The 144,179-nt window shown below is 41.4% G+C and overlaps 1 protein-coding gene across 12 annotated transcripts; it reads right to left on the minus strand.

Annotated features, from left to right (window-relative positions):
- Positions 1 to 8,531: 8,531 nt before the first annotated feature.
- On the minus strand, positions 8,532 to 119,171 carry LOC116318677 (adhesion G protein-coupled receptor L2-like). 12 transcript variants are annotated; one of them, XM_039602432.1, is made up of 22 exons: positions 119,071 to 119,171; positions 77,209 to 77,423; positions 61,307 to 61,520; positions 56,136 to 56,245; positions 51,836 to 52,636; positions 43,876 to 44,175; positions 40,744 to 40,844; positions 38,723 to 38,908; positions 36,692 to 36,730; positions 32,190 to 32,373; positions 30,484 to 30,606; positions 28,613 to 28,818; positions 28,172 to 28,345; positions 26,791 to 27,000; positions 24,245 to 24,465; positions 23,417 to 23,483; positions 21,200 to 21,291; positions 19,758 to 19,926; positions 17,685 to 17,813; positions 16,517 to 16,613; positions 15,330 to 15,455; positions 8,532 to 10,631 (listed from the first exon to the last, which is right to left on the minus strand). In XM_039602432.1, exons 2-22 carry the CDS (start codon positions 77,282 to 77,284, stop codon positions 9,760 to 9,762), a joined length of 4,497 nt encoding a protein of 1,498 aa, XP_039458366.1. In that variant the 5' UTR covers positions 77,285 to 77,423; positions 119,071 to 119,171; the 3' UTR covers positions 8,532 to 9,759. The 12 variants fall into 12 exon arrangements, with proteins under 12 accessions (XP_039458366.1, XP_039458367.1, XP_031593624.1 ...); XM_039602433.1 differs by lacking the exon at positions 119,071 to 119,171 and adding an exon at positions 99,017 to 99,148; XM_031737764.2 differs by lacking the exon at positions 119,071 to 119,171 and adding an exon at positions 97,794 to 98,452.
- Between the last annotated feature and the right edge of the window lie 25,008 nt (positions 119,172 to 144,179).

Below are 144,179 nucleotides of genomic sequence, written 5' to 3' on the forward strand. Positions count from 1 at the left end.
GTTCAAAAGTACCAGGGGTAAAATCATGAATTTCATAACAATGTAGTAGTTATTAAGATATTTTACTAAAAACAGATGCCAGCCGCATGGCGCAGCGAGAGGGAAAGCCAGGGGATCACAGAAATACATAGTTAGAGCTAAAGCGCAGCAGCTACATGTTTGGCGAAGCCAGAGTATGTCATGTTGACATGTATTTTGGCATTTGATTTTTATGCCACAGCAATACAAAAATCAAAGGAAACCACATGTGAAGTTACAGCAAAACACAGCTGGAAACCAAACCAAACCGCCAGCTCAGTCCAGCTCAGTCCAAATCCAGAATCCAAGTCCAGACAGCAGCTTGATCCAGTCATGACGAATATAAATAAAATGGAAAAAAACACTAAATAAGAGTGGTTCTGAAAAAAACCCCTAAACCATCACCACCACATACACACAAACACACACAAATAAATAAATAAATGGGATAAACTCGGTGTGTAAAAACTTTTAAATTCCACAATGAAGTCTGTTAAACTGCTGTTATTAAATAAAATGTGAACGTTCATTTCCCATCGTGGTTGTATTGTTATTGGACTTTTTAGACACTTTATGCTGCTCAGAAAATTTAAAGAAACATCGAACAATTACTGACTTTAATTTTTGGTGTGATTTTTTTCTTACTGAAAGGCTGATGACCTCAGTATCTGCTGACTGCTGTTACATCAAGGTAAGGTATTTTGGCAGTCTAATGGTAAAACACAGGAAAACTTCAAATGAAGGTGTTACATCCTGTTATAATATGAAACCTGGTAACTTCCCATTTTTCTGCAGTAACTTTCAGTAGTTTCTGGGATATTTCAATCACATAGCCACACTAGCAGCAAAAACTCATCATGTGTGATATTTCCTGTTTTTGAGATACTGGTCAGGTTTGCAGCAGGTAGAAAAACAGCTCACTATCAGGGCAACATGCTGTTTATTAATCTTTCTTTTTTATGAGAGGAGAGAAAACTTTTGCCACCGCCGTCTACTCTTCTTATTCCCACCATAATTTTTTCCCTCTCTAAACGTCTCGATACCGAGTATTCACATTCTCGGCACTCTCGAAGCAGACTCGAGTCAAGACCTTTCAGGGTGTAGACGAAGCAAAGCGATAAGGAAAGGAACAGAGGGTTCACTGCAGAGGCCCTGAGCGCAGTGTGGGATTTTCCTTTATGCATTTACTGAAAAGACCCTTCCTGCCCTTTCTTTTTGGCTGTGCCGAACAAGATGTGAGTTCTTGAAATGCAGCTAATGTGCTAAAATGCACGTCCATGAAAAAGTTTATTTATGGATAGTAAGGGGGGGGGGGGTAGAAAAAAAGAAGGAGTAATGTGACCAAGGCAGGAACAAGTGTTGCTCTGCGCTTTACAAAGACTGAAATGTGAAAGACATGTGGAGGGTGAAAACTTGGGAGATTTTTTTGGGCTGCCTGGAGCTTTTTTGAGTGTGAGCTCACACAGAACAGAGAACACAGAGCAGCAGCTCAGAGTGACTTTCCATAATGGTTTTTCTGCTGTCGGCTTCTGAATGGTTTTTTCTTTCTTGCATTGCACAAATGGAAAAGAAAAAAATAGCAGAGAGATGAAGGAACTGCTTCAGAACAACAGAGAGGATATTTGCCCCTGTATTTATTATTTATTTAGCAGTGTTATATGTCTTACATTTTTAAATCATTCCTCTTCAGGAAAACCAGCAAGACTAGTGAGTCAACTGAGGATACTTGCTTTTCACTAAGAGCTCTGGGTCTCTCTCTTTTTTTTTTTTCACACAGTCATTCACCACATGGAGAAACCGTGGAGCCACTGGAGGAGACGTCAAGTGGACTGAACTGCAGGCCTCTTGTCAGGGTGCCCATAGTATGCGAGCAACCTTTCAACGCAACGCTTTTGTAGGGTAAAAATGCAGAATGAATAGTTATTCATGTAGCGTGTTAGGTGGGAAAGAAATACAGCCTGGTTATTTTGCATTAAGGGCTTTGGTATTTATAGTGGTGTGAAATAATGTGAAACACAGTCTAATATCCTCGGGGATTTAGCATAAAAAATACATGAGAAATAAACCTTTTCTTGTGTTTCGTGCACAGAAACTACTAGCTTCAAAACAGCAAAATATTTAGAAATAAAAAAACTGTGGATCCTAATTGTCACTCGTGTCTCTTATTCTTATTGCCTTCTATTGTCAGATATAAAAGACTCAAGCTAAAGTCATATCAGCCCAGCAGCACCAGCAGATTTTCTATGGCTTATTTTACTTAAAAAGTCATCTTTTTACACAAGTTATCCTCTCATTCTGAGCAAATCAGGGTTAAATACCGTGAAACTAGTAGCCTCTCCGCTTTTGTACTCTTGTGCCAGAAAAGAAAAAGTCCCCCCACGTCTGGGGACATGCTTTCTTCTAATTGGCTCGGAGATCTGGGGCTCCTTAGAAGCGAGGCTCACAGCTCTGCATCTTCCTCGCCTTGCTCTGGGGCACGCTGATAGTAGGAAGCTGCAACAACTGAGGAGCTTCCTTCTGAAATTTGATCTGTACCTCCATAAAAGTGTCAGGACGTTTTCCCTGAGCATCAAACCGTGTGCCCAAACTGACTCTGACAGGAAGTTTAGATAACAAAATATTTCCAAAACAAATGTCACAATGAAGCATTTTTATTACTCTGTCCTCGTTTTTCTTGTGTTTTAATGCGTTTGCGGGTGGTTTGGAGCATGTGTGTCTGTCTTAACTCCTAAACCAAATATTTTGCTGGAATATGAACCCTTGTTGATGTAGTCTGCATAAAAGGTCATTTAGTGGCTACAAGAAGGCAATAATAAAGCATGTCACCGTGTGTAGTAGCTCAGTTCATCGCAGCTCGGTATAGTTTCAAAGCCAGGGCCAAGCTTTCTTTTTCTTTTCTTTTCTTTCTTTTTTTTTAAACCCATCACTTTGATTTTCAAACTAGTGGCTCAAGAAAACATTGCTTTAGGCATCTATGTAACTTCAAGCATGACATTGATTATCTTAGCTTCATAATTATCTCCACATGTTACTGTACCACTGTATTTCACATGCAGACTAGGCTGGGTACAATCCTGGGTGGGAATGAAAGCCTTTTTTAAATAAAGGCACCCTGCAGTTTAATGCTATAAAATGTCTCGGTATTCCAACTGCGAAGTTGGCGGCAAACAAAAGCAGGGCACGCTTTCAGTCAGAAAATGAATATAAATGGCTGCCATACATGAGAAATATATGTGATTTCAAATAAGAACAAGGCTTTTAAATGATATGATGAGGAAACAAAATTTTCTGTATGGAGGCTTATATTTGCCACTGGAAAAAAAAAAGAAATTAAAAAATGTAAGTTGAAATTTCAAATTAGTATTTAAAAATCTTGAGTTATGAAGTTGACATTTTGAGATAATAAGCTGTTAATTTTGACTTAAACATGATGTAAAAAAAAATTATTTAATTAAACAAATTAATGTAGAAATTATTACATGAATTAATTATATTTATTATTTAATAATTAAAAACGAATCTATTTTAAAATAACTGTATGCATTAATAAAATCTTGACTTTATTGTCATTTATAACATAAAATATGCCTCTGCATTATTTACCTTTGCATTAATTTTCCTGCATTTTTCTATTTTATTTATTTTTTCAGTTCTCCTAATCGATTATTTTTTCTTTATACTTTCACCTATATGGTTTCCCTCGGACCTATTCATGCATGGTTGTCCTTCACAGTGCATTGAAGGGTCAACCTTGTGCCCGTTGTTCACAAACTCACACTCGCATTTTTATTTTTCAAGCATTTTATTCGGTTGAGATTTTGGCAGATTTGGTCCTCCATACTCTCTGTGCTGTCTTTTGAAAATACTGTTTCTCTGAATTGCCAAATCAAACGACACTTTGAACTGGGACACACAGCAGAATCGACTACATTTTATCTTCAAAAATGTGTTTATTTTTTTCACGTCTGAACTCCAGCGAGATATGCTTTCTCACACATTCACCTTTCTAGTCCTAGATTTAAAAAAGAAAAAAAAACAGAAAGATAAAAAATAATTACAATCATTATGTTTTGTCTCAAATGGCCAAAAAATGTGGGACCAATTGCTTAAATATGGGAAAATTCCTTTCTTGACTGTTTGATTAATGGCAGTCGTGTGTTGTGTTTGTGCCTCCCGGGAATGTATTGATATTACTTTAAGGGAGACAACCCAACAAAAACACAGCCCTCTACAGAGTGTTTACTGTATAATGGGTGTGACAGGCTACCTTAGCCCAATTCTGAGGTCACTGCTGGTGTTTCCTACGAGGTATGACAGTTTTACAACTGCGGGGCTCAGACTCAGATTGTTTCTGACATGTTAGACTGCTGCTGCTCGCCGTCTGTCTCACCATCGCTCCCCTTCGCTTTCTCCTCTTCAGCCTCCCTGACTCGGTCTGAAACACACTCCATTTCTTTCCTTCCCTGCAAATTATATACAGGCTTTCTGAGCCAGACCCAGGAAAAGGGACTCTTGAGCATATTTTAAGCCAAAAGTCTTAATCTCTCATAATAGCTTTTATTTGTTAAAGTTGAGTGAAAGCCCATATTTCATTTAAATGGGCCTCTGCTGGGACTGATGAGGGCTAGTTGTGGTAATTTTCTAACAAGCTTTAAAACAACAAGCTAGAAATGTCAAGAGGCTAAAATAAAAAAAATTTAAAAAGAGAATCACAGCTTAATCACAGGTTAAAGTGCCATAAACTGCACAGGAAAAACAGATTTTTCTTCTTTTTCACTCTTATTCAACACACCTTTCACATCTATCCTCCACCAGCATAAAAATGCAAGGCAGCTTGATTTTGCCTTGTTTTGCAGGCAGGTTTGTGTCACACAGAGAAGCCGAGTGAGCCAAGGCGGTGCGGCGCTGTTCGGTGGGATGGGTGGCAGCAGAAGCAGGAGCGGTTCAGATGTTCTTTATCTTCATGCTGCAGAGCAGTGAAATGTGGAGGAATGCAAGCTGTACATTTACAGAGGCCCCGAGGACACACAACTCTCCTCCTGCATTGTGGTTGCGATAATATAATCATGCATAGTTTCTGCACTAGCTAAAGAACAAAGATTGCTATCCAAGAATATAAACATTGTCTGCAAGAATGTGTTTTAATTTTAATAATAATGCTTTTTTCCCCCTCCTTTCCAAAAGACAGACTTTGGTGGAGCGGGTCAAAAAAGCTGGCTCTGTAAACATCCTATTCATGTTAGCTCTGAGAAAGGTTTTGGGGGGAATTTGTTAAGAAAAAAAATGTACCTCATTTCTAAGTACTCACACAATATACAGTATATAGGCAGTCAGTGCACACACACACACACACAAGCACACCATATTTCGGCCGAGGCTCTGTGATCTGATTTTGAATGCAGCATCTTGTTTGATGTCTTTTTGATGATGGACATGAAATAATGTCCAAATCACCAGAGGCTGGAACATCAAACAGTTCCAAATGAAAACACGGTAATGTCTTCTCGGACTGAGCCTTATTGCGCCTTCATTTGCCACTGCCCCATGGAAGCTGGGCTTTGACTACGAACAGATAAAAGATGAGTTGATAAATGAAGCACTTTCATCTCCAACAAACTTTGACAACTTTTTCATTTGCAACACAAACACTGCATGGCTAATACGCTGCATCATAATATAATCAGATAATGAGAGATGGTAATGTCAGCAGCTCAATGAAAAGTCAAAGGTGGAAGGAATATCTTTGAAGAGGATGAATGGTCGGAAATCATCGCAGCAGGATAAGAAGTGCCCGGGAAATGCTGATCTTTGTATAAAGAACACCCCCCCCACAACCCACCCCAACACATGCAGGCACACAAGCACAAACAGCCTGAAAGTACAGGATCATTTATATATTGTTCTATTTCAAAATCCAATGTTCCTTAAGATAATGGGGTGAGAGAGCTAATGCAGAGCACAGGTGACTTAGTGATAATGAACCAATATATATGCATCATGCAAAACTGAGCCTTATGCTTGGCAAAGGGAGCTCAGCACACCCATTCATCTCAATTTCGCCTGTTATGAAACACAGGCGGGGAAGCCATCCTCGCAGTTGCATCACGCGTGCCTGTCCCGAAGGGTTCGTCTCGTGTGAAGTCCCGCTGCGAGCTCGTCACGTCGGTTCTCCGGCGTTTATCATAAGACGGCTTTCGCAGAGGGTGCGGACTCGTTCCCGGTGAACCGCGAGCAGGTCATCAACTTTGCATTTAATTTGAGTCTTAAGTGAAAGGAAGCAGAGTTTCTGGATGACTTGCAGATGGGTTCGGTGTCTCCCGCGGGGCTTTTTGGATGGCCCCGTGTAAACCGAGAGGCCGATGTTCAAACAACAAGACAGAAAGCCACGGTGGACTCAGAGCTTTGCTTTGGCCTCCGTGTTAGTTCCCGACAGCCTACTGGCACCCAGCTCCAGTTAATAAAGTGCACCACCCAGATCCTGCTGCGACTGCACGGACCGTATGTCTGCTGAGTGCGTGTATGTGTGTGGTCAGTTCAAGCTGGAAAAGCCACGGATGAAAGACAAACTGCATGCCACATTTGCTAAATCTATGATGGGAGTCTCATCCACTCTGTCTTCTCTTCAGATGATGCGCAGCAGCTCGGCACATGGAATGATTTAGACACAGAGGATGATCAAAAATGATTATGGCACGTCTTGTTAAACTTGCATAATTACTGTCACAGCGTATTCTTGCAGTGGCAGTCAGAAGCTCGAGCTGATTTTTTTTATTTTTTTATTTTTTGTTTCTTTCTGGTCAATAAAGCCCACAAAAAGAACTACACAGGCCACGGAGCCTCAGCTGCTTTGGCGCAATCATTAAATGGCCGCGATAGTGGGCGCAGCTTTGTGAATCCGCAGTTCATTCCTGCAGCACAGCTCATTAAGTAGTGGAATTTAAAGAGAAGAAAATAATCTAGTGACGTATTGCTTTAGGATCCGTGGTCCTGACAGATTAAACTTCTTCTCTAATGACGCTCTCAGATGTATCCACGTCAACAAGCTCACTGGATAACCTCCAACCCGTTCGAGCCAACTGTCAGGAGCTTCCCATACGCAAATGTTTCATTTTGTTTAACCGAGTTGGTGTTGCTATAAAAAGAAGCGATAACAGATGGATCTCAATTAGTTCTGAGTTGTGACTGCAATTTATCACACGCTGTCAACTTTAGATTACACCTGCAACTCTTTAGCTCAGTTTTTTCCTTCTTCCCCAAAACGGATTTACACCACAGGGGGACTTTTTACGAAGCTTCTGCTTACGAAGATGCTGCTGCTGGACACGGAGCAGACAGGCATTACGGTGGGACAACAAACGTCCCGTACAAAGCTGCGAGATGCAAGCATAGATGCAAGAAGAGACAGAATGAGGACAGAGACAACAACATCTTGCTGTGAGAACATCATGGCTGACACACATAAAGGAGATGTTTTTCTTTTTTTTTGTGCACTGAAAGGCTAAAAATCAGACAACATGCAGTCTCTGGGTAGAAAGACAACCATCAGACTGTTAGAACGATGCTGATTGAATGTTGCACTCACATTATTTGCACATTTACAAATGATTTTGATCAAATGCAAAACATTTGTCTAGTATTGTGTCGATGCCCCTTCTTGCCAACAGAGCAGGTCTGTGTTGGACGCGGGAGCTCCAGGGTGTCTCCTGTGGGGTCTGGCAGCGTATCCTTTGGGTGTTTGGGTTTTGCAGGGTGGGGTCGGGCCACGGCTGCTCGATCTGATTGGGATTTGGGGGATTTTTTTGGAGGCTGGGTTAAGACTGTGGGCACTTTGCAGTGTTTCACGTTCCAGTGTTGTCTAGGGTTCAACTGAGGGCACTATCCTGCTGTGTGTGAGGATGCTGCCATCAGGGAGCGCCGTGTCAAAGTAGCATCAACACAAATGCCAGCACCAAGTGTATTAAAGAGATAATTAATGCAGTTAACATACAGAGTATTTGATTCTTTATGCAGTGAAAAAGGGGGACAGTGTGATAGCTTGGCAACCTGTTCAAATGGGTTTCACTCCGTGGCAGCTGGGACAGATTTGAGCCCCTCCCCTGCAACCCTGAATTGGTTAAGCAGCTGCGAAAATGCCTGTGTGGATGGAAAAAGGGGGATTTTTGTTTTTTTATATGCCATGAATGATAAAGTGACCCATGAATTTATTTATATTTGACACACAATATGAAGTTTTTTGAGACACGCGAGTTACAAGCTCACGGTTTAGTCATTTCTGCTTTTGCGTCACTAGCAAATCACGTGTGCATTAATCCACCCAAGATAATAGTTCCACACAACTCCACAATTTATTCCCATTTACGCGAAGAAGAAAATTGATAAAGATAAAAATGCTTTGTTTTTTGACCAACGAGTCTGTAGATTTGGTCTTTTTTGTGGGTTTTACCTTCAATAAAAGTGTGAAATATGTCTGTGATTTATTATTCCGAATGCGAATAAGCAACCAAACATCTGCGAACAAGAAAAAATTTCACATTTATTTGATATCAAACAGGAGTTGAATTAAATACCAGCTGATGATGGGCTCTTACAAAAAGAAATAAAATGAACCTAATCAGTGCTGCAACAACTTTTCACACTTCCCAACCATGTTCTTTTTTTGTTTTTTAACACTTTTCTTGGAATAATTAATAAATTAATTCGTGTCAAAGGATGAAATGTCCTCAAAAACTGCAATATCGCATCGACGTCGCATCAAAAAATAAAAAGTCTCAGAAACCCGACAATTTCTTTCTTTCAAGTAAAATAAATTACACGAGGATCCAATTTTACTCCAAATCTGTGCATGGCCCGGTGTTAACAAATATTAACTACTGGCGAAAACTCATCATTCATGAAAGCAAAAAGCACTTCACAAGCAGAGACGTGAGCATGATGATTTCATATGGATTTTGTATCTCCCAAAACTTTTTTTTTTTTATGATTTTCTCATATTCAAACATACTACAACAAGTCAAGTGTGAGAGGAAAAGCACATTTCCACCATTTTTGATTAGCCTTGTCTGAAGAATCTTATTAACATTGAAAGGGCAAGAACTACTGAATGGTTGCCTTTCTTCTTCTTCTTTTTTTTTTTCCTTTTTTAATTTCACTTTTTACACTAGTGGTACAGCAAAATATATTTTTTTCAGCTGTTACTTTGACAACAGTTAAATGTGCAATAGAGAAAATATAAGGCCTGAGTCTGAATTAGTGGTTTCTTAACTTTACAGTCCTGACTGTGTAGTGGAGCCACACTAGTTCTAGTTCTGCACTTCTTGACTAAAAAGACCCCGGTTCTTCAAAGCCCCCCCAGGAATACGTCAGGAGTTTCATAGTTCTTAGAGTACTTTCCCCCCCTTTTTTTCTCTTTTTTTTTTACTCTTATTCTTCGATTTTTCTCGCAGTACAACAGAAATGCCAGATTTATCTCGGCCTACGTGTCATTCTCTGCTCCTCTTTAGTCCAACAGCAGAGCCTTCACAGTCCACATTTGTCTGGCCTCAGATGGGATGTGTTTTGTGTGTTAATGAGATCTGTGTGCAAAAGTCATGTATTCATTCATTCCTTTTCCCACCCAACAACTTTTCACTTCCTGTCCTGACACAAAGAACAGAAAGAGCGTGTGAAGCGCGGAGCCAGGCTCGCCGGCTCTCTCCGATGCACCCGTCCTGCTAAAACCTGTGCAAACAAAGCGTCGCCCGCTCAGAGGCTGGTGATGAGCTGCATTTGTCCGTCGGCGGGCGCCTCTCCGTCGTGCGCACAGTCTTCGTTGTTGGGTGGGATGATGCACCCGTCGCTGGTGCCCCGGTTTATGTGGTAGTAGGACAGCGGCTGCGGCGCGTCGCCGAGCTCAGGCATGCTTTTGTGATACGCGTCCTCGCTCTCGCTTTGAGGTGAGGGGGAGAGCTCCTCCTCCTCCTCCTCTTCTTCTGGAGGGTATGGCGAAGCTGAAGGCGAGGGGGAGTCTCTCAAGTTTGGCATGCTGGTATAAAGGGAGTCTCTATTGTTGCTGGGTGAATGGGAGCCCAATTCCTCCTCTGCGGTAACAGTCTCAGAGCCATGGCCGCTCTGGCCCTCCAGGCACCTGGGGGCCTTCTGGGAGCTGTACAGCAAGGAGTGAGTCCTCTGGGGCAGGAGAGGGGCTTCCAGCACCTCCTTGTGGTGGGGGTGCAGGAGCAGCTCCAGGGTTGCATGGCCTCCTCTTCCGCTCCCTCTCTGCGGGGATGAGGCATCGGCGTGATCTGCCACGATGGCGTCATCCTCGCTCCCGCTCCCACCCCCGCCCCGGTCCACCGTCACCCTGGTCTGCGGAGGCAAGACTCTGTCCCTCTCCCGTGGAGCATCGCGACCTTTGGGAGCCCCGCGGGGCCTGAGGTTGTTGTGGACAATCTCGGATATGATCAACTTCTCAAAAGTGGCATCGTCCAGGTTGAGGCCCCCCAGGTCACCCGGGGCTCGAACGCCCACGGCCTCATAGTCGTCGTCTCGCAGGGAGTAGCTGTTGTTGAAATTGCCGTTGAGGGGGAGGGTGTCCATGGCACTGATGTCCCTGCTGTTGCTCAGAGACTGCTGTCCTGCAAAGAAAGGCGGAAATGAGCAGGTGAGACGCAACGTTTCAGCTTTTCACAGAACAAGACGGTCTCCACTACATCATCCACATGTGCTTGATACTGCTCAGGACACTTTACTCTTGTACTCTTTGATCTCTCGATTCATTTTAATTTTAAACAAATGCCAAAAAAAAAGAGAAAAGAAAACTTTTAAAATTCAAAGGAGAACCCAATTAGCTTCCCACCATGTCCACGCTCATTACTGCTGAATATCATTAAAGCCAATCTAAGAGATTATCCTGAACAATATTGAAGAAATGAGAACAAAAGATGGCTTAGAAATTAAAAATATAGTACAGCAACACGTAATTAGGTAGCTCATGACCAGGTAACAAACAAAGCAGCAGGAAAACAGAAGAAAACTGGAATAAAAGAAAGAAAGAAGTACAAGCTGATGAGGAAGTGCTGTGACGTTAACAATGAATAAAACATTCCAGAAAAACTAAAAAAAATAAAGAAACGAGGGCATAACAAAAGAGTAATGTCAAACACAGATGGCCAATCACCTCTCTGCACTGGGGCCCCACAAGCACAGCAACAAGCCCCAAACACCACAACACACAGGCAGGGTGCAATGACTCACTTTGCCACCACTCACATCAAGTGTGTCTGCTCAGGCTACCTGGCCTAAGAACAGCTGATTTGCAAAGAAAGCAAAACAGATGCTTTTTTTCAATTGCAGCAGAAACAATAAAATCACTCAAATAGGAAAAAAGTGGAAGCTCGTAACATCCAGCCCGGATTCAGTTGACCCAGCTGGGATTGTGTCCTTGCGCTTAACTCGAGTTTAGTGCAGAGGCTTTGCTTAAATCGCTGGACGTAGATGGAGAAATTATTTTGTTTACCAATTTGAGCGAGCTAAAGGACAAATCAAGGACAACTGAATCCTGGACTCAGCAGGTGAAAGGGTTCAGCAGCAAGCAGTCTTTAAAAAAAGAAAAAAGAAAGAAAGTTGACAGAAAAAAAAAGAAAAAGAAGAAGTCAAAGAAAATATTTCCTGATGAAACTATTTCTTTCTGAGAAACACAAGATTTCTTTCGCCTTTTTGAAGTGTACATCTATCAATTTTACATGAGTGAAACACGCACACAGACGTACACACAACAGATTACTCCTATTCTGTGCAGCCCTGTGACTAAGCTCAAGTAGCAGGATGGATGTGGAAAAAACAGAGGGAGGGAGGAGGGGGCTGGTTTGATTTGATGAGGATTTTATTTACTGGGTAGACTGCGAGTGATATTTCGTAGGCTGACGGCTGTGTCGTCACGAGCACACATAAAAAGGGGAAAAGGGGGAAACTGCACTCTTTCAAACTTGTCAGAACATGATGATGGTAACTGAAAAAAAAAAAAAGCTCTGAAAACAACATCAAAGAGATTTCCTTAAAAAAAACAGCAAAAAGAGTGCAGGGTGCAAAAGGGCACAAAAAAGGCGGTGGTGGTAATGGTGGAGGGATTATTAGACAGTTCTCTCAAAAGGCCCGACTTCCAGATTTGCATTTGTTTATGCTCAGCTGGGCGATTTCGTTGCAGACAGGTATTGTCTACCGGGAGAGTGGGTGAGGGAGGGAAATGATGTGAACAGAATTCAACTGGACACAGAGACAGCTGCACTCTGGGAAGCTTTCCAGCAGAGATTCATCCAAGATGTTCTCCTTACCAATTTTACTGCACCGGATGAGCATCTGTGGAGTATTACTGAGTATTAATACACTTTATAGTAAAAGACATGCTCATCTTTTTCGCAGGAGCTAAGTGTAATGACTCTAGCAGGCGAAATTTAGAATAAGCTCGAGTTAAACTTGACATTCTCTCGGCACTTATTTCATCCTTGGATGGTGATCTTCACACCGGGATTTGACATTTGGGTGTCGCAGTGCTGTCTTCTCTCCACAAACTAGTTTCCATATGTAGATCCTTACATCCTTTTACTATTATTTTTTTGTCTTTTTACTTTCTGCTGTTCTCGTGTTTAAACACAACTCAGCAAAGCGGTCCTCTGCAGTGGGATATAAACTGTTTCTACAGGTAAAGTGGAGATTTAAGCTTGGACTCAAAATGATCTGCTAATTAAATGTTGCCATTTTTATCTGCCTGCTCTGTTCTGGTGTTAACCTGCAATTATCCAACAACGATTAAGCAGGTAAACATTTTAGGCCAATAAAGCAAATGCTCTCTGCACACACACACAGACACACTCACACAGTTTTGTGTTGAGCTGCTTCGCTGCTGCAGAGCTCCAGAGAGCAGGGGAAAAATATATATCACAAAAATGTCTTTGAGTTCCTGAACAGACATTTTATGGTCCCAACCCTGCTTCATTATCTCTAAGTGTGAAGTGCACTCATTGTGCTGTAAGCCAGTTTGCAGCACAAAACGAGAGCAGCAGCCGCAGCATGTTAAAGCTATATGTTACTGCATATCTTGCTCCTTATACACTTTTGCCATAGAGCTTGTATTTTTTTAAATATTCTCTTTTATCATCAAATGCGTGTGAATATCTGAGAGCTGTGACTCTGCCCGCATTGCGTCATGTGCTTCTGCTTTCTCCCCTTTGATTAGGTTTCCTTTGCTTTGCCAGTGAGGAACTAGGTCACCATAAACACTAACACGATTTACGCTCGGGCTTTTCTTTAAGTTAGCTAAACAGAATGCAAAGATCTCGTGTAAATACGTCGCTCGTAAATGGTACAAACGATCTGAATCGTCACCAAAAACCTTGCATTCACGAGAGGGCAATTCTCTTATGACTGCTAAGTGGATGAGATAAGATAGCATTGACGTCTCGGAGTTTATCTCCCTCTGTGTTTACAAAGGAGAAAATTGCCTCGATAAGAACAAACAAAAATACAGAGAAGGTGTGAATGAAGAAGAACAAAGCTAAACCTTGTGTAATTATTCTCAACATTTCCATTCATGCTGTGTCACAACCGCAACCTCAACAGTTTCCATGTTTTTGGTGAATTTAGTAAACAGACTTAATGGAACAGTTCGACATTTTGAGAAATCGTTTCTGGCAGAGGCTTAAATGAGATGACTGGTACCACTCTCGGTATCTGTCTCTCAAATATGAAGCTGCAGTCGGGAGAGGGCAAGCTTAGAATAGCATAAAGACGGGAAGCAGGGGTAAACAATTAAGACAGCTCTGTTAAAAGAAAACAAAATCTGGCTACAGGCACCCCTAAAGCTCTCTGATAGACATGTGCTATCTGAAATTATTATTATACATGCAAGAACTTTTGCTTAACTCTCTCTTAACCGGTAACTTCCTTTCTCCGCTCGTTGCCTGGGAACTGCTCAGATCAAAGAAAGAGCCGGCAGATGACCTGCCCCGAAGTGGCAAATTGTTGTTCTTGTATGGATTAAACAAATGAGATAGAAAGCGTTAATTAGTGTGCTTTCCAAGTGCTGATAGATTGATTTTGTCACTGAAGGTACTCAGGCTGACTATTTTGCCACAAAGACTGAAACCTGTTGTTCTTACACTTTTGCACAAATTCAACAGACAGGATAAAACCTGTTAATTACTAAGTCTTGCACTTGCTGGTTGGTGGATTTTCTTATCATTTTGCGAGGCTATGCTAGCCATTTCCATCTGTTTATACCACAGACTGTAGTTAAAAGATGGATATAACCTCAGGGCTGTTTGAAAACTGGAAACCCTGTCCTGTCAAGTCTGTCCTGTAAAAAGTCCCGTGCATTGAATTTCACTGACTAATAATGCGCAAATATCAAATAAAATGCCAGATGTAGCAAATATGATACCAATGAATTATATACTCATGAAATACATACCAATGAAATATATACTCATGTATCCAAATTCATTTTTTGCACTTCTCTCACTTTTGATTAAAGCTGCTGTCGCTCCCTTCAATCCTCTGCCCCACTTTTCAACAAATTAGCATTCAACCTACGCCTAGCGTCATCCATGTCGAACTATGTGATGTTGGGAGGACACGAGTATGTTTGCTCTGGTTACAGATCCTTTTGCGTAGCCAAATACCTACACAAAAAGACACAAACATGGTACTGTAAAACAAGCCCTATGGAGGCTGCTGCCTTATTTTGGAGCGAAAAGTGATCATATGGGGATAAGTTATAGCTAACGCTAACTTAGCTGGGACAGCGCCGCCATAGGCTCTATAAGTATAGATTCTACATTTATGGTTAAACCAAACTCGTGTGTCAACATCCACCCATCAGCCATAGCAGTCGTACCCACAGTGTAAATAAAATTAATCTTGTACAGTAGTTATGAAGGGTAGTTTTTTATGCTAGAGTGTAAGCTTTTTTTTCTCCTGCTCATCACGCTAAGCTAAGCTAAGCTAAGCTAACCTTTTGGTTTTCCACTTATAAGAGATAAAACATTAAAATTAGCAGGCTTTCTAGCTGCAAGTTGGTGGAGGTTTTTTTTGTTTTTTTGTTTTTTACAATACCAAGCTGTCTGTTTCTCTCTATTTTCACTCTTTTTGCTAAACTAAGCTAGCTTTGGGGTTGACTGGCAGAAATGAAAGCCGTTACAATCCTTTTGTTTGTTATTCATCTAAAAATGAGCAACTGAATGAAACATAATGTTGCTTTGAAAATAAAAGGAAAAGCAAAAACAATACAAAAAAGCAGATAAATTGCATAAGAATAAAGGTGGAGGGCGGATGTGCACCTGGGGAGTGAAAAGCCGGTGGAGAGGGGGTGTTGCACACCACGGTTTCTGCCAGAAGGTTGTTATAAGGGTTAGTGTCGTGGGTTCGAAGGAGAGGGTTAGTTAGGAGGTAGTTGCCAGTCATCCCTGAAATAACAGGAAGAGAGAGACAGAGAGGGAGAAAAATTAGGAGGGGTGGAAAAAGCAGCTGAAGAAGAGAGCCTGAGTCATTGTATCTCATGGTCTGTGGTTAGCTGTCCACATAAACAACGGAGCTGACGTTCACTGTCCAGAATCTCACACTGCAAAAGATTTACAGCCTGCGATCCGTCTGCCTTCTATTATGGACAAGGCAGCCATAGAAACGCCGGTCAAAGCAAACCATTATCCAAACAGTCATCTGATCTAACTGACAAACAGTATTACTGCGACAAGTGTCAACCAAAAAAGCATAGCTCCACAATCAGCTGCTGTGTTTATATGGAACTAATTCATCTAAACAAACTCGTTCGGTTGAGACAGAAAACAAAACACGTCTAAGTGGCGCACTGTGACCATGTCACAGCATCCCCATCATCCTCAGCATGCTTGTGTATATCTTTAGGAATGCAATAACCATCCCCTAAAAAAATAAATAAATAAAAATAAAAATAAATCCAAACTAATTGAGAATTAGAGCCAAATCTGTGCTGGCACTGTCTGCAGCCTGAGCTTCATGATGCTGGGATCAGTCCAAACCCTGCTCTGACCTCAGCCTGACTTTGCTCGTCTCCCTCCCCTGCTTTCATGCTGACAATCACCCCAGGATGAAGATGATTTAGAGGGCTGCTGCGCAGTCAGTCTCTCCGCTCAGGGTCGTTATTTGAACTCAAGTCCTCGTCTATAACTTTTTATGCCAGACTAAATATCACACCTCCTTTCTGTCACTATTTTTTCCCCTACTTTCAGAGGATCCCGGCGAGCAGAAGCGTAGCAGAAAAAGCTCTTGAACTTAAGATACACAAGTAACATTTAATGCTATTTTTTGATTGCCTGGCGCTAAGAGAACGACGGCATTAAATCGGGTCTTATCTTACTCCTTTCTGAGCTGCCACATAGCCACGTGGGCCGCATCCATTGAAGTGTTTATTGTGAATTCAGAGCTCCATCACAAAGAGAATGGCGTATGTGTCTCGTCTGGCGGTGGCGAAGGAGAGATGGCTGCTTACCCTGGTTGAGTGTGGAGGTGCTGTTTATGTCTCCTGAGATGAAGGAGGACTCTGACTGCTTCCTCACAGTGTCGTTCCACATCCGCCTGATGCGGCTCTGGGTTGAGAAAAAAGGCAGCCACTGATCAGGACTCAACACGGCGCGACTTTTATTGAAGGCTTTTTTGCCCCAAAGGGTTGAGTGGCTATGTGAGTTTGTGCTTCAAACCTGCACTTGTACACAAAAAAAAATCCAGCTCATTCACCACTTGATGACATGTTTGTGTTCGGGTACAACAAAGCCCTTCACGTGCTATTGATCCAACCAAAAATGGATACGCTGAGAGTCTTACGGTTTGTAATTTGAGAGATCGGCCCTGAGCAGCTTTTTTTTTTTTCCTTTTTCCTTCAGATGCTAAGAGCAGGAGCATCCGCCAAATTCCCAGAGGTGCTCTTAAGATAGCTCTCACAAAGACAAGAAGGAAGATATTACCACATGCATGTATCTGGGTTTTTTTTTTTTTGTTTTTTACAATTTTCAAATAGGGTCTACCTACGGCCACGATAACACACATATGAAAGAAGCACTGTGTGTAAATGTCTTTCCGGGATTTTAAAAAGGAAAGATTTCTTAACACAAGCGACAAGAAAACTTCAAGTCCATCCTTTGATCACTAACATTTAACATTACACAGCCCAACAATCTGAAAGCTACACTTAAGCTACAATGTGAAGGCTGAAATGTGACATAAAGTACTGCACTCTGTGACATTTCTATTTCAATGTCCAACCTCTGTAGAGAAGCTTGGCTTTACAGAAGAAAGTGTGAATTTAGCGTTTAAGAATCCTTTTCACCACTTTTATATTTTCAATCAAAAGATAAGAGTGTGTTACTTTGTCCCTCAAACTTCACGCCTTCTCTGTACTCATGGAAGCACTCAGCCTGAAGGCCATTTGTAGCTCAGTCTTAAAAATGGCTTAGGAGTCTATATATGTTTAAGAAAACAGGGCTAAATACTTTGTTTTATTTTGGCCTTCAAAAGCGCGAAAAGGTAGAGAAAAATACTTTATGAAAAGCCCGTAAAACGTTCAGTAATTAATGAATTACTCAATCTCTGCGGTGCAGTCCATTTTAAGGTACAGTTCTCTAAATCCCAAACCTCAATATGCCAGATTCTCTGGCGTGTACCTGAGTAGCGGATGAATAGCGGGCCGTGGATCGAGATGTGGCTGTCTTGGCTGAGCTGTGGGAACCCTCAGACGGCAGCGCCCCGCAGCACTGGGACTGACGGAAACATTTGCTGTACTCTTTGCGTACCTGCAGAGGAATAAAAGATCAGGACAGACTCAGCATACAGACACAGACAGCAGCCCCCGTCTACACCCACCCTCTCATGAGAGATGCAAATCCCAAATCTTTATCAAATGCCATCCAGCTGACAGCAGTTTAAATGTCATATGTGTAAGGGCAGGAATAACAAACAGCAGCATATTGCAATATTGTAGCAAGAAAGCACTTTGACATGAGTGTTGCTACGTATAAATATATGAAATACTAGTAAAAAAACATGGAAATGCTGCTATAAAGAAATACAAATAGCCACACCTGAAATCTACTTTAGATTCAGTGACAAGCAGGCAAATCTTAGCTTAAAATTTTATAAAAGCAGGGGAAAAAATTACTGAATTTTTCCTCTATTTAAAAAAAAAGGACAATTATACATCACAATTAACACACGTATTGTTCCGTTTCTCCAGCAGTCTAAAATCAAATTAATTTATTGCCATAGAGGACAAAGAAAGGCAAAAAAATATCCTGACATTTGAAAACCTGCAACAAGCTGTTCATATTTGTCCTAAAAAAGTAACTATAAACCAACTGTGCAATTACTTAATTAGTTAATATCTCCTCACTAATTTCCTGCCAATCAACTAATCACTTAGAGTGATTAATTATTAATAAAACTTATTAATAGACTTATTTAAGTAATTCTCTTCCTTTAGTTTACAAAATGAGAGAAGACAACCCAAATCATAGCTGTCACAATGTTGGATAATTAAAAGCTACTTTCAGCTGCTCCCTTATTCACCATGGGTAACCACAGCAGGTAACTCAACATGTTTGATTTGGCAGTTTTACACTGGATGCCCTTTCCGACTCAACCGCAAAGGCCATTTGTCTCTGTGGTTGGAAATGAGTAAACCACAACACGCCGAAGCCACAAAATGTGGAGATGCCAGAGACTGAACCCAGGGCCTCATACACTCTACCACTGAGCTACATCCCCACACAGATGCCGGGAGTGCAATTATCGTGACTAAGCAAATTCCCACAGAAATATTGCATATTTGTCACATGTTCATGTTTCAGATCATCAAAGAAATTAGACAAAGATAACCAAAGTAAATAGAAATTGTGATTTTATTTATTAAAGAACAAACAAAGCTATCCAAACCTTCCTAGCCTTCTGTAAAAAAACGTATTTTTCAGGGGTCCACAGAATATCTTCCCTTGGTCTTGGGGATCATGAAGACATTTTTTGACGAATGTGAGACGAGCCTTTGAGCTCTTTTTGGTCAGCGGTGATTTTCTTCTTGGAACACTCCAACTGTTAAATCATGAACTCTGACCTTTACTGAGACAATTGAGGCCTGAAGTTCTTTAGATGTTGTTCTGGGGTCTTTTGTGACCTCCTGGATGAGCCGTCGATGCACTCTTGGAGTATTTGGTAGGCTGCTGTTCCGAGTTTTCTCCATTTGTGGATAATAATGGCTCTCACTGTGGTTCACTGGCGTCCCAAAGCCTTAGAAGTGGCTTTGTAACCCTTGCCAGACTGATAGATGTCAGTGCCTTTGCTTGTCTGTTGTTTCTTTATATCTGGCCGTAATGTTTTGCTTTCTGAGATCTTTTAGCTTACTTCACTTTGTCAGGCAGGTTCTATTTAAGCGATTTCTTGATTCAACAGGTCTGGCAGTAATCAGGCCGGTGTGAGGCTAGTGAAATTCTAGTGAAACTCCGCTTTCCAAAAAATTGTGGTTAATCAGAGTTAATTCATGATTTAATGAGGGGCAATTACTTTTTTACATAGGGCTAGCTAGGTTTGGATAGCTTTTTTCCCCTTAATAAATGAAATCATCATTTAACTGCATTTTGTATTAACTCGGGTTGTCTTTGCAAAAAACTAAGAAAAGGCAAACACTTTTTCACCTTACTGTTAATCTATTTTACAGCATATCTGAGACACAGAAGGACAAATCTTACTTTTTTCTGCAGCAGGCAGTGGAAGATGAAGATGAACATCCCTTGCAGAGTGTTGAAGATGGTAAAGAGGTAAGCCATCACTATAGAGGACTCATTGAGAAAGAACAAGCCAAAGGACCACGTCAGCCCCAACAGACAAAGTAGAGCAAATGCTCCTAACACCCATGACCTGCAAAAGACAGGAAAGAGCAACATTAAAACAGCAAAAATCACAAATTCACTGCTTCTCCACTCCTGGACAATACCTTTTTGAAACACCTTTTTCTTTGCATGTAGACAAGTTGCACTAGTGGTGGCAAAGTGTAAAAATGCTGATACAAATTTTGCAGACAGCGCACGTTCACTGTCTGACAGTTAGGAAATTTCCTTGGTCTTCCTCTGAATTGTTGTCTAACAAGACTGCAAACACAGCAGGATTTTCCTTGGTGGTTTCCAGAATATAAGATAACTCGACAGTCAGTTTCAGTGACGATGCCTGGTCGTTACTGACACACAAGAGAAAAGGAAGGCATCCCCAGAGAGATACCATGAGCCTGGAAATAAATGGGACAACGGCATGTCGGTGGGAGAAGAATCACAGTGAACAATGTTGAAAATGATGCCTAATTCTGCTTGCTGTCTACTGCAGCGAAGATATTATTTCATTGTTTAACAAGTTCCTAAATTTGAGTCAGAGACCAAATTCATAGCAGATTCAAGTTGGACGATAACAGTTAATGACTACTGAGTACTTATTATAATGTGAGAAATCCAGCATCCATAAATGTGAGCTTTCTCTGTGCAAAAAAATCCAAAAACCAGTCCAGTTCAATGCCTTTTCTTGGGTTTGGACCAAAATCAGAGTGAATGTCTTTGAATCAGACACCCACGTAACATATGTTGGCCTGCCCTCAAACATATTGTTGAGCAAGAATCCAGGCACAGAAACGGTCAGAGGCTTTCGTCTTTTCACAACCAAATGCAGCAGACAGGAAACGAAAACACGGAGGCCCCCCTTTTCTTGTTTTAAAACTTCAAATCTGCAAAGATTGCGGTTGAATCCGCCTTTCAAAGAAGCCTATAAACTATGCCAGCACAGGAGCAAAAAGATACAAAGGTCAGAATTGCAGTTATGAAGAAATAAAAAAAAAAGGCAATATACCCCAGCGTAGCGCAAATACAGAAATCATAAAATGAACTAAAAAGGCACCACCTACGGACTGAAATAAAATCTAAAGGGAAAATTACTGGTTTGGTCGGGTTTAAGAGAGGAGAAAATCAAATAAACGTGTAGGTCAGAAGCTGCTTTTGAAATTTCAGGAGGTAGGCAAAAGCAGTAATGGTGCATATTATTTTTCTTCCCACTCCCCCCGCTCAGCAAACACACACACACTCTCACAGCAAGCAGCCACAGCTCAGCCTCCTTATCGACTAGAGTGACACCCCCCCCCCGCCCCCCTCACCTTATACCCCCGAGCCTGGACGAGTCAGGTTTCATGGAGGTGGAATGCTTCACCATCTTGTACATGGTCACCACCAGGAAGATGACATTGACCTGTCAAAACAGACGTCACATAAGGGTTAACAGAACGCATTTAGGTAGTCATGTGATTCCTGCTGTTACCACCTACGAATGCAGCAAGTACTCCGATCCTTTACTGGCACGCTGCCCTTGTGTTTGATTTCTTTTATTTTATATATGCAAATAGAAATATTGAAATTAAAAAATAGTCAGTGCAGAAAACAGCCCCCTTAACGTTTTACATTTTCAAACAGAATATTTTTTGAAGCTATTCTCTTGCTGGCTCCGTGGCGTGTGTCAACACAAACACACCTTTACCGAGAGGAATATGAAAATTTAATGCCTCTGTGCAGATCACAAAGTACATTGACTTTCAAAGAGGAAAAACAACTGTGAGAGGTTATCGGCTTGGTCTGCTTCACACAGCTCCGATATTCAACATCGGCTACATTCGAAATTTCTCCCTCATGTTTGTCATTACAGCTGATTCCAAACACAGAGTACAAATCCACAATATAAGGGACGTATATCTGATGAAACAGATCTAATATAGTGCGGGCAAGAGTGCCGGGAGAGAGAAAAAAAGTTATATCTAGAGGGGAAAGTATAGAGTTTGAATGTCATGTTTTAAAAACAAGCTTCACCGAGGCCAGGAAAAAAACATTTAAGTGATTCAAGCCATACATCCAGAAAGGTTTCGATGCTTTCAGGATGTCTCTATCTCTCTCTCTCTAAGCACTGCAGGCCCTGTAGCCACAAAGGGAAAGGGAGGAGATGCACTTCAATTTGGCACGATACCACATTCAACCTTTGAAATGTACTTCTGTTAATATTCAACGAAAAACAAAAAAGAAAAAAATGGATCCGGAGTCTTATCACATGAAAAACTTCTACCCTCAAAAACCTGCTCCGGGCGTGCATTTTTCAAGCGCACCCAATCGAGCGTGCACGGCGGGTAATAAAAGGCACGAGTTGGCATAAAACGGACCCCTAATGATCGAGATGTAGTGCTCTCCAGTCTATCAAATATTTCAGTTTCAATTCTCATTCACAAATCAGCGGCAAGTTCCCCGTCATTATCCCGCGTGAACGCATCCCGAGACACAGACGGCAACAAAAGCAGGGTCCTAAATGGAAACAAAGAGGCTGTGAGTGGAACGCAGATGGAAACCAACAACAGCAGCGGGGAGAAACATGGAAGAAAAAGGAGTGGCTAAAAAGACAGAAAGAGGCTTTTAGATCACAGCTTAGAGTAATGCCGCGTTTTGTCTCCCAGCCACAGGGGCCGATTTACGTCTGCTTGAGTCGAGAGGCTGGAGATGCATTTAACACAGCTGTAAGTGGTGACACAGATACGATGAGACAGTCAGACGGACAGACAGCGAGGAATGGAGTAAAGGGGGCACTCTGCAGAAAGATGAGGCGAGCTGCATGTGCCATCTAAAATTTGTACTTCCCTGCCAAATAAAGTGCATATAACAGGGGCTGCCTACACGAGGTCTGGCGTGCATTTACAGCCTATGGACAGATTTACATGTGTGTTACTATATGCGCCTATATGGATAAGCATGCTGGGTCTGCTTAGGTCATGCTGAATGCGTGCATGCGCACACTTTGTTCATGTGTCTATGCGCATGGCGAACACCCAGCGCCGTGCATGAAATATTAAAAGGTGAAGATGGAGATGTCCGCGCTCTAGGATTGGCTGGGGATGTGTCATAATCCTCAGCAGGGCTATGAGCTGTGGTAATAGTTGTCTGGCCCACCCACTCATTACTTCCATGTTCACCACCCCATCCCCACCCCCCGCCACCATCACCCTTGTTTTCCCACTGAGCAAATGACCTTCATGCCTGAAACGATTTCTCCTCCTGATTGCAGCAGGGGAGTATTCTCTAGATGTACAGCAAGGACCAAACAGCTTCAAGTTGTTGCCGCTCACCAATTCTGATTTCAGAGGATTTCATAGCTGAGTGGACACTGATGTCCTCGTGTCAGCTATAATGGGACCACTTTCCTTTCATGCAAATTGATCTGAGAAAGCAGAGCTAAGAGGCTGCCAGCACAGACGGAGAGAGAGAAATCTATAAACTATTCTCCGAGCTTTTCTTTCAAAGAACAAAAAGTTATCACACGCGTGCACAAATTTACAACTTACCACAATTATGAAGGTTACAGGTCCGATGAAGCTCCAGATGAAATGGTTGTCGACTCTTAACCAGCATCTATAGGGTGCAAAAGGTGGTGTTCAGTTCATTAAATCGTCTCTTTGTGAAAACAAAGTTGCTTCTCATTGATCGGAGCCCAGCAGAGCCGGCTGCATGATAGGCCGCAGCAACAGAATAGAAACTCCTTTGACCGCAAGGAAGAAAACCCGACCTTAAGGGAGTGCTGGCCTCGTGCCATGAGAAGCTGCAGTGTAAAAGCCAGTGGTTACTGGACTCATGACTTCACAGTCTGCAAATGTCTACAAATGTGGGATGTCTGTGTGTATGTAAGAACAGTAAACATTGTAATGTAGACAGTTTAAGAATGAATTGCACCTCGGCCCGCGTTTATCACTGGGAAACAGAATGGAAAATAGAGTTTGAAAAAGGCGGTTTACTTAAATTCCATAAATTAGAGAGGACTCGCCGTCTTACAAATCATAAAGCTTGCTGCTTGGATGAAGACCAGCAGAGGAGTGCATAAACTTTTAACTGACATGGGCGGCAATTATCCACATCCACAAGACTAAAAACCCAGCGAGCGAGTGCAGCTAGCCAGCACATTCATTAATGCAGCTGCTTTGCTCACAGCCTCTTCTTTTAGCAATGACAGGCTGTAAATTTGCCAGGGGGCCAGAGGTGGACTACTCTTTGTGATATTACTATCATTAGCACATACAGTACATGCTGTGTGGGTGTGTCACAGTGGGGAGAAGGGAGGACTAAAGCTTGTGATATTTATCCCGGGAAGAAAGCCTCTGCAAAGATCCCACACTTACGCCCGCTGAGTGCCGTAGCTTCTGTAGTCAATGGCCGCTGAGATGCCCACCACCACGGCTGGGATGAGGTACCCAGACATGTAGTAATACTTCCTGCGTGAAAACTCGCTCTCAAACACCTCGACCAGCATGAGGTACAGCTGCACGCCCTCCAAACACATCCACACGAACGCGGCCAGGAAGCAGAAGTGGAGAACTCCAGCGATGATGGAGCAGACCAGCTGATGAGAAAATACAAGCAGACGTTACATGCAGAGGTAAAAGGACAGTGAAAGAGCTAATTTTACTAAACCCTGCGCCTTGGATGAACACACTCCCCTCCCTGCTGCTTTGGAAAGGTTTATTCATGCGGTCAGCTTTCTGCTGTCGGGTCTGAGAGGAATTCAGAGTGTCATAATACCAATCAAAGCAACCATAATAAATGTGTAATTTAATACTACAAAACAACACTGCTGACCTGGTCGACCTTACCCTGCTAAACCTGTGGAACCTCCTGATGGTGACCTTACCTTGTGCTTTTGCCAGCAGCTTAATAACACTTTCACTGGGAGTCAGTGGAGACCAAACCAGAGCTAAAAGCATAGCAATGATTGATAATTATTACCTTTATCTTTTAGATGGATGTTAATTGATGCAAAGATTAAGCTTTTTAACATGTTTTGAGATACACATTTCTGTCAAAGTTTGAAATTAAGAAGCTACATATTCAGCGAGTAAAGATGTCTTTTAGTCTTTTCATATAAAAGAAATATCTAGCAACAAATCAGCTTCATAAATATCAGAATCAGATGTTTGGAGGTACTTTCATTTTTCTATTGATCAAATAGTTCAAATGCTCATTTTTCACACTTTATTAGAATTTAAAAATCTGCATCTTCCTCCTATAAATGTAACAGATTCCACAGATCTCAAAGTATCCCTTGAGGTTTCTCGCATGATGTCACGTGCACATTGCTCAAGAGCGGTTGTGAAAAATGTGTGGTTGCTGGCTGTCAGGTGAAATCGATCACAAAGAGGACACTGCACCAAAAATCTCCTTGTGTTAGCTGAGGCATAACTTTTGCTTTGAAGGCAAACGTTCTCCATTTCAAGTTTGTGTCGAGCTTCTTCCAAGTCTCACCGCTGTTCAGCTTTTAGTTAATGAGTGTTTGCAGACAAGTTGGCATCTCCCATGAAAACTACAGGCAACCGCAGCAATGTGAGACCAGAGCAATCACCGACCAGGAGAGAAATAACCTTTTTTCTCAAGCAACCAGTTTCTTATTTTTCCCCTATTGAGCCAGTAAACGAAACAGGAAAAAAAAAAAGTTAAATAAATCTAAATACTTCTGAGATAGGTGAGTGTGAGAGAGACAGATTAAGCTGTATCTGACTGTGGACCTGATTCAGTGTAAATCTGCAGGCCAACTGCAGTTAGCCAAGTCAAATTGCTCTATTAAAAACCGCTCCTCACTCATGAAAGCAGATTTTTCAGCTGCAAACTTGGTTTAAATTGAATTTTCTAGAGAAATCTTACAGCAGACTAAATTTTTACATCCTCTTAAAATGATATGAAGAGTTATGTTCTAAAACCTAAACCTTAAAATAATAAAATGGTTAAATAATTCCTAAACAAAGCCTTTTATTTACCCAAAAGCTTTTATATTTAGATTTTTTGGTTTAAATCAGGGGTGCCCAGTCCCAGTCCTCGAGAGCTACTGCCCTGCAGCTTTTAGATGCGTCCTTGTTCCAGCACACCTGAATCAAATGAATGGCTCGTTATCAGGCCTTTGCCAGACTTGATGGCATGCCGAATTGGTAATCCAATTATTTGATTCAGCTGTGTTGGAGTAGGGATGCATCTAAAAGCTGCAGGACAGTAGCTCTCGAGGACTGGGATTGGGCACCCCTGGTTTAAACCCTTTAACCTCTTGTGTTAGTTTTGCTCTCAACGCAAAGGAAGGCAAAGTTTCAACAACCAGTTTCCTCACAGCCGGGGGCGGGTCATTAACCAGCCTCCAGCCCTGTGTAACTGGATCTTTAGCAACCGACTTTCCCAGTGACTGTCAGCAGCGTCCATTAACCACTCGCCAATAAGTTGCTAATACACATTTTTGCCTCACGCTCTGTGTTTGCCAGATGGCCCCGGATTGTTCTCTAGGCCAGTGAAACTGGGGGACACTGTCACCATGATTGTCACACGTCCAAAGTGTTGCAAAAGTTAACATCCCATTGTTAGCAGTCACATGTTTGCAAAACCTCAATAAAAACAAAAATAATTTCAGACATCTGTGATTAAATTACAGGAAGAATATTTGATTACAAATAAATATGTTGCTGCCATAAAAGGCGCACTCCTGCTTTTAATATCTGCATTAAATTCTACCACTGGCAGACTCCTAATAGAAATATGATATTTTAATCTAATGTGGATTTTTTTTTTGGTTTGCCACTTCAAAGGAAAACTGAAGGGAAAATTCAGGCGTACAAAAGGTTAATTACAGCAGATGAGACTATTAATCAGTAGTGTGAAATTAAAACCTTCTGCAGAGTCAATTCCACAGTACCTTTGGTTCTGTCATGTTGATGCCCACAAGAAAGAGAAGCTCGCCGATGAACAGGTTGAGGCACAGGTTTTTGTGAATGGTGTTGCGGTCACTCTGCAGACCTCTGAAGAAGCAGAAGGTGAAGAGGCTGATGGCCAGGCAGACCAGAGACACGGCAATGCCCATCCTGGTGATGACAGTAAGGAGAACCTCGTGCACGCTCCCGTCCCTCTGCAGAGAAATAGAGAAAGCACGGACTGACTTTAAACTTTGCACCTCTCATTATAATGGGCAGCGTTTGAGCACGTAATGAGTGAAGCTGTGCTGGCCTAATGGGGACACACATGCACGCTGTATGTTGTCACTGAATCGAAATCTCTGGAGTGTTTAATCCTCGCTTATTACTGGGAAAGTCGCATCACCTTGCTGATATTAATGATTAGAGCCACCACAACATGTTTTGGTATTCATATGACAACTTGACTGATTAAAACGACGCAACTATCCTTTAATCTCATTAGAGCTCATGAAGTTTCACTAGAAAGTGTTGCAGAAAGTGACATCAACAGAAAAATGCCACAAAAAGAGCTGTGAACATGTGGCATCCGCGTTCTCGCTTTGCGGTTGAATCACGCTGCGTTTCAGGAGGTCCAAAACTGAGCGCATTTCAAGACGGCCACCTGGCAAAAGTGAAAATAGCAGACACGACCATAAAAAAATATCACTCAAGGACATGGTGGCCTCAAAGTGAGCCAATTCCTCCTGTGATATTTGTAATTTTATTGAGGGCAGGAGTTACAGTTGAGGTGATGTGTAGGGAATTGGTGGGGCTAAGCCTAGCCTCAGGGCTCTGGTTTCAAGCTGTGGTTAAGGTTGAGGTTAAGACAGATGACAGGCATAGAGTTCATGAGTTGGGACGTATTATTAGACAAACCACAAACTTATCCTCTACATTTATTACTGGCTAGGTCCTCGCTGCACATGCTATTTATCATGTAATTGGATTGTAATTGCATTTCGCGACCAAATGGGTCCAACACCACTTCAAGAGGGGTGGAGACACAAGTTAAAGCTGAAGTTATGTTGTTTCCCATGATTCTCTGAGACATATGCACAGAGGAATATTAGACACGGATCACAGGTAGAACATAATTACTTCTGATAATGGTATGGCACTTCCTGACACAAACTCGCACTTTTAAAGTGACAGCCCTGCTGCCTTTTCTCCACTTCTCCCTTTCTTCCCTGCCCTTACCTTCTCCTCCAGCTATAATCTAATTATCTCCACTGAAATGCCATTCTTGTTCTTGCCGCGTGTGCACAAATCTTTAAGTGAGACGGAAGAACGAGTAATTGAGACAGAAAAATAGCTCGAGCGAGCCACAAGGCGAGGGCCACTTACCACATTTCCCCGATGAGCCATGAGGATGGCAAAGTTGGTCAAGTGACTGCACGAGCAAGTGGTGTGGCTCTTATTGGTTTCCAGCAGTTTACAACCCTGAGTGGACCAGTATCCCATCATGCTCCTCTCTGAGTAATTCCAGAAGGAACAGTTGGGATTGTAATAATGTTCTTTCTGCAAAACACGAAAGCAGAGAGGGAAAAAAATTAAACATTTATGAATATGCGCTGTTGAAGCACGTCAGTCGTGTTTATTTCTCCTTTTTTTCGATTTAAAAAAAAATGTAATCAATTATTTGTGACGGAGAAAGATCAAAATGTTACTAATCATCACTAACAGCACACAGTTTCTCCTTTACTGTAAAAGGTATCGCGGTCTATCCTGTTTTTTGACAGCCTGGCTCTATAGTGTGGTCAGGGTAAATCTCAGAGGGAGGCTTACATCCAGGTGCTCCAGTGTGAAGATCACGGGGTCTGCCACAAACACACGGCTCGACTCCTTTGTAATAGAGGCTGACAGGATGTGGGAGTTGACAGTGAGAGAGAGGTTGTGTTTGTTCAGGTCTCCCATTCCCCGCAATGTGGCATTTTCTGTGCTGAGGAACTGACCCAGGTGCTTGTAGAGTACAAATACCAGCTTGGCTACACCTATGGCAAACAATAAGAAGTACAGCATTAGACATAATTAACAGTTATCTACCATACAGTAATAATTCACTCCCGAAAAATAACACGGCTCACTGCATTTTATATAAAATATATAGATTGTTAAAACTGGTGCCTCTGCCAATGAACACACAGGATGTCGAGCCAGTTAGACAGATGAGGTGTACAACTCATCCGCCTGACTGCTGCAAAGTGCACTATGCTTTACTCATTACAGTGATGATTAAGATGAATTTTAAAATATGAAACATCTGATCCATTTTCTTCATGTTTCACATGTTTTTAAAACTATTTTTAATGGCAACCTTAAGACTCTTCATTGCAAAATGATGTGCTTTCGCTGCGTTGCTCCAGCAACATCATAATTAATGTCCATTGTTGCCACTAACCGACCATGTCACTGGGAAAAGATAAGAGATTAAAAGCCAGGTGCACATGGGAGACATTTGCCTTTGGGGCTTTTTAACCAAAACCATGATCTTTATCTAGACCAGGTAGTTTGGTTGCTTCAGCCTAACAATACTCCAACTGAAAACCTCAACATTAATGCAAAAATCAAACAAAGACTAAAAATAATGAGGCAGTAAGTTATGGTTATGCATAGAACAAGAGTCCCAGTCTCCTGGGTGAAAGTCCTCTTTAGTATTCCACCTCACCAGAAACTTCTTAAACATTTTTAGCAAAAGTTCTGTTTTCTGCAAAAGTGATCGTTATACTTTTTCCCCCCCTTCCCCGAAATATCAAAATCTTGAGATTAGATCACTAATCTCAGATCTGTGTGTGTGTTTGTTTGTTCACAAACTCCTCCTAAGATCATCAGGAACATCTTAGGCCCCTGTAAGTCTTTTACGTAGTCATTGGTTTTTATCTATATCAGATATTATGATGTTATCATGCTTCCTAGCAACCACCGAGTAACAGGTTTTGTTTTTAAGCCTTTATGCACCTTTAACACCTTATGAAAGCATCCGACAGTTTTAATTTCAGGACAATAACATTTCATTTATGTCCACAAAAACTGAATTATACATGAATAGCAAATAGCTAAAATGGCCAGTGGCTTTTAGCATTTATTGTGATTGGACAGCAGAAGTAAGACAGAGAAACTGGCAGAAAGACACACAGTAAATAACCTTTGGGGCAGATTTGAACCCAGGCCTCTGCATGAGCCCAGTAAGCTAAACCAGCAGTCCTAGATAACACATATAATTAAAAAAAACAAAAACAAACTTTCAACACAAACAGGTCAAGCAATACTTCAGCATAGACATGCACAAACACATAAAACCTAAACAACTGTTGTTTTTGTTGACCCATATCCAAGGAGCATTGCCTTTTAGCATCGCTAATTCGTTCCAGGATTTATGCTAAGCTAAGCTAATAACCTCCTGATTATATTACCCCATACAGTGCAGTGCATGAGACTCATATTGTAACTCCCGGCAAAAAATAAATAAATCAATGAGCATATTTCACAAATGTCTTACTAATCCGATTCAGAATGCCTTAGCACGTAAAATCACTTTAAGGCATTATCCCAACTTAATTACCCAAATGAAAACTACTATGTGAATTAGGACATGGTTATGAACTACCATCGAACCATCTGATCAGCTAGGTGTTTCTGCTGCCGTGACGTTGTCTCACCGTTTTTGCTGTTGACTTTCACCGTGTTGGAAGACAGCTGAAGAGTCATTCCGCTCTTGCTCGTCTGTGGAAATCTGAAGTCTTGCACCTGCCCGTCGGTGCTTAGCACACACACCTCCAACACTGAGAGATGGCCGAGGTAAAAGGGAAAGCAACAGAGAGATTGAGAGAGGGGGAGATGTATTACTCATAGGCAACATTTGAGAAGCATTACATGGTGTTTAATAGAACTCTATCGCTCAGGCCCAGTGGGGTATGTGTAAAGACTCGAGGTTCATTGTACCAGTAACAGAATCCAGTCTTATTGGCAAAACCCCGTCGAGTGTCATTTACTTAAAAAACCATGTCACTAAGCTGTTGGCTGGCATTGGGAAAGCCTTGGAGGCAGGAGCGGAAGAAAAAATAACAACAAGGGCAACGATAGAAGACGAGCAAATTCAAGCACGCAGCCTACTGCAGCATGAATGTCAAATATTCATAGGATCAAAAATATCATTGAGCTTTTACTTTACTTTTTCTTTCCCCTGTGGGTTCAGATAACTCTGGGCCTCGACGAGCAAATCTCTGAAAATCCTCCAAATTCCTGCAGCCCCTCTCTCTGGTATGCCAGCTGCCGGGTGGTGCTCCCTTTGATGTGTGAAATTATTAAAGGGTCAGGAGGACACACGTATCAGCACACTCCCTCCCATCAGAAACGGCCTCACTTCCTCAGATAGATGGCTTCTGACAGACGGAGATGAGGAATTGTTCTCTAGCTGCTCCCCCCACCACCACTACCACCCGCCATCTACCTTTTAGCTCCCTTTCTCCCTTTTTTCCCTCGCCCTGCCCTTGATACTCGCCCGGAGATGCCATTTGAGCTTCGAGGAAACTGCTAATTAGAATCAACAATCATTTTCAGCTTTTTTCGACTCTTTTAAGAGAGGTCAGGTAGGCGGTTCTCTGAGGTTTCTTCATATTTAGTTATGTTTCTTCACTGGAGCATTATCTATATTGTGCAGATAAGCAAGCACTTGACAAGCTCATAAAAACTGTCTAAATGCGGTGATTAAATGGCTAATGTGAAACATATTACACAATGTGTTAATCAATGCTTTTGGTAAAGACAGAGCAACTAGTCCTTATCAGTTTGGCTAACTACTTATTAATGGGAAAGGCTTAGAGGGAACAGATAGAGTGTCATGTGAATAGAGCAGTGCCATTCAATTGGTTTCTTTGTTTCCCCCCCAAGAGGTCTGGACAGTTCATCTGGCAGCACCCATTCAATGAGGTGACTTTACAATGCAGGAAAAAGATTAGAAATCAATGAGGTATAAGACAAAAAGGGTAAGTGGAGGACCATAACCATAGAAACAAAGAGATACGAGTAGAAATATGACAGTTCACTGCACAAAGCTGACTTATATGAATGAGATCATGTTGATAATAAAGTGTCTGCCTTTGAGGGCAAATTAGCTTTTTTCCCCTTTTTTTTGACTCAAATCTTTTCTTATGACGTCAGTGAAACAAGGTGAGATGTGGCGATTTTCAAAATGACGCTCTTCTTAAAGAATAGCTGCCCGAATGTGAGACAATTTTTACCACTGTGTTTAAAACAATCTCCCTGAGACTGAAAAAAATGAAAGAAAAGAAAAGCCATCAACATCACAGACTGTGAATGATGGATGTGCACATGTGGTTTTCTCAGTTACTGGAGAGGAACTTACGGATATTCTCTGCGGGAACTTTCACGATGGCGGGCTCAATCAGGTTTTCCGCGAGGACAAACGCCCCTTCCTCCAGGGTATCCAGCAGCATCGTGGCGGCGTGCGTTTGTTCCGTGGAATTCATGTCTTTCCAGGATTTTAGAGCTTCCGGCCTCAAGAGGTTGTCAACAGTGTCCACAATCGCCTGTATCCATGGAGACAAGACAAATTTGTCAGCTTGCAGTCCCTCCAACCCCAAATCATAACTTGAGTTTAATGACAAAGAGCAGGGACTGGAAAACAAATAATAATAATAATTAAAAAAAGATCACAAAAGCAAAATCATTCCAACTGAAGACATGAAGGCCAGAGAAAGCCATGGGTAGCTAAAATAATAATGACGATGGAATATTTAGTGTGTATTATTTAATATTCTGTTTAAAAAGAATAAAGCGAATCTGGGAAAGTCTCTCGTGGGCCAGCGTCTTTATTGAATGATAATGCAAACATCCTTGAGGGTAAAAAGAAATACAAACCAAATGTTTTGGGGTTTTGTTCCCCCTTCATTGAATGCTACATTTGCACTTCCTGCTTTAAGCAGCTATTTTTCAAAAAACAAACCAAAAAAAAAAAAGCAATCGTATCCATGGACAATACTCTTATTTCCATAACAGGATCTGACCATAATGACTTGGATACAATTTTCCTCGAGGAAAGAGGGCATTATCGTGAAATCCGTGTTCGGCGTAGTAGTGCAAGTCAAAACAGCAGAGAGAGGGGGGGAGGGTGGTGGGATTTCTGCTTGTTTTAAATGGCAATCCTTTCATTTCCTGCTTTCTGATAAGCAGTATGCGAGCAAAACATTCCACAAAACCTACACAAGTATCATATGTTGATAAAACAAGAGTTTCCTTTGACCCTGGCCGGGTGAGTTCATGACTCCTGGCTGGTACAATTAAGAAACAACATCATTAACTTTCTTAACCCCCCTCGAAAAAAACACAGACATTTGTACACAGATCTAGAGGAGCCCTGGGTGTGATAAATCAGAGTGACAATTTAACCATAGGTGCCATTACCCACAGCAAGACCCACCACAATAACGGTAATTAACCAAAACAAGCCCTTGCTCACTGTACCAATTAGTCACAGCTGTGATTATCCAAAACACTAATTGACCAAGGACAGGATTATCCATTTGCTTGGAATAACAAGAAAGGGAATCAACCAAAGTCTGCACCAATATATGATTAACCGCAACGTCTTAACCACTGAGCTGATGTTAACCGCAGCAGTGATGGGTGTATCCAGACACAGAGTGCTCAGCATGTCTTTATATCTTGGGTCCAAGCACAAAAAATCAATCTCTGTGGCCCTAACCTTGCAGGCAACTGTGACTATGACAGGAGTTGTGTGTGTGTGTGTGTGTGTGTGTGTGTGTGTGTGTGTGTGTGTGTGTGTGTGTGTGTGTGTGTGTGTGTGAGAGAGAGAGAGAGAGAGAGAGAGAGAGAGAGAGAGAGAGAGAGAGAGAAGTGGCGATTATGGGGTTGGAGCCATTACAACCAGACAGACACTAAATGGTCTTCTCCCGCCCCCTGGTAAGCCATCCTCAAAGGACCCATGAAATCCAAAAGAAGGGGGGGGGGGGAAGTCTGTCTCCAATTTGTGTAGCACAGAAAGAATCTGTCTTCTGATTTAATTCATGCCTGGGTGGTGGTCAATTTACAAATCACAAGAGTGCAACCACCAGGGGAGCCCCTGTGGCTGCCCATATCTGCAGAATATTCAGCTGCTCTGACTTAAACAGCAATGGACGACTATCAGTGACACTGAAAAATAAAATAACAGCCACATTAGCTTTAAGCTAATTGCTAATGCCAGGATGCCAATGTGCTCAATATGGCAATGTTAGGTTCTAGATATTTAGGAGTTAGTTGCAGGTTCCTCATCTTTGATTAACATGACTCTTGTGCACAGAGCTCAGAATTTGGTTTTAAGATATTTAATGAAAAAGCAGAGACATAACTTATAACAGTGCGGCTGGTTCGATGCCCCAGGGCCCAGAAGGTAGAGGGGACCAGTCAACATCACTATCAAGTAGTCCCCCCCGGCATTACACAGCATGCACATATTCACTGTGTTTAGATAAAGCTGGACAGATGCTGCAATATATTGCTTTTATTTCCTGGCCTTCCTCTTGTCATTTGTGGAAAATGCTTGCAAACCTCTTGACGTCAACTGTGAAACAATTTGTTCGGCAGAAAGTGTCTTACAGAGTAGTTTGTCGGCACAGCCCAGGAGACGACATGGTGGTAAGGGCCCAAAGAAAAATCTGCACGGGACCAAACATGGTCAGAAGTGTCTGGGACACAATAATGGAAATAAGCAAAATGCTTCGAAATCCAGCATTTAGACAGCATGTTGCTCAAGTAAATAGTAAATTATTGTATAAAAGGCTTTTCTACTCTACGTGAGCCCTCAAACTGCTTTATACACAATGCCTCATTCACCCATTAACACAAGCACTGTTTTCTACACTCAGGTGCTTTCTATCTAACGTTCTCACATATTTATACTTCAATGAACGCATCGACTTGAGGTTCAGTATCTTGCCCAAGGATACTTTGGCATGCAGACAGGAGATTGGAGCAGCCAGAACCACAAAGTTTCTGTTTAGTACAGGGGTGGGCAATCTCAGTCCACGAGGGCCGGTGTCCCTGCAGGTTTTAGATCTCACCTTGGGTCAACACACCTGAATCACATGATTAGTTCGTTACCAGGCCTCTGGAGAACTTCAGGACATGTTGAGGAGCTAATTTAGCCATTTCAATCAGCTGTGTTGGTTCGAGGACACATCTAAAACCTGCAGGGACACCGGCCCTCGTGGACTGAGATTGCCCACCCCTGGTTTAGTAGATGGTCTTCTCTACCTCCAGAGCTACAGCCCTGCGTTATCCCAAGTCTAATCTCTGTACATTTTCTAAGGTACAGACTTGATGATTTCTCAATAATTCTGTTCTCTATACCTGCAAAATACATCTCCTGAGGAAAAAAAATGATCCTCCTTGTATTCAAAAGCTTTCTTCAGCAGCAATCTTCAGTGTTTTAGTCACAGGATCTTCTGCTAACCTATTCCAGGTACCTCTGAACTCAGATTTCAGGAATTGGGACGACTTAGCGCATTCCAGAAAAAGTGAAAAAACAAAAAAAAACAAAAAAAACAGGCGATTCAAGTAACACGAGCAACACAATATAACACTTTTTTCATGCTTAAAATCACCGCTGCAGCAGATTCATGGACAGAGCCTGGTCTGCAACTGGCTTGTTCCGTAAGTCATAAATACACAACAGTGGCAGTGCTGATTAAAAGTTTTACTACTGTTTATGTTCACTGTCGCCATTTTGGATTGTTAACTCTGGGAAGCTGTGGCTGCTTTAACTTTCCAAGCAGGATATCCGAGTATATGGGGAGAACGGACCATAATAATGCATACTTTCAAGCTGCAGTGCTAAATGTAAACTAAATACAGGCAGGAGGAGGTGTATGGGATGAAGTACATAAGGAGAGGCCCATCTTTACAAACCATTGTACTTTCGGCAAAGCTAGAGTCTGGGATAAGGCCGCTGGGCACCATGAATATTTGTGTCAATCCACCACTGACAGACTGACACTGCCATGCTGCCTTCAATTATGTCCCTACCACAACTTAAAATAAATAAATGAATGAATAAATGAATTTTTAAAATCCGTTGTAGGTAATGCAACACTCAACAACTCAAATGTATCAAGGTACCCCTCCCCTCCATCCATGAGCCACCGAGAAACACAAAATCTAAACACCATGCAGTGCGTGCATCTTCTCCCATGTGTCTACATCACGGCCTTGTCTTTCAGCAGACCCAAGCCCGAGAAAATAAACAGTACTGCACTCCACTAAGTAAAATGTCTGGTGGACAGCCTGCAAAGATCAGACTGGAACACAAACATATTTGATGGGGTTGGAAATTAATCCCACAGATAAATCAAAAAGGGGCCAAGAGTTTTTTTTATTTTATTATTATTATTTGCAATGGCGACAGTAGAATTTGTACAATATAAGCAAGTGAAAATTGAGCACACTGCCACTTTGATCACACTTCTGCCTGACAGGGAGGTGCAATTACAACCGTGGGAAGGCAATTATTCACACGACGTGTAAAGAGCCGACAAGAGAAGAGATGGAGGGAGGCAAAAAAAAAAAAGAGTGGCGGAGGCAGAGGAGGAGGAGAAAGTAAAAAAAAAAAAAACGAAGGGAAGATTTACGAGTGAAGAAGAATATGGATGGCGGCATCCTCAGATGGACAGAATGACAGGACAGCAGACAGCAGAATCTGAGGAAGTGGCCGCATTTTGTACAAACACATCAGCAGGCACACGCTGTAACAAAACAATCAAAGACATAAAGACAGACAGTGCGGCATGCTGCAAGCCAGGCGTTAGGGATCGGGGTGAAAAAGGAATGCAGAAAGCCTGGCAGTTATACCTTCATGTACGCTCTGCATGTCTTCTCCCTTTTTTGAAGCTTTTCCGCACAACCAGACGATCAAGTCCAAGAAACGGATTGAAGAAAGAGGAGGTAAGAAAACAGGAAGCATTAAATCATGCCACTTACCATCAATTACAGAGTTAATGAAAAGAAGAAAAGGCACAGGTCTATTAACTATAACCCAAAGAGTAATAAGTGCTTTTCAGGGGAGCTGTGTTTGAATACTAAGTATAAATTTGGATCAAGTCAAAATGAGGGGAGAGAGACGAGAAACGCAAAGCAGCAGTGAGGAAAAAATGCTGAGACCAGATTCTGAAGCTTCCCCATTAGTGATGCTTTAAAATACATTCGGAAGACAAACAATGTGGGATGAGGTCATTTGTATTTCTTGTCATGGAGAAAATAATACAGCGCTAGCTCTCTTTAAAAACCCTTTGTTAGGCTCTTGGCTTTAAATAAGTTGCCGTCTCTTCCTAATTGAGTCAAACCAGAGAAACTCACATATCGTTGCATCAGAATTGGGAAACAAAGAGATAAAAATGTTCCTTGTGTCCAAATTACAACCATACTTTAAAAAAAAAAAAAAAAAAAAAGCACACACAGGAAACCAGAAATGTTTCTTCAACGCGGTCCAGATTGCGCCCGTGGACGCCGCCATTTACTTGTTTATTTGGAGGAAAGGGCTGCGTGAAGCTGAAAGCACCGCGTTCTGTTTTTGTTGGGGGGTGTTCTCAGTTCAGCTTTCCTGAATGCAAATCATGTATGCAATACATTTCTTCTAAACACTTTCAAACCCATGTGTGTAGGCTCAGATGTTCAGGCTTCTTTTTTTTTTTTTCTTCTTTTACTGGCACCCATTGGTGTCTATTTATTCCAGTATGGCATGGAAATCATTTGGCAGACAGGTTTCAGTCTGCCTTCTGCAGTAACCTGATTTCTTTAATCATAAGAAAGCCAGATTCTATAAATCAGGGCAAGGAATTAAAAAAAAAAAAAAGATCTTGATTTTGAGATTTCTTGGTCTTGCAAAAACATGTGTACATGGCGGAAGTGCTCAGACGGGGGGGAAGACTGTTGGTGGAGAAGCGCAACGAGATCAAAGGAAGGATAACTAAATTATTATATTCACAATTCCAAGCAGGCTGTTTAAAGAGTGACTTTAAAATCAGGCACGGTAGTAGTATTTCTCTGTCAGATTCACCCCTGGTGTGCTCGAGAGTGAAAGTGTGTTTCATTGCAGCTGCAGAGCTGCAGGTACAAACAACAGCTCTGTCACAGGATGTCACAATTTTCAAGTAGTTTTAAGTTGAATGTTGTTGTTGTTGTTGCCTTTGAATTGTTCCAATCACCGCAACAATATTGGCATTGCAGTAAGAAACCTGTTAGCTCTTATCTTCAAATAATAGCAGTGCAGCTGTCTGAACACATGGGCGCGAACACATGGGCGCAAACAATGGGCGTCATTTTTGGTTGTTTTTTTTTTTTGTTCAAAATCACTTTGTTTACACAGCAACTGCTCCAAAGTCTGAATAACAATGTAATTTTTCAAAACTGTCACTCAAATCGCCACGGGACTGCCAGCAGCTACGAGATGTCGTTTTGTCTCAGGCCTGCTTTCTTTCCACTGAGCACCTGCATGAGCTCCAGGAGGGGGCACCTCCACACTTGTCAGCAATGAAGAGTTATTCTTTGTGCTGGTTGGGGGCTCATGGCCATTAGCTCCTTAAAGGTGGAGCTGCCAGGTGAGCCTGTGTTTTCCAACGCTGGTAATTACCAAGGAACTCTAGAGGAATGAGCTTCCCCCGCAGGGTTAGACCTGCCTCCCTAGCCCCCTCACCTCAGACTGCGCGTGTGTTTGGATGATGCATGCGTGCATGTAAGAAAAGCGCCGAGCGGCTTGTGTGCATCTGTGTGTGTGTTTTGCTAATGAATGTCCTGAGTCATGCTGACACAGAACCGGGGCAAAACAGGGACAACGTTTAACGAGAGGGCAGAAAAGGAAAAGGCCAGGGAGGATTTTCACAGCACCTTGTTGAAGCTGCGTCCAGCTGAGTCCTTCTCGTTGGGCTTGAGCTCCTGCAGCTGAGCATCGAGGATGTCCACGAGCTGCTCCATCAGGCGCACCGAGGAGCTGACGTCGCCGGCAAACACCGGGCCCTGTGTGTGACGTGCCAGCTCATTGGCTAAATTTGCAGCATTTTCGCCGCTTCGGATCTAAAAAAAAAAAAAAAACAGCCACGGGGAGAAACACGGGGGTGTCAGTGAAGTGTCAGTGATGCAGCGCTCAGATCGGAGTCATACAATATGAACCTGGACTAATATTTCTCACACACATCTGAAAATTCACAGCAAGTCTAGAAGGAATTTGTCTTTGTGTGCAGACGGAATGCACTCATGGTGACTGTATGATTAACCCGGGAAATTATAACATAACTATGTCTTATTAAATGCACAGCAGTGCTCTCTCCAAACAGAGAACCACTGCAATACTGTGTACATATTTTATATAAAGTGTATCTTAAAACTGCTATATCAGTCTTCCAGGTGTCTTTTGCCACAAACGAATCAATTTTTCGCACAAAAATGCGGCAACGACGACATCAATCAAAATGTGACTTTGAAGTGCCGCCGCCAATTAAACTTCACAAAGAGGAAGCTAATGCAAAACCAACATACCATTAATCCTTGAGCCGTTCAGCCTCCAAAATATAATTCAGGGCTATCAGAAGTATCTTGTAGCTACATTACAACATCTCCCCACTTACTAAAAAGTACTACAGCGGTGTCAACAGACCAGAAGCACTGCAGCTGTAAGGCCCACCATCGCTGGCAATTATATCTTAATAAAATCTAACATCAGGACTTATACAGCCAATTCAGCCAATTAAACGCTGTTCATATTAGTTTCACTTTTTAATGAGCAAATATGCAAAGCTTAGAACAGATAACTAAAGCTCCTGCTTTTTATATGTCATAGCAAGGCTAGGAGTGTGTATAATCGCCTGAGAGTAATGGAGTTGTGTGAGTTTTTCGACTTGACAACAGTGCGTAAGATGCAAAATGTGTTGTTGGAGTTTTTTTCTATCTCTGTGCGTTACTTTGAGGGAAAATACTGTCAAATGAATGCTTCTAAAAATATGCAAAAACATGTTGCATTAAAACTTGAATGACGAAAATTCTGGAAGAAGCAGAAACTGTGAGTGTTGCTAACTTTTGTCCAAACACGGGATTCGGACCTCACTTTCCTCTTTTCTTTCTTTTTAAAGCCTATTACACCAATGCATCTGACTTCTATTTGTAACTGCTTAGTATTCCTCACCCGATGAGGTCTCCAAAGACTCCACACAGATGAGGAACATGAGTCTAGCTCCCTCTCAAAACTGGAGTATGCTGAAAGGTAATTATGGATTTTTGTCCAGTGATGCCGAAAACATATCGCATACCCCAGTTTTAATGCAGTGTGCATACTTTCTCTATTACACTTCATTTTTTTGTGTTTCTAGCGTAAAAACAGAGCGTATCCAACACTTTTTCACTTACTACTGTTTCTTTGTTTTTGTTTTTTTAAACACACAGCTGTTCATTAGCCAAGATGTCTTTCAACAATCGGCTGAAACCCTGCCTGAGCCCGCAGCATTCTGTAGGTGTTTTTGTTTTTTCAAGAGAAACAATAATCTCTTCTTCAGGGTTTGCTATGTTTTACATTCCTGTGCATCTAAGCAACTGTTATCTGCACATCTACATTACATTTCTACCTGCATGACATCAAAGCATAAATGTCACTGCAGAAAGAAACCGTGGCTCTTTGATTCTCACTAACAGACTGCAGTTCTTGGCATTTACTCCTGATGCTTTAGCTCATTTCTTTCTGCTGCCAAACAGCATTTTAGTTACCCTTGAAAGTTTCATGTACACTTGAAAAGTTGTGCGCTGGAAAAATAAACCAAGCTAGGGAACGAGGTCAGAAATTACCGCTGTATGTTGGATCGCAGCCATGTTACGTGGTTGTTTGCTGCTATATTTTTGTGATCGACAAATTCTCCTTTTACCTTTTGTGCCACTTGAGTCACCCAGTGGGAGGTGCAGTTGCTGAGGTCCGGCCCTTTGGAGCACCATGTCCCTGCCATGGTGCAGAGGAAAGAGGCGATGCCTGCAGTACCACAGAATAAAAACAACAGTTGGAGGGGAGCCAGAATTTTGCTCAGATACAGTTTCTCCTGCTTATCCTTCATTCATGCAGACTCTTCACCCGGAACAAAGATTTCTAAATGATTGAAAACCTAAAAGCTTTGTAGACTGTCTGTATGACAAAAAAGTGCAGAAAGGACACTAAAAGACTATTGGAGTTCTTCAAAGCTTGGGGGAAAATGCACAGAAAAAAAGAAAAGGTGGACGCAGTGGTTTGTCATTGATTGTAAACACATATTTTAGAGACCTATTGCTATGCATGTACAAATAAAACATGATTCTTCCAGATTACATCCAGCTTGACTAGTAAAAGCTAAATCTAAGACTCTAAGTCTCCTTTCCCACTTTCTTTTGAGTCTTTTCAGTGGCCAATCTTTGCAACGGGATGTTTAGGTGGATTTTGTGAAATTACAGCAGATGATCACCTGCAAAATTAATGGCCAAGTTTCTTCATTTCTAGGAGGATTTTTAATCTGGCTAACTAATGGAAGTAGTCCAACGTCTTTATTAGTTTTACTTTTGCTCTGTTACAGATTGTTTTTTTCTTCTGTGTGATTTTCTTTCAAGGAGAAAAGGGCTTCAAAATTACAGTAACTAGGTACATTTCAAAATCTTATTTTTGCCAAAAAGGCTCAAATCATGCTATAATACATTTTTAGACTGACACGTCCATTTTGTGAAGTTTTACAAAAAGAACAAAACAAAAAAAAAGTAAACCAAGCTGGAAGCAACACCTAAATAAGTAACTGCAATTTTAACATGTTTAATTGGGAGTGTTGTTTTTTTTAAACTGTGATTTGTGATCATTCTGAGGTTTGGTTCATACCTGATTGTTAATGACACTAATTATTTGGCACCTCCTAGAGAGTAAGGACTAATTAAGGCAATTCAAAGCAGTTGGAATACGACACAAAATAGACATTTATGAATTAGTGTTTCAACAGAAACAGTATTTTTGTAAGCTGTAAACTTTTGTAAACTGTCAGAGAAATGTATATTTTAATATATGAAAATATTGTGTGTTGTTGCTGTGCCATTGTTTTAATTAACCATTCAGTGAATATTTTCCCATTTGTGTTCAAATATCTTTTTGTCTTTATGGTGAATGTTAGACACCGTTAATTTTAAAATGTAATTGTTAATACCCTGTCCATATCTTTAGACATGTCGTAAAAATAGACCTAAAGCCTAGAAACAATTACCTTAGCTTAGCTTAAACTTGGACAAATTGACAGGCAGAAAAAAAGCTAGCTTAAAATTACCTAATGAAGTCATAACAGAAGAAAACACACATTTTTCACAACACCAATAGTATATGGCTTAAATAAAACAAAATATAAAATGTTGATTATTAAACTTTAGAGGCAATACGAGACATCTTTAGGCTAGTAAACTTAGCACTGTTTCCAGTTTAAGCTAGGCTAATAAGCATCTAGCTCCTGCTCTATACTTAGCTCTTCAGATAAGATAAGAGATGATAGTTGCATTTAATTTGGATTTTCTTTAATCCATACAAGATTACAATCATGCACACAAGCTCAAATATATACATACTGTATACCCCCACTAATATTTGGTCAACTGTCCCTTAGCTAGCTGCACATTAACAAAATGCAACCAATTAACAGGTTTCTGGCATAATTCTGGCTGAATATTTGACTACTCTTCTTGGCAGAGTTGATTTAAATTGGTTAATTTCCTGGCACTGACCCAGCTTAAAGTCTAGTCCAGAATAGGGCCGAGGTCGGGGCTTTCGAAAGGTCATTCTAGAAGCTGATGTTAGCTCGCTTTATCCATTCCAAAACCAACTTTGATGTGCGTTTGGGATCATTGCTTTGCACGAACACGCAACAGTGTCCAAGTTTCACCCATCAAGCTTCACCACCCTCCCTCCAGAAGGCATTTGGCTTGTCCGTGAGGGCAGCTGCAAATTTTAGTCAAGCTTGAAGGTGTTAATTCTGGAGCTGGGGCTTCTTTCTTGGTTGGTCCATAGCAATTTAAAACTCATCACTGTGGACAGTGATGCTGGTGTTCCATCAGTTTCCAGTTCATGGCAGGCTTGAGCAATTGTGGTTATTGGTTTGTTTTTGAACATCCTAACCAATTTCCTCTTGCAAAGGTGGTGAAACATCCTAATAACTCATAGTTGTGTACAACAGTTTGAACATATGATCTTGGAACCTGCAGTTTTCTAATCTGCAGTTGTCCTGCATATTTGAGTTGGCCAAGACTTTACGCCAGGTACCCTTCCTGACACAGCTCTCCCCAGTTATCCAGGCCTGGAGCTGGAACCAGCAGTACACTGGCTTGTGGCCTCCCTGTAGCTGGTTCCAAGACACCTTCCAAACTTATATAAATCTAAAACTCTTTCCCAGTGTTCTGATATTGATCAATCCAATTAGTGCTGCCAAACAAATCCTTTTGATGCTGGCAAAGAGAAACTAGAAGTTGTAATCAATTATGATCACTTACGAGAACTTAATAGACCTTGGCTTTGTCAAGTTAAATATATTGTAGAACTTTAAGCATCAATTATTAAAATAAAAATGTAAATGCATGTATATATTTGACCCTGTGTGGATTAGAAAAATCCAAAATAAATTCAAACTTTTTGGACCGTCTTTTCTTGTTTTGTTTTTTAAACTTGTTAAAAATGTATGCTGTATAGTCACTGCACCCTGGAAAAACAACAGTATAAAGAAATAACTAAAAGCCCAGAATTACAGCAACATTCATGCCTATGAGGACTGTATATAAACACACACACACACACAAGAGTGGTAATAGTTTTCTTGTCCACATTTCAGAGGGTGAATAAGTATTTCTTTAAATGTCAGACTGTTCCTCTGTTAAAACCCTATGGTCACAGGGCTGCTAAAAGTTTCAGTGGAATACTTTTACAGACAAAAAAAGAAAAAGAACGTCTACCTCTAGCAGGCACACAGTAGACAAAATGTTCAATTTTCATGTTTCAAGAAAAGTGGTGGAAATACCTCTGGTCCCCTTGGGGCAGGGCCTCTCCACAGTGGTCCCAGTGTGGGTCTGGGGCCAGTCAATGGCTCTCCTCCTAGTCACCTCGCAGAAGCGTCTGGGTGTTGGAGGCAGCTCTGGGATAGTGGGCTCAGCCGTACTCAAGCCTCGGCTGTCCTCAAACGGATCTCTGCCATCTCTTGGATCTGCTCCTGCCACTGTGGTGTCACCGCGCCCCTTCACAGTGGACACGGCAGTGGTGGTGGTAATTGTTGTGGTCTTAGGCATGGCAGACGACACAGAGGCGTCTTCGGTGGTTGGCACTAGAGACAGAGAGAGGGAGGGAGAGAAGGGAGGGAGAGAGCAGTGACGCTGTTAGAGCTCGAGACATAAACGTCCTCGCCTTGAACCCCTGCTGTTTCTCGCAGTGGGGGGGACTGCATCTGTTTTGAGCCTCATGGTTTGTTGGTATTACTAGAGTTACTGCTTCCCATATTTCCTGGAAATAAGAGCATTGTGCGGGTTTCACTCTTTATTTCCACTTTTTCCCCCCCAGCTCATTTACTAAAAGAAATCAAGATAAACATGCAAACATAACAGTATCACTTACTATTTTATACTTTACTTAAGCCCATAAATAACAACAACAAAAAGGCAATGGCGGCCAGGCATCCTTTGACATAGCAGTTATTTCTTCCCAGCAGAGTCAGTACCTTGGGCTGATTAAATGTCAACAATGAAGACAAAGCCTGTCTGCATTTTACCTTTTTTCTGCCTTGTTCATCTCTCTTTCACTCAGATAAAGCTGGTGTGCGGAAGGAGAATTGCACTGCTCTGGGCAAAAACCATACATCAGCAATAATGCGATTCCACTGTATTCAGTCCACGCCTACCCTGCGAAGCAAATCTTTGCGTGAATGTGCACGTGCACGTGTGCAACTGTGCTTGTGTTTGCTCGATTAGTCAGGTGTGTCTCTGCTTAAAACCACTGTGTGCACACAGATGGATATCTGCTGCACAGAGCCTGGAGATAACTGGGAAATGGGAGCAGAAATGGGAAATCTATAAATTTTATACAGTATGAATAGCCAATAAGAATAAAAGGAAAACACATTGTGTGTATGTGCACAAGTCTACGTGTATATACTGGGCTACTTGTCTCCTGCATGAATGATCATACATTTCTGCCCACAACCACTTGATTGTATTTTGAGATAAAAGCAGATTCCCAAAATGAGGTCTGCCGCTGTGAAAGGCACCATAGGGTTGTCTTCAGTTTCCCAGGGAGCTGATGGGAAAATGCAATATCATCCTGTCTGACAGTCCATCATCAGACACATTTCTCCATTTCCTGAGAATGGTGACTGGTTCCACTTTAATCAGCCAGTCAGGTGAATATGTACGTTTTCACTGGACAAAAAAAATATTTAAATACATTAAATAAGTTATATGTGGTGATGCAGGGAGTGGAGAGAAGCATTAGTGTGACAGCGGGTGGAGTGGGGTGTTACTCATTTGTGCCTGAATTGTGACAATTCTCTCAATGACCTTTCCTCCAGACAGCAGCCCTGGGTAATTACCTTACACTCATTTGGTCCTTGTGTGTTTGACACCTGCACATGCACAATCATCAGCTAAGGTGCAGTTATCATTTCCAGTTAATGATTAAGCCTTCAGTTATCACCCAAAGACAGGACAATGTGCAGAATAAGTTAAAAAATGACAGCCAAACCATACCAAAGCAATCGAAATCCCCCTCCTCTTTCTACCTTTTGGGAAGATGCATTAAAAAGACTTTGTTTACGTAAATAAATAAAAACTTTTATTTATTCCTTTACAGATAAATAACTTTGAGGCTGTCAGATAATAATAAAAAACAATGCTACAGTTAAAAAAAAAAAAAAAAAAAAAAAAAAAATGGTGTTTCAAATATATTATATATTGCAGATGAGGATTTTTTATTGACTCAGGAGAAGTGAGATGATTCATAGGCTGACTTGGTTGATTCAATATACGCATATAATGCAATACAAGGGCAAGTGTAATTAGGTTTCAGAATATTAAACCTCTCCATACCTGAGCAAACTTGTGCTTTTCCACAGGCTGATATAAGCTCTAATATGCATCTGGCTGTAACAGCATGCTTGCTTCACCTGATTAACCTGCTCCTGAGACGCTGTTTCTCCAACTCAAGAGACCAAAACACCAAACTTATTACCCTGTACTGAGAACTATTTAGTTTGCTTTTCGGTATTTCTATTCTGTTTGTTTTCCATCTTCATAAACGTTGTTTGTTTTCAATTGTATGATTTAATCAATTAAGATCTGCAGCAAAAAAAAAGAAAAGAAAAACTATGATGAGGTTAGGAGAAAAAAATAGGTTCTGAATTAATCTGTCAACGATTATTTTAAGCAATGGTTAAGCTTTAAGATGTGATTAAATGTTATGTATTCAAACTGATGGCTCCAATCCTTTTACGTATTCACATTGTGAACCAAAACAGGCCAATTATTTATTTAATACTATTTTATTTGAGCATTTTTAGCATATTTTAGCATAACTTTTTTTAAATTAATGCCAATCAGATTTTGTAACAAATCAAACACAATCAATTAGCTCCAACACAGTCTGAAGCAGACAAGCTGAGATTTAAATGTGTAAAAATTCAATAAAAATAGTTATTTAGTCATGAATATTTAATAGTAATTGCTTCAGACTTATTTCTGTTAATCACTTAATTGATTATATGACTCATCACATAATGCCATTTCAAATATACGAGTCAAAACCCTCGCATACCAATAAAGTTCAGTATTCCAACACAGAGCTGTAACTTGATTGTTTTAATTAGTAATTAAATTGCTTATAACTTCCCTAATATAAAAGAAAAATACCCAAGATTATTAAAAAAAAGAGAAGACCAGCGCATCTTTAGAGTTGAGAAATTATAAAAAAGGATGCAGCATTTGTGGGTCACCATATTCTTTTATGTTCATGTGCATTTTCAAATGATTAACCAGGCAAAAGGTGCAAATTTTGACAGCTCTATAGCAGCCGGCATCCCTAAATATGTTTCATACTATTAGATCATATACATCATTTACTATTAGATGGTCATTGTCTCTTGTAAGAGACTCTGTCAGGGAGAATCATGGACTCGCAACACTGTAATTAGGAGTGATACTCTGATGTCAAGAGCGATTTTTATTCTAATCAAAGACATGATTCCATCTTTGTAGATGCTTATAGTCATCATGTCTTGGGTTTCATATCACAATGTGACTTAGAATAACACCAAGAACATCAAATATCTATTCAGTAGTACATCCAGTAATGTGCTTATCAGATGTCGATGCATCTGAGGGGTTATTTTGATGTCTGTGCACCATGCGCGCTACAATTTTCCTTTGATTGCAAAGAGCAAATTCCCCTCCAGTAAGAGCCCTGTGTCCTCTGATAGCACTCAACCAAGAGAGGGCTGCACCAATTAGCTAGCATTTCTCTCGAGAGGCAGCGAAGTCACTCTTTATGGGCAATCTGACACCAAAGGCATACTGTTGACATATGGTGAATAATACCTCTTGTAAATAATGGAAGAGTTTGAGATTGAATGCTTGAAAAATGACTGTCACCAGTGTCAAAACAGAGTGTGTAAATTAAAACAGAGCTAAAAGGAAGGAAAACCATTATGCAAGATCATCCATCAAGACACTGGAGATGGAACAGAATTAGTTTTATCACTTTATAGCCCCCCAGAGTCATTTACGTATCCGAGAGGAAGATGACAAAAAATATTAAACCATAATCAGACGATCAGAGGTCTAGACACTCTGTTTGTCCTTGCTTTTATAGCTGACACGGCTGTACTAAAACAGCGTGGGGTGTTTTTTTTTCATATCAAATTACACACATCGAGCGAGAGCAGTAAAAACTATGTACCTGTCCAGATAGACACCAGAATAAATGCATCATAAGCTGCCTAATACTTGCTATTAAGGGAAAAGCAATGACAGCTGCAGTCAAATCAAGCTGTTTTAATTGCTTTCAGTTTTGAAGCTGAATCACTTACAAGGCTAATCCTCACAGTAGACGAACAAACAGACCCTCACAGCTGAAAGGAAATCATTGCCATCGGTTAGAAATCATCCTTGCATTACCAGGATTCCTTTTCGGAGCTATAAGAGTTGATAGATTTGTAATAAATGGAAGAAGGGTGCACGGTAAATAATGTACAGTCGGATGGGTAAAAATAAGACTGCAGCCAGCAGCTGGGTAGCTTAGCCCACCGTGACTCCATGTGGGGGTCCTCGTGTATCCATGTGTGGTTTGATTGGCCTGACTCGACAGCGAGGGAGAGGAAAAGAGCCACGCAGAAGCTACAGTTGGTTTTTTGCCTCTTTACCTAAAGCCACTGCTGGTAATTAATGACAGAAACAAATCCCAGAAGTCATGAATTTTACATTAGGCTGTTTATATGCACTAATGCTGTTCTGCCTGATTCAAGCTTACGTGACTTGAGCTTGGCATGCAGGGTACAAAAAACCGCAAAACAATCCATGTGTACTTTCTGATCCGATGCCAAAGTACATGTCATTATTCCTCCTAAAAGTACAAAAACTCGAGTTATTATGAAATTGTTGCAGGGCTGACTGCTTTATTGACACTTATTCTTTAAAGAGCAGCAGACAGAAAAAGGCTCTGCCCGACATATCCTATGTCTGTGTGGGGTAATTTATGAGGCCTGAAACTGAATACCGTGGAGCAGCCGACATAGCACAGTCACAACCTGACAGTCTGAGTCAGAAGGATGGCAGTGCGGCTCACAATAAAGACACATGCATGCAGACAGGAAGATATATGTGCAGACAGAAATACACTCTGAGCAAAACACCCCAAAACCCTCTGTCATATAGGCCTATAAGGTCCACTGAAAAAAGTTTTCCTGCCATAATCCACCAAGCAGAACAATTAGAGCTGTTCCAAATCCCCGACTCATTCTCTGGAGCCCCTATTTCTGTTGCCAAACATCATGCATCAGAGGGTGGAACACAGGCTTAGTGCATGACACATCTATAAATGTCCTCCGTCTTGAAGGCACACCTGGAGGCGTCGTTCTGAGATATGAAAGCAAACCAAAGTGCAGCATGGCGCACAGCTGGATTTAGCCGACAGATATGCGCCGCATGCAGGATATGATAATAATTGTTTTGTAATTTAGCAGAGAGCCCACTTATTGCTCACTGCTACCATGCTATTCCAAGGAGCTAAGTGTTTCGGATAAAGCCAATAATTTTATGCCTCTTGTCTTTAAGACCTCAAATCGATGCTACCTAAAAGACAAATTAATTTTCTGTTTTCTCTCCTTGTTAGCCTGAAAAGCTTTCTGCAATTACTGGTCCTTTTGATTGGCTTCTGAGCTGCTCGGACTAAAATCAGCTAATGTCTCTGCACATCACAGAGAATACATTACCGCTGTCCCTCTTGGTTCTGTAACTACGGGCACTTAGATGGGCTTTTTATTGTTTTATTGGCAAATGCCTTTTTTTTTGGTTTGTTCGTTTTTTTAAGAGGTCGACCTCTGAGAAGGTAGACTCTCCAAATATTGACCAGAGCTTTTTGTGTTCTCAACGCATTAGCAGAGCATAGAGGTTTCCTCTAAACTTGCGCAAATTATTTAGAGCAATAGGCGAGAGCGATCGATTTGGGGAATGATCCGAGCTAATCACCTGAACCCGGGGCCTGAATTAAGAAACCTGCACTGTTACCAACACTACACAAGGTAAAGAAAATATAGACAAGTTGCTAAGGTCAATTATTTTCTGCTTTGATCACTTTGCTAAAAAAAACCTTAATATAAACCCCTAATCCTGCTAGCGTTTCAGCGCCTCTGTAGGATGAGCACTACGGCCAAGGTTGATGCTTCTGACAGAAAAGGACACCGACGTTCATTGTATTACACGAGCTCTAAAAAGGAGAGAGATACATTGGGTTTGGTGTTCGAGGTAACTTCACTCTGTGGTCGATGAATCTTAATGGGCACAATTAATTTCCTTTACGCCTCAAGTGCCCCTCAGTTTCAGAGAGAGAGAGACATTATTTCAGCACCATTAGATTACCCTGCAGAATAGGTTGTTTAATTCAACGGCATATCATGGGCAGCAATAAATCCTAATAGCTACACAGTAAAGAAGTTAAAGGTGTAAATCTGAAAAAAACCTAATAAACAAGAACCAATTATTTTCAAGTGCCATTCACGGGATCTGGCATGCTGCTGCTGCTGCTGCTGCTGCTGCTGCTGCTGGCCTTGGCATCTACAGATGCCTCCTCTCTCCTACTCGAGCTCGCAACATTTCATAATGTTCTCATAAGGCGCACTTAATGAACCACAGTGACAAGTTCTGCTGCAAAGACACATTTCTGATTGGATCCCAATAACGGAACAGTGGCAGGAAGCCCACACTTCGAATAATGAGTGAAATCAACAGCTATGTTCTTTGGGGTTTCTTGATTAAATGCACTGTTGCTGCAGCAAGTGGCAACACCAGGCTTCAGTGGCATTTATGTTTACCGAGCCATTGCAGTAGCTGAGGGAGCACATTAGGCCCTTCATTGAAAATGCTCTGTGATGGCCACTTTCCTCCTCTCCCCAAGACTCCTTTTGAGACAAGAAGGGTAATTATGATAATTCAGTTGTTAATTACATTTACATACATCAGGACGTGAGGAGTTGAGCAGGCAGTTTGCATGCATGACGAACTCATTAAAGTTGGGAGTATTTTTCATATCTTCTCGAACATACTCTTAATTGAGGCTTTGGTTGTTCCGCGACTCAGACACAAACCCGGAGCCTCCCTTGGGTGTCGAGTTATCATGCCGGGGGAGATTCCAGGGAACAGCGGGAAAACAAACAGACGTGTTGACAAGAGGCCAGAGTTCAGGAGCACACAGCCTCCATTGAGACGTCAGCGGCAAACCGCCCCCACCCTACCCCCCTCGCCACTTTTCAGCAGCTCAGGTCAAGAATCAGATTTCCCCCACCGCTGCGCGTAGCCCCTCCCGAATATCCAGAAGTTAAAAAATCATAACCTAATCCGGACCGCTGCCTGAGGGCAACCTGAGCCTCTAACGTATCGTCGAGTCAGGTCAAGATTCTTGTTTTCCACACTTCATACGGAAGACTTAGAGAAGCCGAGCTTTATGGGATAAGATGGCAGCAGTCAGGTAATTAAACCCATTATCAGCTTGATGTAAGGCCGCTGTGTGGTGACACGTATGTCGCCTCTCAGCACTTCACAGATTAATTTAAGCCCCCCCCCCACCTCCCCACCCCACAGCCCCCAAGACGAGATTGTTCGGCGTAATCGCTTTCCAGCCACTCTCCTGCTCGTGATTCACCGAGTGGTACATAAGTCTCGCACACCTCAGTCTGGCGATTTTAAAAATATTATCCCACAATAGGGTAGCGATTATCTTCTGATCTGTTGCAAAAATGGCCTCTGTGAAGTTGATGAGGTAACCATGGCAACAACTTGAAAACCCGAGGTAAAGGGGGAGAGGATAACCTGTCTCGTACTGTGCACAATACCTCTCGAGCATATTCCCAGCATTAGAGGCGAGTTCAGGAGGGCCGTGTTCATAATGGTTCTGGATAAGGCCCGAGATTAAAGAATTTGATAGGGTCCAAACTTCAGCTGGAAGGAGTGCCTCAGCTTGCCTCATGGTAATAAAGGAGCGTTTTTTTTTTTTTTTGGTTGCGATGCAACCCCCACTGGGAGCTATCCCTCATTCCAAGGTGAATGTGTAATTTCTGTCTGCAAATGAGCCCTTTCCCCAAGACTAACGCAACACTCTCTTTTTTATTTTTTATATATCACACCTGACTTGCATCCAAAATTAAAAGGCAGCCATCTGTGACATCCCACGCTGCAGCCAAACAATAGAAGAATTAGACAAAGACTAAACAACAATGGAGCAGCTCTCACCTTCAGCGGGATCCGGCGGCCCGAAATCCAGGTCGTAGCGCAGGATGTAAAAGTTATTCCACACGTACAGCTGGTTGTCCCTGGGGTTGTAATCCACAGCGGTGATGTATTGGTACTGGTTGGGGAACAGGATGTCTGTGTACTCGCCCTGGCTCAGCTTGGTGTTGTAGATGTAATCGATTTGGCTCCGGCTCGCCTCGCTCTCGTTCTCCTCATAGGTGGAGCGTACTACGTGCAGCACGCCGCATACCATGAAGGCGTTGGAGGCAGAGCGTTTGTCGTAAGCCGTCTCCCAGGTGGCTTCGAAGCGGAGCGTGTACGGGTTGAGCTGGCTCACCACTATGCGGCCATTGTTCTGCTCTGTGGCGTAGATTACCCATAAGCCCCGCTCGTCTACTGCGAGGTCAATGTCGGTCTTGCCACCCCAGCGGTAGGGAGAGGTGTCGTGGTAGTTGGCATTGTTAACGATGGCCTCGCCGCTTTTGATGCGCGTGCGCAGGTCGAACTTGACGATGTTGCGCGTGCGCTCCTTGTTAAAGAAGATGGCACCGTCATAAGCGACGAAGCCCGTCCCGTCGACACGGTGCGGCAGTTTATAGGTGGTTGTCTGGCGACCATTTTTTAAATCCTCCAGAGAGGCGTATTCGATGAGGGTGTCAGTGCGGTATGGCGTCCAAGGCATGAAGAAAATTTTGTCTCCGGCCTGCAGCGGGTCTTTGCACCACGAGCCGGCCTGCTGCTCGCCTTCAAACAGGAAGGTGGCGGCGCCGATACTCTTCAGAGTCCCCGGACAAATGAAAACTAGTGACAGAGAAGAGAGTGAAACAAAATAAGGCAAGAATTTATATACTGTTGAAAAAAAAACAGTATTATTTGACAGGCATCATTCTCGCTGCTGTGTGACTCGAGTGCAGGACAAAAAAGATCAGGGACTGTGAATTTGGAGGAATCTTTAAACTAGTGCTTTTGTACTACCGCTAATGAGCAGGGAAAAAAAGAAAAGAAAAGAAATGCATGTATCAACAGTGATCGTTCACAATGAGAAACGTGTGGTTGAGAGAACTTGCATCTCAGGGGTCTGCTGCTACATCCTAACGGGGACAAAACAAAACGAAAATGAGAACACAAAGAAAAAGGAAAAATCCTGCAAACGAAAGACGTGGGAAATGGAAATAGGAAGTAGGGTTCACAGTGTTTCGATTGGAACTTTGTTTCGAAATATACCAGTCTGTTGTGATGTCAAATGGCACACGAACAGCTGGGTATATGGACACACTGTACATGCATACTCACATGACTGAGGTCATAAACCAAAATGATAAGGGGTAACGGGCTTCACGTCTTTCGATAGGAGTGAACAACAGGTTGTTAATGGTGGTGGTGGCGGCAGCAAAGCAGAAGGTAAAAAATGAAAGTGGAGGTTGGAGGGGAGGGGGAGGCAACAGTGGTAAAGGATTTTCACTACTTCTGTGGCAAAAAGACAGAGTAACCACTGATGGGTGAGGGAGGCCATGGCAAGGTTCCCGTTTAGATGCTTTTAAATTAATTGGTTCTGGATTTTAAAAAAGCAAAAAACAAAGGGAACACAGTGGATTGCCGTTTTTTCAAACTTTTTGTTCAGTCTGTGCCAATCTCACTCAGCCATCACTGCTATTTCACATCACGTGCTATGGGTGCAGCAGAAGTTGGGCCAAGCAAACTACGACTGAGCCAAATAAGAATATATACACACAACTAGTGATTCTTCAGGGGTTAACAGAGCGCTACGCAAATGTCTCTGGAACAAATCAACACCGGACAGTTGGTGATTTCTGTCACACTGTCAGGAAAAACTACGTTTAATGACCGCGGATGTCATTTGAAATTGTGTCCATTTGGACTCCGTGGGTGCAAACAATCCTCCTATGGGTTTAGCATTTGACAGGAGAGGCAATCAGGAGAGGAGGGGGGGAAGACGTGAAGGGGGGAGCTGTACTCAACACCACAGAACAAGGAGCCAAAAGAGGGGGAGGGAAGGACCAGACCACTCATTTACCTTTTTGCTCCACTTCTATTTCAGGCATTGGAAAAGAAAGCAAAAAAAGAGTGCAAAAAAGGGAGAGAAAGGTTATCATGAGTCAACTACCAGGTACAAAGAGAAGAATTAGTCTGAGGGAATGACCATGAGATGAACTGCAGGGCTGCTTAGGGAGGAAGAGCTGGAGGAGGGAAAGAAAACAAGGATGTTTGTTAGTGAAAACGGCCTCTCGTCCCTAGGATATAAAAACAGACAAGTTATATGACCAGAGACGAGCTACGTGCCGTGTTTTCCAGCGCATTAAACGTTTCGTTTTCGCCGTCTTTGTCTGCCAACAAAATAATGCACTGGCCACTGCAAAAGCAGAGCAAATCCCTCTAAAAATGCTTCCCCCTAAGTGGCAGGAGAATAGAAATCTCAAAGTTCTGCTCATATTTAGATGGATAACATTCTTAGAGAAACAGCACAGTAATTATTTTTGGCTTGTATTGACTGCGGGTGGAATTTGTTCAAACTTTATAAACACAAATCAAAACTCGCTTCCAAACTTGCTCGCCCACACACGTAAAACATGACACGGTGCTAATGTTACAGACCAAACTCTCAAATGAGCCAAAGAGAGCAACAGTACATGAGATGACTGATGGATATTCGGCCTAATATGGAGTTTCTTTAGTGGGCTGTCGAAGCTGCATATACTGGGGCAGAGGAATGGGGTGGGGGAGTGGGGGGGGAGAGGCTGGAGACAATATGTGAGAGATCGAACGTTGAAAGGAAGGAGAGAAAAAAAAATCGAGAGCAAAGAGGTTAGTCAGGGGGATTAGACAGGAGGTGAAAGGGAGGTCTGTTTGAAAGAAGAAGAAAAAAAAGAGTGAATATTTCTGAATATGTTTACATTTCATCAATTTAAATACGAAGGACTTTCTCAGGCAGGGATGAAGCCTGGACTAACTTTTTATAAACTAGTCTATAACACTCTTTTAAGGTAGATTTAGTCAAACTAGACACCAGAAATAAACCAACCAACTTTCAAGCGATTTAATTAAGCCACTTTCATAATGGAATACTAGAGACACTTCACAGCTGAATACATGAGTTCTGGTTTAATCTGAGAGCAGATGCACATTCATTTTACTTTTTAATCTGCCTCTTATTCAACGTGTTCTCAAATTAAATGACTGAACACACTGTATGAATGCAAAAAAAAAAAAAAAACAAAAAACCCAGTGTACCCAATTATTTGTAACATCTCAGCGAAAGACAATAAATCTGAAGTTAAGGCCGGTGGAAGGTCAGCTCAACGAAATTACGAGTAAACATATTTTTTTTCCACACTCCTAATGGTATCGCCTCATGCAGATAGTTTGGGGATTTTTTAATTTTTTTGTGTGTGTTTTCTTTTGCTCATGAAAACTGCTGAAATTTCTGCTAGAAGCCAAATACAAAAGAGACAGTTTTACAAAAGGGGGGAAAAAAACCTTTTACTAGGGCTGTTTGTTCAGTGGAAAGTAGTTCCAGTGATAACTCTTGACAGTAAGCGCTGCGGTTTATCCAGACAAGCAGCAATACCGCTCCTGAAAGAGATTTTGCTATTGAAATACTTTAATTACGACTTTTCAGTTCCGCGTGCTGCACAAATACATCACCGCTGCAGACAGGGATGGGGCTTTATATATGGATCCGAATCCAGACTCCAATCAGCTTTTTGTGCGTTGCGCGTAACATTTTGTTTGACCCTGTCAGAGAACACGTGGCGGACCTCAACCGCTTAAAAGACGTTTTTGCTCTTGCAAACTTAACATTAACCAAACTGCCAGCAGTGATAGTTGCTATTTTATCAGGCAGGGTCAAGTGAAAACAGGAATAAAGCTTCTTGAATGTTTCCCAAATAAGACCAAGGCAGGATGGTCAGTTAAAAAAAAAAAGAAGCCTTTAATTAATCCAGTTATTTGGAACCAGAGCCAGAATTAGGGTCAAACGGATGTCAAATAAGGCGATTTAAACTTCTAAAACGACCTGCATGGGTGGATTCCATTAAATGTAATTTCGATTTTTTTTCATTATTGGGGTGAACTGGACCTTTAAATGACTAAAACACTTCATATTTCAGCATAACTTAGCGTCATTAATGCTACAATCCCGTTTCAAATACATCAGCAGGAGCACCGTCCGTAAGGGCAAACTGCAAAATACTTGCAAATGATGAGACACAGCGGTTACATCACACCATTTTCAATTGCACACAGTAAGATTTCAGTATGAGATTTGGATAGCGGTACTTACTATATGGAACACACTCATACTGGACCTCTAAGTACTTGTAGGTGCCAGGGCATGGATCGGGAAAGACATCAGAGCCAGTGACAACCACACACTGCGTACGGTTGTTGCACCTAAAGAAGAAAAAAAGATTGACCAGAGATTTCATCATGACTACCCACAGCAAGAGCACTCCTCAAAGACAACATTAATAACAAAGATGAGGCCGGGGGGGGGAGGGGGGAGAAAGTTCATCGTTACAGCTACACTGTAATTGATCAGATCCCAGCCGGAGCTGTCACAAATGCACTCAAGTTTAAACCTTTGCAAACAGAGAGAGAGAGAGGAATGAAAACATTAAGGAAGAGTAAATGAGCATGATGTGATGAACGACAGAGCGAAAGAGCTGCTAAAGGCATGTTAGGAATTAGTCTTCGTACCGCTATTGAAAGAGAAGACATTCATTAAGACACATGCGACAGGTGGCGGTGACATGCAGTGGACATGAATGGCTGGGCCTCTAGTGCAACAGCAGCTCCTCTGCATGGCACGAGAGCGTCATTTCGATGAGAGGCCTCGCAGTGTGAAATGGTGTCCCTAAGTCAGAGTCTGACGTGCGGATTGCAGAGACGGCATGCGTGCATGTTAGCAGATGTTTCTGGGTGCTGAAAAAGTTCGAGTAAATCAGAAGAACAGGAGGGGAGGTGGGGAAGGAAAAGAACAGCAGTGGACTGAGTTTGTTTAAATACTGCATAGGCTGAAATTGGCTCCACTTCAATCAAGCTCTGTTGAGATGGAGGGATTGTCACCAGTGACAGAGGCGAGCCAGAAAAAAGAAAGACAGCAAGAAAGAAAGAAAGAAAGAAAATGGCACCAAAATAGGACATTAAGCAATTTGCAAGCCTCAGATAAATTTTTCAGAAGGTCTGAAGCACAAATTCAAGTTGGACGTACATTTGAAGACCGGACAAAGAACCATTAGTCATTCGAGAAGCTTCCTGTCACTGCAAATGGGAGCCGTGCTGCACGGCAACCACACGAAACCATGACGGTGCACTTTTTGGCTCTCGTCGAATTAATGAACGTAAAGGTAAATGTGTGTGCATTAAGAGACAGAGCATGCATCTTAACAAAAAGAGCCATTTTCTTCAAACTAATGGATTGTAAGCGTTATACGGTGTGGGGGTGGGGGCTCCCATTAAGGAGTTAACAAATAGCATCGGCATCATCAGCCACGGTTTGAACATCACTGACACTAACGCTGCCAGCTGCACTTAGGAGAGGTGCTTTTGTGGCTTCACTGCAGTGAATGCTCAAGAGAGCTGCTGCAAAGGAGAAGGGTCACTGCATCAAAATGTGAACTGACTGACGGCAGATAAGAACAACACACTTGATTAAAATGCACCCCAACATATTTGATTTACTTCTATGTTATGAGTTTATGAGTCGGACCGACGACAGCCCGGGTGATAGAGGGTATATTTAATCAAGTAATTATGTTTGCAGGTATTTGTAAATTGCTTGTGTAATTCATTTTGTGCTTGTACTTATTTTCAGAGGAAAACGCTCTGGCACTTGGTCAGCTGACAGTTATACTGTAGCTGCTATACTGTGCATATTAACATTTATACATAAAAAATGCACATTGTGTTGTCAGGGATTTACAAGAGTATATGAAAGAGATAAAACTAGCGTATTTAAGTGTTGCCTATAGATGAGTAACCAATATCAATTCACTAAAAACATTCACAGCAGAGTAACATATTCCTTGAAAGTCAGCATTTTTCAGTGAGTCATTTATTTTCAATGCTTGCATGCGTTGGGCTTATCATTACAACTTATCATTACGTGCACAGTCACTTTGATGAGTTGTCTGCCAGCCACGTGGTACAAAATCTTCCAGAGGAAATAAAGGCTCGACTGCACAACCAAAACAGAAAGAGGACAGCACTTTTTGTTTTTCCACAAATATCAGGAACTTTCCCCGGGTAGCTGAATTAGCGGATGCTGGAAACCCTACCTGGCAAAGGAAACAGGAGTGCAGCTGTCAGAGGAGGCAGAGAATGCAAAGTGATTTTAAGAAAACAAAGCAAAACAGTAAAAGACAAGTAAACCTTGGGCTGGCATTCACTTTTTGGTGAGCACTCCCGGTCTTAAGAGAGCTCAAAAGCAGCAATCAGTGGACATTATTTCTGGGTCAGTAAGTAAGAAAATCTACCTACTTATTACCCAAACACAAGCAGGAGTTTCAAAATGAAAAGCGATCCCCTCTTAAAAGCAGTAGCGTGGGTGCCACTTGAAGTCAAACCTTTTGTTTTTTTCCCCCTTTTTGGTCAAATAAGGGTAGAAAAATACAGAAACGCCTGCCTATCTACACAAAGCACTGAAACATTAGAGATCATTTGGTGTCCTTTAAGCGCTGTTTTGGTCTCTGTTACCTGCAGCTATAATTATATGGGTCTCCAGCTGAGGACTTGTGTGTTTCACTGAGCTGTTTGTTGGAGATGCAGACTGTATATAAAAAATGGAAGCGCCTTAGTACTTTCTAAAGTGTAGCTGTCGTGTAAATGTCTTAAACTTGCATTTTGAATAATGGCTGGTCAGTACTGGGTGATTCCTGGTTGCAAAAAGAGGTCAAACTGTACTGAAATGACCCCGCTGCTCGCTTGATTTATGACCGCAGTAAAAACACTCTCTTAATGAGGCCATGATGGACTGTCCAGGGTCTACCCTGTAGCTGGGATAGGCTGCAGCTCTGCCGTGACCCTGAATTGGATAAGTGGTCAAGAAAATGGATGAATAGATAAATGGATGGTCGATTTCTCTATCAGATCCAGATCCGGTCTAAGAACATCAAGATGGCCAAGGTGCTCATTTCAAAGCCTCATAATGGGACTTCACTATCATGGTGGCTACTTCCATCATTTATATACAGCCTGTGGTTACAGACAGAGACGTGCAGTCAGTCTGATGCAGTCCAGGAAACCAAAGCCAGGAGTTAAAAGATGAACCGAGAGATAACTGGAGAGTTGGGGGCCGATGCTCTGAAGGGTTCATCGTTACAAGAGAAAACCCTTCACATTGCACATTATCGCTTGAGTCATTGTAACTACAAAATATCGATCGGTGCACCTTCAAGTAAAGGATATAAATACTAATGAACCCACTGTGGCATTTATTCAGCTTTAAGTTTTAGTCCTCGTGCTCTGGAGAACAGCAGATGTGTTGTTGCTAAGCATCCTGACAGTCTTCCTCTGTTTTAAACTGCAGCTGAAATCACTGCATGCAATCTTTATTGCACCGAGCACAATCTAATGAAAGTGAAGTCCTTGAAGTCTTGCTTGCTTTCTATGAAAACGCTGCACCTTTGATCTGGTAAAAGTTTTATTCGGGCATTTTGTAACAGGTCACGGAATGGGCGGCCACTGAAATAAGGTAATGGAAGTCAGCAAAACGGGCGTATTTAGATTATCTTTTTGCACTTGTGCTGGTGGAAAACAGAGGTGGAGGGAGAAGAGCAGACACAGAGAAAGGTCAGACATACCGTCCATTTACAGTACATCTCTGAGGGGATGATCACCTGACTATTAAAGTGACCTACAAACTTGAGGTTCCATCAGTTCCTTCATGCATCTTTCATCCAGACACTTTTTTTTTTCTTTGCATGAACAACAAAACATTTCACTTGACAAAACACTTTGATGTAGATGCTGAAAATCAAGCCATTTGATTCCTGTTAGTTGGTTTTTTTGTTGTTGTTGTTGTGGAAAAACAGGCGGTTGATGAATACTTTCTATCGCAATTTCCAAACCGGCAAAAACTGCCACTCTGTGCAGCAGGCTCCCCACTGTTTCTGTCTCCCCAATCTTGTTTAATATGTTTGTTTATGTCTGTGGAGCTATTGCCTTTTGTTAATCTTGATGATTCTGGCAGGGCAGTCTGTGTCAATGTTGTCTTAGTTGTTCTTGTTCTGGTTTCCTGCAGACTGAAGGAGGGCTGATCAGTGTCTGCCAAAGCTTTGTGACTGCTTTAACATCCCCGGTTATCACATCAACTTTAATTACGGTCAGGAGCCCATTTCCTCTGATCTGAATCATTAGAATAATTCTGGTTAAGGGCTTGTGGTGCAGACTCTTCTCAAAGCCTTCGCTCGCACACTGCCTCCAGGGAATCTTCAATTGAGATAAGTTTGAAGTGCAGCTTCGGCGAGTGAGACTCTGACTTGTCAACAGATGTGGCGCACAGTGTGGCAGGTTGCAGTCAAACCGAGGGGCATGGGCACCGTCAGCCGCATGTTACTCTGTGAGCCTACTGAGGCGGTGCTGTAAATTTAGAAAGACAGAATAAGATAGCTGGATTTGATCTATCCCTGAAACTATTGTGCAGTGCCGGACCTCATGGGAGTAAATACAGAAGAGAGCGAAGCAGGGAAAAATCCCAGAGGTCTGAGATGGTGGGCGATGATGCTCAGAAGCTAGCGCACGGAGGGGGCAGGTTAAAGACAGAGCAGTGCATTAGAAGATGAACTGTGCTGGTTACTATTTATGAATAGTTCATCCAGTGCCCTTTAAAAATACACACTCCTCTAGGGGTAAGCAGCAGTGGAGCTAAAGTGTTGCTGTGATGTCATTTGACAGAGAGGCAGCATCCTGTGAGAGGGTAACCAGGATAAAAGGCATGATGATGGGCATTGCTCACTACCTGAGGCAAAGCCACTTCAATGCACTACAAGTGTTTGAACAAAGCAAGCCCAATGTTCCAGATAGGGAATTAAGAGGGTGTTCATGTGACTCGCAGTCTCTCTGAGCTACGCTGATTATGACTCAAACAGAGGCAACAACGCGCAGCTGGTGTGAAGAGCTCTGCAGCACGGATGTCAATTCCTGCCTGTCAAGAATTAATGTGCGCCCCAGTTTTCGAAAATTTCAAATGCCACCTACATAATCTCGTCAATGGACGAATAAATTACATTTAAGAAGGTGTGAGATGTCGATTAATTGTCCGGTATGGAGGTGGCTGCACGAGTGGGGCGATAATTTTAACAGTTCTTTTGTGCAAGGGAACGTCTGGCGCGGAGAGAGGGGGGAACGGAAAAAAAACAAAAAACGAGAGCCTTACTTTTAGTCCTCAGCTCCTGGTTGTGTTTGTGAAATAAGATCCGCCCTTTCATGACAGAGTTTGTTTTTTTTTTTTACCTTTGTGATATAATCTTGTAGGCGTCGGGGAGGTAGCATTGGACGTTCTCCATCTGGAACGGGTCAGCATCGCAGATCTTGTCGTCAGTCCGGCCGTAGTTGGCCGTCTCGATCATAATGACATCACTCCCCGGGCAGCGGAGATCAATTGCATATCCTTCACATGAGAGCTCCCTCCGGACCAGCCCGAAAGGCAAGGCCGCTCGGCTGAACCCTGACAGAGGGGTGAGACGCACGGAGACAGAGAAGAAGCACATTAAATCAGGAGGAAAAAAAGAAAGAGTTAAAAGGATCACTGCTCTTGATACAATAAGACCACACATCATGCAGTAAAAATCCGCTGGCGCAAAATAAATAGGCAACAGCAGTCCAATGTTTACCACAGTTTTAAACAGAAGGGCCATTACACGCGATATAGGACCGGGGAAAGACGAAACAATTCATGTCTCCATCGCTTTGTGGTCTAAGCCTTTTGGCTAAGACATCAAATTTTGAATCACTGGAGACCAATGGTAACCTCATAAATTCTTGAGCAAATACAAAGGCCACAGTGCATCCGGAAGGTCTCCACCTATGGAGAACATCCACCGCAGAGCCAAACTGAACTGGACAGAGAATAGTTTGTTTTACGGTCGTTAGAGACCCCCACCCCAGCATTTGTTTCTTTTGCTTTTCTAGCTCTGTAAAGAAAAGAAGAAGAAGAAGCAGAAGGGAAAAAAGGGCAAAATCCCAGCAGAAAGGAGTGTAATATAATCCATTTTACAGTGCCGGCGATCGAACAGGGGACAGACTGGAGTCCACACAGGAGGAAAAATCTATAGATGGAGCACAGCCAAATAGCTCTGCTTTAAGGGGAATATTAACTATTTCATTCAAATCTCTGCCTCCTTTCAGCAAATTACACTGGGACAGGTTATTTCTCTGCATTTCATTTTCTAACTTTTTTTTTCTTCCCCTAAGTAATAAAATGCCGTGTCACGAATAGAGTGGAGCCACAGATATGATGATTTACAAAGAGAGAGGGAACAAAACTGGAGAAAGCAAAAGCAAAAGATCCATTATGTGGGGTTAAAATGATCCGAACTACAAAAAACCGAAATAAAGTGAAAGGAAGAAAAAAACGTAACTGTCTGCAATTTTGAGAAAACAATTAGGTAAAATCTAAGCAGAACATGGAAATGTGTTCCATTTAAGAAGTGCAAGCAGAGCGCTGCATGAACTGTCAATAATCGCCGTTGTTTGCAGCAATGGTGGGCCCCTGAGGGGGCAGCTACCATTTGTATTTTCTGCACTGCTCTCTCCTAATTAGCCCTCCTTTCAGCCTGTTACCTTTTCCATGCTCCCATTGGCTTCTGAGCATTGTCATGTACTAACACTTACCACCCCGGGTTCACATTGCCCCCTCACTCTAATTATCCTCACACTTTTGACAGTCAGGGTCTGATGCAATTAGCATTGTCTGAACCGCTCAAAGCTGAAGTGATTCGGGCTTGAAATTCCTACCCTTAAACCCCAACACACACGTCTGCTAGCCATTCCAGCCCGCTGTGCCTGGCCCCGGTTATAATGATATTCTATGTCAGTCTGTACATGTCACACCAGCAAACACACACAAAAAAATAACATCTGTGAAACGCACACTGTTGAGAATATAATGTTAAAGTCATTGTGCATTAGGAAAAACTCCTGCACACACTAGAAGCGGTAGCAGGAGAGCAAAATATGAAACTAATGGTATAAATTCTCTGGCATTCGGCCACTAGACATTTCATTATAATACCATGATCTATCTAATGGCCAGTAGATTCTGCTTAGCTGGACTGTTTATCACCTCATTAGGAGACGTCATTGTAGCCGAGCCATAAGTGGAGGGCTGCGGGGTCACTCCATCTTTCCCAATAACTACTACAATTACCCAAACCTTTCAGAAAACCTGTCCAGAATGGCGGATGATAAAACACAGAGAGAAGTCGTCGGCTTTGCTGCAAAGACTAATGATCGGCCCGCCTGCCATTCCTCATGGAAGGAGTGACGGGTTTATCACGGCAGCTAGAGAGGACAGACAGAAAGAATGCATTTCATGGGGTTTTAAAATTCTAAGCAGGGAGACGAGTCTTTCGGCTGAAACACCCTCGTCGACACACACACGCACGCACACGCCATCTGCCTTTTGTAACCTCCTTTCTCTGGTTGTCCACTGACTACTCTGCCCATCTATCAGACCGCTATGGCATGATAGCATGCTGTTGTCAACAGAAGCCTAACGATTGATTAGGCCTGTGCCTCGGCGGCATCCTCCTCCCTCGCTTGTATAGATTTCTCTGGTTATAGGCTAACAGTACATCAATTAGGGGGAGTATCTAGACCGTACTGGCGGCCTAAAGAACAAATTGCTTCTTTTCCAAACTGTAGATAGTCTCGGCCTCATTAATGACCGTCTTGTCAACTTGTAATTGGGCAAGTAATGACAAATCTGTCTAAAAAAGTTAAAATACATATAATGATTTTTTTTTTTTTAAAATATTTTCAGTCGACTTAATTGGGTTTCGCTTAAGATCTTAGGATTTAAACACGGCTATGAAGGAAAAACCTTGTGGCAATAAGAGGTTTCTGGGTGTCGGTATCCTTTCGTGTTGATTTTCTCGGTTTAAACAAGTTTTGCGAGATTCTGGAGAGGAGGGGGAAGACTGTTTGTGTGCACAAATGTCAATGTCTTAGGGAGGCATGAAAAGCTTTTCATCTCGCGTTCTGTGCTTTGTTTGACTGTTCAACTTTGCAGCAGTTGAAGATTGCGACAGAAGGGCACCAGCTGCAGGAAAAAGAAAAAAGGAAAAAAAAAACGGTGTCGAGAAAACTGCAGGAAAAATCCATAACACAAACACTGCAGAGAACAGACTGCTCCAAATGTATCTGTACCTCAGATTAACTTGAAATGGCAAAATTATTGAGAGGGCTGAATTATGTTTAGCCATGGTAACCACTTTGACTTGGCTATAATTGGCTGTGATCTCTATTCCTGGCCTTGTTGACATGAAGTCTTATCATGCATTCTGGTCAGTGAGTGACTGCGAGAGGAAAGTAGCTTTTCAGATTCCTCCTCCTGACCTGCCTGCTAAGCCGTCTACTGAGCTCAAGAGAGCAAAGCAAGGGCTGGGACTGCTTCTCAATCTGTTGCATTCTGGGTGTTTTTTTTTCTTCTCCTTCTTCTTCTTCTTCGGCTTCTCCAGTTGACAGCCTATAATTCACTGGTGACAATCCCCCTCATAATACATATTTTGTTTTCTATCAACACCCTTGAAATTGGAAGTGGCACTGTGGCTCAGATGGGTGCATCTAAAACCATCCACAGAGTTACACTCTGTGGCTCTTAAAACCCTGGAGATGAAGCGAAAAGATAATGGAGGTTTGGTGTCGAGGTATCGCCATTTGGCAACTGCACGCGGCAGACCGTAACACACATGTTCGGGGTGATCTTTGCTGCACTGAGCGTTCCCTCTCAAGAGTGCAGTCGTGACCAACCTTTAACCCTTCAAAGGCCACAGCATCAGGACAGAGAGAGAGGAAAAAAAAGTTAAGGAATGCCTGACCGGAAAAAAAAAAAAAAGAAAAAAAAAGTGGGCCACTTTGGGAGGATAGACAGAGCGGCGAGGGCTGGCACAGACAGAGAGCAAAGGCGTTGGCTGACGCTTGTCATCCTCCATTAAGGATCCTTTGATTGGCCTTTGTGGTCCGGGAAACGGCAAACAGCTGCATGCAAATGGCCCCGTTTCCCCGAGGCTGGCCCCCATTGTTCTGGGCTTCGGTTTGACAGGGACGCTTTCTCCACAGCATAAAGGAGGGTGTAGCCTTTAGTCAAATAAGAGTGCCCCCACAGAGGTCACAGCAGGAGTACTTCAGGATTGTTTGTCTTTTCATATTGTTTCATTCCCCATACTACTGGTAGGCGACATCTCTGGAAGAAAGAGCAAATCTCGGAGTCAAGCTTTTGCTCCAACGGTGGGAGATGCATCCATAATCCAATATCCGAGTGGTCGCAGAGCAGGTTTTGCTCTAGTGGAGTAAAGATATTCACTGGGAGGGGGGGAGAAAACACTAAAGTCTCATTTGAATTCTTAATATTAAGGAACAAAGCTTCATCAATATTTTGCCTCTTTTTTCTCCCCCAGCTTCTTTGTTCTTTACTGAAGTATTTCTAATCTGCTCAGGGGAACTTTCTGATTGCTGGCCAAGGAGAGGGAAAAAAAATAGCTTATAAAATAAAAAAAAAAAAATCAAGAGACCACTGCGGTAATTCTTTCATGTATTAATTAAAACACAAGTACCCTTCGCTGTCTATGCACATGCCTCTCAACTAACAAACTCAAAAGTTGGGTCTAATTCAGCTTGCACGGTCCAAAGGCAGCACGCAAAGTCTTTTTTATTTCCACATCCCTCAATTTGTGAGGCATCCGGCGATGCTGCCTAAAATGTTCCCAAATGCAGAACATGACCACCCATCAGATGTGAGAGACAAGCCGGGAGCGAGGTGGGAGATGAGAAAGGAGATTTGGGATTTACAAAGTAACACCTGCTTTTCAAATACAGACAACACCCCGAGAACTCTTCGCTGCGCCACCGGCAGATCATATTTCATTTCAACTGTCAAAACGCGTCGAAACACCGGGAAATCAACGTGGACATATGGCACCATTTCCCGTGACACTTAAGTCCCAGCTCTGGTCCACCTTTGCTGGGAAGTGTTTCTAAAGACAGTGTCAGACAAGACCACAAACCACGCCCGCCTTTCCCAGACAACTGCTATCAGACACTCTTGATTCCGATATAAGAATTTTAAAATAGAAACTGGCAATATAGGACCGAGTCCATTTGTGGTTAGATGAAGCGCTCTGAGTCATATCCCTTTTCTCTTTGGTGGTACACGCATTCAGCGCTCCCCCTTCAAAAATCCCCACTTTTTTTTTTCTTTTTTGCATTCTTGCTCATTGTCTTTTCTCTGATTCATCTCTTAAATTTATTTCTTATATTGAGGCGAAAAAAAGATCAGGAGGAGGAGGTGGAGGGAAAAAACCCCACGTGCTCCATGTTGGTGCATGTCTCGTTGAGGGGGTTTAAGGAGAAGGATTTGTCATTTTGCTGAGGCTAAGCGTGACAGACACCGCTGCTGCCTCTTAACTCCTCAGGTGGATCCATTTAGAGTGCGCTAGATCCATATCACACCTGATGCAGCCATGTAATATTTCATCTGTAACTGGAGCAGCAAAACCTTAAATAGAAAAAAGTAGTTTTTTTTCTCACCTCGGTCTTAATTCTCATTAAAAATAAAAATCGTGAAATGCAGATGCTCCGTGTAAAGGTGATGACACCATCGAACTTTTAACACGGAGCAAGACCCCGCTTATGTTTAAAAATGACCTGGCACAAACCAGGGAAGGCAGCCACAAAACAAAATGTATATTAAATTTAGCTGCGCAAGAACTTTTCAAGATTTTCCCAGGGTACCCAACCTCTCACCCTTTTGTGTGTGAGAGTGTGTGGGAGAGACACTTGCTGTCAGGATCTGGCTTTTGCGGCTTTTGGCCAAACAAGATCCCACAGCAAATAAAACAGAAAACCTCAAAGCTTCTTCTTCATGGAGAAAACACTTACAGTCTCATGCAGACGATGAAGTCTAAACAATGCAATGTAGGTCCATACACACCAGAAGACTTCCTTAATATCTTTGCTTCCCATCTTTAAAATTAAATAAATAGATTTTTCTTGCTCTTTTCAAAACTAACAAAATCTGTCAACATGCTCACCAAGGACCACCGAATAAACCAGTCCTATTTTTAAATCCATATATAACATGTGGAAATGACACATTGTGACTTTCAAAGACAGTTATTGATGTTTATCAATGCCAGAAAGCTGTATTTGCTACATATTGTATAAAATAATATTATAATTCTCCATTTGCTTTTTTTCTGATATCATCCTGCTTGTAAAAACTGACTGTAACATGTAGAGACTAACATGGTCACCCCATCATTTTAACCAGTTGCCTGTCCTGGTCTGTCAAAATCATTTGAATTGAATAGAGAGCTGCAGACAACCAAACAGTCATCTGGCTCAAAGCCTCTTCCCCCTCTGTGAATTTGAGGAATCTAAACACAAAAGTGGTCCAACTGACCAACGGTGTACACATCTGCAGGCTTTGGTAAGAACAATTTATACACACTCTCAAGTTAACCATTACTATATATGCAAAACAAAGCAGAAACAGAGACACATAATGCACTACTAAACTTCTCTATGTGGGAAAACCCCTGGATGGAGTCTATTTTATGGCACTGCATTTGTGTTAGTTTGCATTGGTATTTGTCTGCACAGAAGGGTACGTAACCCATGCAAACATGCTTGTGTGCAGTCCTCCATAAATCCAACAGCATGCAACTGGCCCTGAAACAGGAAAAGGGAGCAACAGCAGAGTTCACAATGACTGATTTGAGTTGATGCAAAACTTCTCTGTTTATAAGCACTGGCATTTTTTGCTGCTGTTAGCCTCTCTTAGTTGCTGTTAGCCTCTGTTAGCTGCTGTTAGCCAGCATTAGTGAAGTGGATCTAACATTGGACTCTGACGTTTAGTGAATAAACTGTTATGTGACATAAGAATATAATCAAACTGTTTATCAGGGGGAAAGAACATCCCTAGCTAGATTGTTAGCTTATAGCCGGCTGTTGTTGTGGTTTAGCTGGCTCATTGTCAGCAGAGATGGGTGGGAGGGTTGCATGTCTAATCTGCTGACAATAAGAAATAGTGACAATATCAGGAATAAATAAGCCTGTTTATGCACGTTGGAGCCCTGACTCCAGGAGGTGAGGCTTGAGGTGATGAGGATGAGGAGGATTTTTACTTCTTTGGTGAAGGGAAGTCCTTCTCCCTTGGTAAAACATAAGTATGATCCTAAATTGTGTCTGAAGCTGCAGGCATAAGTTTAAATGTCCCTCTACGGCACACAAACACCTACGACTTCTTTTCTCCTCCGCCTTTGGCCTGCTGCGTATGTGGTTGGTCTTAAGAAACATGAGTAAAACGTGATCAGTCAGAAGGGAGACGTCCTTCCTTGCCACTGTATTCAAATATGGTGGGTAAACATGGCACCTTCCACAGACCAACGCTTGCTCTCATGTATTTTTAATACATTAATTACAAGTTTGTAATTAATACTTATATTTTTAGGTACGGTATCCTTTTTTTCTGTTAAATAACCTCAAGAGAAAAAAATAACTGACTGTACCTTTAAGGATGCAACTTCTGGCAAAAACAAAATACTTGAAATGCACAGCCTACTTTATTTTGATGTTGCAGAAATCACTCTCTGGGATTACAAAACTCTCAGAAAATGTTTCAGTTTTGCCACAAGTGATGCGAGTCGACATGGTGGATTATTTTGCCTCTTCAGAACAGCCGGCTCAGCTGCAGAAGAGTGCAGATGAAGAATTTCCCTCATGGGGCAAGAACTGAAGAAAAAAAAAAAAAAAAAAATCAGAAAGTGGAGGCTATAATGACTCTGTCTTAATTTGCCTCAGCAAATCAGGGTTCGCTCCTCAGTCGATTGGTAGGATGAACCCTGACCCCGTGGGCACACATCAAAGACAAGCAGCTCGGGAAGAGGGGGGCATCATTACATTACTAATAATCCGCTAAATGGAAAGAAGGTCAGCGTGTAATGCAAGTCATGACAGGGAATTTTCAGCTGGAGAGATGGTACTAAATGGAATGTCTTCTTTTATTTGGTCCATGGATGCATCAGTCAGATTAAAGGGAAGCATAATTCGACACCTTGTATTGTCTACTGAGAAAACAAGGCTTTTCTTAGAAATACAAATAACTGTCACGAAGGCTAAACATTTTAGAAAAAGATGCTCGACTTGGAAGATAGAAAAAAAAATCCTATATGCTCCTGGGAGAGTGCCACTTTGACAGAATTAGTTCATTGCTTGTTCAATATCTAACATATTGTTGCATCTCTTCAGGGGAGTTGATGAAACGCAAAGAAAGAGAGGTGAGTTAAAGCAAGTCTCCCTGGTGCAGCGAGGGAATAGTTTCACAGGTTTGATCTGCCCTGAGTGATGCTTAACTCCCCCTTAAAGCCCATATTTTACCCCTGCACTTAAACCCCAGCTGGATTTTCCACTCAAGAAAATGTCTCGGAGTAAGTCAGGTGCCCCCCTGAGGGTGGGGATCGAGGGGGGGAAGCAGGGGAAGAGAAAATGAAGGAGGATGTGGGATTGTCTCCATCTCATGCTTGTGTCTCTGTTTTTGTTTGCTGTGGCAGAATCTCCCCATTTCTCCCTCCTAATCAACCCCTACTTCCTTCACTCACTCCTGCCTGTACCGAGCACAGCCCAGGAGGCTTACTCTGGACGTCACATTGACACGGTGTCAGAAAAAGCTGCAACTGGAACACGGATGACATGAATAATGAGTCAGAGAGTACAACAATGACAAGGAACAGAGATCAGGGCCTTGAAACGATAATGAAGCGACAATTCTGATAAGAGACGCGGAATTACTCTTCACGCAGACTCCCAGCCTGCAGTAGTCTTTAACACATTCGCACTTCTATCACTTCTGTTTGTAACAAGTCCATTTTGGTATTTTCGTGTGTCTGAAAAAACCCACTTGTGGCGAAGTGGATGGAGTGGTAACTCAGGCTGCGTTTATGCAGATGAGGTGGTGCAGAGCAATTTTAGTACTCGTTTTGGCATGAAATTGTGTTTCTCTGTTTCATCCCAGCACAATATTCTTTTGAGGCTTTTGTTGGTGCATGAGAAAAATATATTTTTTTGAAAAACCCTTTCATGCATCTTTTATTTTGACATGCGTTTTTCATTTAGTGCAGAGTCAGTGCACACGGACATACAATTTTTAATGCAATTAAAGCTCAGTCTGTGCTGGATTAGATTAATGGGGGATTTCTTTTTAAATCAGTAATGTCTTCAGCATGCATCCTGAGCTCCAGTGAACAGTGTTCATCTTGCTAGGGCTCCTATTCCTTACTGGATATTTTGCACGAGGGCTGGATTGGCACATCCAGTCATCATAATTCAAAAAATGTGTTGGTCACACCCATGTGTGCTTGCAAAATAAAACTGGTAATGTGAATACCCTTGACAGACCAGTACCAGAACATTTCTGAACATGGGAGAACTCCCACTCGCGGGGTGGTCCAGAATAAAGCGGGCGATACTACGACCTATATGCCAAAAAAAATGTGACACTGAAGGCAAATGTCCACTTTCTTTTTATTGTAAGCATCACTGAGCTTCTGCAGCCACTCCACAGCATTCATCATGTGGATACTGCACATCAAACGAGGCAATAGCAAAGAATTTCAAGCTACCAGACACAAGCAGCTTCTTTTGTTTTCTACTGATTTGGGATCAGCACGCTCCTAAACTCTTTTGAAGTTTCTGTTCAGAAATGTGTGCCACCGAGGGGAGTGTGTCTCCCACATTAAAATTCTTAACCCGCCAAGCATGCAATAGCAGAACGCTAGCATTTTATGGGCAACGATGCCTTCCTTGTTAGTAAAGGCTTAGTATTTCTTGTTTTCACGTCAGTTTTGACATAATATTGATCACCATCTGCAAGGGTCACTGGACGAAAGCGGCAAAGCTAGCAATTTTTAAGCTAGCTTATCTGCTGGCATGTGAAGTGCTGGCTCTGCATCTATTAGGGTATTTGGTTGTATAACGCTCTGGCTAGAGGTCTTTTTGCTTTATTGAGTTCTATCAAAAAATTGTTACTTTGACACAAGAAAGAAAATGATGTTTTCTGAGTATTTTCTTCAGTGCCTTTGAGCAGTAACCTCTTTATCGTCAGCCATTTCTCCTGCTAAAAGAATTCTGGGGGTCGTGGATCTATATATACATACTGTACTGGGCAACAGAGAAAGCCTTTGTGGCCTTTGAAGCCTTTCAGATTTACCAGGAAAGTCAATGAAAAAAGAACACATTCCTTAGCAATAGCCCCCTGCTATCACTGCAACACTGACCACTTTGATTGACTTGAGCGTGATGACCTTGCCCATTCCCTTCCACCGGCATACCGCTGAATGCAAGTGGAAAACAGGAGCACTGATAAGAGATGCACAGATTGCTGTGGGGGGGTGTGCGGCGGGAGGCTTGATGACAGACAGTTTCCTGCACCTCATCTTCGATGAGGGCATTGTGCCTTGCACACTCAATAGGGATATACACTACAAGGAGGTCAATACTGATAGAGCAAGGCAAACAAAAATGTTCTTTGTGCTTAGCTGTTTCTCTGACTTTTTTTCCCCTTTTTTTTCCAGTGTACTTATTCAATTTCCTGCACGGCAGGAGAGGGCTTCCTTATCTTAGACTGTTTATACCTGCAAATCGGCTGGTGGCCTTTTGTTTGCAGGTGACCCACCCTGAGGTGACATTTAATTCCTAGACAAAAAAAAATGTGCGGTCATGCTCTATGGCACAGACCCTCAGCCTGAGGAGATTACTAATACAGTGAATGCAACAGAGAAGCATTCATGGCCTGTAGTGAGAGTAAGCCTGCAGGCGCCGAGAGACAGAGACCCCAACACACATCAAACACATTGATTCACATCATATATGACCATTAGTGATGCAAAATTAATTAAATAAGACCAGTGGCAGCGGACCCACTTCCAGGTCATATTTAAATATCGCTCCGAATTCAGAGGACACTTCTGAAAGTCGGCAAAGGCAGCGAAACGCACAACTGAACCACGAAAAGCTCGTTCTTACCGAATCCTTTGTAATTTCTTTTATTGATTGCCATCCTTTCCCCGCTGTCAACATTAGTTTTAACACCACCATTTACTGTGTAAAGCGGCAGTAACAAAAATGTGAGACCTGAGCTGTTGTGACATTTCTGATAAGGAGCGACAAAGACAGGTAGAGACAAATGCATCATTTTTGAACAATTTTCACACAGGGTAATTATAATTGTAGCCTCCCTCCCTTTGTCGCTCTCTAACAACAACCAGGTTTTTGTTCAAATGGCCTTCGTGTTCTGCACACGCACCGCGCGTCACCATCATCAAGCTGTCCTTAACAAATTAGTGCCCAAAATGTATGCTGTAATAAAAGGGAAAAAAACAGCTGGAGTGGCAGTGTAAAAAGAACTAAAAGTTGCAGGTATTCATAGCAGCAACCTGCTTTTGTTGCTTTTGCACAGTCTCCCTTTGGTGTTTAATGTTATATAGCCGCTTTTGTTTTTGCATGTTTGTTTAGCTTTTTGTTCAAATAAATTAGTCCTGACGTGCCTCCCAGCTATTCAGAAGTGTTGGGAACACTAAAATCCGACAGGTTCTTGTTGTCTCCGTAAATAATTTTGTCTCAGATCCAAACCTGATTTATATTGTTGGCAAACACCTTCTCACACACAAAGAAAGAAAGAAAGGGGGGAGACTCGGCTGCTTTCCTATAGTGTAGACTTGATTTTATTTGAAACCCTTCTGCTTCCTTTCAAGATTAAATGCATTACTTTGTTATGACAGCTGAACCCTCCTGTGAAGCAGCAACTTACACTGAGCAAATCCAAAAGTTTAGAATCGGAGGAAAAGTACTTTGTGGTTGTAAGTCGGGCTCATCTATTATTTGAATTAGCCTGCCCGGAGGAAAGAAAACGAAAAAGGAAAGAAGAAAAAATACACGTGAAGACGGCACTTAAGAAAGGACAACGTGAGGTGGGCATCTGGTCTGCTGTTTATACAACTTGTTACCATAAGGGGTGTGAAGTGAACAGCTCTGAGATGCTATTGAAATTTAAGGCCCGCTTAACATTTGAAATTAAACTGTCATAAAAGTGCAGCTCTCGGCCCCATAAAGTAGGTGTTTGTTCATCAGCCTGACTTTTACAATCACGTCTAAACACACAGTGAAGCACGAGCCGCTCTCCTGGAGGAAAGGAGGCTCTCGCTCTCAAGTGGAAACATCTCTTGCTTTCTCGCTGTAACAAAAAAAAAAAAATGCACTCAGGAAATCGCTGTTGCAATAAATCTAGGATGACCCCATCGAGGGCGATATTGTATTTCATTTCCTCTGAGCGAAATCCTGATCCCGAAGATTCATGCGACTCTGGCTCATTTCAATTTCGCGTTCTCCTATGATTTAAAACTTTCCAGGTACTCGGTTATTATTAAAACAGTATATTGTAATGCGGTGTCGTGCAGAAATATGTCCGCGGCGCTCCGCAGAAAAGCGAAACGCCGCGTGCACCAGAGATTGTGGCAAAAATGCGGAAAGAATTGTATTAGCAAATGAGAGGGAGCGACTGAGAAATGGGACGATTTATTTGTGTCAGCGTGCCTCTCAATACGAAGCAAAGTCCATTCAATTCAAATGATGAACCCCTGCCTTATTTTTTGAAACGCTTCCAGCTGGCCAAAAATTTCCATGCAAGCCTGATATATCAGATTTTTTTTCCCTTCCTCTGTGCTTGTTCTCACCACACAGATTGACCAGTCATCTGTGAATCTCCCATGGTTTAGCTGATAATTCATGATCGCCCTACCATGGACCCGCAGCATTCAATATGAATTATAAAATGGCAAGCCAAGCATATCAATGGATGACAGACTGGATGTGTATGGCCCCGGGCCAGAGAGGAGTTGCAGCACAATAGCTTCCCCCTTTCAGTCAACCCCAGGACTGGAAATACCAGTGTGGCACGAAGGAGGGTCTTCCATCAGCACAATGTATGGCGCTGCTTGAGACAAATGTTGTGCTGAGACGTAACATTAACCTTTACAACCTTTTCGGGGGAGAAACGCAGGCATGCTGGTGTGTTCGACTAAGTAATATTTTACACTTTTGAAAAAAAAAAATCTCCCTTAGTGAGAAGCAAACAGCGAGTGATCCTGAGCAGCGGGGGCTGAAAACCAAAAAGCATAACGTTGCAAAAAACTTTTTTTTTTGGCGGGGAGGGCGAATCCACTGCACCATTTAGCAGTTTCCTTACAAACGACTCTCGAGTCCGCCGACTTGATTATTCAACACGCCGCATATTAATGCCTCTCGTTCGCACATTCGTCATGCTGGAACAATTTCTAGGACCTAAACAAACACTGCCTCTTTGCTCTGATCCTCCGTCTCTGCAGATACGGCACAGTTATCAAACATAAACTACTTAATCTTTTTACATTCCTCTTTTGTGCAATATTTTGATACGAAGGCTGCGCTGTCTGCTCTCCTTTGGTATTCAAACACAACAGCCAACGGAAAGTGTTGACACTGACTACATGACATAATCCCTCCTTACATCTGTCTCTCTTTACTTTAAAGACTTAGATAACTGCTCTCATTCAGGCACAGCAGGTATGTACCTGTGCACTCGCCCCACCTTCATGGCTGCTCACTTTGAATCCGGGCGTCTTCTTTCATATCTGCAATCTAGGCGGTCTGAAACATCTGAAACAAACGTGATACCTGCGTGCCCCAGTTTACTCCGGCAGACGCGTCATTTTATAGATCTGTTTTATAATCGTGGAGGAAATGCAGGGTGAGTTAGGCAAAGTGTGGAGTTTGAAACATTAAGACTAGTTCGGTCACAGCTTAGAGAAGTTTTTCTCATTAGTGTTGGAGTGAACAACTGCCTTCACACACACACAAACACATAAGAGATTCACAGGAAGTGACGTGTGGATAAAAGCCAGCACCTTCCCCTCTGCCTCTTCACCTCATCGTCTATGGGAGGTAAGATCCAATATTTAGCCTTGTTTTAGTTTTTTGGTTCTGGTAACTCTGTGTGTTTGCTGTCTGGGTGGTGAATAAGTGGTTCCTATTGCTTTTTATCAGCATTCTTTTTGGCCTCTTTTATTAGAGCAGTTAACATTTAACCCTATAACCCAAATCACCATCATCTGTGTTTTTTTTAACCCTAATGCCCTCATCTGGTTTTGTTTAAGATAAACAAAATGCGAGCACTAAATAGCACAAAAAGGCAGGTGTAGCAAAAATGATGCAAATGAAAACTCATATATGCAAACTGATATGTCAGCAGGTTCAATAAACAGTCCGGTTTTTAAAAAAATAGCATTTTCTGGTAATTATTTCATAGTTCATAGGCTTTTTACAGGGTTAAATTACAGGCAGCTAAACAAATAAGCTGAAACATGCAATAAAACTTTATAAAGCTGTGCAGAGCTGCAGATTCAGGAAACAACTCCCTAGTCCTTTCCCCCCCCCACACTGTCATTTTATACATTACTATAATAAAGAAATATGCTGTATATAACTCTAAGTGAATGCCACTTAAAAAAAAAATGCTGTCAATTCCATTTGATTCTGCACGAGTCTGCCCGAACACGAGCTCAACTGGTGTTCTTTCTTCCCCGCTGGCTGAGAAAGTCAATACCAGTAGAGTGAAAAAAATCACTCTCTTCTCAGGTATGTCATCGAGCGTTTCAAAGCAAGGGGAATGTTTTGGGTGAAAATCATAACCTGATTATACCCTCTCCTGGCGAGGGACAGGAGGTAATTATCAAGTGGAGTTTTGCTTGCAGGAACTCTCAGGGAAACGCAGATCATAAGCCCTGGGATGCAAAACCCTCCGGGCTGCACTGGCTGAAGGTGACTGGCATGTGGATAGAATCAGATATTGTTTTCAGATGAACCTACACACACACGCACGCACACACACATTCCTTTATTGACGGATGGGCAAATATGCATTCTTAGGCCTGAGAGCCCTCACATCAACTGAAACCCAAAACCTGCACTTTCTGCATACCAAAGCAGTATTCCTCTTTAAGAAATTCAACAGGACTATTCAGCTCAGTTTCTAAGCCAGGCCAAATCAGAGGGCTATTCTTCAAGTACCTCAGTAAGACTCTCTTCCATATTATCTAAAATTGCTAATCTACAAAGAGAAAAAGAAAAAAAGACTGCAGAGGTAGCCTGCTCTATACTACACTGCACTGCTACCTTTGTTAAAAAAACAAAAAAAACTGTACACCACAACCAGGAATAACATAAAAGTGTAGGGTGTATCTATCACAGAACAAAACAGCAAGAGAGAGGGGGAGAAAAATGCAAGATCCAAATTCAAAAGGAACCCCCAAAATAATGTGCTTCAGCATCTATGTGTAATCAATGCTTGGCACACAAGCATGCGATTTTGGCTTACTTTGTTTCCCGTTACAATGGGACTGAAACGGGGGGAAAAAAAAAATATAATGATCATCATTAAGCAGACATACCAACATCAGTGGTTTTGATGGGCATGGAACTGATGGGAGTGTTTTGTGACAATACTTGTAATTACAGCCAAATGTACTAATCAAAAGTGAGGGAAGTAACCAAAAAACATGTCACTGCAGACAATTAAAAACACTGACACATTCCTTCCCAGTTCCTCGCTCTGGCACAGAATCGAGTGCCCCGCTTTTGATGGTTCCACGTACACCGGCTGCTCAGAACAATCTGATTAAGGTGCAAATAAAAAATGCATCAATTCTCTGCGGCTGCAGTGCCTCAAAGTACACTCAAATAATCTGTTACACAGCTCATCCGGCAGAAAAGGTGTAGTTATGAGGCTTTGGGGGAAGGACACACCATTTGAGTTACTGTGGAAGTGAAGAAATGTGTCAGTCAAAGTGTCCGTGCGCTGCCAAGAATATTCAATGAGTTCCATACGAGGTGTTTGAAACACCTTTTTCAAACTTCAAGGGTAAAACCACTGAAGAAGAACTCGGCAACCTTGCTACATAACAGCTCTCCACTTCTCTAGTGTGGCAACAACAATGTGTGCTAATAAATTCAACACATTCATAAGCTGAATAATAAGTGGCTTCTTGAAAGGTTGACTAGCAGCACATTAACGCTACTTTCTGCCGTGCAACTCCATGGTAACTCACCTTGTGAACAGTGAAAGCAAAAGAGAAGGAGCAGGAGGCAGTGAAACACCGGACACCTCCGCAGTGCAGAAGCCATTGTGTTGCTGTATGCAAACGATCCAGGAGCCTGATGGCTAATAGTGCCGGTTCGGCGAGGTGCGGAGGGAGAGCTGAAGGCTGAAGCAACGTCAACGATCAGTAGTTCTTGGAGAAGCCTCGCCAATCATTTTTTTCATCTGGAAAAAAAAGGGGGAGAAAAAAGAGAGGAAGATTGCATAAAAATGGAGGAAATTTGTGAGATCTATGAGATCATTGGCGCTTCGCTGGTTTAATTGGAGTAATTTCTACAATCTGCATCCTACAACAGTTCATGTGTGAGTTGCTTGTTAAACGCAGTCAAGCAAATATCTAAACACCACAGGAGGAAAAAAAGAGAAGATCCTGACTGCTGTTTGATTGAGCAAACAGAGCATTTCTCTGATTTCAAGTTTCACAGAAATATTCAAACTTTGTTCTCAAAACGATTTCGAGAGCAGCGGCATGAAAGCGGATAGCGCGCCTGATGCTCTGCGCTTATTTAGCACGCGGCGGCATGTTACGACTAAATGTTTACACTGCCTCATTCTCCCACTCGTCCCCGTTCCACCTTCCCCATTTACTCCCAGGATCCCTGCGGGAGAAAGCTTGTCACTCCGGCAACACGCTCGCGCAGGACGCCATTAGAGACACAGCTGCTTTGAGAGCTACTTTTGTCTCCTTCCTTATCGAGGGGTGGCAAAAACGGGCCTTTGTCTGCAAAAGCAGCGAAAGGTTAGAGCCTGAGACAGACTAACACGGCAGACAGATAAGCTGCTTACCAAAGTCAAACACCGAGGAGGGGTGTGTTGTGTCATATGTGAAATTACGCACATACACAGAAACTCATATGGACTCATTCATGCACGACTCTAACAAACGTACAGCAAAGGACGTGGACACGCACACACAGAAACTTCCACACACCTACACAAGCATGCAGGAAGATCTTGTTTATTTCTTGGCGGTTGCCATCTAAGCATCTCCCCACTACATGCACACATATCCACACAAACTTCGCAGCCGTCGCTATGCAAAGGAGAGCGAATGCTTCCTGCTTCTCAACGCCGCTCCTTCAGAGCCACCCGTCAACCGCCCTGATTATTTTATAATGAACCTAAATTTGAGCAGCAGAGCAGTCAGCTCTGATCGCTCTCTGGGCCTCACTAATGCGCCTGGATATTTTTGGCAACACGAAAACCCACAAAACATGGAAAGCTTTCACATTAGCATACTGAGCAATAATTTAAGCCACTATTAGATTCGTTCTATACGTGTCCAAAGCCTGGTGGAGGGATAACAGTTTAACAAAAAAGCCTCCACCTAGCCTGTTGGAGCCGGAGCGTATTTATTTTAATTTGAGGTCACCCTGGCCGAGCAGTTGTGCTGCACAGTGTGCGCCAAGGAAACTCGCACACACACTCACTCGGCTAGCTTATAATTTATCAGTTAAAGTTGGGTGGCTTCGTGGGATTGTGGTTTTATTTGTCTTCCAGTTGTTTACCTGCCAATGGAGCCAAACCAGATCAGATAAGGGCAAAGTGGAGGGGACTCGCTCTCCTGCATGGGAGAGCTCACACCACGTCTACTCAGGCTTCTCATAATCTCGGATCTTCCACCAGCTCCAATACCGGGCAGAGCACGTGACGTCTTCCACAGCAATTTATCATCCACAAATATGAGTTCTGGGGGCCACGGGGTAACCATAATGGTGGTTGACAGGAGGAGATTGCAAACTGTTGGGGGGTGGAAAGGAGGGGCACCCCCCTGCCCCTCTGGCCCGCTGGGCCTGCTGAGCCACTCAGCCCCTCCAGACACCAGGGGGCGAGAGCCCGCCAGGCCTCGCGGATGAGCGCTCGCCCTCAACACCCTGGGGTTCTTTCTCCCGATCAGCCGTCGCCCTGCTGAGTAACATGTCTCCTTTCTCCCTTAAGCTGATGCAGGACACAGCCATGCTCATCTTCCTAAAAACACAGTTTTGTTTGGTGGGATTTCTGTACTGAATCGGTCCGGACTTGAGATAAAGGGATTAGGCGATTAACACTGAGATGCTTTACACAAGCGCTGACAGACGTATCATAATTTCACATCAGGGGATGCGGGGGGGAGGGGGTTGACGTTTGTCTAAGGGGGAGGGTGGGGGGCTAAGATGATCTCGAGCAGAAAATGATTTTAAGAGGTAAGTGAGGCATCGTTAACCCCTCGGAGATCGTGCCGAGGAATTATGTACACCCACCCCCCACCTCGAAGCCGGGGAATTGAGGTTACTTGTTACTCGGCCAGTGATTTCTGCATAATGATAATCATGCTCCACAGAGGCCGATATGTTAAAAAAAAAAAAAAAAAAAAAAAGGGAACACAGTTATGACTAACTGTCACCACCTACACTAAATCTAATGAGCTCAAATCTATAATATACACCAGGAGACAAATGACACAAAAGTTATTAATTTTCATCTGCGTTTTTAAGCTCTTCTTCCTACAAAAATACAAGGAAATCTATTCCCTGAGGTTTTTTTTCCCCCCCTCTCTCCCTCCCCGTCCTCTATTAACAGTATATCTTTCTGGAAACGAGACAAAAAACTTCACCAATGAAATGAAAAATGCTATGCAAACATTCACGACATCTGTTTTTCTTTTGTCTCTTACACACACACAGTGTGGAGACCCAGGGAGAGAAATCTATCATCAGTTAGGATAATGGAGAAAATCACAGTCCACAGCAAATTTTTCACATCAGCCTGATAGAAATAATAAGCAAGCATTTAAAAAAGGATGGCAAGCAATTAAAACATAATTAAAATAAATGGATGGAAGGAGACAGCCCACATGTCTTCACATGAAATACTAGGCTGTGTGTAACAGCCAGCTGAATGAATGTGAGGCTCCTTTGACAAAGCTTGTATCTGCTTCACTCAAGCTGGAGAGGCGTCCAGTGAAAGAGAGTGGGAGAAGAGGGGGAGTTTGGGAGTTTCTAAGCCAGGAGGGACTAAATAGATGGGAGAGGGAAGAGGAGAGGAGGAGAAGAATGGAAGGGGGAGAAAGAAAGGGGCGGTGGGGTCACCGAGGAGGATTGACAGGCTGTGAGTATGGCCTGACCTCCTGGGTTTGCCTCCAAGTTTTCTCCACAGGCTTAGCGAAGACAAAAATAAAGCCCAGGAATGTTAATTTATTTTCAATTGTCAGCGCCGAGAAGAGAGAGATAAAGAGCGCATACATACATATCAAGTACGAGCGGAACAAAACTAATGCGCAACTCCAAGTGTAAGCTCAAAACCTACAAGTGAAATAGAGCCGCGGCCCTGTAGAGCTGGATCTTGCCAACACAATGATCCGTCTTCCACTCTTTGAATAACTACTAATTTGAAGAACTTTCTGGCCCGCCCCTTTGCCCTACATTCAGGACAAAAAAGAGAAAAGGAAAAAAAAAAGAAAAAGACATGTGAGAGGAGAATTTGAAACATCAGAAAATTGTTGATGAGCTAGAAGTGGGAGATGCGAACTACAGGAACTAAGAAAACAGAGCCTCCAGACACTCGTTTTTTTTTCTGTCCTCGGTGCGCCCTGATGTTCCCAAGGAACTCTTTTGTCATGACAGTCCTGTCAGTGCTGCGCTTTCAACCCCTGCAGGGACATGATGTCATTTCCTTGGCTCCACCAGTGATGTAGGGAAGTTGCCGTCAACTGCCAGAAATAGAGACGCGGTGACACCGGGCGCAGTCTGCAGAGCGTGCTTTATCAACACTGCTGATAAGATAAAGCACTGTTAGGATTAACAGGCAGTAAACGGGGGTTTACAGCCTCACACGGGGAAACAATTAAAGACAGATATCTCAAATAGAGCCGAATCTTCCTTTTTTCTGTCTTCAGCTGCCGTTCTGTAAGCACAACAAGAACTTACAGTTTCCAGCTTTACAAATGTTTGTTCTTTTAAGTGTTTTCGGTGAATGCTGTTCGGGGAGTCGGACGTAGAAAAGCGTAAGAGCAGTTTAATTACTTAAATATGCTTCCGTATATTAGTAAACATGGAGCCGCAGCAGTAAATAGTAGCAAAATATTCGGATGATCTCTTAATCGTTAAAGCGCTGGTTCCAGATGTGGCTCAAATGTTGACGTTTGCGGGTTTTCGTCATCTTGTTTTGGCTAAACAGATAAGATTTTTGACGATTCGCCCAGACGTAACAGCAAATTTTTTGAGTTATTTTTTTTAGCTCTAAAAGCGGAGAAAAGGAAACGATAGAGGGGCAGGTTGCTTTGCTTCGTGACGCACGGATGTTGGGAAGTTTGCTTGAATGTTTTGGCAAATGAGTGTGTTTTCACACGCTAATTTTTTGTGAAAATATGTCTTTGCATGAGTTCCCATTAGGCTGCACGTGCTACTTATTCCCTCATAATTACAACAGGCTCAGTGCCCATAAATAATTCATATGTCAACAGGTAATTTTTTTTTTTTTTTTTTTTTTAAAGATGGTTTGCAGATGACGAGGTCAAAAACGAGTTCCTGTAACATGTAAATATGCAAAGCTGCAATTGAAGGCAGCTCCACTTTCTGTCTTGTTTTCCTTTTGGGATAAATGGCTCCAGATTAAAAAGAGACCTTTGTGGATAGCATGCTTTTAAGTAGAAATGGTCTTCGGTGCAGCTCAAAAAGCGCAAACACACACATATACACAAACACACAAAAAGAAAACCTGAAAGGTGCAAAGCTTTACTATTTTATTGAGAGAGCACAACAGTTGGTGTGTTCAGCGGCTCTTGGCCAAATGATTGAGCCAGTAGATAAGATAGAGTGCCAGCGGGCAAATGGACATGGTGAAACAGAGAGGGGTGAGCAAAGAAGCTTAGCAAAGTGAAGAGAACAAAGAAGACCCGGGCCGAACAACCAGGTTAGTGTCAAGCAAAATGAAGAGAGGATGGTGTGTAGCTTTCAAAAAGAGCCGTGCGGGGGAGCAGACACTTGGATAAAGGGGAAAAAGTGGAATCTTCTGTTGACGCCGGTAGTTGAAATCACCTGTCAACAAATAATGACAGCTGCCTAAAATAATTACCATCCCCGGTCTGCTTTGTCTGTCAACGATCAAATTAACACCTAACAATTATTTTTACCACAGCTTATGAAATGTCACCGATAAAAAAAAAGAAGCTTCCAGTTGAGTCTAACGGTGACGATATTGAAACAAGCACAAAAAAAGGCAGTGAGTGATGTGAAGCTGTACACACAAAGAAGAGTGAGGACTTCCAAATGTCCTGAGTAGATTTAAGATTAGTTCTGTGTTTCTAGAATGAAGAAACAATATCTCGATCAAACAATTTCACCGGTTTTTGATGAATTTGTTTGGAGTATCAAAAGAAAAAAAGGCTGCGAGTTGCAGGAGTAACAGAAAATGATGTTTTGCTCCAGTCTGCATGTATATTGCATGGTTTGTTTGGGTCTTCGGGGGACTGTGTGTTTCCACAATGTAATTTTTTAGGAAAATATGGCTTTGAAAGATTCATTTGAGACAGCGAGCGCTTCTCTTGCTTCTTTCTTCTTAATTAATCTTCATGTTTGAGAAGCTACGGCAGTGCATATTCAGCATTCTGCTTGATAACCGATTTAAACAACTAATACATTATCAAAATTGTTGGGAGATTCATTTTCTGCCAAGAAAACGGCTTTAATGAGCCATCACTTCAGCACTTTACTCTAAAGTCGGCACACATCACTGCTGTGACGCTCCCCGATTCCCCCAGTTGACCCCGGATCTGTAAAAGCTACATTATACCACACGTATTTGAAGAGATCAAAGAAAAACAAAGGGAGAAAATGACCGAGGTGTCAGTTTTATTCACTCATATCTAGCTACAGGCTATTACTGAGCGCCGTAGCTGTTCCTGCTTGGCACTGAAATGAATAAGCTGACCTCAGAGCAGTTGGTTGAGCAGTAGGGTCACCGGAGAGAAGCAGAGAGCAGCTTGACACTGACATGGAAAAGAGCGGTTTCTCCTTTCAATCAGTCTCTTCATAAATTTACTGAAGGCCTCACTTCTCACCTCCTCCACGCATAATGCTAGCACTCCGCCCCCCAACCCGTTCGCTCTTTATCCACACACAAACACACCCACACACCTCATACAGCATTAAAGCTGCATTTTTTATGAGGGAAAACGCGATTGGCCTGGCAATATCACCCCCCCACCCCTCCACCCTTCAACCTAACCTTACTATGCACGAGCAGCGCATTCACAACAGATTCATTCACTTTCAGCACGTTTCCACTGGGTGATATGTTGATGTTCACACCTTTTCGAAGGGGGGGTTGCGCGCCGACTCGATGTTAAATTTTTACACACTGTAGCTCCATTCAGACTGCATTAGGTTTTAGTAGGATGTTAACCGCTAACACACAACATCTGTGACGTTAATGAACAACATGCAGGCGAGGAGAGACGGCGCAATCAGCCTCCAGCTTTGCAAAACTTCATTCATGTGTTGCCATCAAATCGAAATAATCCAGCATTAATTTCCACCGCTGACAACAACTTGTTTAAACAACGAGAAAGGAGAAGAAATCCTACATGTGGCCCAGAGTGATCTCAGCTTTGGGGTCTGGGCCAGCACAACCCGAGGGGAGAGGCACGCTATTTTGCAACCTATCTGAGGGTTGTCATTTCGGATATAGGACCGGCTTAAGGTGCTATCAAGAGTTTATTTCTACTCGCCACTTTTAGGTCAAACCACTAAAAGCCACACAAGTTACCGACACGGCAAGATTCAGATGGGGCTGAAATATACAGACATGCTCCGTTTTAAATGGCACTTTTCCACAATTCACGCGGAGGGAGGCACGTAGTAGATCAGAGATGTGAAACCCATTTTATACCGTGTGCAACATACAGCCCACTTTGATCTTAAATGGGCCGGACCAGTGAATCTGCCCTTTCTGTCAGGGTAAAGAAATTTAAGTGAACATTTAATCTGTGAGATATTTTAATATAAGAAAAAGAAGCTGCAATTTTAACAGTATGTCTCAGTGTTTTTACATGATAAATATGTAAAGAGACAGAAAAAGTTCTGGTAGCCTTTTGCTGTTATAAATGGAGGGCAGCTTAGTGCCCAGCATTTATGTGTAATATTTTAACTGTGAATCCACTAAAGTAAAACTAGAAAAACAAGATTTTTTTCTGTCATTTCATTGTTTATTACTACTTTGGCACAATATGAACGGGAATACTGTGGAGTCTTTATCAACAGGAAAATCTGCAAAACCTATGAAAACAGTTCAAAATCTATGCACTCCTCACATTTTCCAAAGCTTTCCAGTGGGCCAGATTTGAATCTTTCCCGGGATGATTCTGGCCCCTGAACCTTATATTTGACACCCCAGTAGTAGATACACAGTAAAAGAAGCTTTAAAACAAATTCTCTGGCACTGATATGCTTTTTTATTAAGTGAGATGACACATTTAGGTTCATTTAGATATTTAAATACATCTAATGAGTAACATGTTCCTTTATTGCAAATTACTGGTTATATGGAAACGCCAGCACTACTTGTTTGGCCAAGTAAAGATTATATAGATATAGATATAAGCATTTCTATATTAATTTTTATATATATTATTAAACATTTTTAATAATAGTAAGTTGCTATTGACCAAACGTATGCTTCCTTCTGGTTTTTGATGCCGATCAGTTTTGGCACCTTTTTAAGAGACTATTTAGAGTAAAATAAAAGAGCAGAGTTCACAATATTTTTTTTCTAGCCTCTACTTGTACATCCTGTCCTGCCAGGACTACCGATCAGAGAGCAGGGGTGTAGCCTGACAAGTAAAAGTCAGGGCAAAGGTATTCTCTTCATCTCACTCGGGTTTTCTCAGCTGGACTGTCAAAAGGAAAGGAATCATTTTTGCGATTAAATCAAAGGAAAGACTACAAAAGGGAAACGGTTTCGCCTTTTCTTTTTTTTTAATGAAAGGAATCATGATTATTGATTATATGTCTACTTTGTCATCTGGCAAAGTCGCATTAGTTCATTACTTAGTTTAATTATTACCGAATAAAAAGTTAACTTTGGATTAAACCTCATTTAACATTGATTAAAGTTTCCTCTAATCTGCCAGTGGTGCAGTCCCTCCCTCGCTGTGTTTCACCCACAGAGCTGCTACATTAATGTTCCTCACAGAGCCGGATCTTATTTTTAACACAAGGACATGACACTGTACATCACTCAAACAGGCTGTTATGTCTCTCCTGACATCTTGGTTTACACTTCATGCTCGCTGCATTTTCCTACAGATTTTAGAAGCTATTTAAAGTTATATGGATTCTCTCGACTGGGAACAATTTAATGCAGTTCCTGCTTTGCCACAACGAGATCTTCATGGCTCACTACACATACTGTGATGTATCTATCCTTGCGGCCTCATCGCGATCCATGTTTGTCCAATTTAAAGTGCATTTAAAGGGCTTTTTTTGTCAAAAATTCAGTCTGTTTTGCATAATGTGTGTTTGTTCAGCACATGGTGTGTTTCCCTGCTGCGGGACGTCTGTGAGGTCTCTATTAGATCAGGGTCCTAGAAGTCAGTGACATTCACGCATACGCATTGATTTTTTGAGATCATCTTTGAGTTTTTGTTTGCGTATATAAATTCATGATAGGCAGATTTTTAATCACAAATCAAGGTAAGTTAAGTTTAAAATCAGGAAATGCATATGTCACAGTCACAAAAAGCTGGTGGTGTTTTCGCTACTTGTGTTTGAAAACTGCTTCTTTTTCTTTTCTATAATGCTTGAGTTAAAAATGCAAAATAAAAAATGAAATAATAATCGGTTTCATTGTCAGGACAGAAAAAATATCAACTTTCTGTGATTCGCTCCAGAAGCAAATTCTCTAAAGCGCCTTATTCAATGTAATAACTGAGCTGGGACATTATATATATATATATATATATATATATATATTTCTTCAAGAAGTTATTATATAAAACGCCAAAGTAAAAGTCTGCATTTGTGTGAAGAGAGTTAAACTTTTCTAAGAAACAAGAAGTATTTTGCTCCTTTTGGTTATTGTTTACAGTTTTAAAAGTGACCTTTGAACTCTACAACTATGTCTACATTCAAAAACAGACTCAAAACCTTTTTTATTCTCAAAGGCTTGCACTTAATAACTTTGTGTGTGTGTGTGTGAGTGTGTGAGTGTGTGAGTATGGTAACTTGTATTTTATTTCTTTGTAAAGTCTTTTTTGTTGTTTTTTATTACCTTAAGGCACAGTAGAGCCACACAGGTTTTTATTTTTTTATCTTTTATGTTAAGCGTAACATATTGAAGTGTACTGTGTGAATAAAATTGCCATTCCATTCGCAGATATTGTGAAGCCTTCCTACTCCTATTCCAACAAACACCTACACAATTGCTGTTTTCTGAAATTTCTGGAAACAAAGTCCAATAAACATACATATATATTTTTTCTGATACTATTACACACTCACTAAACCCCTTTTCCACAAAAAGTATTACAACCTTTATGAAGTGGGTGGAGGGGGGTTATAACAGAAACATGCTTTTAGCTGCATCCATTTTAGGTAAAAATACAAAAAATGGCAACTCAGTGTATATCACACTATGAAAAGAAATAAATATAAAAATAATAATCTAAGGCAATGAGTCAGCTGGCAGAGCATTAACAGCAGGTGTTTTATAATCACTTAATTGTGCTTTTTTATACCCGAGATCCAGCAAAACAACACACCTGAAACATTTAAAGAAACAATAATGTAGTAAGAAAATTATATTAAATTAACGGATGCTACTAATGTACTAATTAAACCCTAAAATAATCTGATTGATTAAAAGAAAGAGAAAAACTTTAGGTATTCTGAACTATATCAGTCAAAACTCTTTACACATAAAAGCTCATTTTGTTATTTCAATTAGAACCAGCTTGCAATAATGAATGCGAACAACCCAAAACTGTCAAACAATTGCGCTGATATTTAATATTACTGATATACTGACCTACTTTCCAGTGCGCACTCACATAATGCAAATCAAGCACCACATGGAATAGTAAATAACCCTTAAGGACGTCTCTTATATAACTGAAGATCAGTGACTGGAGACATAAAAAATGTGCTGATATGAGAAAATATTAAGACTATAGCGTGAACGTGTATAATTATAGGAGTAAAGCCTCTGACTGGGTGAGAATGGAGGCAGGTGGAAACTGACTCCACACTCTTCTCTACAGGGTTTTCCATGATGTTAAAGGAAGTTTATATCCGGTGACAGGGGAAACCATACCAGGAATTTGATTTAATTCATAAAACCGCCGCAACACGGGGAGCAGCAACAGTAGTCCTGTAAAATTGCCTCATACACCTTGGCCATTACACCACTGTGCGGAGTAATCGTCAGACCTAATGAGTCCCACGAGACGGCTGCCAATGCTATTACGGACCCACCGCCATGTTTAACAGTCGACAGCAGACACATACGGGTTTTCTCTGCAGGTAAACTCATTAGATTTCAAGAAAAACATTTAACACCGTTTTATTTTGTCTGCGTTTCGGTGCCAGGTAGCTAAGTGCAGGTTTATGGCTGAGCGCTGGATGAAAGCGATTTGTGAATGTTTGCCTGTTCGAATCATGGTGTGCGACATGCGAACTTACGGTTTAGACTTTTAAGGTGTTTACTAGTAAATATCTCTATTTTTGTGCTTTCGTTCACATCTGATAGGAGCCTGTTTAACCTCAGTACCACACAATATTATTTTTTTTCCATCCACGGCACTTTTTATTAAAAGTTTGCTATCTCTTTTTTTTAGTCCGGCTTGAGGATTAGGGCCCGCAGACGGAGCTGTAAACAAAACACTGACATATGATGACCAAGTGTTTTTATTCAATCTGTTAGCAAACAACTGCCTAATTACACATCCAGCAGTTAGAGCCCGGCATTATCATTCATTTGGAGTCGCATTTCTGGCCAATACACCCCTCTCTTTTAGCTCTGCCGTGGTCTCCAAAACTCCCGAGGGAAATATCTGGCTCTTAAGCTGCTAAATGCTCCATTATTGGCTAGTTGCTAAATTTGTCTGTCTGTGGTTTGTTGATGGGCAGGTAGTGTGCGTAGGGTTTCTAAAGCTTTTTTTGGTGAAAAACAACTGCCTGCTGCTGCCGTAAATGACACTATGAGAGCACGGAGAGTGGACCAAAACAGTGAAGTTGCAGGCTGTGAAACCAACACTATAATCTAAAAGATGCTCAACGCTCGGCAAATTGAAGGGATTTCTGAGCACAAGAGCCCACTTTTGTTTTTCATGCAGTCGTTTGAGCCGCTGTGATATGAAATTTTTGATTATTGGATTGCTTTGACCCATGTTTCTTGCGTTTAAATTGCTTCACCATGGTTTGGCTTCTTATTTTTTTTAATCGTCTTTAGTTGTCTTTTTTCAAAAATCGGGAAAGACGTTGAAAACGATGCATTGTCGCTACACAACCATAACAGTTATGAACAATACCTGGCACAGTGTTGAACTTGGACCGTGAGGATTTTCCATTAATTTTCTTTTCTGTGCCCAGTACCTGCTAATTCAAGTAATGACTGCTCAGACCTGCTACTTTCATGTTCAAATGTGGTGCTTAGTCTCTTTTGAAGCTGACTCATTACTGTATATTCAGCTAAGCGCCATTCATCAGAGAAGCAACTGAAATTTAGTTAGACTTTAATTGAAAAAAGAGCAAAAGAGAAAATTGGGTATGATTGATGGCATGTTAGTTGTGGCAGTGTTTGAGAGAAGCCAGAAAATATGATTAAGTTCACAGACACCCGGCATGTCCCAAAGGGACAGTTTTGGAGCCGAATATTCTTCTGACTCAAGATCTGAATTTTAATCAATTTTGTTTAAAAGAAATAATAATAATGATAATTTCAAACTCCTAGTAATCCCGACTTTGTCTGTTCAAATCTACCATCATTTATTGAAGACTGATTCCTCTGAATTAAAGCACCGATTAGAGAAATCCTTCTGCAGAGATTCAGTATTTCACCCATGCTCAAGCTAATATCTTTTAGCCATATTGCCCACATTCACAACTTGGCTGTATTGAGCTGGAAATGAGCCATGGACTTAATATGCACATACGTGCAGGCCTGGATGGTTTTTGTGCTTGTTTTCTTCACAAATCCTTTTTTTTTTTTTTTTCTCAGTATTGGTTTCTATTAATTTGTCCACCCCCTCTGTCTGTTCCTTTGGAAACCAACTCACAGGCATCAATCTACAGCATTTCCAGTGGGAAATGGAAGCTGGTTGGACTTGTTTTTCCTCTTTTTCTTTGTACATAATTGCTTTCTTGTGCTGTTCCTGTCTTCGCTGAGACAGTCTCGGGGTTATTATTCAAGAGCGACTATCGCTGATTGAGCTGTAAACTACTTTAAATTTTCATTGTGAAGATGGACCACTGCAGGTTGACGAATGAATGCAACATGACCTCCAACACATCGAAATAGACTAACGCAGAGCCTCTAAACAGCTGGGTGCGTCTCTAAACTCAGAATATGACATCAGGCAGATTTCTTGCCGTAAATGCACCAAACCTGCGACAATTTGACAAAAGACAGGCTGCTTTTAAAGGCCGAACGTAAGATTTTTTTGTGGCTGAAAAATGCAGACGCTAGAATAAAATCCAAAATGTAGCTTCAAGCACAACGCTGCTGATTTCTGCTTGCGAAATTATACGCTTTACCGGTATTTCCACCAGTTCGTCCTGCTCGCCCCATTGTAATGCAAACACGAGGCCCAGACGAGAGGAGAGAGAATGAATTGGGACAATGATGAAAGTGCGAGCTATAAGAATCAGGACAGCTGTCAGGTTGTGCGGGTGTACAATTAATGGCTGAGGACTGATTTTACTAGAATGCAGCTACGTTTTCAATAGAGACAGACACAGAGAAGAGCTCTGTGTGTGCAGCAGGTTACACAGTTTGCCATTCAGGGTCAAATGAACAGCTCAGACCTCACTTTCACCAAAAAACAAATTAAGACTCAAGGCTGTGTGGTTTCTGCCTCCAAGAGCATTCATAAATACTGTTTACACTGCCTTGGAGCAGATATGTACCGAAACCTTGAGCGTTTATAGCCACATTTATCAAATTTGAAACTGTGAGAGGACACAAGGACTTCACATTTGGTAAGAGCCGGCTAAAACCACCCCAGATCCGTTAAAGAACTGATCATTATCTTCATTTTATATATTATCCCATCTATGTTATTCATTTATCCATCTGTGTGACATCTTATTGCCTGATTTGTCCAATCAAAAGTCCAAAGCCCAAAACACATCAAATTATCTCTGATTACAAGCGAGAGAAAAGCCAAAAACATCCAGCCAGAAACCAAAGAATGCTTTGTGTTTTTACTTCTCTGGGACAATCAATCAGTTATCACTTTTTATTTGACCGCCTAATCAATTAATCAACTCGTTTCTGCAGCTTTACCCGGGTTACAAACTTTATTTGTCCGATCGCAATCCGAACCATTTTTCTCTCCTGACATCACATCCTGTGTTGACACATGTACTAAACTTGAAGCATGTGTTTCTGCAAAAAAGAAAAAAAAACGCAAGAGGCAGACTTCTGTGTGTATCCTTGCAAAGAAAAAAAATCAACAAATATAAGCACAATACACGGCCACCACACCACTTTTCAACGCTTCAAAAAAAACAAAGAAAAGGCTTCAGTCGATGCAACGCTTTTCTCTGCTGCCAAGTTTCCCTTGTGCTGTGGCTTAGCCCAACAGTAGCGTAAAGGATGCATGCTTCTTTTATTTTATTTTCAGCCCCCTGCCTCCGTTTTTCTTTTCTTTTTTCTCCCTCCTCCAGTACATCATTCCTTTGGGTGTTTGTGCGGTGTCCCTTAGTTACCGGATAAGAGACCCAGCAGCTCAGAGAGTTAAAAGCCTGCCCTGTCCCACTCATACGAACAAGACCATCAATAATTCACCCTCATCGGGAAGCATTATCTAACAGCCTTATAAAAATTTCAAGGTTGTGGGTGACAACATGGAACCAGTGAAGAAAGTGCTCCGTAAGAGAGCACTCCAGGTGCCAACAATGTGGGCAACAGATATGTTCAAGTAAAGGCAGAGGTACACTCATCTGCACTATCATGTAAGCCAGTCCCGCAAGGTTGATTTAACCGTTACACGGAAAACACAGAGGTCTCTCTGAAATAAAGGACAACCACCGCATATCTCCTCTTGTCTCCACCGTGTGTGTGTGTGAGTGTGTTAGTGTGGCACAGAGGTGGAAGCGTTTGCTCGGCTGTATTAACGCCCAGGCTCATTCTCATTGACAGTGAAATCCCTCTAAGCCTAGATCAATTACATCCAGCTCTGCTGTAATTAAAATGTCCTAACAAAGGTCTTAGGAGCACAGGACAGAAACCTACCCATTCAAAATAAGCTCAGTCCAATCTATAGCAATAACCCCAAGAAAATAGTTTAAAGCTTCCTTTGGTGATAAGCACATGCACAAAGTGTCCACGCACGGCTGCTGCTCGGCTCAAAACAACCCCAGTTTATCCTTTAATGAGATCAAGATATGATTTAAGATGTGAAAAGCACACGGGCTCGCATTAAGCATAGTTAGCAGTAATATTTTTAATCAATGCAAGTACATAGTATAAAATACTAATTAATCCATACCACCCCCCCCCCAAAAAAAAATAAAATTAAAAACTAAAACAAAACCCGTGCACGTGCTTGTTTGGTAGCCCTAACTACTAAGACAACTAATTATTTGTTCTCTTAAGTACATCTGATGCTTGACTATGCTCTGCTGAGAAATGACAGAATGCTTATGAGTCTCCTAATTAAAACTCAGCAGTGGAGTGATTAGCAATCACAACTCCACTCTTCAAATATCAAGATCTGATTTGCTTGGCTGATCAACAACAGGCTTCCTTCTCTCACTGCAACTCTGAGAGCCTGCAGCCCCTCTCAGTGTGTATTAAGGAGGCTTTTGAAATGTCGGAAATCAGCAAGAAAGGGCTCAGCTGAATTTTGAGTTTTATATTGCTCTTCTTCTCTCTCTTTTTGCCAGAATGCCAGTTGCATTTCTTTTTCCTTCGTTCTTTCTTTCTCTTTTTTAATAGTGACTGCCAGCAATCACAAAATAGATTACACACTGACGATGATGAACGCCTAAATGTTTTTGGTTTCACAAGCTAATTCATCATGCTATGAAACCCGAGTAAGAAGAAAAACATCAATAACATCACTTATGGTAACCAGTAAAATTAAACTTGAAAGCTGCTCCCTCATTGCGCCGATGAGGGGACTGTTCCTGACACGGAGAGAGCAAGATGGCTGACTGCACTGACACATTGTGAAAGCACGCCTCGCAATCCTAGGTAATAGATTCTCTTTGCTGTGCGACTCCCACCACTCCTCATCTTCTGTGACAACGCCTGCCAATCAAAGCCCGAGGAACGTTCAAGGGCTTTGACAATATCTCCTCACCTTGAAAATACATTGGCTTCATCACAAGGCACCGAGTGACACCAAGTAGGCATCAAATAGCCATTAGACATGGCAGACAAAGAGCCGGCACACTACAGGTGATCCCGTGCCTCTCTCGTCTTATTTTTCTTTTCTTTTTTTCCCCCAATGTAGCAAAACAGCTCCTTGAAAAATTGGCATTTAAAGTATTCTTTCTGTACATAAAGACACAACAAGAACAAATGCCAGCAATACCGTGGGAGGTGACATTTAAGCGTTGGACAGAAAATGCACTGCATGAGAGCACTAACTGTGGAAGCGTTTTTATGATCATTTGAAAGAATGTGCAGCAAAATTGAAGGAAGTGAAAGAACCCCAATATTATGTTCAATTTAGCCTTGTAATACACTAAGTAGCTTCTCGGGAAGCAAATGCTTCTGTGATGTTTGTGCGAAAGCACTTAATAGCAGAATTCGTGCTGTCCATCACGCGCGGAGGCCATGACGATTACTCATTTGGAAAATAAAACATGGGTGTGGGTGTATACCTGGTCCGATCTCTTTGAGAAATAACGATGTTACCCCACATCAGCCGACTCATTTCCATTTTTATGTGATTCATGAATACCATGAAGGATGAACAAGGAGATCTTTCTGCAGTGAAGCATGGCCTGAGCTTCAATTTCTGGGATAATTATATGATACTATTTAGGAATTTGAAGAAGAGAGAAGCGCTTCCTCGGCTCAAGACAGATGACCTGTCAGATACACCTAATACCAACACAAAGCCTTCAGCCTTTAATCTGCACACTTCCTGTGACCTATACTGTGGCAGAACCAAATAAAGAACCCTATCTTCGTATCCCCCTGAGACAGAGCAGTGTCCTAATATGCTAATGCCAGCCAGTGTTGGAGAAGAAGCTCTGAGGGCGGCCCAGACAGCTCACAGGTCAGTGCTAATCTTCTGATATATGGAGCTTAAAGACCTGGGACACATCCATCACATGCCGCTGACGGCTCCCCTACTGGGCCAGATCTGCACACTCCAAAGGGTTAACACACACCCCAAAGAGACCTCTGACGATCCATCACTCAAGAACCGGTCTCTGTTTGAGCAGAGTCCCCTAACAACGCAGAGGAGGTAGCTTTCTCCGCGGTGAGCGCATCTAGAGCCAGCGTGACTACTAGACCTAAGCGCCAAGCCTCTGTTGATCATTAAACATCCATTTTTAAACCAGTGGGGGAAAGTTAACTGTCATTTTAAACGCAGGAGGTGGTAGTATGGGAGAGAATTTTTCTCCCTCAGATCTCGGCGAAAAGGAGCGAGACCATATATCTATCCATCGGGTTAACTACCCTAACACATAATCATTCGTTCCAGTCATCTGTCTCTTTATTTTTGAGGCGAGCCACAAAATGCCTATGATAGGATTCTGCAGCGAGCGAGAAACTCACCCCGGAGCACTTTGTTAAATAAACAAAATGCCCTTTGCTTTCTTCTTTTTAAGCCCACACTCCTCTGTTGTGCATTTTCCTCCCTCCTTCTGGCTAACAGGCAAGAGTGCCGCTTCGATGTGAGCATCACCGGTAAATATCAGGTTTGGTGTCAGCCCCTAAGATTCAGACACTACTCTCCAGGCCTGAGACCATTTTGCAGCAACACTCAGCCAGGACAAAATCCATCTTAGAAGGAGCACTGATGCCAAATCCCTCCACTGATAGCAACATCAACAGAGCAGAATGCATGTACTTCTCCTCTTCAGCAGCTTTTTAATAATTTGAAGAACCGGGCTCGGCTCAGCACACCGCAGCATGGTTTCTTCCCCACTCTTGTTTCTTTCCTGACTCACCAAACTCACCACGGTTGCTGCTGCCCTGTCCTCCTACACATACACAATGAAGGCAGCCCTGCTCTCTGAGCTTTGTCAGAAGCCATTGTAGACAACACAGGAGTAAGTCAGTCTTAACAGGGAAGGAGAATTCAACCATTCACGAGAAAAGCATCTAAAGTGTGCTTCTCTACTAAGATGAATATAATCCCACCTGCCGCCCCTCTCAGACCTTCTTCCTGTCCATTTGTTTGTCCAACTTTTTCGCAGCGAGCCAGTCAGAGGAACTGAACAAGACAGCTGTCAAACCCGCCCGTCGTGAGTGAAGATGGCAGGTGAAGTCCTGCTTTATCCACCTCCGCCCCCCCACCTCCTCAGCCTTCTCTATCCTGCTCTTTGGTTCAACACGGAACAGCGGCCTCCTACTCTCGCCTCTTTCACAAGTTTTGTGATCATATTTTGTCCAAACATAGGAGGGAGAGGAAGCAGCGAGGTCTCTCCTCTTGAAGGTTGGGAAGCGGTTGGCTCATGTTATTACCCAGGAGCAGGATGACCACGAAGGGGCCACGGACCCCTACCGCGCTTCCAATGGCATTTCCATTCCCTGTCTCTGTGTAATAACATCTCACACGCTGCACTTTCTTTCACTATTAACCTATGCTGATCCTATTTTCAAAGTAAGGGCACGCACAAAGCAAAGAAATGGCTTTTTTTGCGTGTCTCTCCTTGTACGCAGTGCAAACGTGCGAGTGTTTATTTTCATCTACTTAACCTGCCTAAAATTGCTGTGAACATTAGGCCACGTATCCCCACACAAAGGGAGGAGAAGGGAAAGGGGGGGAGAAAAAAAGACGAATCCATCAAAATAAACAGCGTCTTGCCGCATTCCTTCTCTGACAAACAACAGCTGCACAGAATTGGAAATAAATATTATCTCTGCGACAAGAAAAACAACACCGCTAGGTTCTCAAGAGTCGTACACAAAGCTTGAATGCTCCGTGTCATTACATCTACGCTCGCTCGGTTTTGGAATTAAACCATTTATTTTGTCAGAAAGCGACTGAAAGCAAATTGATTTTGGAGCCTTTTTAGATGCAGGCCGCGGTGACCAAAACGCCAGTTAAAAACGAGTAAACATATTTTCAGCAACTTCAGTTCTTTTCTTTTTTTCCCCAATCGCCATGATTGCTCTGATGGTGTCCCATTCTCCTAAAGAGATTGAAACACAGATCTCTGTTCCTGGTCTACGCTCGCCCCGAGAAATACTGAGCGAAAATGTTTTAACAGGCAAAATCTTTTTTAACATGACCACGTCTCTGAACGGCGTCCAGAATTTCCGCTAAATACGCGGCTTTTGGTGTTAAGCTTACGGCCAGCAAATTCTCCCAATCCACACTAAATCTGTTTCCAAGACAAACACTTGCCTCCCGCACACACACATAAACCATGACCAACTGCAGTGTCCAGCAATCCTGTCAGTAGCTTCCACCAGCAACAGCAGCAGCAGCAATTCTCTATCAGAACAAAACTGCTTAGAGGAAGGGGGCTGGTAGCTCAAGTTCTCCCTATTGAAATGCAGACACTTTGATATGGAAATTGGCAGTTACAAAAACCCGCTAGAATTCACACTAGCATGCACTGAAACCATTTGCGCAATGTGAGATGAGATGGCACTTCCTCCCAAGAAAACACAAGACAAATGGACTAAACCAGCATGTCTGGGGTGGGCGAGAGATGGAGTGGAGGTAGAAACAGGGTAGAGGGAGGCAACAGACCATTTGTCCCCCTCCTCCTCCCTTCCCCTCCTTCTCCTTGAATTCCTACCATTCACTGTCCAAGCACTTGTTTTAAGACACAGACCTACCCCCCCACCCCCCGAATTGAAATACAGGCATTTTTTTTTTAAAGCGCAACATCTATATTCAACAGTAAAGCCTCCTATCGGCAGGGGAGGAAGTGACCTTTTCATCTTCAGCAATCACTGATGGGTACGTCAGTATTAACCAGACGCTCTGAGCATCATCCCAGCCGGGGGAGACTTTTTTTTTTGTCTTTGACCGACACGACACAGAAAAACTTATCCGCCACGGCCCCAAAATATGCCTGGATTTGTCTGGTGGCGAGACAATTAGTCACACTGTGCATATAGCTTATATAATGCTGCAGTTTTTGCCTTTTTTTCCCCCCTTTTTAGTTCGCGACTGAATTGTGAATTTTGTCAGGTTTCTTTTAAGGCCAGCTCATCCATACTTTTCTGCATGAAGCTGTTATATAAGCATATGAAAGGGAAGCTTTCAGTTTCCCCAACTTAGCTTATATAATGTTGCACCACCATCCTGATCTGGTATAGACAGTATGGATTATGTGTAAACGTTATTTAACCTTCCCACGTCTGCCCAGCACAGTCATGCTCTCCTCTGGCTTCTTGCTTTAGTCTGTTCCTCCCTATCTCTAAAAGCTTCACGTGAGGTTGGGATATGGTGCCTTCTGCCTGTAAAAACTGTGTGTGTGCGTGTGTGTGTACGTGAGAGACAGAGAGTGTGAGTGTGTTTGTGAGTGTGTCCCATCATCACACATGGCTGACTCTGGTCTGTGAATTATACATGCCCTGTGAAATGATCTTATTTTATAGCCGCAAAATGGAGAAGTAAATGGAGACAGTAACTGACATCCAACTACTTAGCTCCTGGTGTCCTGGACTGGGTGGAGATGTTTGTGTGAGCTCTCTTTTTTTTGATTATCACTCCTAAATATCCTATAAATATAAATCAACTTCTGTTTGTTTTTCCTTACGAAAAAAAAACAGGCTTCAGCTTCATGCTAAGAGATTTTCTTGTCATGTGTGCATCTTGATTAAAAGAAAATCCAATTTGTAATGTGAAAACACAAGAACTGTCATAGAATAATCGTTTTTTTAAAAAGCACCTCTCAGTGGGCATTTAAGGTAAATTACATGGAAATATATCTATATCTCAGTAACTAAGCAACTTCACATTAATTAAAAGTCTGGATGCAAAAGCCACTTAAAAATACCGTCGCCTATACTCTGGGCTTTATATTGATCCCATCACCACAGTTTTAAACTGCCGGAGGAGCCCGTGGGCCCGTTTTCTGACATTTGCCTTATCCTATCCTGGGAGTGTAAATAAATGGTATTGATTCAGCGAGACATAACCCAGCATTTCCCCTGAAAGACTCAAAACATCCGCTTTTAAAGGCTACTTACAGAGGGTATACGCCGTGCCAAAATACGGATCCCGGCGCGGAGTGTGAATCTCAGATCAACACCAGGAGCTCCCTTCTTCTTCTTCTTCTCCGTCTCTCCCTTCTTTTCTTTTTCAGAAGAGGCCCCCAGAAACTAAACAGCGGGTCGCACAAAGACGGCTGGGGTTCGGCTGCATGCTCCACTTTCCTCACAGTGGAAGAGAAAGGTGGGGTTTCCCGTGCCAGGTATCTATTCTTCTTCCAGCCAACGCGCCCGGGACCGGACGAATAGCTCCATGGCGAAGGGTCTGTTCAAAAGTAATGATCGTTACTCCCCCGCCTCCTCCTCCTCCTCCTCTTGTGCATGCACCCAGGCTCCTTCCGACGGGAGCGCTACGGATAGACTGCATAAAAAAGGGATCACTTCAAGGAGACGGAGATGCGCCCCAGTCTCGTTTAAAAAAATCAAACTCCGAGCTCTGCTCCCGCACTGATAAGTCTTTCTTAAAGTCTCCAGCGGTCGGGTTCGCAGATAAAGCACGGAGGGGGCTAATAGGACTTCTTCAGGCTGGTTTTCAGTGCGTTCCCTCGGTTGTTCCCTCTGCGCCTCATCCACACGCCGTGCAGACAGTCAGAGCTACAGCCGGACTGGAGGCAAACAAGGCGAGGAGAAACGGCGCACCGGTCCCCTGCTCTGCAGCAGCTGGCTGTTGAGGACAGCACGCAAAACCTGGAGCGGATCGCCAGGGAGCGCGCGGATTAGGATCCTAATGCCAATTATGACCGCGCGCATTAAGGGTAATATTAAACATTTATCTCCCGGGTGTTCAGATTTTATGCATGCGTTAAAGCGCGAGCGTGTTCTGCTGTTTTCGCTCCGGCTTGTGAAGGTGGACTTTTTAACAATCCACGAAGCGCAATATTTTAATCAGCATTCCCCGGTGTAATCAGGAGAAAGGAAGCAAAAAAGGAAAAGAAAAGTGCAAGACCATTCATTACCAAAATCCACCTTATTCCAGGCATATAAATACGATACTATTTTTAATCCTATTAGAATTTCAGTATTGTGGGCAATAGTTTTCACCTGGATCATTAGTATTAATAAAAACAGCACAACAACACAGGATAATGAGGCCGGAGCAAGAATTGTTCTAACTGAATGAGGCCAAAGACTGAAAAACAAAATGCAGAATAAGAGACCTTTAAATAGAAGCAGTCAAAAAGAGAAAAATACTGGCCACTTACCACCAATGTTACCCCTCAGTCTCCTAGCAGACACACCTATGGTATTGATTTCAAAATCCTAGGTCGCCTTGTTCTCAAGTCACTGCATTCCCAAGATTTTCAGAAAACTTACTCTACCTTGAGCTCAAGTTCACTGATATTTGAACTTGGCCAAGATTTTTAGTAGCTACACCTGTGGTATCAATTTGAGAAACCTATGTCCCCTTGTTCTCGAGTTAATGCTTTCACAGTTGAAGGGTAAAAATCAGTTTCTGTACTTCTTCACTCCTCTTTTAGCTATCATACTCAAGTGTAGACTAGTAAACTACCACAAACCAGTTTCTGGAGCTAACTCATTTAACCATGATATCTAATTAAGCAGGGACAGAGTGCATCTACTAAATAAGCACAGTGTGCTCAAATATGACCAGTTTGCATCATGGAAGAAGAAAAAAATCCAGCAAAAAATACCAGTGTATACAGTGATGTTCAGTCACTACCTCAGAGCAGATGTTGCGCAAACATTCAATATCCATCCATATGTTCGTGGAAAGAAACTGCAGCGTACAGTTCCTCCCTTTAATCTTGTCGACACAGAAATAAGATGCTCATTTGAAACCTCAGATAATAGAGTAATGCTGCTAATGATAACATCTTCAGGGACATATTCAAATACATTTAATTTCATTTAGAGTCCATTACGAAATGTCACATGGTAAATTCTGCTCTGAACTCATGCAGCTTGTTTTATGTGACAAAGGTTTCCCAAGTTTCACACTTCAAATGTAATATATGCGTATCTTTAATACGTATCATATGGAGCATTTAGGCATATGCTCATACACAGCAGGCCCTCTGCTGGGCCAAAACACCAGAGGTCTTACGTCAATAATCTTCTGAGTATTGATGTAAGATCTCTGGTGTCCTGTGGCGTGGGGCACCTGGGTCCTTGCATGTTGCGGTTTGTAGGGTGGGGTCACTATGGATTGGGTGTGTTCTGTTGCATCTCACAGATGCAAAATCCAGTTGAGATCGGGGTGAAGCTCTTTGTCATGTCCTAAGCGGGTTTTTATGGTATGGATGGGCATAACGTAGTCTCAGGTCTGATTTGGAAATCTATGTCGTAACTTACGACGTAACCAGAAACCCCTTTTAAATCTACGCCGTAACCTTCCACGTAACCTGACGTGCACCTCCAGGGAAATGTAACGACACGTCAGGTTGACACAGCCCACAACGACTGAATGGAGTGGAAGGTTACGGCGTGGGGTTAAAAGAGGTTTCCAGTTACGTCATAAGTTACGATGTAGATTTCCTGCGAGTCTAAATCACAGTTTAGATGAGGCTGCAGCCTTCTGGGAGTGCCACTGGCTGCATGAACGTTAAGTGCACGTAAAAGTAACAGGCACATAAATGCAAGAACCTAGCAGAACATTGCTTTGTAATGAAATGATCAGAGTTATTACATTACCGTTTTAATTGAATCTCCTTCCCCGCTTTAATGTTGTGGCTGATCTGTGTGTAAACAGTCATGAGAAAAAGAAAGGACTCTATGAAGTCCTAAGTTTGCCCTTACTGCTTGACTGGGAATTAAGAGGGTCAGTAGCATTTGGGTACTGCTAATCAAATTCAGTTGATGAACAGATCATTAGTAAGTGTGCACACATCTATAAAAACAGAAGTTTTGGGAATTTGCAGGACTAGTGTGTTAACACAATGCCACAGTCTTCTCAGGAGTGGATGTCCCAGCAAATTCACCTCTGGGTCAGAATGTGCGATCAGAGAAACTGCAAAAAGAAAAACAAGAGCTACAACTCAGCATGTTAAATGTTAAAGTTCATGACAGTACAGTCAGAAAACGACTGAAAAAGCATGACTTGTTTGAAAGGGTTGCCAACAGAAAGCCTCTTGTCTCTAAAAAGAACATTGTGGCATGGCTTAGTTTGAAAAGTTGTATCTGAACAAACCGCAAGACCTCTGGAACAATGTACTTTGGACAGATGAGATCATAATACACAGCACTGCGTTTGGCGAAACCCAAACGCAGCATATCAGCACGAACACCTCATACCAGCTGTGAAGCACGGTGGAGGAGGCGTGATGATTTTGACTCGTTTTGCAGCCATAGTACCTGGGCACCTGGCAGTCACCGAGTCAACCATGAACTCCTCTTTATGGCAAAATATTCCAGCGATTAGTTCAAGTTATTGCTGTTAAAGGTGGTTCTACAAGCTACCAAATCATGGACGCTCCTTAGTTTTTCACAGGGCTGCAGAAATTCCTCTGAAAACTTTTCTCCACTTTGACTTTACACTAGCTTCAAAAGTAGAAATGCAAAAGTCCATACTGGTGTGTTGTTTTCCACAAATACAAATCATGTTTATTTCACACTTTTGAAAACAGTGTCAACTGCACATTATCTTGTACTGTGATACCTTGGCAACCTGTCCAGGGTGTACCTCACCTCTCAGCCTATGGCAGCGGGGTTAAGGCTCCTGCCGCCCACAACCCTGAATTGGAAAAGAACGTGGATGTTTGTTTGATTTTTGTTTGATTTCCTTTGTCTCTGTACAGCACATAATCAAATAACGACTGCCCCTTGACAGTAACAGCAACAATCACAAATTTGGTTTAGAGTGTAAGACATTACAAAAACCCAAGAAAGAGTCAAGAGTTTGTTTACTTATTTTTTTATGCTGTATACACAACTGAATGGAAAACAATGCTGCCAAGAGCGAATCAAATGAATAGACTCAGATTTCAAGAATACAATAGTATGGCTTACAAACTGGTTGGCTTGAATGAAGCTGAAAGTAGGCTATATATGGTTACGGTCCTTGTAGACTGAGAGTAATTGCACTAATGATGCAATCATGAAAAAAAATAGATTTAAATCGTTTGTTTGCTCAAAAAGCACATGTGCTCTAAATTCCAGTTTTCACATGAGGCTTCTAAAACACATTACTACATGCTATCCCTGTTGTAATATTCTATTGCAACAGGAGAGAAAAACATCAGGGTGCTAAGATCTTGTCATGCAAGTGCAGTGAAAGCCCTCGCTCAAGTCCTCCAGAAAGAAGGCATGGAGTTAATAGGCACTGTCTCGAGGAAGATGAATATATAATGTGTAATGTATTGTCACTGTTCCACTGAGACTTGGCTAAGAATGATGTACGACGCAGACATTTTCTACTGCATTGATTCTGCCTTCATTTTTAAAGCACACTATACTTTCTCTCTTGGTCACAATGGAGAAGGGGGCAAATTGAATCCTGATTTTACGGTCGCGAGCGGGGACTCGAATTGTAACTGACTTGGCAACCCCCAAAAAACATGAAACTATAACTGAGTTGACTGGAAATGATTCGGCTTTGTCGATGAAATTACACTTCAAAGCTGAAAGCCCATTAGGATTTTACTGTAAGCTGCAAAACATTAGCATTAAATTGCCATTTGCCGACAAATATGATATAATCTTAATGACAAACTGGACAACAGTGAGTTTGTGCACAGCAGATCCCCAATTATGAAGTCATGATTTGTTGACTGCTCTGGATATGCCTGCTGCAGGCTACATATTTTTGTCAGGAACTACCAAAAAAAGGAGATATAAATGGATTTCATAATGTTCTGATTTATTCAGTCATCGCACTAAGGCTATCATTACGAAGCATTACACCCATGATAAGCCAAAGCAACGCGGTGCACTAATGGTTCACGAGACGTGTAATATCTACCTGTGCTGTACTACCAGCTGTGTCCTCGATACGAGCAGAGGTGCCTCTGAACAGCAATCCTTCTGCTTAGACAACATGCAATTTTTTTGATATGCTGTCTGAGCTCTGTCATTTTCCCCTCTAAATATCTTGCGAAGCTTGTGTTGTTGTCATTTCTCAACAATCGATGCACTGGAAGAAAATGATCTGCCCAGCTGGAGGCAGGTTTATGGTAACATTTTCCTCAGGTTTCTAAAGTTCAGCCACATGCGGCTTTCTTTTGAACATGATGTTATACCGCTCGTAGGAGCTTTCATTCTTCCCCACCACTCCTCCTATTTTTAGAGCCTTACTTTGCAGAATTGTAATAAAAGAGCTACCTCAGTGCTGCAGAATCAACCGGGGGACTTTTTTTTTTGCATGAGAATATATACCAAACGCTTGATTGCCAAGTTTGGATGCATTAATATCCGAAATATCTCTTCTCATCTCGTCTTCTCTTGAGCCAAAGTACATAGCCGGGTCAGTGGTCTCTGTTACACGTGGCTTCAATAAAAAAAAGAAAAAAACAGTCCCCTGGTTGCACAGGGGAAATGTGAATTTGGGTCAAATTCACCAGGTGTAAAGCGAGAGGATTAGTGCAGAGATCGCATGTTTTCCGAGGCATAGTTTTACATAATAAAGAAAAGCAGAGTAAAAGAAAGCAGATGTAATGATGCTGATCTACTGGCCCATATTTTTATTTAGAGAAACAATGTTTATGTATGGCCTACTACTGCAAGTGTAAACTCTCTATTTCATCTGAACTGACCCAGGAGAGCTTGGCTCGCTGGTGTTTTATTCATTGTGGTCAACGCAGTATATATGTAAATACACACAGCCGGCCCTGGTCTCCGTTTTTTTTCCTCCCCACGTTTTTTTTTTGTCTTCGAGGACTGATGAAGTTGTCAGAAAACGCTTGGCTTTGCTTTTTCGCTGGAGCCTGTCATTCTTGCCCGTATTCAATGTGCAATCAAAGCCCTAAGTTATAAAACAAAAGGAGTAAAAAAAAGAAAAAGAAGCAAGTCTCAGTTTTGCTGCTGACTCATCTAAAGGGTGTAAATACATTTCACAGTGAGAGATCAGAGCAGTGTCCATGCTGTAAATTACAGGTCTTTATGAATGTTCGGTTTAAGCCAGGCTAAAATTAAAGCAAAAACAATGTACTCTTTTTTTTCTTTCCTGTATAGGCTGCTGACTTTTTACCATAGCTTAGCTACTTTTCACTATAGCTCTTGCTTGCTCATTTGCTGTTAATTAGCAAAGGAGAGAATTACTACCATCCAGGCATACTCTGTGCACATTACAGGATCGCTCATGATTGCTAGGTTACTGCTTCCCTCTTCAATACAGCTTAATCAACAAACAAGCACAGGCATGGTTTACTTTGATCAGTACACATACCGTACTTCAGCTTTGTGGTTATGTTGTGTGTATGCATTTTATTTGTTGTTTAGCTGCAACTAATCCGACGCTTTAAAACCGTACCTGCGTTGCTGATTTCTTTACTTTAAAATTAAAGGAAACAACATCTCGCACGCATTATAAAACAACCTCAAATCCATTTCCGGTGAATTCAATTTTTAGATGTTATTTTAGATTATAAGAGTGATAATTAGACTTTTTTTCCCTTCCAGTGGTAGACTTTTCTGTGGCTTTTCAACCACAGCGACCTCACAGAGAGGCACATTTTAAGAATTCAAGTCCTTCCACCTCGACATCTTTTCTTTGATTTCGTCCTCTCATGCATTCTGTGTGTTCCCTCTCCAAAAGTGCCATTCACATTATGGTGAAAAACCTCATGCAATAATGTGGGGTGTTTCAGCAAACATTCATGCGGTAAATAAGAGAGTAGCTGGGAATGCTGTGGCGAACGCTGTGGTAAATATGTCTCGAGTCATTATTAGATGGTTTTACTCATTAAGATCAAAAGCCACAAATTCAAAGGCGATCTCAAACCTTGAAAAGGGAAAAGCTATTTATTGAAAAAAAGAGGAAAAATCAAAGGATCTTAACTGACTTTTTGAGGATTTTCTTCAGGATTTGTTAAAAGCTCTTGTTCCACACAGACATAAACACTCTCTGTTCTTCCGCATCAAGGAGAAATTCTTTTCAGCATTAATTTCCGAGCTTATTGGACAAACCAGCTTTCTATAGTTCTGTAATCACAGGGCAGCATGAAAAACGATGGGAATTATCACGATCCTTATAATGGCAGTTTCGTGATGGAAGGAGCTCAACCACAACTGAACTCTACTACATTCATGACAAGACAATGTCTTAATTCACACTGAGGACCAGGACTGCAGTTTGCACAGTGTATTCCTAAATCCATTATTTAGATTGTGCATCCAGTTTACTTTGATTCCAAGCAGCTAGTTTCAAATATCTGAAAACTATGTCACCTGATTCCAAGGAAACATTTTTAAGAGCATCCAAACAAAAGCATTCACTGCAAATATGTAATTTCCAAAATTAAGGACAAGTAAGGTGATAAACCTTTGCCTCCATGGAGAATTACAGCACGTGTTTTTAAGTTGTTATGGGGTAATGATTCAATTTAGAGTAACTAGAAACCCACCCTCGACTGTAAACAAAAAAACTCACATACCACTGTTTTTCGGCTCAAAGTTTTGGATATTTGAATGAGATGGCAGAGTAAGGGTGATACCAATTCATTTCAGTTTGATTCAATTTTATTTATACAGCGCCAAGTCATGACACTTTACATTGAGAAACACCCAAAAATCAGCTGAGCCCCCCAATATGAGCAAGCTCTTTGGTGACAGTGGGAAGGAAAAACTCCCGTTTAACAGGAAGAAACCTCTGAAAGAAACAGCCTCAGGGAGAAGCAGCCATCTGGTGAGGGGAGGAAGACAGGACAAAGACATGTTGTGGGAGAGCTTATATTCTAAAGGTGCATCTGTAATTGAGAGGGATATTACTTTATAACCAGGTGGTGAAAAACATGTAAAACTAAATGTACTAAGTAGTGTGAAACTTTTAAATCAAACTTAAAAATAACATTATAATAAACTGAGCATGTTTTGGATTGTTGCACAGGCCAAACTTTATTTCTAAGTAAATGCGATACGGATAAAAGGAAGGTGAACTCTGTTCTTTAGGTCTCATATACAGTATATACGTATATATCCCTCTGTTCACTTTTATTTCACTGTTATTTCAGCAGTTTGAGGGTTTCAGGTTGGATGTAACCATAGATTGGCAACATCTAACAATTTTAGCAGGTTTCATGACCTACATATACTGTGTCACTTCACCACCATATTTCTCTCCCTGTGTGAGAATGAAAAATTACTGCAGCAATTTCTCAGAATATACTGCTGCTTCATTTTCTTTGTGGTAGTTTCCATCATATTCAACCAAATCTGCAGACCTCATGACTTTCTGGTGACTTCCCCTTATGAGCATAGCTCTTCTGACTAAAATAAAAATATACATATACTTCATATACTTTGGGTAAAAGCCCGACTTTAGACAGGTTGCATAGGCTATCATGCATGTTCTTGGTTTGGGGGAGGAAGCCTTCCTAATTTATGTTTAGTAAAAATTTTAACTAAACATAAATTAGGAAGTAAATTAATAGTTTAATGACCTACTTGTATACCTGCCCTTTACTGGCTGAATGCACCTGCGGGGATTTACAACAGTAAGTATGTTTGATTCACACACAGTAGAGGCTGTGTTACCTTATTTGACAGAAATGTGTGCACTTTCTGACTATTTAGTAAGCAAAAATGTTTAAATTAAACAAAAATAGTTTTAATAAGTATTGATATGCTAGTGAAATTACTATTTATTGGGTACAGCTTATATTTTTTAGTAACAACTAGGCTTGAACTTGACAAAGGAAATGTGCAAACAACTCAGCTCACATAAAAACATCAACTAAAACAATTAATAAAACGCACACAGGCAGCTGCATATTGTGAATCATAAAATAGAGCGACACTCACTCATTGATTCCTTCATTTAGATATATACTTCAAAGGTGCTTTAGAGGAAGCTCTGAGTTTCAGAACCATGTTGTATTCTTTGTAGAACCACAGTGAAACTATATAGTCCTCAGTTGTTTCCCGTGAGACTTGTGTCAGCTGCAGACTCCACTGACAGAAGTTAGATCAAGCATAGAAAGCAGATTCAGCTCTCTACAATAGATAAAATCTGACAAGCAACATGGATCCAGACTTGTCTCCTCTCTAGATCTTTTTGGCTCGTAACACTTTGCCTTTCCTCTGTCCTTAGGAAGCCTGTAAAAATGCTCTTATATGGGGAAAAACCCCGAACAAATAAACGTAATGCACCGGAGTCACTGCCTTCCAACTGGGCGATTTGCTCCAAAAATATCACTGTGTCCCAGCCCAAAAAACAAGGTTATCTGAAAAAGGCATCTCAATCTATAGTCAAGCATTTTTAAGCACTTGGTAAAGTACTCGGGAACATTTGTTTTAATTTAGTTTCCAATGGTGAATGTTTATCTTATGTGTAGCTGTATGTGTTGTTGCTCTGTTGTGCAGCGAGTTCTTTCACATAGAGACTAAAACGCTGAAAAATGGAAACAGATGCTCATTGTTCCAGCGTGAAAAGGCAGAGAGGAGGGGGAAAAAAGGACAGGAAGAGAAAAAGAAAAGATTTATAGAATCTAATGATTCCATACAACAGTAGCAGATTTAAGATGAGTTACTTTTTTCACACATTTGAGCTGCTGAGGAAACTACGTAGCACTAAAAATATATTTCAAATAACTAGCCCCAAATAGAGGCAGTTTATTCTGCTGTTGTATCATTTAAATAGCAATACAGTAACACATTTTTGAGATATCTTTGCTGACTTTTTAGGGAATAGGGAAATGGGACTTCTTTGCGTGCCACTGAAAGGAATCCTGTCACTCAAGCTGCTGTTCTGGGACTGCCTCTATTTTTGGTACCTGAAGCACAGACACATGCCATACGGTTACCCTGACACAAACAGAGACGCAATAAATAATAAATCCACCAAACAGGAAGATATTATCCACTCACGGCTTGTTGGAAGTCAATAATTTGCAAAGCAGCTCACAGGGAAAATTGGTTGCAATAAACCCATTATGCAAAAATGCAAAGTGGAATAGAAGCGGGAGGAACACAGCTAGCCTTGAAGTGAGGTGGGACTTTGAGGCAACATCCACCTCTTTCCATGCTAGCTTCGGTTCAATTAGCATCCGCAATTTATTTCTCAAAAAATGTGAAGCTTTTATAAGCCTTTCTGAAAAGCTGCAGCATGGAATAAATCTGAACACCATGTCATTTTAATAAGCCCTACACAGGTGTTTTCACTTGGCTGATTAAACTTGGCTGATCCTCATACGACCGTGTACTAACTCTGACTCTCCTGCTAGGCTTTCTTGCAGGTCCAAAGACGGCAAAAATAACAACTTCTGAATTTTTCTTAGTATAAACACAACTTCAAATTAGCCTTTTGTCCAACAAAATGAATGCACGTGGCTACAAATATTGGATTGTTGGTTAATTCTGCACAAGAAGGGCAATAATACACAGAGGTGGCAAAGGTACAGACGTGCTTTGCTTAAGTAGAAGCACTGACACCTGTGTTAAAAAAGCAATGATTTGACTTCTTTACTCAAATAAGTACGGTGGCCACCGTAAATAAGTCAGTAAACTGAAAAAGTACAGACTCTGAAATGTACCCAAAATACAAGAGTAAAAGTAGTTCTGATGATAAACACCACAACCGCTGTGCACCAGTCCATTGCAGTGCTTTACTGTAAATTCAACACAATACAGCAATCTAAACTGTTTATCCTGCACTAAACTGCTGAGCATTTTCATGCAGCCTTTGAATAACACAGTCAGTATATCTCAGTTTGTTTTCCACATTGACATTTCCACCAGCTTTTTTTCCGCAAAGATGACTGAACCTTTTGTTAATATCATAATAAAATAATATAAAGACATGGGAATAAAACTACTTTGCCTCCACACCTAAACATAAAGTATAGTCAGGAGTAAAGTGGGAAGATTTAAGCTGATGTCATCTAGGCTGATTTCCATCCCCAACACTGACAGTATACTGCTTATTCTGTCTTTATACTACACAGTATGTAAGATTGATTTCAGTGAATGAATTTAACCATCATTAGCTTAAATTCAAATTGATCTCTGCTACACTTGATGTGACCTAACTGGCCATGAACACCAGTACTGCAATAACAGGATGATAGCAGAAACATTAGTTTGGTTTGCAGGATGTTTCACGACATGAAAAAACATAACTTCACATCATATACAGATCCGGTGTAAGATTTTAAAAATGAAGCCATTACAAGGTTTAAAATTCCAGTTTATCAAATGTCACCGAGCAGTCCCTAGCTTTAAATCTAACCTCTCTTCTTCCTCTCCTGTCCTGTTTTTCTTACATCTTTCTCCATCTCTGAGTGAAGTTATCGCTCACTCTTTTCTCGCCCTGGGAAATACAGAGGCTGTACCTTAAGCTAGCAGACACACTGTGCATCAAACTGCACACAAACATTTTGTGGGCTTGCTGATATTTGTTGAGCTGATAGAAATGTTGCATTTAAAATTACCTGACACTTAAAAAAAACACTTTACTCCCTTTAGCTCCTTCTGTGGCATTAGCTAGATGTTGAAGTACTGCAACCACAAACATCTGCACCAAAAACGCAACTCTAGATCGTTCTGGCCCAATCTAACCCCTGAGTAAAGATGATGCATAAACTATATGTTTTGCCTCTTTAAGCTTAGGTGATGGATACACCAACAGGATTGTCTCTTCTGTTATTGTTCCCTCCATTTAGGACCAAATAGCTTTGATATTTGAAGGCTTGCAGTGGAAGTTAAAACGTTCCTCAAATGTCTTCAACATAAAGTAACAAACAGGTTTTGAAAATGTCAAGAGTAGGCAGGAAAAGTAAATCGTTGTAAGAAAAATAAATACTCCAAGTAGATACCTGAAAATTCTACTTAAGTACAGCAACAATGCATTTGTGCTAAATTACATCCCATCTCTGATAATATATGAATAGTTTATGTGTGTTCACCACTAGACTTCAGCTGAATTAAATGGGAGGTGTTTTGTAGTATAGCATACACGATGCTAAAGGATACCTCACTCTATTTTGTCTTTATGCTGTTCACACATTATATCTCTGTGATTAGCTCTAGTGCTAACCTTGAACTGACAGCAGATAAATAACCTAAATTAGCAAGTGTTGTGTTGTGTTGTGTTATATATTTGGAGCAGTTCATTGCCAAATGAAAACAGACACAAACAAACAGTGTAGACCTAGTTTTATAATTAACTCAGTAGATTGCATTAGTGGATTTAAATCAGTGGCTTTATTAGTAAAGTATTTGTTATGCTGGTTAGTACATCTCAGAGTGCTTTGCAGGTAATAAAGTAATAAAACTTATAAAATAAACACAATAATATCAGTGAGAGTTGCTACAATATGAATAAAAATGAATAAATTTGGTATAAAACAATATTTTAAAAATCTTCATAATATATTAGTCTGTCTGTCCCACCAGCTCACAGCATAAAAACTAAAACTAAAGTTTCTGTCCTGAGCTTTGGAACAACTAAAACACTGCTTCTAGAAGCCCTGAGAGACCATCCTGGTCCATGGTATGTCAGACATGTAGGCTGATGTGAAACCTGAAAGTTCTTTAAAGTAACACAACTTTAAAATCAATACGGAAACTGACAGGCAACTAATGTAAAGACTTTAAAACCGGTGCAGTATGTTCTCTCCTTGTGATCCCTGTCAGCACCTGTGCGGCACAGTTCTAAATCTATTGCAACTGATTTATAGCATTTTGGGGGTAGACCAGATAGGATAGCTTTACAAAATGCTCGCCTTCGAGAAATAAAAGCATACGTTAGTCTCTCTGTGTCACTTAGAGAAATCCTGGTAGACTTGTAAAAGGTTTTATGGGGGTACAGCCACAGATCTCTAAACTACATCTAAAAGAAGCATCAGCTGGACCCGTATAGCTGTGAAAAGAAACCCCCTGATAGCACTATCTGGGGATAAAATACATAAAATAAAAAAAGTAAAGGCCCTACAACTGTTCCTTGGGGAACACCATAAATTATCATTATTTTTTAAGGGGAGAGGGGTGACTATTAACTGCCAAAGGAAAAAAAAATGCAAACTAGCATAATCCTTTGTTCTATTTAAAAGAATTTGGTGATTAACTTTAACTAAAACCAGAGTTCACATCAAACAGTACCAAGACAGAAATATAACTGATATTTTAATATGTCCAAAGATTATTTTGTACTTTTAAAAGAACTATATCTGCACCAGGACAGATATAGCAGAAATATCTAAAACATATCTAACTTATTGTTAATAAATGAATGTTGATTGATCTAGGCTTTTTTTAACAGACTTCATAAACTCAGTCTTAAATTCTGTAATAAATTAAGTTTTATAGGAAGAATCAAAACTGTTAGAACTTTTGCACCCATCCAGTTGGTTGGCATGTGTACATATCTCCTCACCATCTGGGAGATATCATCTGTGTCATAAATTTACAATATGTCTGACCATCCGGATAACTAAAAACAAGATTATACGAGCGGTTCTACCCACTCAGCTGCACACAATAACCATTTAAATGATACAGCATGAATGCAACAAAAAGACTGCTGTGGAAAAGATATAAATTTAAAGTTGTTGAATGCCCACACAAAAGTAAGTTTTTACTCTACTTTTAAAAGAAAATGATGTTGTAGAAAAGCTTACATCATTTGGAAGAGAATTTCTGAGAGTGGGACAATAACAACTGAATGCACCATAATTTGATTTACAATTTATTTTCGGTCTAGTGTAGAGACCTTTACTTGATGATCGAAGGGCTCTCCCAAGTGTGTATTTAGTGAGATGGCTTACATTTTTGCTTTCATGCTTTTACATTCCTATAAATGGTTCTTCCTCACACTGCAGTAATTCTTTCTACTTAGTTTTGAATATGGACCCCAAAACCACAATGTTTAGTGTTTTAGTTAAAGTCTACCAACAACTGGAGAACTAGTTATCTTGACCATTGGGTATCAAAAGCATGTTTTCAGTAGATACTTATCAAGACATATTAATCAAAAATATGTCAGTAAACACCATATTAGAAATAGAAATGTATCACAGTGGGTAAAATATCTCATTAGCTTTTGTACCAAATTGTATGGATCTAGTCAATAAGCGATCCTAATTGGTCAATCAATAACTGCATGAAAACCATCCCTGCCTTTGGGAAGCTTCGTGTGAAAATTACCTTCATGCTCAAGTGAATACAAGAAAACAACATGCTTCTTTGACTACCACTCATCTCTTAGAGGCCATCATCTCTGCACAGCTCCTTTCTGTGCAGCACTGACTAAAGTGATAATCACAGCATTTCACAGCCACAGGTCAGCACGGAGTGAGATGCCCTAAAGAGACTGTTGTGGTACAGGTTTCAGGCATCTTGTTCTCATTGCCTGCTCTTGTTGTTATCTGAAGTGCTACAAAAAGATTGAAACTACATGTACGGTGTGCTGCCTGGCATAAACTAATTTCGTAGCTCCTCTATAAATGGCACCAGTCGGCTTTAACACATTGAGTACCGAATACGGTTGTTCGGCAGCACCTTGCTGTATTTTTCTGCAGCTTGTCCTGATTCTACTATCATCATAATTACATTAAAGGTTCCAACAGAGCAAAGAGCTAAAATATGCATTTTCTATAAATAATCAACTCTATTAGTCTCACTGATGGTTGAGCTGTGATAGATGTGAAGTGGGAGGAAGCAGAGGAGGGATTTACTTAGGGGTTTTTTGCCAGATAAGAGCAGCTAGGATGTCATGGCGACCGTATCAATCTGGACCCAAGTCAAACATGTTTGACATAATTCAAGAATGCATTTCACGCCATGGCATTCGTCTTGAAAGTAAATTGAGTCTGAACAGCAGGCAGAATAAATACGCCAATCACGGCTTCTGGCAAATTCTATGATTTATGCCTTTCAAACAGGATTGTTTCACATATCAGTTTTTCTACCTTTCCTTTCATGTGCATGCCATGTGTTGAGTTCTGTGGACATACTACTGTGGTAGGATTCAAGCACAAGGCTTCATGACAGATACTTTACACATGCCAGACTGTTAGACGATGGAAGAACTGTGAGACAACGATAAAATGTTCATATTAAAAGCATTTACCCCTCTCCAGGCGCCAGACTGTCTGACACTGGCTCAAATTGATTCTTAATTGGGTTTGTATGGACCCTGGATCTACTGTTGATGAGCACAGTGAAAAGTGGACAACTACTGCTTCGACTCGTGCTTCGCAGAAACGTGATAACACCACGGACCTAACGGAGGGAGAAATTACTTCTTATAGTTCTCGCCTCTCTTTAGAAAAAATGATTGTTATGAAACGGATAATCTGCACATCTTGAGAACAAGTTTAAAAGAATGATCCATCATCCAGACACGGCAGAACAAAGCTACTGACTCAAAGGGATGTCATTACTCATCACAAGTCACAACCAGTTGGCATTAACCAGCTGTGTAGCTAGATGTCTTTTTGGGAGACTTTTTTTTGGGGAGGGGTGAGATGCAATAAATCACTCAGAGTTGCTGTGGAATGCAAGCCAGTCCTCTGGAACAGTTTGGTCTTGGTAGAGGTGATTTTCTGTTTCTAGGCTGACATTCCTCATTACCTATTTTGGCTTGCCTTGCGTGCACACTGACTCGTAGAACAGGCTGGTTAAAAACTAAGGATTGAAGGGGAGAGGGGCTCGAATGCTCCCCAGTGCCCCTCTACCACCACCGTTTCCAATGAAGCTCAGCATGCCTCTATTTGAAGAGGAAGGGAGCGAGGTTATCCCTACCTTTCCCTTACTTATGTTTTTTTTTCTTCCCCAGTCACAGAAGAGGCTTGTTACCAGAGCAAGCAGACGTAGTGGAGAGCTGTGCTGCAAAGCTTTATTCAAGCTGAGGGGAGAGTCTGCTGTGGATTAAGCCTTGTCCACAGCCTGGTCTGGTCTTAATTTCACTGCTTTTGTTCAGTCAGACTGGAGGGGTGCTTCTGATTACTGCCTATACCTTTGAAGAGTCACTGCAATTAATACATTTCAGGATTTACTAATAATAATAGTAAAGCAGCATTATTTTTAGATTATTTAATGACAGTTTGAAATTTCTCATTGGGCTAAATTTAATTGACTTACAGGAATAATCAGAATCAGTGTAGACTAAGATACTATTGCATTAGGCTTAAATGCAAACCTATCCTCATATATGTTACATTAAACTGCACATGTCATCAGAATCGATTGAGTCATATTTTTTTGTGTGTTTGTGATTAAGCTCAACTTCATATATCTAGAGGTCATAAATGCAACTAAGGTTAATGGCCTGTATCATTGCACGAACTGGTAAATGTCTATTGCTTACTAATACGTGACTGGCATTTTCAGTTTCGAGTGGAGTTGCTGGTAATTACAGTAGCAGACAGTCAAATAAGCGCCACTGACATGTAATGTATTATGTACCTGGCAGCAGCAAAGTGATATACAGTTAATGTTACTAATTCTTAACATGTTTTTTTTTTTGGAGATGACAGAAAACCTTGGAGACAGCAGGGGGAAGACACAAAGTAAATGGCTTCAGGGCGGATTCAAACCCAGGCCTCTGCAATAGCCTTGCAGCATATGAATCACCTGCTCAACCCAGCAAGCCAGACCAGCACCCTTTTTTTGTGGAACTTTCAATTTCAATTCAACACATACTGTGCTCTTATTTATAAAAGTGATCTGAATGGCCCACCGTAGCCAGTAATGAACTGGACTGTAAAACTAATAATGCATAAACCACCTGTGTTTATGTGTTTGTGTATATATTTGATCCATGTACAATAAATATAAAATATCAATTGACAATAGCTAACATACACACCCGCTGGCCAGTTCACCAGTTACACCTGTTCAACTGCTCATTATGCAAATATCTAATCAGCCAATCACACGTTCGCTACTTCATTTTCCATCTGCTGAAGTTCAAACTGAGTATGAGAATGGGTAAGAAACGTGATACAAATGACTTTGAATGTGGCGTGGCTGTTGGTGACAGACAGGCTTATCTGCTGGGATAACCATCTCTAGCGTTTACAGAAAATGATCCAGAAAAGAGAAAATATCGAGTGAGTGGCAGTCCTTAGGGTGAAAATGCCTTGTAGATGTCAGAGGTAAGAGGAAAATGGTTGGACTGCATCGAGCTGATAGGAAGCCAACAGTAACTCAGATAACAACCAAGTATGCAGAAGAGTATCTCTGAATGCACAGTACATTGAACCTTAAGGCTACAGCAGCAGAAGACCACACTGGGTGCCACTCCTGTCAGCTAACAGTAGGAAACAGGCATAGTTTGGTGTTCAGATAGATAGATCCATACTTTACTCATCCCCAGAGAGAATTTCAGAAATTCCAGCAGTAACCACAAACATGCTAGACATAAACAACAAATAAGTATAATAGCATGCTAATAAATACACATTATGAAGTTATAAACCGAGTCTTGATTTTTCCAGTGCAACTCAGATAGCACAGTCAGAATTTGGCACAAACAGCATGCAAGTGTGGATTTGTGCTTTCTTGTATCAACAGTTCAGGCTCATGGTGATGTAACGATGTGGGTGACATTTTTGGCACACTTGGGGCCCCTCAGTACCAACTGAGCATTGTTTAAACAGTATTGTTGCCAACTATCTCCATGTACCCATCTACCCACGGGCGACTGTGGCTCAGGGGGTTGGGAAGCGCATCTGTAACCGGAAGGTCGCCGGTTCGATCCCTGGGCTCTCTGTCCTGGTCGTTGGGTCCTTGGGCAAGACACTTTACCCTACCGCCTACTGGTGTTGGCCAGATGGTGCGATATCGCTTCTGTCAGTCTGCCCCAGGCTACAACTGTAGCTTCCCTCCACCAGTGTGTGTGAATGAATAGTAGAATTGTAAAGTGCTTTGGGTGCCTTGAAAATCGCTATTATTATTATTATTCTGTTGGCTTCTTACAGCATAATGTCACATCATCTCAAACTGGTTTCTTGAACATGGCACTGAGTTGTATTGTACTTACCTGACTTCCACAGTCAAGAGATTTCACTTTAACAGAGAAATTGTGGGATGTGGTGTAATTGGGAGATTCCCATCATGGATGTACAACTAAGAAATCTGCAACTGTGTGATGCTATCACATCAACAGGAACCAGAATCTCTGAGGAATGTTTCCAGCACCTTGTTGAATCAGTGCCATAAAGAATTAAAACAGTTCAGGAGGCAAAATGGGTCCAACCTGGTACTAGCAAGTTGTAGTAAGCAAACTGGCCGGGGAACATAATAACATTATATGAAAATAATGGATTGTTAAAATTGTGTAAAAATGCTTGACAAATATTTGTAGCACAACTCTGAGCTATAAGTCACCAAAAGTGGCCCAAAAGAGTAATAATACATTACAAGGCCACATAAGTGTGATTGCTAAATAATAAAGCAATGTTTTGCCTTGTAAAACAATCAAAAAATGAAGCCAAACTGTGGAGCTGGTCCATGACTCAGCCACTTGCCTTCTGAAGTGTCTACAGTGCAATCTCGCCTTGTAGGTGTCATAAATTGGCCCAGGCACCCTGGGCTTAGCTGAGTGCCGGGGTGGTCCTCCACCAGCCCCATCTCAGGGTGGGCTAGCGTCAGCCTGCAGGCCCAGAGGGCTCGTCAATGTCACTTTGCTGCTGCTATTCTGGTCACAGAGTGGAGAGGAGTAAGTGGGTGAGTGTTTGGGTAGGACTCAGAAAAAAAGAAGAACCTGTTGCAAGCGAAGGTATGTTCCAAGCACATGGTGGTCTATTCATTTTCAAAGCACTGAGATGCATTTAAAGCCGGAGCAGAGGAATTTACAAGTCGAGACTGCAAAGTGCTTCTGTTTGAGGAATGGGATTTACAAACTGGTATTGAAAGAATGTCATGTGTGAAATGCAAAATCCCGGAGTGACGGATCTGGTTAACTGGTTGTAAGAGAGTCACAGTCTCAACCACTGATCCCTAAGCCTTCTTAATCAAGACTCACATTTTGACAGCCTTTTGTTTTATCTTTCCTTTAAAAAGTTATTATTCTTAAAAACAGTAATTGGATACATATGATTGTTGCCAATAAACAAGATTTTAGTGTTTCCCAGCAATGGGATTTTTGTTACATTACCCAGTATTTAAGCCATTTTTCAACTAGACTAAACAAAGGAGCTAAGTAATCCCAAATGTCCAGATGTTTTAAGCCTTCCATTATAATTCTCTCAGTTGTCAGTGTTGCAGATTTTCAAAAGGGAGGGTGGTATGTTATAACATATTAATTCGTATGCAAATAACAAGTAATAAAACTGCCAAAACAAATGTGTTTTCTAAATCAGTTGGAAATTAGCATTAGCAAATTGCAAGATCTTATGTGCAGTGCATTTCTTTGAAGTCTGCAGAAAGAACATTCCTATGTTATGCGATAACCAACACCCTATTGCAGGATGTGACCACTCCTTTCTTTATAACCCATAAATAAGAAGATTGTGATCTATTTGTTCCTTTATATCCCTTTTCTGGTTCTGTGACATTCTTAGATCCTTTGTGTAAAGTCAAATTTGGCTTTCTTTTATACTTTATTGCATTCCTTCTCTAACCAAATTCCTCTTGTGCTTTAATGGGTAGATGCTCCTCTGTATTTTCACTGAGCAAAAGCTGCTCCTGCCAGATTTGTGGCCTGTTGCGGTCCAAAAGAACAGCACCACAGGGAACTTCAGAAAAACTCACTCAAATTTCAGTTTTTGAAATACAGTCGTGCCTGGGGGGCGAGAGCATCTCCCAGCCCAATATTTCAAATGAGAGATGGAGTGCTACTCTGTTCTGAATAGAAGGCAAAATGGCCTCATGCAGGATAAAGTACTAAATAACACGAAGCGCCATGTAGGATAGGCTAGCTGCGTGGTTACAGGCTGACACTTAAGTAACCCCTTGACAGGTGCTGAGGTCTTACGTGTCTGAATGGCAGCTTAAGAGTTTTCTGCCTTTTACAAGCCCAACTTTGGTTGATTCACCCCACACATGGATGGCTTTTATAGTGCTCAGGCAAATGGCATAGCACAATGGCGCTCCATGTGCACAGAATGAAAAAAAAAACATTCTGCATTTCTGGTAAAACATAACTGTCTACAGCATGAGTTGTCCAGCATGCATTATGTCTCCTAACTTTAACAAAGAATTTATTTTAACCCACCCATGAGTCCATTTTAGCAAAGCTTTTTTCTTCTTCTCTAGGCCTAAGCAAAATAGCATAACAAAATGAGATGCCTGAAAACATACCTGACCTACCTACTAACTATGTGAAGTTAACTTATCTGGCCTTGTGAATATGTGACTATTGTGGTAACAATGCAGGATCAATGCAACCATCTGGTAACAACTGGCTGTGAAGGAAAAATGAATATTACCTGACTGGAGGCTGCTGGAGGACAATGGGAGTTGCTGCAAAGATGATTTCTAAAATCCCAGTCATGCAGCACAACAAACGGGTCAGGTTCTCCAACCAGTTAGCAAAAACTTCCTAATGATCGCTTTGGTTTCTAGCATGTTCCTGCAGTAGTTTGAACAGAAGTGGTGGGCTTTTCTACAAACAATGGCCAGCCACTCTCTGAGCTGTAGTGAAACTGTGAAATGTTGGCTCCAGTGTTGAAGACAAACCTTCTCCATTTCTGGTTTGTGTCCCACTTGTTCAAGTTTTACAACTGCTCAGCTAGTATTCCATTTATAGGCAGCCTTGGCACTATGCTAGCAATCAAAGCAATCACTAGGAGGTTTTGGATGCAGCACCTTCTTTACATTGGATTTTACCCAGTAAATGCCAGCAATCGCCACTGCCAGCCAGTTGGGGAATACACAGTGGTTGCATCACATCAAGCGCCTTGAGGCGACTGTTGTGATTTTGGCACTTTATAAATGAAACTGAACTGAACTGAATTGAATAAGATCCATTACGACACAACTCTCGAGTAATGTATGCATGATGCCATGTGAGCTTAGGTGTGTCAAATCAGAATGGTTCAATGTATCCTGCTAAGGGGCAGAAACAAACTAAGCCCAATGAACTTATAAAGCCGTTTACTCAATGGCCAGTAGTGGACATTTGGCTGTGTAAATAACCCTCTGATATTCTTTCCAACCAATAATACGTCAGGCAGCATATGCAGTGTTTTCAGTCACTTACCTCAATGTTGAGGTTGATTTATTGTGCCCACTTTGCGTCACTAAGTTATTCCAGTACAAGTCTTCATGGCGTCACTGCATCACATCGGTACCTGTCTCTTCCTGTGTGTACACCACTTAATATTAATTTTTTCAAACCACCAGAGGCTGCAGTATCATAAAGCTGAAAAGTTTTTCTTTACACAGCATATTTAATTATTAAATGTTTTTGACACATTTCCTAAAAACTATGTTTAAACAGAGATTAGAAGTCTCTGTACCTTGCATACAGCTGAGGATATACTTGCTTTCAACAATGCACCGGTGTATACAGCTTGACTACCTCTGCACAGAAACTGAGTAAAGCTGGTGACATTGCTGGTGATATGGCTGTTATCAATTATAGTGCCATTAGTCTCCAAAGAGTGATAAAGTAGTGTGTACTTTATGGTTGACCTACTTTATAATTGACAAGTAGACCAGTTTTGTTTTGGCACTCCATGTCTAGCTAGCTAGCAGTGTTGCCAACTTAGCGACTTTGTCGCTATATTTAGCGAGTTTTCAGACCCCCTAGCGACTTTTTTTCTATAACAAGTCGCTAAAAAAAGACGTGAAAGCGCGTATCGCTTTTACTCTCAACAAGCAGCGGGTGCTGTAACGCAGTCAGTTCTTCTTTTAATCTTTTACTCTTCTGCTGTTTTGTGGATCACAAGGTTTAAAACTACTTATAAACACACACAAACACAAAGTAACTCCACCAGAGTGCCTATTTCGGGTCACTTTTGCGGTCCAAGCCCGGGTAAAGGAGCAGGGTTGGAATTGTGACATTAAAAAACAATAATTGCTAAAAGAAATTTAATTTGTAGTTCTAAATAAACTCTAAATGCATTTAGGACGTTTTTACTCACTTTATGTCTCTTCCACGATGTTATTTCTCTCTCCAACAACATAGGTTACAATTATATTAGCGTGACCAATTATGCAAATTAGGTGATGACGTCATTTAGCGACTTCTAGCGACTTTTAGGACAGCCAATAGCGATTTTCCTTACTGAGGAGTTGGCAACACTGCTAGCTAGCTCTTAGAAAGCTAATGTTAGCTATGTGTTAGCAAGCTACTGTAGTTAGTTAGTGACATAATTTCCTTAGAGATTAATAAAGTACTCTGATTCTGGTTGATTAGTTAAGGTGCTTGCAAACATAATGTTGCACATAGTTTTTGCATTTCAGCTTGACAGAAAGAATTAGCTTTAGCAGGGTAATAATATTTGTTATTATTAAGTCTTATTTTTAGTCTGCATGCTAAAGTTTAGCAGTAAAGTTCAGACAGTTAGTGAAGTTGAGCTCCTTGACACATATTGATGTGCTACTTTGTGGCCAGCTACAGAGCTGTGGTTAAGCTAATATAAACACATTAGTCCTGGAAAAATAGAGAATGAGGGTAAATGGCATTATATTGAAGAAGATGCCGAAAACATCTACATGCACAACATGAGGTAAGTCATTAATATGCCGTTGCATGTTTAGATTACTCGCAACGAGAAAATCCTAATCCTCCTAAGTTTAATGTCCACACTGAAATCTTAATGTCACATTGAAGTCAGTCTGAGAGCGAGTCATTTCTGAAGCATTCAAATATTTTGTGTCTGGGACATTGTGAGGCCTCAGGCTGTAGTTACTTTGTAAGTTTTTAAACACTTAATGTGTTGCACATGAATAGTCCAGACATAAAGCTGCAGAGCCTCAGAATGACCAGCTGTTATTTTGGGAAAACTTGTTTTTATTCAATAAAACAAGACAAGGCATTACAACACCTTAAAAAGATAGCAGAGAGCTTCTCTGAAGTCTGTAGATACTTGGACAGAAACTGGGCTGATACATGATTACTAACCTAGATGATATGTTAGAATTTACTAGTCATGTTAGAATTAAATCGCCTATTTAAGTGATCATCAAAATGATCACCTAAGTAGCCGTTAGCCAAATTATGCTCAAGGTCAGAGTCAGGGTCACGTTCATCAGCACATATTTTTATGCCTTTTATGGCCCTGGTTACTATTGACCATGTAGTCACAAAACTAGTGACCTCAAACACTTTATTTGGTGATGAAGGAATTTAATTTGCCCTGGATGTGGCTGTTTTCAAGCATCCTTGACTTATCAGTGGATTTTAATCCTCACACAACTGGGCATCATTTTTTATCTAATGTATTTGTTGTGTTTGTTTCTGTTGTATATCTGTAGATTTTTGTTTATTGCAGTAAAACCTTGACCTGCCCAGCGACTACAGATGTAAATTAGCAATTTTGCTGTACTCTGGCATGTTTACATCTTATATTTTTATGTACTGATATCCAAGAAAGAAAGCAAGAAAACATACACCTTGTGAATTCTGATGAATCATGAGTCGGGCCGGCTATGTTACTGACATTCTGTCTTCTTCTTGTTGAGTGTTTACATTTATTCTGCGTTACCATACCTTGATCCAGTCTGAAACAGGATAAAGCAGTACATCCTATTACAATCAGTAGTAAATGTACATGCAAGTAAAACTTGCAGTCATGTATAGACGACATACATTGATTAGTTCCTGCATGGGCTACACCCTCAGCTCCCCCGTCTCTTCTTCTAATGTTGCTCATTGGAAATATGCTAATGAGATTCGTCACGATCGCTGATTCTCTTTGAACTTTTTATTTCGTCACGGGCTGAGTGAAATCACAGAGGTACAGAGCAGGAGGTTTTCTGCCGCAAGCCCATGGCCCCTCTTCCACCATCTGCCGGACCTCATTTCATTTGAATAATAAATGATTGCCTTCTTCTTTTTTTCCCCCCCCTCTGCTACACAGAGGCGCTTCGGCTCCTCACATGTTTTTGCGGTCTGAGAGAAGAAACGGCCACCAGCCACGACGAAGAATTGTTGTCTCTCACTGTAAAGCCCTGCCCAGGGTCTACGGGCTACACCATCCCACTGACTGCCATGAACCCAGCGGCAGCACAGAGAATTTACTGTGCGATCCAAAGCTGAAATGTTTTCGTCTAAGCCTCACACCGAAGGGACTGAAGTCTTCCTTTATTTTGAGTAGCTGCGCAGGAATTGAAAAGCCCAGGCATCCTGTTTTTCTTAAAGAACAAAAAGATACTGAAAAATATTTTCATGCTGGGTTAATTCCCTTAAATGAAAAAAAGTTCAGTGCTAAAGAACAAGGACCAGACATAGATTTTATCAGCAGGATATGCTCATATGGTTGCATTCTTGCTATTGATGGCTGCCAGATAAGAAGGAGAGCCCATTCAGTCATTGTTACGTGACCATTTATAGGCCACCCATTTATCAGAGAATATATAAAATTCTAGTGTCTGTCGCTACAGAGCTGATGGCAGAGGCTTTAACTTATCTTGCACAGATAAGGTCCCTTACTGTCAATTTACATAGTTCCCAGCTGGAGATGTGCTGAAGCAAATCTAATTCAAACTTTTCAAACCTCAAAGACACACAGCAGTGCTCCAAATAGCAATAAAGCCACTGGCCTCTGCCCTCTGGTATACTTCCCATCGCCACACTTTATAACCCCAGTCGCTGTGTTGAGATTGGAACATGTGCTCACCAATGGATTCAAATAGAGTCAATAGGAGCCTCTTTCCCCTTCAGCAGTCAGCATGTGGATCTCAAATAGCATGGCGGTGTGATTAGCATGCACATACTTGGTTAGAATTCAACCCATTATAATTTCTACTTCATATGTAACAGAATCGGGATATAAATGTTAACAGGATGCTAATCCGCCTTTTGTCAAAAACAAAACAAATGATGCCTGAACATTACAGTGTATATTTTCTTTAAAGGGGGGGGGCGTTTACGGGACTGTTACAGCCGTGGTATTTATCAGGAACAAACGTCCTGGCCGTTCTGTCAAAGAGAATGTAGAGAGAGTACATAAATCTGCTCCCCTGCTGTTTGCCTCAGCCAGCTTTGAGAATGATTGACCTCTGCATGTTTCCAGAAGCCTGGAAATGGGGAATGCCCTTGACTCACTAGGTATGAGGGAGGGGGGGAAAAAAAGGAAAAACTAGCTGAAACCCAAGGGATCAGTGGGGGCAGTGAAGCAGGTTGTTCCATTTCCCCTTCGTTTAAAAACTACTGCCAAGCTCTGCATAGGCTTGGACCCATGTGCCTGGCCAGGAACAATGGGAGCCTGCTAGAATTAATGAAACAGTTATCGGCAAACCCTGCAATTAACCAGCTCTCCAAATTCCACTCTGCATGAGTTGCTGACTGAATATCAGTTTGGGTAGAATATACACGGGTGCCATGGTGGAACAACAGCCATTGTAATAGCCTTGGAGGGTCTTTGGTGCCCCTGGGACACAGAGATGCCCCTCCCCCTCTCCAATCCTGTTTCCCATTCCGATCAAACTATTAGTAGTGATAATGGCTAAGCATGCATCCCAGCTGCTGCCTTGCGCCACCATTTCAATTAGCAGAGTGTTTAAAATCTTTCATTATCATAGCTAAAGTGTGTTCACTGGCCTATATCAGCACTCCCGAGGATAACGTAGTGCTAATCAATAGGATGAGCACAAGCCTTACTGTGAAAACACTATGCATTGTCACCTTTGATCAAGTTCAGGCCAGACGTAGGAGAGGTAATCGCTCTAACATGAAACAGCAGGGGTTGCAGGGTGTTGCAGCATTTGCTAGTGTTTTGAATCGTTCCTGATCTTGAAATAGGTTTTTGATGTAACTTGACATTGTGGTGCTGCACCTTTGGGTACCTATTAAGTCTAATTTCATAGGCAGTGCAGTTTGTTAGTTCTAAATACAGACAGTATAAAAGATGGACATTGCTTCTGGGTTGGACACGTAAAGCCAACGCCAAAGTGCCTCAAGCCGGGATTTTTAAAGGACGCTGAGGGGTGATGGTTGAAAAAACACTTCTGTTCTGACCTCTGTAAACACTTCCCTGCTGAGTTTATGGTTTCAGTCGCTCAGTTAGGGTCATACTGAATAAAACATTAAGTAAATTGTGGTCATTCTATTGATTAGTCAAGTGAGCCTGCGGTTTCACAGTTGGATACGCCCCTCGCTCATCACATCCGGTTTTAAAATACCGAGATAGGGACGCCGTCATCTCCAGGTTTCAAAAACAGGCCACGTTGTACGTGATTAAAATTAGCTTAAGACCAAACACTGACTTTTCAACATCTATATTTCAGTATTACCATATATGTGTTCAGTTATTGGAAAATGGCTTTTGCAGTAGCTAAAACAGAGATCAAATTAAAGTCAAGTGAAAGTTAGCAGGCGAGATGGCCATGGATAGCCTCAGCTGGAGCTAAAATAAATTTTTCTCATTGCTTTTTTCTCCACTGTAATTGCAAAATATCAAACAACGTTTCTGAAATTAAGCTTTTTAATCCACATTTAACATGCCTCTCACAAAAAATAAAAAACAAGGACCTCGCACCCCAAACAGTAACTACCTCTGAAAATAAAACAAGAGGAGTAACGATGAATAATTAAAATATTAACGCAAGCAGACCAGTGGGGTTGTTCTGTGTACAAAAACCAGCGTGTGTGCACAGTGGCATATTATATACAGTCCAACACACATTAGTGATTTAGAAATAAAGGTCACAAAGGGACTTAAAGGCCTCGTATTATGAGCGCTGCAGCACAATCGGTCCGTTCTGGTTCAGTAATTTTTAGAATGATGGTTAGCGCAATGAGAGAAGTTGTAAAGAATCTTGTGGCTTCTCTTTTTTTATTTGCGTAGGTTTCAGAAAGGGCTGGGAGCTAGACGAAAATACTGAACTCTTGTTAAAGACTTGACTTGGTAGGGTTTAATTACCACTGAATCATAGTTTAAACTGTTCAACTGTAAATGAGTTTATCATCAGACGCACATATTAATATTGGCTGGATAAACTTTTATGGAGAAAAACATTTAATCCATAAACTGGAGCGTGTAAATAATCAAAATAAAGTTTTTGAAAGAAAACATTTTAGCTTACTAAGTAGGTCCAATCAGACGATAAATAAAAATAACTAGTTAAAATGTATATTTTTATAAGCTTTCATTGTGTTTTAAACTCTCCCAGCCAGCCTGAACGCTGAGCCGTACCATCATCGATGAATTTGCCATTTATTGACCCGTCGTTTAGAAGGAACAAGAAAAGTTCAAACTCGGGAAAATATGTACTCTCGGGAAAAATGTATGACCCTATGAGTCTTAACAATAAACATGTGCAAATGTATGTTTGGAAAGATATTCACATAAAATGTTTTTTGCACAACTGGCTCTCTGTCCTCTGGTCAAACGCGGCTCTGAGCAGAGATTGCATTTACCAATAAACAAACATAAGGACATTACACTTCATGCCGTGCAGTCAAACAACTGTTCAGGTGATTTCGTTTTAACTGTTCTCTCGGGGCAACCCTTCGGTTTTGCTTTTCATCTTGCTTTTACTGTTTGTGATGAATTTGAAAATTTGTCTGTTGCGCTGCCAGGTTGATGGTCTTTGTGTACAAATAAAAAATGGAATAGAGGGGGCTTGTGGTGCACTGGCGCACATTTGTCTGACAGTCCAGGATGATGGTAGGCAGACTGGATATGGGCTGTGAGTGGCAAGAAAGAGAGCAAGATAGAGAGAGAGAGAGAGTGAGAGAGAGAGAGGGCCCCCGGCAAGCTGCCCTGGCTTTGTTTACAACAAAAAGCCATTGTTTGATGTGGTCGCGCAGCCGGCTCCAAAGCTCCCGCTCCCACAGGATGTGCTCTGGGTAAAATGCCAGACGGAGGCCACTGCTGGATGACTTCGACCTAGCCATACTGGGACTCTGAGCAAAGTCCTCCCGAGGCCTTCCGAGACTTCAAGAAATACATAAAACAATGCATTTTTGTTCTGTATCGATTAGAGGTGAAAGGTGTTACAAATATTTGTCAGCAGAGTTCAGGAGTTTTTGAAATGGGGGAAAGTAAATGGAGCCGTATCACCTGTACTGGAAATAGAGATTATCCCTAACTATTTTCCTTAAGAGGTCATGTGCGTCAGCAGGAACAGCAGGAAAAGGGACATTTTGAGTCACAGAGTCATACTAAATATCTTTTTATACAGTCTCCATTCAAAAAAACGTAAACTGTGTATGAGTTGTGGCTCTAAAGTGACCGCAAGTCGACCCAATCACACACAAATAATCTTTTGGGAGGTTTTGGTGGAAATAATCTAATAAAAGGTGAGAAAATGGTTCCCGAAAGGCCAAATTGTATAAAGCAGCAAAGAAATACAAAAAAGTACAATTTCCTTTTATTATAATGCTGATGTAGCACATAAATAAGAAGTAAGGGAGGGCTTACAGTAGCAATGCAGGCTTTACAGGTGAAGCATTTCAAGTTAAAGCTCTTAAAAGGCTTCTGGCTCAGCTGGCTGTAAATCCTTTAAGGAGCTCTTTAAATTTCTTGATGTTTGTGTATATTTTTTTATCAGTGGAGTAAGGAAAGGGGGCTTTAGTGGCATAAATATGGAAGCAAAGAGTCTCTTGATACATCAATCAGGATCTGGCATTGCGCCGCCACACAAATGTAGACTCTAAGAGTCGCCAGTGTATGGTGATAATCTGAGCCTAAAGCAAGACTGGGCAAGCACAGAAACATGTGGTGGTGAGTCAAGCTCAAATCCCCTCTGACCTTGCCCCTTTCATGCAGCTAGGATGAGATGAAAGGAAGTGTTGATGCCTCTACTGCCCCACAGAGGTGCTGGCTTCACAGACAGGAAGAGGAAGCATCTTCAAGGCCGATCTTCAAATACATTACTAATAGCTTAAATGTTAAACTCCACATTGGCTGAAGAGTGTAGATTTTAGATGTATTAAATCCATACAGAAGCCGTTTAAAAGTTTGATTTACTGCTTTTGGACAAGAGAGGATCTCGATAGGAGACTCGCCGTACTGTTAAGTCCCAAATGTTTAATGCAGGATCCTTTCGTTTAATTTTTCATGTCAGTGGAAGCACAGAGCAAGCACTAAACCCCTGAAAAAAGGGCCACCTGTAAAGTCCTTAAGGACTCCTAGGAAACAGTCCTAAGTGAACTGTTAGGAAATGAAATATTCTTTCTGTCATTTCTCTTTTGATATGTTTCTGGCAGAGTTGGGGAAATGTAGAACAAGCGATGATAGAGGGAACTCACTGACACAAAGGCTGCCTAACGATACGGCTATCCTTTTCTTTTTTTCTCCACACAACACACAAGTTTGTCAAGATAGTTTATGGCCAGCTGTTTCATCTTTCAGCAGTCATGGCTGGAATTAATAGACCCTTAAACACAGGCAGCTGCGAATTTTCTATACTGTGGCTTGTGGCAGAATAACAGTTGTTATTCTGATATGATGAAACCTCCTTCTGCAGCACCGTATGACTGCGTTGTTTCATCTCACGCAGAACAAGGCGGCGGACAGGCCGCACATATGCCGACTCATTCGAATAATCAGACAGCTCTGAGGTGGCTTTGATGGAAGCCGGTGATCTCGCATTTACTCTGCGCCGTTATTAAGTTAGCTGTGAAATATCCTGAGTAATCCACTCGCCATTTTTGTGCAGGCACGGGAAGAAAAATGGGGATTAATACAAATGTAAGCAATGTGTTAAGTCAGGGGTTTCTCTTTGACGGCCACCTGTCATATCTAAGTGACCGATTGGCTTTTATGCGTGGCGATATCAGTGACAAGGTAAATGATTTTTTTTTCTCTTCCAGTGATATACAGCAGCAGCATGATGAGTCAGGGTAAATCTATACACTGAATATAAATAAGAATTGTGCCTGCAGAGCTACGGAGCCTCTGTGTGCACCTCCTCTCAGCAGCGGCCGACTCTCCACATCGAACGACCAGAAATGTGAACTGTCAGTGACCTGAGCAGTGAGCAGCTCCGGCTGAATCTGCCCGGTGTGTGTTTGTGTGTGTATATGAAGGGTTTGTACAGCTCACCGGGAGCCTGCTTTGCACCATGCTGCCGAGACAGCTGTTTCTGGAATTGTCATGACAACATCACAGGCGTTTCACCCTGTGATCAATACACCTGGCTGCTGTGCAGATATGAGCGCCACCCTGCACGAGGAGCCAAACTTCAGATGGCACCTGCTGCATGCTCGCTATATGTTTTAATCCTACATCAAATATATTAATCGTAATTGGCGGCTCTAATTGATGGATTAATTACCATGTAAAATTATATATATATATATATATATATATATATATATCATGTTTTAAGTCAGTTTTGCCATTTAATAAGCATCCTGAACAATCCCAGTCGAGGGTTCTTTCCTTGGAAGGTTATGCAGACTATTTTCTTGTAGAGCTGGATTTATGCTTCTCCAAAGACACTTGTTAACATCTCCGTGAACCTAAGCAGAGAAGAATGCTGTGGTAAACAGAAGGCCACAGAGGTTCGCAGAAGAGTTGCTGTGCACACTTCCCAAATCTTAGCTGCATGTTTTGTTGACCTGCACATTCAGTAAGTTTGTTTGCGGATTCGACTTTTGTCTGTGAGGGAGCCGGAATAAACATTACCATATTCCATGCAAACATGAACGAGACCGCCATGTGAGTATACTGTATGTACAACCGATGAGATGTTTTCCTACATGCAGTCCAGGGAAGCTTTACTAGGTATCCGGCTCTTCTTAGTATTCCCCGTGCATATCACAGCACGGTGGCTTCGGATGCAGAATCCTAATGATGTCTGAAAGAATACCTAGCGTTTCCTTCTTTTCTGTCATATAACATTAGAGCGGATGTCCATGTTAGACACTGTGAAAGTTTCAAATTTTGATATTAAACATGATCAAATAATAAGGTCAGTGTGGGTAATCCCAGTGAGTCAAAAGCTTAGGCTTTAAACAGCGATTCAGACAGTGGGGTTTTTTTCTATTCTTGTTTCAGGTTGAGCAGAAACCATAATAATCTTACAGGTCTGGCTGTGAGGACAGCAGCCCCACCCACCTGTAGTTTAAACCTTTTGTTTGTAACAGACAGCCAATCAGAAGAGAGCTGGATTTAAGGGAGGGGGAAAGGAGATAAAACAGTGGCAGAAGCGAGGGCCTGCACCAATCTATCTATCTAGTTTGTGTTTAGGGTCTGTTTCTCAGTCATTCCTGATCATCCTGTGTTCAAAGCTTATTTCCAAAGGGCCTCGTGCTTTTGCTGTTGTTGTTGTCTCTGGAATAACCTCCCAATTGACCTCAGATAACCATCAACTGTGACAGCTTTTAAATCTGGAGCTGAAGATGGGCGTTTTCTCTCAAGCTTTTCGAAAGTGTTGAATATTTGTAGCAAAGTGTAAAACACTTTGGGTTTAAATGTGTTAGATAGATGTCTTTTGAGAGCATCGATGACTAAAAGTCTAAAGCAAGGCTGTTTGATGATGGTGAATGTTAGACCTGAATTTCTTTTACCCCACTGAGGGATGTTTATGCATGTTAGACAGATTTTACTCCGCTTGTTTTTCTCAGCTAAATGCATTTATGTATTCATTTTGGTCCTAATTGTTTTCATTTAAACGTTTATAACAATGGCAAAAGCCGGTTCAGGTCAACAGGCATAAAAAGGAGACACACAAAAAACAACAACAACAATGATAAAAGATAATAAGCTATAATAAATAAATTAAAAATGCTAAAGTAGATAAATTAGCATGAATGTTTCCCATCTACATCTTTTTTTTGAGTACTTAATTATAGCTTGTCAGTAAAAAGGTAGCCACAGGTGTCACAGAACAACAATGGAGGGCATTTTGTTCAGCTTGTGACATTTCTGACACGTTGTTGCGTCTGTCCGAACAGGCTCCTGTGTGCATTATCCTGCATGGGTGTATTTGACAGCTCCGCTGCTTTTAAAACTGCGATTAGGATAATTACATAGGACCGCTTTTCAGCTGAAACTGAGGACAACTTCGAATGTAGCACCGGAATTTCAATCAGGCCCATTTACTGGATCTCACCTCCGTGTAAAGCCATAGGACAGTCAGAGGCAGAAACTTAGGAGAGAACAAAGTATTTTCGTATGAAAATCACTTTACAGCCAGAGTAAACCAACATCAGACAGCTGGGAATGCAACATAAAAAGAGTTGATGATAAATCTCAACAGAACTGCTTCCATATCAAAGACAATGATTACACGGGCAAAGCCTTGTCTGATTGCAATCGCAGCAGATGAAAGAATAGTTAACCATGTGATGTCTCCCTCTATGCCTTTGAAAAACCTCCATATGTGCTATAGGTGGGGGTGGGGGTGGGGGTTTGACTGCTTTCACCTTTAAGTGGTGTCACAAAATGTGACAAAGGCACCCGGGAGCCAATTGGACATCGATGTGACACCATTCGGGTGGCAACATTTCTTGCGGGCTGCAAAACATCAGTCGTGACTTCTATTGTTGATTGCGGGAGGTGGGCAGATGTGGACGTACGCACGTCTTTCAACTAAATGCTCATTAGTAAAAGCGCAAAAAGGATTTAGTAGAAAACTGTGTTTAAAACTGTAAATTTATTAATGCATTCGAAATAAAAAATATGATGAATTAACCATGAAATTCTTGCCCCTTTCATCCTTGCTGAATGTTGTGACTTTCACCCTCGCTTCCTGGCAACAGGCTAACCCACCACCAGTGGATGTTTTCCAATACCTGCGGCGAGTCTGTCATCCTGGACTGACAGATCATGTGCTCTCTGTCCTTCACCTTCATTCTTCCTTTTTCTTCTGGTCTTTTATTCTTTTTTTGTTGTTGTTGTTGCAGTAACTTTAATGTCAAATGTATTTTCTTTGTCAGAGGACACAACATTTACTGCCTCAGTTATTGCAGCCCAAGTCCCTGTGATTCATTCTCTCACTCTTTCTTTCTTTTTTTTTTTTAACATTTTCACTCCCGAGGACACGCTTTGAAAAACATGTGCCTTTTCTTGGGTATCCACCTAAGACACTACTGTTTCATGAGCCACTGTTTCTCTCTCAAAACAACTGTGCTACCTTTTCTGGGATACTCTCATGTATTTCCGTACGTATGTGCAGCTAATAGATGCTGCTCTGGCATTGTTGAAGAACCCTGGTATTTGTGATCTGACCATTTTTTAAAAACCTCATCCAGAAATTATTGAGCAGATAGTTTCTGCCACTTTATTTCATATTCAATCAGTTTATTAGTTTTATGTCCTGTTTGAGAAGACTTTACACCGAGCATTAATTACCTCCACCAAGGTGGTTATGCTTTTGGTAGGTTAACAATCCATTTACATTTGCTTTACATCGACCGAGGTCTTCAAGGTCACCTCGATGATTCATTGGTTTAAAATTTACAAAAGGCTTATAAACTAACCAAAGTGTTTTATGTGTTGTTAACGTATAGAAAGTACTGTATACAGATTTAAAATGTGACCTTTGACCTCTCCTTCAAAGTCAATAGATTGTTCTGAAGGTCAAAGTGATAATTATGCTCTATAGAACTATTTAAAACTATTGTTTTTATGAGAGCATGTAGGCGTGTAGGGACTCATATATGGGGATTCTGAGTATCGCGTTCCTCTGGACCTCTGAATAATCTTCAAGGTCTTTTATCTCTAAAACTATGCTTAAAATCCTTCTGCCTTTGTTTGTATTGGCAACATTTAGAAAATTATACCAGCATATTGGGATTTTAAATATCACATTATACTGTAGTTTGCATCTAAATATGATCTGAAATTTGACCTCTAATCTCACTTTTGCCTTTGAGATTTGCCTTTCTTTCAAGTCGACTCCAGAATGCGTTATTTTTAACTGCACTACAAACTTCTCAAAGCAGGTTTAAAAAGAACAAAGAAAAAGCAAAATGAACACATTCCCTTTAAAGTTGCCCAGAGACTGGGCTGCCTAGCTGGAGGTTTGTGCTCTTCGAGTGCTTCTTGTTCTTTGCCGTTTTTTTCCCACTGCCATGACTAACAACTTGTGGCACAAAAAGCATTTTTATATTCAAATGACTAATTAAGGGAGCATCTACATCCATACATGCTTGGAGAGGAAATTATGTTTGTGCACGTGTGCAGAATATCCTTAAAAGATGGCAGTACCATAGAATGCATATGCATATTTCTCCCTTTGCAGTCTTCTCTCTTCAAAATATGCAAACGTTTATGCATCTGGATCTAGATATGATGTCAAAACATGGGATCTGCTTTGTGTATGGCCAGTTGTTTACAACAGCACATGTTGAACTGAGAACCTGATACTCAACAATCAGATACAATGAAGCATATAGTTACACCACTAACAGACAGAATAACATCATCAGAGGAGGGAGATGGAAGAGGTAAATGTGCCAGCACTGGTGTGCAGAGGTTCTCATAGCATACAAAAGGAAAGTTGTTAGTGTTCACTGGCCCAGCAGCTCTGCAGAGGCCTGGGGATAAGCCTTAAGCCAGAGCACAGCAGATAGCCAGGGGTGAGGTGAAAAGCTCAGACAATACCGTTAGGCTCTGAGGCAAGCATCCTGCTGCAATGGCAGACTACACCAGATAATGTGTCACGCAGCAGTATGTTGGTGTCGCCAACAACAAGACCCTTATTCACGCTGTCAGGGGACGCGTCATGGCAAGAATGAAAAAGTACAGAGCGAAAAGTTTGAGAAGGGAAGACCGAAAAGATCGAAGAATGAAAACCTCTCGAGTGGGATCTCATGAATAGGATAGGAAAAGGTGTGATGCGGCTGGCGTAGAGAATAGATCTAAATTTTTCTGTCCTTCCCTCTGTAGGAGTTGAATAGGCTGGCCGGATAATATAATTGGTTCCAGGAGTGGTGAATGATGCTGGGAGGGACTTGAACATATCCTAAGAAACCTGACAGTACATGCCGAAGAAAGAAAAGAAAAAGGAAAACAAAATAAATGCAACTTGACAGGCAAAATGGGGGACAGTTAGGCTTAGTGTTATTACCATGACAAAGAGAAAAGAGCACAGTGTCTGCTCCCTGCATGGAGGGTGAAGAGGTTTAAGGACAGAGCAGCAGGAGATGAGGAAGTGGCACACTGAGCTCTGTGTGCGTGAGTCTCTGTGCTCTTGTATTAGCCTGCGGGTGTGTGCGTGCGTATCTGCGCGCGCTCCCTGTCGCTCTCTGACTCTCTCTGTCATATATGTAATCATACGTCTTGCAAGGCGTAGCACTTTGTCTGCTCTGATATTAATACTGCGCAACTAGAACATAACTGAGGCTGGGTGAGGATTTTCTCCACTTCTAACGACAGAAATGATTAAGTATGTTTGTTATATGCTCGCGGAGGGCCTGAAGTGGTGTTACAGATTGAATCAGCTGCAATAGAGACAACTATCAAAGACTGATCACTCCTAAGGGGCCCTTCAGGCATGCAGGAGACTGATTACTCCTCTGCAGGGCAAAAAAAGTGACATCATCCCTGGCTGGAAGCTGTTAGGAAGAGGGTTAGTGCAGAACATGCTTCTTATACCATCTCCACATGCAGCACACACAGCTCCGAGCATTAGCATGAAGACTGGTTCCTCTTGAATGTGCCTCTTTGCGTCAGCTGACCACATCAAACGGCACAGGACAGGGTTAATCTCTCCCATGGTAATGCCCAGAGGTTTCTACCGGGATGGATGCAACTTCACAGTTTGCAAGCAAACGTCTGGCAGTAGCCGGCTTTTCCATTCAGTTCATTCAAGACTGAATATGATTTAAGCCTTTAATAAACAGCAAACTAAACAAAAATAATTGGATGAATCCGCATCAAGCAGAGAGTTTCATTCCAAAATTCGATTTCCACAGAGCATAGGTAATTACTAAACCGCGGCATACATTTCTATCAACAAGAGGGCAACCTTTTGCTTTTCTTTTTCTTTTTTCTGATGTGAATTTTAAGCAAAGCAAGGTTAGACATACTGCAGAGGTGAACATGACAAAGATTAGCACAATGGCATGATAGCATTGTCATTAAAAAAGCATGCTTTACAACATAGTGAAAATTATGAGCAATGGGTAGCTACCAGCTAACAGTCTAGGTGAAAATGCATCTTATATTTGCATGCATATTTAGGAAAACTTGGGAGGAAAGAACAAGTGCTGTGTTGGGAACGTAAGGAACTAAATAGAGTATGAAAAAAGTCTTTGATTTGTTTATTGATAGTAACAAAAAACCCCTAAATTAATGTCAGTTAAAACTAATTGACATTATTTATTCATCCATTCGTTTTTCTTTTTTAAAAAATGCAATTTTTGAGCTCCATAGAACCGCATTTAATCCAAACTTACAAACAGTAATATTGAGAGTGGCCACTTGTACTGAATATCTTCTCCCTTGGGTATCTATTATGTTACTGGCACACTCTGGGGGGGCTAACTTCTCTCCATTTAGCAGAGTTTCGCACACCTTCATAAAAATATTATGCTTTCAAAATCAAAAATTGCATGGTTATCACCGGCTGTGATGCGAACATTTTACTAATTCAGTGTTTGTCGTTTTCGAGACTCAATTATCTGATTATGCTTTCTTCCTCGGCTCTGCAGAATTGGACCCACCAACATGTGTTATTTTCTCTCGCTGGCTGAGGCTTTTCCTGCTGATATTTTCTACTTGTTTGGATGTTCTTGCCCTCAGAATTAGTCGAGGCAGAGCACACTACATCGCCCCAGACAAGCAGGTTATGTTTTCCTAACCTCTTGTTTTTAAGCACCATACAGTGCGACAAAATCTGCTCTTCAGCTGTAGAGATCTTCACTAAGTTATCTGCAGAAAGTGGAGGAAGAACAGCAAGAGCACAGCTCTACAGTTTTACAAGAGCCCACTTTTGCTTTTAGAGATTGACCCGTCCATATGATATTCATTGTATACAATAAGCTTAGCACCTAGGGCTGTTTGCATTGATTATACAGTACACATCCGGAGTCGTTGGACACCTATTATAGGAATTATGTTAGTGTGAAAAGGACATGTCATGACAACATGGAGCGATGTGGATTTTTACATAAAGACAGGCACTAGTTGTCTTAACAAGAGAAATGACACTAATAACAGCCAATTGCTGTTTTGCTGTTATCCTGGTCGTGTTCAGGCTCCTAGTGGCTGCATTTCAGTCCTTGTCTTGCTGAACGATGTTAAGTAGAGTTCCCATTGAGCATCCAAACTCAGTTTACTGTGCTGACAGTGCCCAAATGTTTATCCAAACACAGAATGATGGGAAGAACAAACTAAACAGGGTGTACTGACAAATGCGTTGCGGTGTTATCAACATGGCATGTCACACAGCAGTGGCACGGTGCGGTGCGAACTCTACAGCAGTAAGACGTTTAAGAACATAAGCAGAGCAGGGATTATGGCACGGACTCAGGATCACCTTAAGTGTGAGTGTCAAAAGATATTTCGGTCACAATTATTGTGTTGCTCACCGTTAAAAACTCCAAGTCGTTATTTTTAACTACCCGGCTTGTAAAAGATTATCTCAGCCTTTTTTTTTCATGAACTTGTAAGAAAATAAAAGATTTTCTACTGTGTTAGCAAACCGACAGCCCAAATTAAAGATTGTACAAATTAAAATTAAATAACGAGAAAATACGTAAATATTCCTACGAGCACTTTTGACTTTGACACAGCTAATATTTACTTTTTGAACTAAAGGTAACATTTAATTGAAAGTAGCATTGAAGAGCCAGAAAAAGACACTGAAACTGATTTAATTTTTTTTATAGCAGAGACTGTATGTGACACGTTGTGGTTAATCAGGTAAGAGGTGTTATATTTATCTAACTAACTCCATGAAACATTTGAGAGAAATCATTCTTCATTTACCGCCGTTAGGACCCAAGAGACTGGGTCAACAGGGTTAACAAAGCAAGTTTTCTTTCTTCTCTGATTATTCAGACTTCTGCCAAGGCAATACATTATTTATCAGCATTTTCTTCATTTACTTGTTTCCTGTTTGTCTTTCTTGCTCTGATTATTCAGACTTCTGCCAAGGCAATATGTACTCCTCCTAGATTATTTATCAGCTATTTGTCTGTAAAAGATGTGGTTGTGATTGGATGTTATTGCCACCGGTCATGGTCATGTGACCTATCACAGGTGATTTAAAATGATCCCGCCCTATTTTTTATTGTCTGAGGTAGAGCGAGATATTATACACTGTTAGATGAATTAAATGAGGAAATTTGAGTTTTACAAACTGTTAATTCTTTTCTGTGTTAGATTTAATCATTTTTCCCAGCACCACATGCCAGACTTCAAAGGGTTAAAATTTTTGCTGTGTATAATTAGTCCAAAGCCGCTGAATTTATTCCAAGCCTTTACAGACGCTAGCCTTGTTCAATTTAAGACTGGTCCATTTAGTGCTGTGTACATTTATCCATATTAATGGTTTTAATTAATATATAATATTGATTTTTTTTTACATTTTTATTTAGTTTTCTGTTACGGTAGTGTACAATTATGTGCCTGGTAATGTACAATGTTGTAGGGTATAACATGATTACCAAAAAAGAACTGTGTATATAAGATGTACACAGTTTTATTATGAGAATTTTCTAACATATAATGTTAGACGTATAATATTATAATATTGAGTGTACATATATGCAGCACCACTGCGCTAATTAACAGACCTGCAGATGGCAAAAATCATTCTCTACTACTCTACTAATAGACTACTACTGAAACTACAAATATAGCCGTATGGATTGCGAAACAGTAAAAGCTAAAGTAGAAAAAAAAAGTCTGTCAGAGGGCTTCAAGTCTCAAACTGTGTGAGAACAAAAGGTTATTTTGTCTATTTTTGGAGGGTTTTATTTATAATATAAATGTTAACTAGGGCACAAAGGAAGCAGGCACAGAAGGGGGAAAAATACTGTCTTCTTATCTTTTTTTTCTCTGCCTCATCAAGCAAAGGTTAATCTTCATGTGTGGCTAAAGGAGGCGATAGCAGAAATATCACTGATTATTAAAGAAGAGACAATTAAATTCATAACATAGGCAGAAAATTACAAAACGCACCAGTTCGACATTGAGAAGAAAAGTCTGACATTCCTTTGGCTTCCCTGTCATTCTGCATTAGGTGTGATCTACGCTCTGTGCCCAACTCCACAAAAGCACAGGAGCAGCTTGTGACCCTGAGCGACAGGAAGCAGTCTGACTGTAGCCTACACGGGAAAAAAAAAAAAAGCCTAAAATCTCTCATCTCAGACGTGAAAGCTTTCCTAAATTTAGGACTAGAGGCCATCCTTCACCCTGTAATCAGGTTGAAATAGTCAAGCATAGCCAAACCTTCTGACCAACACCTGAACTGTTAGCGCCGCTTAGCTAGCTTGCTAACAGAGCAAACTGAGAAGCTTTTTTTCTTCCCGCCTTGCAGACATGGCAAACAAACACAGCGACGCTCTGAAAACGCACAAATTAACGGTTCACGCTGTTCCTGCTACTTATTTAGCTTTTTGACTCCTGAAGCAGTGTTAAATTAAATCACCATGACTGTACGTTTCATACATGCAGAGGAATGACTGGTTCGGTTTCTTTTTTTATTATTTCTCCTCACCGAGAAGAAAAGCTTTCTCTTTGTGCTCGCTTACTCTGTACTGTTGCTCACCATGAATGGGATTTCCATGGAGTCCAAGGACTCTTGCGTTTGATTCATAGGCATTGTGCCAAGTGCAGGAAAACAGGAGGTGAAGCATTAGAGAAATGAATTCAGTTATACAAAAAAAAAACCCTGACCGCTGTTTAATATTTCACTGTTTAGTTACTCTGGTAAAGTCCAAAGTCTGTGGCTGTGTGCGCAAAACCATCCTTGTTAAATTGAAAAAAGAAGAAGCATAAAAGTTGGAACAGGATCTGTAATAGAAAGGTAATTAAATCATCAATTAATTAATTTAAAGCTGAAGCTTTTGTTTGTTGTTTTTTTTTTTGTTTGGCTTTTACATTTTTACATTTCATGGGCTGCATTGTCAAAATTTCCAATCCCTGCAACCGGATGTCAGACAAAAGCAGGCGATGGGATGCCGCTTGGCAGGAGGTTCTCCATTTCTGCTGGTATTACAGACAAATTAGATATGCTGCAGGCCTACTTTCTCCCCCTATGGAAATGACCCGCATAGTGTAATTTAGGAAACATGCAGTGGACGGCATAAACGCTCCGCCTTCCCTGTAAAACCCTCCTGCTGGAGGTTTCTAGTGCAGAGTGAGCAAACTGTCTGCAGACAGCAATAAGGTTCCACTTCAGAATCACACGTGTTTCTGAATGGAAACCTGAATAGAAAACTGATCATAGTTTAACTGAGGTTTTCCTTTAATGCAGAAGAAGCAGAGACGGTTTCTTTAAGGCTAGCTTTGTAAATGTTTTTTTTTTCATCTCAAGTGATATTTCAAGGATATTCATCTTTTCAAGAGATATATTACCTCTTATATTAACTACCATGTCACTTGCTGTCATATTTCAAAAAGGCATAGTTTTTGATTAAAGGGAGAAAAGTAGTGAATAGCAGGAATCGATATCACACTAAGCAGAGCTCATTATTGTGTGGCTCTGTATTTAGCAGGAGATAAATTCAGCAGGGTGGGTGCTCAGACTAATAACTATTTCAAGTCCCAATAAAGCCCAAACATCTGATATGACTTAGGGAGCTGATAGAGGCTTGGAGAGGGAGCCGGTACAAAATGCTGAAACCCTCGTGCCAGAACTAAAGAATCCCCTCAGACATATATATATATCACCTCTCTCTCTGTCTTTCTCATTTTATTTATTTATGTCATATTAATGTTTGCAGATGGCACAAAATGCCAAATCGCTCACTCTGCCGGAGGTGATTTACCAAACATTAATATGGCAAGAGAGCCATTTTCGCCACCCCGCCAACTTCCTCATCAATCAAACCTTTTATTACCTGGATTTGATAATAGGTCAAATGTGGGACTAGTTTTGTTTTCTGGCATTTTTCCATTGCAACCGGCTGCTCCTGCTGCTCTCTTTAAGTAAATAAACACGTGTTCCACTGAGTTGGCTAATTAGTTCGATTGCAAAATTTGGACACGGTTAACCTTGAGTATAATATTTTTCTTTTTTTTCAGCTGGAAAGAAAAACACAGGGTTACCAGTAAATCCTTTGCACATGGTGAGCGACACAGTGCAGTGACTTCACAAAGTCTCATTTTGATAACGGCACTTGTTAGATCATTTTTCAGACTTTATTAAAATCGTTAATTTCTCTTTTAAATATTTTCAGGAGGATGTTGGCATCTTTCTGCATCTGCAGCCGACGTGTTTCTGCCTACGCTTTGTTGAAATATTTGGACTGAATAACAACAAATTATGTGGTAATAGCAAAAGGCTTTCCTTCATTTTTTTTGTTTCTTTTTCATTCAGCCTCTGTGACACTGGGTTGCATTTTGTCATTAAAAGTATGTGCTTGAGTGAAACGTCTAAGGATACATTAGACCTCGAGTGGATTTTAGATCAAATCGGAGCTGCCTCGCACAACACGCACCAACCAATCCAACGGCTCCTCCTTTGTCTCGTGAATGTCTATAGATCTATTGTAAACAGTCCTTACATGAGCCACAGGTATTCTGCACAATGCACACTTGTCCTGGTGGGAGGTTTCACACACATTACCAGCCATAATCCTCTTATTTCCTTTCTTCTTTTAAAAATTTGCCTTTCCTCTCGACCTCATCAGAGGAGGTAGTATTTCCACACTACAAGTCGTCAGGCAGCTGCTGCAAGCTCACACTTCATTTTTGCGGGGGCTCCGTGAACCTCAAGGTCCACAGAAACACAAATAACACATGCTGCAGAAAATATAAAATATCTTTTTCCATGTGCTGCACGTCTGTACTATATAGGATGAATCACAAAAAAAGATCTGGCTGTTGGAGAGAGAGCTTTGAAGGTTTTAGTCATACCCAAATGTGCTGTTTTTCCTCTCATGCGCCTCGTCAAGGTCCTCCCTTGTGCGTCTGGATCGTAGATGCTGGGAGAGGATCTGGTACAAAGAGAATTACAGATCAACTTCAGCTTGACAGTAGATGAATGCAGCCAAGCACAAAGAGCCTAAATAGCATTGCCTGCACCTCAACATAAGCATGAAGCACATTTCATTTAGAGAGAAATGTGCAGAGAAGAAATGATGCTGGTATATAACAACTAAACCTAAGAAATAAAAATACTTCCATAACTGGGGCACATCCTCATCAACCGCACTAGTTAGAAAACGGGTGAGAATATTAGAGACAAATTACACAATCCATTAGAGTGCATCTGCAGACGGTGGATCAGAAGCACATGGCTGTGGTTTTCGCAGGACAAAGCAGACAGACTAAGCTTTTCAGACTTAAGCGTCGCTGAGGGTGCTGCTGTGATTGTCCTTGCTGAGCATGATCTTTCCAGTATCTCATAAAAGAAACCACTTTTGCTCTTTTTCACGTATTGGATAACCCACAAACCTCCAGCCTGGCGAAAAAAAAAAAGAGAGAGCGAGAAAAACAAAAACCAGCTCATTAATGCTCAGGATAGAGGAGCTAGCAGGAATCGAGCAAGTGAACTGGTGGAGTACCAGCGAGCAAATAACAGCACAGTGTGCCATTCAGATAGAGGAACGGCACGATGTTGGATACATGCTTAAAATGCCTGCATGTGGGGTTTTTTTTTCCTTTCTTTTGTTTATTCTTTTCTCTTACCTAAACCCATCTACAGTTTTGTCTTTGAGACATGCACAAGACAAAACAAAACCAATTTGGACAATTTCATGATTATTTACGCTGGAACTAATGCGGACTGGCACGCTCTGTTTCTCACATTCCATCCCAATGTTATTAAGCTATCTTAAATATTTCATAAACATCATAAAATGTACCAAATGACTGCATTTACACCAACTGTTTACATGCTTCTTTTTTTTTTATACTTTTCCAGGCAGATTTCCAGGCTTCATTTTACAGTAAATTATAAGTAAATACTGTAACAAGACTTAAATTGTTTCATGCCCATGTGTATGGATGTGATTAGACCATTAGTCGTGCGCAGCCGTTACACTCCCAGTTTCTCCAATCAGGTGCAGGCTGCATTAACACTGGGCAGATGTTTCTGTTAGTTCAAACCCCACATGTGTAAAAGGTCTTTGTGAATGAAAACGGGCAACAACAAGCCTCGATGCATGTGGCAAGAATTAGGAGCACAATCATTAATGATTATAATCAATCATTAAATTCTCACACTTTTCCTGTTAGAGTTAGCAGAATTATGAGAGTGGGAAAATTAGATTTTAGAGGTGAAAATGATCACCTAGAGCACTTAAAGCACACAGGAGGTACACACATTTCAAAAAAAAAGAAAAAAAGGAAAGAAAGAAAAGTTACTTGTTGCAGTACATCTTCTGCACTTTGGCTGTTTTGATGCTAAGAGTGATCTGGGCAGCATATTTTACTTAATTAAAAAAATCTGAATGCACCACCTTTAGTCAGAGCATTTCCAAAATTGCTATGTTGTTACTCCCTCGTGGCTCCACTAAAACTGTCCCATTTTCTGCAAATGTTAAAGCCTCTCAACAAAATACCCCAAAAGACTCAAAAGTAGCATTTTTAAAAGTGGCAATGCAACTTACAAATTACAGTGTGTGGGCCAGGATGTCACATTTCACTCCCTGTCTTTGAGGCGGAAAAATATGCTCTCTGTATTTGTCTAAAAGGCATTCTTAAGAGGGTTTTAAGCCATTAACAGTAGATTCTGTGGAGCACCTAACAAAATAAAAAGAGAGAGCCCTAACACGCCTTGAGATATTATTAAAAACTACAGCAAACACAAACCTCAGTTTCTAAAAATCTCACATTTCCATTCCTGATAACAACAGCTGGGTGCATTTCAGAGCACAAAGCCCATCAGCTGCAGCAAAGGGAGTCTGGTCTGCTGCAAGCTGGATGTACTTAATAAAATAGCCAGGGTGTGAGGGGAATCTAGGCCACAGAAGCATTCCTATTTACCACTATTTACCCTCAGCGTGTTCTCAGAGGGGGGAAAAAACAGGTGCAGAACCATGTTTCACCTTATGAAAACAATTGTGGAAAATTAGCATTGTTCTCCTCTTCTCCTAGCGCCAGAAAAGCTGCCATCAATAAAATCAATTCCCCCTCTGTCATGCTTTAACCACTCACGTAAACAGTTTTAATCAAATCTGCAAAACTTCAATGATTTTTTTCCCCCTTCAAAGACTCCACGTGGCCTCTTTCACACCTATTTTCTGTTCTCTGATTTCCTTTGCATGTCAGCTGCTTCTCTCTGTTCTTCCTCGTGTTTGTCTCTTTTATTCTCCGTCTGTTGTCTTTTATTCTCGCTCCGTCCTTTTGCTCGTCTGGGCTGCAAACCAGCAAAACTTCCTCGAGACCACTTTAAGAAAAAGATCGGAGGGGAAAAGAGTGATCATATGGATTTGAATTGTCTACATTTTTTTTCTTCACCTCGGTGGATGATAGAAAAACCACAGAAGACACCTAGTGCACTGAAGACATTACCAGGAAAATGAAGGGCCTATTTCACAGACATGGATTAAACTAATCCTGGTCTAATACACTGAAAAAGAGAACTTTGGCTGTCTGTCTGTGAAACCAATCCCTAAATCTCATTGAATTTAAAATGTCTGATATTTCTATACTCTCTATTATTACTTTATTAATAGCATATGTTGGGTCACACAGGCTCCCATGTTGATTTATAAACATGTTTACGAGTCCTGTGTGATATACGAGACGCGCCGAACAATAAAAGTGGCGCAGCTCTGGAGTTTACTGTGCGTTAGGCTTCAACTTTCCACAAAATTCAATCAAAGAGCGATCTCACTGTGTGCTTTTCCCCTCCTCTCTCACCCCTTTCATTTGCTTAATATATTAATCTATTCCCTTTAATCCATATCAGATGATATCAGGCAGTTGCTGTATCACTGCAGTGGCAGCATATACAGTTATGTGTCGCCACTGTGCGATATGAAGCTGAGGACAGAGAATGAATCACTAAAACACAGTAGTCCTGTCTGTTATGTTTCCTTTAACATGTGAGGCATTTTAGCTGACTCTTCTGCACACATGGGAGTTGCGATGAAGGAAGCAAATAGCCATCAAGCTCTCAGCCCCCAGTCTGTCTTTGCTTTCATCCTGTAACGGTTTCCAAGCAGACCACAAAGGCAAATGTTACATATGCATTAATTGCACCGTCTCAAATGTGTTTTGCTTCCTAAACAAAGCTGACTCTGTGCCTATGAGGCTAATGTGTGTGTAATATTAAGGTTTACAAGCTCGTTGTGATTGTATTACCTCTGTACAAGATATTGCAATCAATATCACAGCATAAACATGATCACTGAAGACCACTCTGCTGGATATGAAAAAAATATTAGCATTGTTACCATCAGACTGAGCCAAGCCTGTGATTCCAGGCTCATCTGTCCTTGACTCAAGTGTTGCCTTTATGCTACGTGTCTGGTATTTTTTGATGTGAGAACATTGCCCCCTGCTGATTCCATTTTGTACACTATCTAAAAACCCTGACAAGCAAGGAGCTGAGTGACAGAAGACATGTGGGATTGGGAGGGGGGGTCACACAAATGCTGCAAAGCGATCCATCTTATCTCTGACGCCTATTTTTTCTCCTTTCTCTGCTCTCATGTCACAAAGCTGGTGTCATCTTCTTCTGAGCTTCCTCTGCTGCAGCAGGCACGTCAAGTTCTCAGTATGATGCTGATATTTTTATGGACGTTACAAACCAAAAACGAGGTAAAGTCTGAGGACTGTAAACGTTTCACTAATTTTCCAAATAAATATTTATAACACGGGAAAAACACTAATTGAGTCAGTGCATCTGGGCAACGCTTTATTCTCACTGCAGCGTTAAAGATGCTGAAAAACTTGGCTTCAAATCTGACTTTTCTCTACAGCATTAAATATTCATGACTAAATACACAACAATCAAAGTTGAGAAGGGGAAAACATACTGAAGTTTTTTTTATTATTATTTAGAGTTTAGCAATTCAAAACTGACCTAAACTGCTCCATAATAATACTGATTTATTCATGGAAATATTTGACACCACCTTTTGGGTGCTGGCATTCATATGTATGTTATTTTGACACA

This window comes from Oreochromis aureus, linkage group 18 (assembly GCF_013358895.1).
Source record: "Oreochromis aureus strain Israel breed Guangdong linkage group 18, ZZ_aureus, whole genome shotgun sequence".
Lineage (NCBI taxonomy): Eukaryota > Metazoa > Chordata > Actinopteri > Cichliformes > Cichlidae > Oreochromis > Oreochromis aureus.

What these genes read in the sequence shown, in the direction of transcription:
- LOC116318677 (XM_039602432.1), bottom strand. Translation starts at nt 77,284, where the DNA reads ATGGCTTCTGCACTGCGGAGGTGTCCGGTGTTTCACTGCCTCCTGCTC. An exon ending in TACAAGATTATATCACAAAG is followed by an intron (nt 56,246 to 61,306) that starts GTAAAAAAAAAA and finishes TTTCTTCTTTAG; the next exon opens with GTGCAACAACCGTACGCAGT. An exon ending in TCACACTGGAGCACCTGGAT is followed by an intron (nt 28,346 to 28,612) that starts GTAAGCCTCCCT and finishes CGTGTTTTGCAG; the next exon opens with AAAGAACATTATTACAATCC.